The sequence below is a fragment of the Seriola dumerili genome, unplaced genomic scaffold, assembly GCF_002260705.1.
Source record: "Seriola dumerili isolate Sdu_G_001 unplaced genomic scaffold, Sdu_1.0 BDQW01000665.1, whole genome shotgun sequence".
Lineage (NCBI taxonomy): Eukaryota > Metazoa > Chordata > Actinopteri > Carangiformes > Carangidae > Seriola > Seriola dumerili.
The window spans coordinates 1,300,582-1,444,760 of NW_019174920.1; the positions used below are offsets into that span (position 1 = coordinate 1,300,582).

A 144,179-nucleotide genomic window follows, 5' to 3' on the forward strand; every position below is an offset into this window, starting at 1 on the left:
AATAGACATGGATGTTCAGCAGGACAAAGGAGGAGGACTAGAGCCTCTCCAGAGGGCGCTGGAGAAATCAGCAGCTGGTTCAACATACTCTGAATGGCTCCAATTTGCCAAAACATGAAAGAATATGGGTTACATTACAGAAGCACATTTGATGAGTTTTTGTGGTCTTGATTGTTTTCTGTCTTTATATTGGATCCCTGGATGGGATTAACATCACTGACCAACACAGGTGACGGTGAAATAAATGCTGTTTGAATGGAGTTTAAGTTTGGTACAACCTGTTTCATTCTTCCGTGGTGTTTGAACAGACTTCTCTTCTACCACAACAACTCCACATTAAATATGTGATGTAATCACTGCTACAGATTGCTTTAACTGAGCTTTCAAACAACAGCCAGTTCTCCATTGTGACTTAAAGTATATTTGTATGTTGCAGGTCAAAGAAAGATAAGAGTAAAGGCGTGGTGAAGACTGAAAGCTCAGATCCAGAGCCTGAGGGTTTGACTCTGCTGGTCCCTGACATCCAGAGGACGGCTGAAATAGTATACACTGCCACAACAAGCCTGCGGCAGGCCAACCAGGGTATGTATACAACATACATGTGTGTTTTTATTTCAGTTTCAGCAGCTCATACAATCATAGTCGCAGTTTTACCTGTAGCTGTTTCTACATTATTTATCAGTAAGAGTAAATTAATGTATAAATAAGATGAAGACATTTTGTGTGAAATAAATACCGCAGTAAAATCACCATAATGTCAAGCATTAATAGAGAAATGAATGGATTTCTCTTTAGCTCTTCCTCTGACAGTGAAATTCCCAGGGAATAAAGCTAAACATAAAGTTAGAAATACCTTGGACCTTTTAAAACCCTCTCTAGGTTTAGTTAATCAGAAGGTCTGAATTCCTTCAGCTGTGACTGACTGAACACAACAATCTAATCTTCATCAAGGAGGTTATTGGCCAACAATCTAAAGCTACAGGTTAAACTTAGCCTACTACAACCTACTGGGCTGATTTAACCACAATTCACCGCTCCCAACAATCACAACCCTGGTCCAGGACCTTGATGGGTTCTGATGCTTGGCCCAGGGCTTCACAGATCCAGTCTGAAACCTCCTGCACTGGGGACACCCCAATTAATATTAAACATGTAATATTTAGGATTTAAAATCTGGATGACTACAATTATGATTACATCGATCCAAGAGCAGCTGATGCTGTTACCATACAACAGTTAATACTCCCGACCTTGAGGTTAACATTAGCTAGCATACTAGCTGTTAAAGACAGATATTAAAACTGACAGGTAAAATCTCACTGAAGACAGCCAGACACTGAAGGATTGTAAAGGGCAAAGCAGCTGTCTTCACTTGTTTTTGTATGGGGACATAAAGAAAGGAAAATCTTCTTGTTAGCCATTAGTCACATTAAAGTATCACCATCAGTGTCCTCCGCATGATGAAACATTACACCTTCCCCATTACTTTGTTGCTACATGGTACACAATATTAATTATCCCCCACCTGCCCTTTTCCTCCAGCTCCCTCCACATAAACACCATCTGACTAATCACTTGAATTCAGATAAAGATCAATGTCATGTCACTCTTTATAAAGAAATCCATATTATCGAGGCCTTGGCAGTCATATGTCATACAGAGTTGTAAAGTGTGCAGCATTAGACCCTGACAGATGTATAGTCATTTCTTTAATACAGAGGCTCATGATCAGACAGGAGCAGGACAGTATTGATCCAGAAGTGTTCCTCTGACATATCGATGTACCTGTCCCAGCACAACAGCCCAAATACATGACATCAGCAGCGTCTTAGTCCGTGTTTCCACACACTGTTTTTCTGTGGCAGGTCGTTGGGGAGCGCTTCATCAAAAAAAACACTGTACATGGGATTTCTTTCTATGACAACAATATCTTGACAACAAATCACGTCCCTCTTGTATGACAAACGAGCATTTCCTCTTGCCTCTTATTACTCTTTGTTTGACATTGTTGATAAAAGCACAACACTTCAGTGTCCGACCAACCTGCTAACATATCAGATAGCTCAGAATAGACAGGAACAGCCAGAACAAGCTTCTCCTCCGTTACCAGGGTGACGAGTACTGCTCCATCTGATTGGTTGTCTGAAAAGAAGCTACAGGGATGACCAGGTCCTTTCTGAAGATTGTCAAGTAGAAACACAAAAACAGCAGAACTCTGAAAAAGGAATCTGGATGCAGCAGATTTTTCTCTCACACTTTCTCCTCATTGGCAACACTTGAAAACATATACTGGTGCTCAGAAAAATACTCCTGGACACTTGCCCTTATGCTTCCAGGGCAGGAAATCATTTGAATTTGATCAATTCCAAGTCTGCTTATCATTTCCCATATTTTATTCCAAAATGGTAAAAAAATAAGAGGTCAATTGTTTAGATTACAGGGCGAGCTGATGGCCAAACGGTTAAGGCTTATAGCACATGGGCTCAAATACCCTGAGCAGCGAGTCCCCAGTTCGATTCCTGGCTAGCCAGACCATTTGCTGCATCTCCCTCCCTCTCCGCATTTCTCTCTGTCTCCACTGCAGCTAATAAAGGCATAAAATGCCCAAAAAATAACTTAAAATAATACATGTATAATATATATATATCTTTATATCCTTTATATCCATTCACTTATTCACACAGACATTTTGTTTGTTTACACAGTCTAATGCCTCACTGGTCCTGTTTCATACCTAGTTTGATGTCACTGTGTTCCCAGATCTCAGAAATTACTTTGTTGATCCAAATTATAATGAATCATAATTATTCTTTATTGACATGTAGAATTAGTGGGGATGTGACACACTTTATCTTGAACATGCTGAGTGTTATTATGAAGGAAGAAACAGCAGGTTAGTTTGAAATTTTAAATCAGTTTTTCCACTGGTCCAGATCAGGGTTGTGTAACATAAAACATGTTTTACATAGAAGTAATTAATCCATCACTTCCGCAGGTTCAGTTAAGATGGTCACAGGCTTTCTGTAGTGCTTATTTGTGTACATGCATGCACTTTATTCACACTGCTCTTCGTGATCTTTGCTCCAGAGAGGAAGCTGGTGGAGTCTTCAAGGAAGGTGTCGAGCCGGCCCAAGCCCCTCTCCATCCTCCGCTCTCTAGAAGAGAAATATGTAGCTGTCATGAAGAAGCTGCAGTTTGGTGAGTTTATATGTCAATGTGTGTTTGTGTGTGCGTGCACATTTATATACATATATCTTGTTGGTGCTGCTCATGCTTTTGGTTTTACTCCACATGCACACATGACCCAAAATCCCTCTGTAGAGTTCCTCTCTTCCCCACATCCACACACTTCTCTGTCTGATATTACCCATAATGCCTTCATGCCAGAGCCCTGAAGGGGAAGCAGACTCAGGCTACATCCTCATCCTGCTCGTCCTTTTTGTCTTGTCCATCACTCTCCGTCCAGCCATGTCGTGATTAATTACGCTGGTTTTGCTGTGTTGCGATCAACTTAGGAGCAGCTTGATGTCTGAAGTAATCACAAGTGACAAGAGTGTAAACAGTGTTGTTTCACTTTGCAGACAGAATTGAGAAACTGTAGAGAGTGAGGGCTGCACTATAACATTAGTGTCTTTGTACTGGCATCCCCACAGAGCACTTAGAATAGGGAGCAAAGTTTCGAAAAGTGATTGACAGAATGTATGACTGTCAATGTTTCAGCCAAGAAATAAGAGAAGTGACTTGCTAGTATTCTAGTACTGGTTAATCATGTAGTAAGGCCAGTACAATCACACACAAGTGGACATGTTGTCCGAAGAGACTTTAACAGTAACAAACACACTGAATTTGAACTGTAATTCAATCAGACAGAGGAGTTTTGTTGAAAACATGCACACTGTCAGTATAGTTAGTATACTGAGAGCTTCACATGGCTTTTCCATCTTGCATTTCTTCCTTGATTGAATTGCAGCTGGATTTGGTAATTATGTAACCAACAGGCACAAAGACAGTATTACAGGCAGTAATGACAAGTTGTCTTCTCTCTGTCCAGACACCTTTGAAATGGTCTCAGAGGATGAGGACGGGAAGCTCATGTTCAAGGTCAACTACCACTACATGTCTCAGGTGAAGAACGCCAGCGATACCAACAGCGCAGCCCGATCCCGCCGCCTTGCCCAGGAGGCCGTCACCCTGTCCACCTCTCTGCCCCTGTCATCCTCGTCCAGCGTTTTCGTTCGCTGTGATGAGGAGAGACTGGACATCATGAAGGTAAAGTTCCACTTCAAGTACTTCTCTACTGTGTGAGGCCTGACACCACAGCATGACCCTCTGAGAAGCTGTTGTGAGTCAGTAGTGTGGGAGTGAAGTCAACTAGTGGATCCTTCATGGTCCAACCTATCCCATGATTCACTGCGCCGGTAAGTACTAGGTTTCAGCTCAGTTCAACAGCTAACAGTACAACTGTTAAAACCAAGGGTCTTAAAACCTCAAGTCTTTGTGAAAAAAAAGTTGCTTGTTGTCAAGGTTGCCAGGTGACAGGAGCCACGCTTTGCGATGAAACAATAAGGGCGGGAACAGCTGGTGACGCAAAGCGAAAATCCTGTGTAGACCAGACCGCCTCATTTCAGTTCGGCCTTTGTGGTCTACGATGGCTACAAAGGAGCACACCTTCAGAGACCACGTCCTCTGAAGGATGCGGCCCTTGAATTGACACAGCTAGAGACAAGCAACCAAGAGAAGCAGGTTGTCAGTGTATCACCATACAACTCAGGCATCCATAACAGGTTCTGATAACTGTCCACTGTCATTGTTATAATGTCATCAGACTGAGTGCGGTAGTTCTGTTTGGTTTGTATCCTGTGATCAATAGAAACCACTAGTTTGAGGAGTGAATGAGCACATCTATGTGTTTGTGTCTTCATTAAGGCTGTTGTACTGTGTCACTGCCACACAGCCTGTTGTTGATGGCTCTTACTCATTCCTCCAGTGACATTTAATAAATGACTTCACCCCACAAGTTGACTAATGACAGAGTCTCCTCTGCTAAATGTCAAAATCCTTATCTGATTTGCTGAGTGTTGGCAAAAGAACACACTGAATAAAACGGTGGAATACTAGCAACAATGTCAGTCACAACAGAAACACACAACTGCACTTTGTGTTGTTTATGATTAGATCAGAAACATTCTGACTGTAAATATGACAAACCAGACCAACCATGCTTGATATAGACCCGCTTTGTTAACAAACTGGGGCATAAGAGGAATGATCTTTGTCCTCAGCCAACAGTCCTGTCACAGCACTGCATTGTTGTGATACACCAACAAGTTCATAATCTACCACTATAAACTTTCCCCAAGAACAGCATCAACAGAGAGGGACAGGGACTGGTGAGGTGGAAATCTCTGATCTGTGAGGGGTCACTACATCTGCTTACCTCACCACTGCATCTTCACATTAGTGCCCATTAGCACCCAGTCTGCTGCGTTTACTGTGCTGCTGCTGTCACAGTGGCACAGTCGCTTTCATTCCTGCTTCCACACCAGATTCACCCGACTTTGGTCTGAAGTGCAGCAGAAGTGTTGGATCTGAATGTTCATGTCAAAATAAACTTAATGCATGAGCGGTGTCCAGCACCCGCAAGAAATCTTGCAAGTGTAGCTGCCGAGTCATCTCAGTGTTACAAACCCTGACAACAGTGCTGCAGACTGAGGTGGTGGTTTAGACCTGGGTCAACACATCCTCCTCCAGGCTACCTGCCAGGTGTCCTTCACATTCACCTGTCCTGGTACTAGACCATCTCTACAGCACAGACAGGGTGTTTGTGGAGGGATAGCTCATGTGCCCAAACCCAGCAGACACATTATATCTAATCAGAGACAGGTTACAGTTTCAGTGTTGTGTCTGGATGTTCAGGTCTTCAGCAGCAATCATGCCACAAAGTGACATTCACTCATCAATGCAAAACATATGGAGCCAGAATCTTGTTGACTGAAATGATGAAGCTGGTGGGTTAACCAGTAACATGTTAGACCATTGATCTTCTGTAGAACAATTTCTACTCTGAATGGTGCAGCACAACTAAAAAGCTCTGATAGCTTCCTCTGTTTGGACTCTGGCTCTCTGTCCCGTCAGAAGCCAGCACTATCAAGACAACTGGTTATTGGTCAACAGCACTGAAATGTAATCATTTGAAGTCCTGCTCTGTCCAGGTCTTTAGGAGATCTAGAAGCTAACTAGGTAGAAGGCAACTGGACTTATTATCTAAAAAGCTTCTTCTGGAAGGGTGAACCTGGTGAGTAACTGATATAGAACTGTCATTAGTCCACGTGGCCTCTGATGAGTTGTTGGAGTCACATGAGTTAAGGTGTTCACAGGTGCTAGGATGTCATAGTAAAGATGTGTTGAGGCCCTCTCATTGTTTTGAATGAAGTGAGTTCAGTGGCTCCAGCAAAAGACAGGTGGTCCCCTAGAACCTGGCTCAACCTTTGTCGAGTGTAACACACTGCAGTGGCTAAACAGATACGTGTGAGCACACACTTCTTTTTCATCATCATCATCATCATCATCATCATCATCATCATCATCATCACCATCACTGTAAAACATAGAGAAGTTACCAGTATGATGTTTCGGAGCTGTAAACTCCTATCTCATGATATTACATTGCTCACCTTAACATGTGCTCACCGACGCAGCTCCTTATGTGGTTTTAACATAGGACAGTTCACATCTGTGCTGTATTCCTGTATTTCTTGTGTTTCCTTCATACTGTACATCTAGTGTCTTGTCTCTGTCTGGATGGTTGGTTGCAGAACTCCAGCTCTGTCTCCACTCAAACAAGTATCAAATTTCACTCAGTACAATTTGTTTGTGGACAAAAGGACACTATCCTTTTTTGCAATTGGACTTTGTCCACACCCCTCCCTCGTTCGGTCTAAATGTTGAGTCAAGTCACTCTTACCGATTAGTTCTGCTGCAGAAACAGCCAGTTAATGCGGCTGTCACTGGTTAAATCCCTGATGCTCCAGAGTAGGAGAGAGCATGAGGAAAGAAGGGAAGCAAGGGACTGTGGAATAGATAGTCTGGGTCTCTATGTAAAAGGTTCTTCATGCACTGATCAAACAGAATGCCCCAAATACAAAGACACAATGTCACCGTCCTGAGTTTGTAAAATCTTGACCTGAGTTTGGTTTAAGATTTGTGATCAGTCACAGTTAGCGTGTGGTCTGCACCAGCCGTGAACATTTCTACCTGTCCAAAGTATGAAACTAATAAACACAGTATCAGCTTCCTGTTTGTTCTACAGGTTTCATTTCCTCACACAGCTTGTGAATAAAATATTTTTCTGCAGCCATTTCTTAAACCTTAAATCCTCAAAGTCTCTTCAGTAATTATGCTCTGGGGTTTTGAGTTGCCTGCTATTAGAAATAATATTACAGCTTTATATTATTGGTTTTCTGTATAGGTTCAGGGCTGTGTTTTAATTGCTTGTGTTCTTTGATTAATGAACAAATCTCATTTAGTGAGGAAATGAATTAGATTTAGCTCAATGAGGATGTAGACAGCTGCTAATTTCACCCTTAAGTCTGTTTGTTAATTACATTGTTGTTGTTATGAAAACCTAAAACAGAGTCAGCACCATTTCTCCATTAATATTGTGCCCTTTGTTTAATTCATATTTACTGATATCAATGCATCCAGCTTTCTTTAATCAACCCTTTCAGCTGTGATTAATCGCTGTCCTTTCTCACAGTGTTTGTATGAAAGCCTCTCCACTCTGTGTTCACAGGTTCTCATCACAGGGCCGGCCGACACCCCGTACGCCAACGGCTGCTTCGAGTTCGATGTGTATTTTCCCCAGGACTATCCCAACTCTCCTCCACTGGTCAATCTGGAGACAACTGGTGGACACAGCGTGCGCTTTAACCCCAACCTCTACAATGACGGGAAAGTGAGTCTTAATGTTAATATTGTCAGTCAAGTAAATGTAATTGGGGATTTTATCCTTTTTTGATTGACATTAAAAAAAATTCACAGCTCTACTTCCCATAATTCAGTGTTGAACCAAGTTATGACTCTGAGAATAATCTGCACACACTGTATATATACTTTATCTATATTCAGACACCAGACTTATCCTCTCTAGTGCAGCAGTATCACTGTATGGAAGTCTACAATTGACAATATAAAAATCATTTATTTTTAGCAACATTTTGAGATAGCTTTAATATTAGTTTTAAATTATTCATAATAAAATGCTTTTTTTTTATTTATTTTTTTTTTATTCATGGATCAAAAATCAAAAATGCCTCTGACAAATAATTTCCTCTTTGCTCCTAAAGTTTAACACTATCATAATTATAATGAGATTGAATGAGAAACTAAACTGGAAAATAAAACTGAAAATTGGAATCGCACTTCAATTTCAATTAGTTCTGATTCTAATTAAGATTCAGTGGAGATGGACTTTATGATGGTCAATTTCATAAGAGCACGGTTTCCCCAGGTCTCTGTCAGAGTCATCCATCCATTCATACATTCATATAATTGATAAGGTAGAAAGACTTTTTCTACCATATCAGTTATTTCTGTCATCAGTATACGGTAGATTTATTATGATGCTGTTAGCATCACTACCTAGCTACATTGTTTAACAGAAAATGACAATTTTATAGCTTTGATTCATACGTATTTTTATTTCAGAAAAATTGCTATCACCAAATAAACTGTTTACACATCGATTACAATTCTGTTCAAGAGTATCTCAGAATCTGCTATACTTATATCAGCCAACTTCATAGCTAACTAACACTACTTTATGGTGGTTGTGCATGTATTGATATGACTAAATACACAACCACAGGGCGGGAGACATGAAACACCAATCGGAGGTTTCCATATCTGCCTTGTATTAGCTAATTTTGACTTAAATTAAATATTTTCATACATCATGAACACACATGGAAAATTAAATTTGACTAAATGATGAATGAAAATAGAATATTTCTGTAGGTGAGAAGACAAACAGGGTTCAGTTGTAGTGACACTCTGCTCTGCACATTCATAACTGCTGTGTTGAAATCCTGTGGACATCAAGGCTAACACTCAATTTTAAATTTCATTATAAGAAAATATTTTTGCAGCTTGTGTAGAAAAAATCCAAATGATAACATTTCTGAAAATAACGAGAAGACATATCTGCATGCAGTGAGTATAAAGAAAGTGAAAATAGAGATGTTGACTTACAGTCAGACTCAGACATCTCCACTGACTTCACAGTGAGTGGGTGCCAGGTTGTCCATCAATCACTCATCATGGTGTTAAGTGTCAAATTAACCCAATGTATCTGAGACCTTCACAACTCTGTCAGAGTTTTATTTAAACTTGACATTTGGACATGAACCCTCCTGAGGGTGCCTCCTTCACACATGTTTGAATATGTATAGCTTCTGTCCATTGAGGAGTTGGGGTTAAGGTTCTAAGGTTTACCCAGTCTGCTGCAGCTCATTAGGCAACCACTGACAGTCCACATGTATTTCCATAATGAGCCCAGACAACTGCTATAAGAAAGACATGGGACTTCCCTCATCAGTAGTAGAGATAGAGAGAAGCCTCCATTCAGCAAAGCTGATGAGGGTGCATGACAGAGGTAGATCCTCTGTGGCAGATCCTCAGCTTGTTGCTGAGGAGTGGAGGTCTTTTTGAGCCAACAGGTTGTAATAAACAGTGATCTGAAGCAGCTGCAAATATTTAAACAGGCAAATAAATGTCTGATTAAGCACAAGTTAAGGAGTACTGTGGACAATGGCTCAGAGGCAACAATGGAGCAGGGTGATGCTAACTTCAACATTGGCCTACAAAGATAAATCATCCCTGCAGCTCTATAAGCATAGTTTTATTTTTATACCATGAACAAGCAAAATACCTTTGACTTTGCTTTGACAAGCCTTCCCAAAATGCATTAAAGGCAGTGGTAAAAGATCCTAAAATCAAAAGATCTAAACACCTTCACCTTAATGACCTGTCAGTGGATTTGTCATTAAATCCTAAAGTGTCAAAAGAAACCAATGAAATGAAGACATGGAGAATATTTCTATTTGGTACAAGGAAACACCCATGAATCTACAGTTTGAATATTTCACTATTTCTATATATGTATCTTTCAATTCAGCAACTGGAAGGATGTATGATGGTTTTTCCAATATTACTACTACTACTATTACTACTTTCATAGAGGGAACAAAGGTTTTGTTGAGGCTATTGCCCTCACTGATTAACTAGAAACATCTGTGAGTAAAATACAACACAGTTCAACAGAACCACAAACTCCAACGTCCAAAATGATCATGAAGTTGAATCAACACTTTCACAGTTTCTAGAAAACTGAACTTTATTTAAGGATTTATTTCATGTGACTGCAATAGTTTGAGCTAGGTATGGCTAATAAGCTAGCAACTGAGTGTATATGTTAAGGTTAAACAAATGTAAACTACATATTGAGAGGAACAGTGATTATACAAACACCTGAAGATGAAGTGTCATTTTCCTGAGCTGATTTCTTTTTTTTTCCTTCTTGAGCTTGTGTCTGTGTGTGTGTGTGTGTGTGTGTGTGTGCATTCAGGTATGTTTAAGTATCCTCAACACATGGCATGGGAGACCAGAGGAGAAATGGAACCCACAGACCTCAAGCTTTTTACAGGTGAGGATCCATCATGACGGAGTCACTTGTCTGAGCGGATCAGCAGGTCTGTTCTCTGAGTCCCTGTCACAGGCTACAGTTTATCACTGCCCTGTCATTACGCTGCCAGCGGCTCTGTATTAATGGGCTTTGTGTTTCGACAGCTGACATGAAGGATCCTTCTTAAAGTCAGGTTATTATTTTGCTGTGTCAGTGTTAATCAAACCAAACACAAACCAATATCATTTGAACCTCCAGGTTATGCCTGTTCACACACATCACTCGTCTTGAAGTTAGAATCAGTTGACTTCAATTGCATCTTTAGCCCAGATGCTATCTGTTTTTTAGTGAACTGTTTTTACTCACTCATCTTAGCAGCTTCAGCAGCTGCAGCAGTAACACACATTTTCTCTTAATGCATATTCTAGTTATTTTTCTTTCATAAGTTTTTTGTCCCGTTACGACTTATACACACTTGCAGCTAGAAACATGGTTCCAAAGCTAAAATGTTAAGCATTTTTAGGAGACAGGTGGTATGATGTTTGGTGTAGATATCTGTAACAGCTGATTTTATATGAATTTTTTTATGATTTTGGTTTTCTATGGGGAATGAGCGAAACATGATAAAACATGATAAATATGTCAAAAACTAAAAAGGCTACAATACTGAAACTTGGTGAACAGTGTCCCCTCATGTCCCTGTGTGTGATTTGTCCTGGTACTCTTCCTACACACTTGCAGCTGGAAACTAAAGCTCTAATGTTAAGAATGTTTAGGAGACAGGTGCTGTGACTTTGGTTGCTCATATCTGAACTGAGGTAAACGTGATGAAACACGATGAGTACATGATTAAAAGTTTTTAGCCTTAAAACTGTTGTGGGAATATAGAGAGGTTTGTGTTTTTTTCCCCTCTCCCTCTCACAGGGGCGCTAAGTCACCATAGTAACCAGTTACTGGCCAGAAGTTGACAAAGCTGACTGTGATTGGCTAATTAAACTGATTAACTCAGGACCATTCTTCCTGTTGACGATGATGTCCTCTCCCAACAGGAGAAATCACAGCAGCTAGTCAGAGCAACACAAGTGTCAGAGCAACCCAGGTGTCAGAGCTACACAGGTGGATGAATGCTACCATCACATCCGGTGTCTGGCTACCGTGCAATGTTCCCTCACTTCCACCTGTACACATACCCAGCATCTGACAACTTATTGACATGCAGTGTCACGCTAGTTATTATTTGTCGGCTTCTGCCTTGAGCTGGAATGAGATGGAAATATGAAACTTGGCCCAATAACTAGAGATGATGAGCCAGTGCCTCCGAAGAAACATGAGCCAATCAGCCATTAAATGGACTGCACTTATATAGAGCTTTTCTAATCTTATCGACCATTCAAAGCGATTTATGATGGCACATTCACCCATTCACACACACACTCATCCAGGGGAAATGTGGGGTTCAGTATCAGTATCTTGTCCAAGGACACTTAGACATGTGGACTGGAGCAGGGATCAACCTTTTGATCAGTGGAAGACCTGCTCTACCTCCTGAACCACAGCAGATTTAAGCCCAATAACTCAATCTTATAAAGGCCATGCCACTCACACCATAGGTCCGATTGACCTGAAATGTGAGACACAAGTCCAGCTCACTGTGCTCTACAAAAAAGCCTCTTGGACCAGAAGTCAAATCGACCCTGATGGATTCTTTGCTAATTAATGTTAAAAACAGTGAAGTCACATCTACTTTTTGACTGTCAACACTAAATTTTCTTAACAGCCTTGTGGGACATTTCTGTTATTAATGGGCATGATCAGTCCTAAAACATGGCCGCCATTAATCAGAACACTGCAACGCCACGGTCGGTCATGATAATAGCACCTTCCACTACATTACCCCTTTTCTCTTTTCATAAGACTGTCATTGACTCCAGGCAAAGTATTTACTTTTACTAATTCTTTTTAGCTGAGTTGTTGAAATGTTCAATAATAGTTTCATTTTTGTGGGTAAGGGGATATTTCTGTTAACCAAGCTTTTTGTACAGTCTAAATCTAAAGCCTTAAGGGCTTGGACAGTGTGTGGATATCCAAAGTGGTGCACAGGCTTTTGGATAAACACACAAATTCATGAACACAACATGTTGACACACCCTCAGCATTATTTGGTTGTTTTGTGCACACATTTGCATTAATTTTCCATATGTATTGATCCAACAACATGTGTGCCAGAGCCCTTGGAAATGGATCTCTCCTCTTTTTTTTTTTTCTAATTCCCTCGTTTGCAGGTTTGGAGAGTGCATAGAGATATCTCCATTGATTATCATTCCAGTTAGCACGCTGCAGATCAATAATGGAAAAAGGGGGTGGGTGAATAAGAGACAAAAGGAGTGGGCTGGAATCAAGTGGTCAAGTGGTGGATATTGGCTCTGAGATGTAGAAACCCAGTTAAAGACGAACATATCACGTCAGTTGAAGTTCACTGGGATCCATTTTCAGCTTGATCCAGCTCCAGCATGGTGGGGCCAGCAGGCAGGCCTCCAAGCCCAACATCGTCATTGTTGGTAATGTAGTGGCTTGGAACAGACAGGCCAATGGAGGAGGATGTCCTCAGTCTCCTTGAGACAGGCCCAGTCATTAATCGGGCTGTTAATAAAGATATATTGAAGGACATATCTTTATGGAGCCAAAATATTCTGTGCCTTTGTCAGACTCTGTCTCAAGTGTCCACCACTGCCAAATCGTTTCAGAGGCTCTGGATACCGAGGACACTGAGGGGATGTCTGGCTGATTCACCAGTGAATCAGGATTGTATGAGGAAACCAAACCAGGCCACTCTCTACACATCATTGAAGTTCTTAGCATTCAGTGCCCTAAACTATCCTTCCCTTTGTCCCTCTGCTGTAGGTGCTAGTGTCGGTGCAGTCCCTCATCCTGGTGGCTGAGCCCTACTTCAACGAACCAGGGTATGAACGCTCCCGTGGTACTCCCAGCGGCACCCAGAGCTCACGGGAATATGATGGCAACATCCGGCAGGCCACCGTCAAATGGGCCATGCTGGAGCAGATGCGCAACCCCTCACCATGCTTCAAAGAGGTTGGAATCACTGTATCACTCATTCACACCTTTCAGATCACACAGCGTTTGTGAGCTGGCATGAAAAACTTGCTCAGTCTGATGAACGGAGACCTAATCACTGACAAAACCTGTGGCCTCTCACCTGGCTGACAAAACCTGCTTAAAAAAGAGTTTGAATAAGGTGGGACTACATGGTAGTAGAACAGCTAAAACACTAATGTAATGGGTTTATTCATCCTAGTCAGTGTGTGGATCAGGAGAGGAGAGAGTGGAGTTTAGAAGAGGACAGGATTATCAGTCTGCATACAGTTATTAGTAATCCTGATACTGAAATTGTTCATGGTAAAATCTGATGTTTAATACTAGTATAAACATTTACAACCAACTCAGACCTGCAACACACATTTTAAACCAGTCTAGATCCAACCTGAATATGTCAGTACCCTGTTCCAGAACCAGTACATGAACCTGTACCTTCACCTCAGTTCATTCTATGAACCCTGAGCCTGTTGAATTTACCACTTTGGTCATCAACAGTTTAAATGATCACAGAATTATCCCTATGATATATGAGCAGCACACGTCTGCCCTTCATGACGTTCTCCACCTATTTCAGTCCAGAAACCAAACCAGGGAAAAAACAGCCACCTCTCCTCCCTCAGGGCTGTTTGGGGACACACTCTAATTATAAATTCCCCTCGTATTAAATCCTTGGTAGATGACATTGTCTGGAGGTTGGCCTATCACTCTTCCTCCCTCTCTTCCTCACAGTTTTCCTCTTTCCTGCCATCCTTTAAATGGTCTGGTGAGACAGATAGTGCCTTGGAAAATAACAGTCTTTCAACCTGCTCATCCAGAGAAGATTCATTCAGAAATGTCAAGAGAGAGGAACAGAGGAAGAGGAGAGAGAGGGAAAGTTATCCAATCACCTTGACAGGATTTCATGAGAAAAACACAGACCGTAGAGAAACATGAAAAGATTTCTGAAGGTACATTTTGAACTCACATTTCATGAGTTATTACATTGCAAATCTTGTTTTTCTTGGAACAAGTTGAGGAAAAAATATATATTCTCAATTCTTTAGACCAATATTGAGATTTAAACTGGGGTTACCTTCTGTAAATTAATTTCCAAATATATTTCAAAAATAATCACAAACATGTCTCTATGTCAAAAATATGATAAATGATGCAGTTTCGTGTTGCAGACTGACACTAGACTGAAACCAGCTGACACTAGACTGAAACCAGCTGACACTAGACTATAACCAGCTGACGCAAGGTTGAAACAATCTGACACAAGACTGAAACCAGCTGACATTAGACTGACACTAGACTGAAACCAGCTGATGCTAGACTAACACTAGATTGAAACCAGCCAACACAGGACTGAAACCAGCTGACGCTAGACTGAAACAAGCTGACGCTAGACTGAAACAAGCTGCTGCAAGACTGAAACCAGCTGATACTAGACTGAAACCAGTTGACACTAGACTGAAACCAGCTGACACTAGACTGAAACCAGCTAACGCAAGACTGAAACAATCTGACACAAGACTGAAACCAGCTGACATTAGACTGACACTAGACTGAAACCAGCTTACACTAGACTGAAACCGGCCAACACAGGACTGAAACCAGCTGACGCTAGACTGAAACAAGCTGACGCAAGACTGAAACCAGCTGATACTACTGAATGATGATATGATGCAATGATGTCAGTTTTTTACAGTGGCTCCACAACGGCTTTCAGCTACCTCCTCAATCATTGACCATACATGGTGCAGACAGATACTAGGTTTTGACCTGGTCTTATTCAGTAGTTTGGCCAACTCACTGCATTAATGTTAATTACATACAGCTGAGGTGGCTTAAGTTGTCATTATGGCATATGAGGTCAACAGTCACCTAAACTTTGAATAAAGTTATTTACAGTTTATTTAGATATTGATAACAGTCATAGGTTTTCAGATGCATTATAGTTTGGACAGGATATGTGTTTATGTTGTGAATTAGATTCTTTATATGATGTAGATTATTCTCTCCATGAACCCACAGCCGCTGCTGTTTCTGTAGGGTTTGAAGTTGAAATCTAAGTGTTGCACAGCAGGCGATGCTGGATCCATGACATCACTGAGCCAGTGGAATGGACCGAGAGATACTGAGGGGATGTAGCAGGACTTGTCGATGCCACCCAGCTGAGCAGTCTCACACATATCCACACAGAAATTCAATTAAGCTTGTGAGATGGTCCTATGTGCTTTTCTCAACACTGGCCTTTTAGCACCTTTAAGTCGTCAGCTAGGACAAACATCGACCAACAGCTGCCCCCCTCTGCTGCTTAACATTTAGAAACAAATTTATCATGTTTGATCTAGTCCAGGGTTGCTGCAAGGAGACCAAACCATCAGTCACCTGATGCTAGGTTTAAGAAATGAATATATTCGTAAAAATGACTGTGATGTGTAAAGAGGGTGAAACAAAAGGCACATGGACAAAACTCTAACATGTGCTTCCTGGATCCTTCTGGGTCAAGTGATCACATTCAATGAAGACCTGAATCCAGAGCTGTGTAGGAACTGTTTTAAGGCCTCCATGATGACATCCTCATGGACACAATATCTCAGTAAGGGATTTTCTTCAAATTTGGCACAAACATCCCCTTGACTCAAGGATGAATTGATTCGAATTTGGTGGTCACAGGTCAAGGTCATTGTGACGTCACAAAACATGTTTTCAGCCATAACTCACAAATTTATACACTAATTATCAGCACAGTCAGACCGTAAAACCGTATGCTTTGTTGAACGTGCCGTATCTGGGTTTGCATCCTCTGTCCCTGCCTGTGGAGATGCAGCAGTAAGTGCTGACGTGGTGGTCCATGCTGTAGCCGGGCTGATGCCTCTGACTGTCGCACCTCTGACTTGCCTGATCTAGTCCTGTCACTTCTCATGAGGCAGCATCTTTAGCACTCTGGATCTTGACACAGAAATGTGTCACTTTTCTGAATGGGAGTGAGAGTCACGCTCACAGTGACCTGTCTGAACGCTCTTCACTCTATGGCTCACAGCATTGTTGCTGTTTGCAAACCACTACATCTTAACACATGTGGCTCCCTGCAACCATCCCTCCATGTCTGTGGATCCTGTCTCTCACAGTGACTGAAAATCAATAGAGCAGCTCAGCTTGTCCTAGAAGATGCCCTCCATATGAGCCAATCCACCTCTGTGTGATTCTGCTGTACATTTTCATCAGAAACCTTCACATCAACCTTTGCTGTTGCGGCTGGTAGAGACAGAACTGGTTTGACAAGTCTCCTGTCAGTCAGTGAGCTGACCATCAGTGGTCGCACTGTCATCCTCACTTACAGGTGTCATGTCTTCATACTGATGATTTTCATGTTCCGTGACAGTACCTCTGTCAGAGCGGCCATGGGCTTCAGAACTGAGTGGTGTGCTCTGTAATTGTTTAGTCTGAGCCGTCCCTCCTGCTGGTACCGTGTCTGACAGCACCGAGGTAACTGACGTTGAAGCTTGTAGCACGTGGAGCTCCAGTGAGGTGGAACATGTTGGGTCAGTTAATTTTCAGTCACTTTGTGTCTGACGCCCTGCAGCTGCTACAGTACAACAGACCGGCTCCTGTGTTAATGCATGAGTACAATAGGGACTTTAAGCAGTGGCGATTGAACCTGGGTGCTACAGCACCCGTATACATTCCAACGTGCTGCTGTAGTCATGGAAATCAAAGATCTCAAAGCAACATATAACTCTAAAAAGAGCTACTTCACTACTTCAGGAAACCGATGTTGCTCTGAACATTGCTACAATGTGTCTCTTAAAATGACCCCAGAGCTCCTGCACAGTTCAGGACGGATCACTCATGTGAACACTCATGTTTGTTGCGCTGTTGTTACATGTCACATCAGCCTCTCACTTTCCTCCTGGATTATCATGTGCATCCATGACTTCTCTCAGTCTTTGAGGAACGTTTTGTGCGCTGTGACTCTCTACCATCTCTTTTGTTTCCGAAACAAACGTGTGAGCAGCAGTGAGGTTGAATCTACCTCATGTATTGTCGGGCTGACGTCTAGAGGCTCTACTCCTGAAGATTGAGAGCTGCACTCAATGAACCTTTCACAGCTGCTCAGAGATACTGCTGCCTAACACGCTCACGTTTATCTCTCAAGTATAGATGTGTGATGCACACACAATCCTTCCCATTCACTGCATACATTATCACATTAACACTCTCACACACGCACAGAGTTAGGAAGCTGTCCTCAAAGGGAATTGTTCCATTGAGTCTGTATCACTGCATTATTGATTAGTTTTAGAGGAATTCTGTCTTTATGTAACCAAGCAGCCGGTTCCAGGTGTTACCTTTTCTTGAAGAGTGCGCATTTTATTAGGACATTTTATTAGGAACACTAACACTGGGCAGTTCTTCAGTTCTTCATGTCATGGATCCACCAGATGTTGAAACTTTCCTCTGAGACTCTGCTCCATGTTGACATGATGCATCACATCATTTGCTGCCAATCAGTTCACGGACCTCACTGTCATGTTGATGAAACCAGTTTGTCACATGGAGCATTATCCTGCTGGAAGGAGCCATTAGAAGAAGGTGAATTGTGGCCATGAAGGGATGAACATGATCAGTAACAATACTCAGATAGACTGATAGATAGACACCATCACACCACCACCACAGGCCTGGACTGTTGACACAAGGCAGGTTGGTCCATGGATTCAGACTCTGACTCTACCATCTGCTGCCTCAGCACAAATCCTGATCCATCAGACCAGGTCTTCATCTGTCCAGTGTTGGTGAGTCTGTGTCCACTGCAGCCTCAGGTTTCTGGTCTTGGGGACACGAAGTGAAACTTGATGTGTTGTAGTCCATCCACCTCAAGGTTGGACGTGTTCACTCTGAAGCTTTTGTGCTCAGCACAGATGTAAAGAATGGTTATCTGAGTGACCGTAGCCTTTCTGTCAGCTCCAACCAGTCTGTCCATTCTCCTCTGACCTCTGACCTCTCTCATCAACACACAGCTGTTGCTCACTGGATGCTTTTGTTGTAGCTCTATTCAGAGTAAACTGTGTAGCTGTATCTGGGGGGATGTAGTATCCAGGGTGTTGACAGCTCAGCATCATGGAAAGTCATGATAGAAACTTCCCGTACTTTTCTGTACTCACAGTCTCATACTGTACATATGCAGATTATGACTTCCAATAACACCACCTCGGTTGGTTCTGTTGATGTTTTTACTGAAAAACACATGAAATCACAGATATATTATTATATAATTAAATATTATTCGGTTGCGTAATGTTTAGGTCAGTTTTGAGATATTATAGAACATTAGAATAATATGTTATTACTGTCATTGTCTTTTTTGATATAAGAAAAGTCTCTGTGTGGATGTAGCTGTATAAACGTATATAGATACACCACAAGCTGGTGTCCACAGCATATTTAGATGTTACGTCTTCATACATGTATCTTGTCTGTGAAATGATAATTTATGTGGGTTACTGTTTCAGTGAGATCCGGTGATGTGGAGTAGCCATGTGTGACTCTGGTGTGAACCTGTTTTAAGCTGCAGGTGTTGAACCACTGGACATCAGAGGTAGAAATATTTATGCTCCAGTCTTGGAGTGGGTCAGGGCTGTGGTCAGGGTCAGCTGGGCCGGTACCTGAGGTACTGACACTCTACTGATGGAATACAGAAAACCAAGTATAAGGAACTTTTTAATGGCTGCATGATTCACTCTCGTCCTTGACCCCGCATGTGTAGAATGGCTCCACACCTCCGCTCCTCCGCTCCTCTTCCTCCCTCACTTGCCCTGTGGACTAATGAGTGTACAGCATTACTTTAAAGGTCAATGAGTCTCTCTGGCAGCCATCAGAGGCCACGTCTCAGACAGACTGAGCTCACAATTGCAGTCAGTGTGTATGCTTCTCCATGTACCTGTGTGTGTGTGTGTGTGTGTGTGTGTGTGTGTGTGTGTGTGTGTGTGTGTGTGTGTGTGTGTGTGTGTGTGTGTGTGTGTGTGTATACACGTGCTTAGAGACACGTATTTCCTGAAGGGTCATTTGTCAAGACGCCCTAATCTGACATTTGCTTCATGATCAGAGACGGTTTGCATATAAAGCTTCCTTCACGCTGTGATCAATGACCACATGGAGCCCCAGGGAAAAGGCCTGTTTAAACCAGCACATGTATGAACATGTCTGCACATAATGTCTTCATCTCTCTTATCTTGGGTTGTATAAGGGTTCTGTACCTCATCTCCACTTCAAGAGAGCTTCAGCATCAGCCAATCTCAACATTGTTTACCACACATCTGCAACCTTGAAACATCCCCTCTGAGCTGGGGCCCGTCACACACCTCCCTGGATGTAACTTAAGCAGCTGAGGGAGTGGGGGGATCGGGTAGGAGGAACAATAGACAGAGGAAGAGATGGGAAGTAATGACATAGATGGAATGAAGATGGAGTGTGCAGAGGGAGATGTAGGAGGAGGAAAGAGATTAAAAGCGGCCCCCAAACCCTCCCTGTGGCCCCTCTGCCTCCCTTCTCCTGGTAAGCAGCAAATCAGCAGCCTCCATAGTAACTAATTCACTCCCTCCACCAGAGGAGCAGCAGCTACACACACATTCACCATGGCGCTTGCTGAATACTGATGACTCTGCCCTGGCGACTGTTGCTAGGAAGTCGACCGGAGGGGCAGGAAAGCGGGGGACTTGGGTGTAGATGATTGACATCATCCATTGAGCGGAGTCTTGTACACATGATGTCAGAGAGCGTCTGAAGCATTAGTGATAATAAACAGCTCCTCAGTGATGGAGATATGAGGAGAGAAGTTGTTCTATTTGATGCTTCTCATTGTGACAGAGGAATCTGTATGCTGTGTGTCTGTGAGATAAATAGTGGAGGGAGTGAATAGAGCGACAGAGATGAAAGACACGAGCCCACCTGCTCTGTCCAAGGATGTTCAGCACCATCCCGCACAGATTTCTAATTATTACATCTATCTTAAACTCATTAAAATCTGAAATATCATCATTTTGGACCTGAAATAACTGACGAGAGTTGTTTTCTTTACACTTTTATACAGTAATGCAACCAAATAACTTGACCTCATAAATAGGCCTGAGCAATATGCAAAAACAATCATTTTCTGATTATTTTGTCAGATAATGCAGTTGTGATATGAGTCATGATTTCAGTTGGAATGACCATTTTTGTATTTTCACTTCCAGTGAAAAATTTTTTAAAATAATGTTGATGTGATTTTTGTTGGGTCTTGTACCAAACTAACATGTTCCTTTATGTCTGAGATCATGATGTGTAGGCCTCAATGCTTCACTTTTGCTCTGTTGTGAAACATTTGACCTTTATCATAAATAGCAGTTATTGATTTGGATATTACACTAGGCCATATTGCCATTTTGATAATGTTTTGATTAATCATGCACCCCTTCTAATAAACCAGGTCATCTTTTCACTGTGAATCTAACTCATAGTGACCAGTTACATTTCATAATAAATAAAAACTTGAACCTGGTGATGGCGCTATGAGGATCACCAACATTTTTACATGTCATCAGGGGAACATGCATGTTTATCACCTGGGAATACCTGAGCCAGTCCATCCAGTAGATCTTGAGATATTTCAATGGATTATTGAAAATATTTTTGACCTGTTGGTGGCGCTAGAGATAAAAGTCAGGGGATCACAGAGTAGTGATAATAGTAGGATTCATCCTCTGAGCAACACGAATATCTTCATCAAATTTCATGCCAATCATCTGATTGTTGAGATTTCAGTTTGGACATCCCCAGAGCACAGAGACAGTCACATGAAGCTCGAAGGATTATTGGAGGACTGACCAGAAGCTTGTGAATGAACTGAGTCACAAAGCCAACACCTGTTCACCTGTATATACACCACCTAATACAAACACACTGTTCTAGTGGGAGGGGCTCCATGAAGGTTCATTCACACTCACACAGCTTCATACACAAGGTGTGTAACTTCTAACCAAGAGGTTTGTCACAGTGACTTATTTTTGTGACTAGGATTTCTTTGTCCTGATTGACCACATGACTGACCTCTGCTGTCCTGTGACTGACCTCTGCTGTCCTGTGACTGACCTCTGCTGTCATGTGACTGACCTCTGCTCTCCTGTGACTGACCTCTGCTGTCATGTGACTGACATCTGCTGTCATGTGTTTGCAGGTAATCCACAAACACTTCTACCTGAAGCGAACAGAGATCATGTCTCAGTGTGAGGAGTGGATTGTCGACATCCAGCAGTACAGCAGCGACAAGAGGGTCGGCCGCACGATGTCCCACCATGCTGCTGCACTGAAGGTAAGGTAGTGACACACACAACAGTCACATGTAAAGTCAGCCTAATGTCAGTAATCAGACTCCCTGCGGAAGCTTCAGGACACACCTGTGCATTCCTCCTTGAGTCACAGCTGATCACCTGTGCTGCCACAGCTCCACCCACTATACTCCACAGAAGCACTGTGTAGCCCACAGAGCTGGAAAAGACACACAACACAACACAACAACACAGTGTCTGTGACAGAGCCTCCCTCTGACTCAGCTACTGTAACAGAAGAGGAGAATCCTCTTTGTTCAGTTTAAACTTGGTTTTCATTCACAAATGCACAAACTGAACTTTTTGAAGAGGTTGTGAATATTTTTTGATGAACAACAAGTCTGCATCAGGCTGGAGAACTGAGTCGTGTTTTGTGTTGCGTCCTGAACAGTAAATATCACGACTTTATGAGGGTTTATTTAGAGAGGTCGTATGTCCTTCATCTGGTTTGATGTTGCCAGATGAGACTGTCTGCTACCAAAAGGGATCCAGCAGTGAGCAGGTTCCCTCAATGCATGTAAACACACAATTTGTGTCTTAATTCATGTCCCCAGCCAACTTCCCCCTGAGACACAGAAGCTCATAACATACAGGAACACACACAGTCAAACACAGGAACACACACACTGAGTGTCTCTGGCTCCTCTCTTCTCCCTCTGGCTGTGAATAAGTACAATTAATCCCCATTGTAAATAATTCAGCTCCACTCAGGCCAGATGTTTAACACAGCTGCACATCACTGAAGACAACACTCTGGGTTCCTGCTGTTTAGCTTCAGTGTTTGAAAATAAAGGAACGTTTCTGTGTGTCAGCAGGGCCGGTTTTCATTTTATAAGCATTATTATGATATAATGGGGCGCCTCGCTGACTCACCTGGTAGAGCACCACAAAGGCTTAGTCCTACCTGTAGTGTCCCGAATTCCAGTCCGACCTGTAGCCCTTTGCTGTATGTCATCCTCTCTCTATCTCGCTGACTTCCCTGTCTCTCTCTCTCACTGTGACAATCAGAATAAAGGCAAAAATTCCCCAAAAAACATGATTATATGATCAAGGTCAGAGACATTTTGCAGGAGATGGCCTCAGTGTTGTTGTCTGAGGTTATGGGCTTCTCCCTGCCCAGATCTGGTGAATGAGTTCTAACCATATAAACTGGTCTATAAGAGAATAAGAGATGTTTAGCTGTATACACTCTTCCACTGTCCACCATTCGCCATCTTCTGTATGTTCTCATGTAGCCAATCATCAGTGACCGTCTCTCAGCAGACTGTGATGTAGAAGGAGGTGGTAGGTGGGGTTTAAAGTTTATGATCTCATCTCTTCAGGATGGGTCTGGTGATTTTAAATATCCCAGTTTTATGTTTCCCTCCAACAAGTGTTGTGTGCAGGTTCACAGCCTGGTGCACTGTCTCCCTCTGAGCCACAGACTCCAGTGATGTCCACTAAAACCCCCTCAGACCACCGTGGGGCAGACCTGTGTTGGGGTCTACCTGACCCTCACAATCTTGTCTATTCCCATACTAGCAGCTCTGTGATCCTGTACTTAGAGCCCCATGCTAATGCTAACATGATCACACAGGCAATGCTAGCATGTCGATGTTACACAGGTGTAATGTATACCATGTTCATCATGTTAGTGTAGCATGTTAACCCAGCCCTAGACACAAACTCAGTCCCACACACACACACACACACCTCCGTGCTGCTCCAACACAGTGAGCAGCTGTTTTAGGAAATGAAACCAGGTATCTGAAATGTTTTTGAAGACTGTAGGAACCAGTGGAGCTGGAGCTGAGAGCCGTGGTCAGAAAGCACTGAGAAAGTTCATGAGAAAATCTAGAATATCATCAGACTTGTCTTGTAGCAGCTGAGTTGGACTGGTTCATAATCTGTGTGTGTGTGTGTGTGTGTGTGTGTGTGTGTGTGTGTGTCTGTGTGTGTGTGTGTGTGTGTCTCTGTCTCTGTCTCTGTCTCTGTCTCTGTCTCTGTCTCTGTGTGTGTGTGTGTGTGTGTGTGTGTGTGTGGGGTCCCTGCAGAGACACACGGCTCAGCTGAGGGAGGAGTTTCTGAAGCTGCCCTGCCCCGACGGTCTGGAGCCTGATGGAGACGAGTTCTCAGAGAAGAGTGCCGCCCTCATCCTCAAAGAGCTGCCCAGTCAGGACGCAGAGAAGCCTGGCAGCAGTCAGGACGGCCACTGCAGCGAGGGCCAGCTATGAGTCCCCACCCCCACCCCCTCCCAGCATCTCCAACCCTCCCCTCTCCTCCTTATGATTATTGCTCTTGAAAAGACTCAATGGCTTCAGAGCACAAGCCACCACTTTGTCAATATTTGTATGTAAAGATCTAATGGCAGAAGCGCAGAGTGAGGGGAGGAGACACGATGAGACGAACTCTGAACTATGCTACACTCTTACTGAATCAGTCAACAGAAACTTTTATTTACCTGTACAAGAGTGTAAACATTTTGTGCTTTTTCCAATTGTGAAATAACCACTGATTGGTATGTTATTAAACTTGTTTATGTATACATAATGGAAGAGGAAGATTACAGAGTATATAAGGGAAACTACCTTTAGAGAAGAATGTTTACTGAATGTTAATTTCCTTTTTTTTGACTGTTAGAGTGAGAACAGTTGTAACCAAGGATAGACTGGTCATACTATTTAAAAAAAAAAAAAAAAAAAAAAAAAAAAGAGTGAGAAAAGAAATCACACGTAATAGAATCTGAGATAAAAGCCCCTCTGGTCATCACCTGCTTCATTTGATTTCTCCAGGATCATATCCACTGAATAAAGGCTGACATGGACGTTCCTCATGTTCTGTTCTCCCTTCTACAGGCTCCACATTAAAACGCACCATGCTCTGGATAAACACTTCTCCATGACCGTGACTGTAGATCGTGAGACTGAGCGTCAGAGCCACATCAGAAATGTACTTTGAAAGCTTGTGCATGTGTGTGTGTGTGTTTTCTGTGCGTGTGCAACAATCCCCAGTGAGATACAAAGCTGTGATGTGCCTTTGATCTACACCATACCACCAAATACTCCAGAGTACCTTTACTGATTTCTTTGCTTTTTCTACAAATTAATAATTCTGCTCCGTTTGACATAAAAACTGCTTTAATCTTTTTTTATTATGTTGAACTCCAGTGAACAAAAAAATGCACTTTCTATTTTGCTCACTCCTTAGAACAGTCACATACTCCTTTTGCTAGGACATTAAATGGAGCTTGAAAGTACAGATTGATTGTGCGAATGCTTCTTTCTGCGTTTAACAGGACGTCAGCTCCTCATTGGGCGGCGTAAGGAACAGGAAGCCATGAAGAGACACTGAGCACCTGAGGTTTCAGTCAGATGTGGAGGGAGTTAAACACACATCCATATCCATCCTACATTTCCAGTGTGTTGTAGTTATTTTATAAAGTTAATGACGACCTCAGAAGACAGGACCAGGCTTCTAAAATCCACGTTCTTTTTAAAAACTTTGCTTCAAATCAGACATGTTTTTCAATAATATCAAATATTCATGGTTATATTAACATTAATATTAAATATATTCAATATTCACGGTTAAATAAACATCACAGTAATAAGATATTATTTATTAAGATCTTAAACACTCAGCAAGACTAAGGAAAATGCTCGTCAGTATCCTAACAATGCTAATACCAGAATGCTGATTTTCAGCAGATGTTAACAACATTAGCATGTTAGCATGGTTACATTTGCTTATTAGCAGAAAACACAAAGTACAGCGAAGGGAACACTAAATCATCACAGTATAACACCAAGTCAGTTAAACTTCAGGGATATCAATCTGTCCATTTAGGAAGCACAAGAGATTGTGAATCAGTTTCACCTGCTTTGGTGCAAATGAAAGTGACAACAGGTGCAATGGAGGCAAAAGCAAGACAAGCCCCAAAAAGGGAATGGTTTTACATGTGGTGACCACAGACAGTTGCTCTCTCCTGATCCTTCCTGACTGATTCTCTAGGTTTGTGTTTTGCTAGTGTCCTTGTCACTACTGGTAGCATGAGGCGGTACCTGCAGCCCAATCAGGTTGCACAGGTATTCCAGCTCCTCCAGGATGGCACATCCATACCTGCGGTGTCAAGAAGGTTTGCTGTGTCTCCCAGCACAGTCTCAAGAGCATGGAGGAGATACCAGGAGACCGGCCGTTACACGAGGAGAGCTGGACAGGGCCGTAGAAGGGCATCGACCCAGCAGCAGGACCGGTACCTGCTCCTTTGTGCCAGGAGGAACATGAGGAGCACTGCCAGAGCCCTACAACATGACCTCCAGCAGGATACTGGTGTGCATGTTTCTGACCAAACTGTCAGAAACAGACTCCTGGAGGGTGGCATGAGGGCCCCACATCCTCCAGTGGGACCTGTGCTCACAGCCCAGCACCCTGCAGCTCGGCTGGCATTCACCAGAGAACACCAGAACTGGCAGGTCCACCACTGGCGCCCTGTTCTCTTCACAGATGACAGCAAGTTCACACTGAGCACATGTGACAGGCGTGAAAGAGTCTGGAGACGCCGTGGTGAACGTTACGCTGACTGCAACATCATCCAGTATGACCGGTTTGGCGGTGGGTCAGTGATGGTCTGGGGAGGGAGATCCTTGGAGGGTCACACAGACCTCCATGTCACAGCCAGCGGTACCCTGAAGAAATCCTCAGATTAATTTTCAGACCTTACGCTGGTGCAGGACAACGCCCGGCCTCATGAGGCCAGAGTGTGTAGGCAGTTCCTGGATGACGAAGGCATTGATGCCATTGACTGGCCCTCATGTTCCCCTGACCTAAATCCAATTGAGCACCTATGGGACCTTATGTATCAGTGCATCCAACGCCTCCAAGTACCGCCACAGACTGTCCAGGAGCTCACTGATGCCCTGATCTTCTCAATGGGTTGATGGTTTTGGTTTCCATTGACTATTGTTACGTCATTTTGTTCTCAACAAATTATATAATGTACATCAGTAAAGATTTTCAACTTGAATAATTCGTTCATCGAGATCCGATGTGTGATTTAAGTGTTCCCTTAATTTTTTTTGAGAAGTGTATTAGTTTAGCAGGTATTTGGTAAATGATTGGACAAATGAATGATGTGGACCTGCAGGTGGCGCTCTAGATGAAAAGTTACTGAACTTACAGAAGCAGGAAAGACAGGTGTAATTAATAACATTAACAATGACTCAATTTTAATCACCCTAAATGAATAAAACTGCCATTTAGTCCATCAATCTACAATAAATAATCCATAATGACAAATTTATCAATAATCAAAACCTGAAATGTCTTTTTTAACAGAAGTATCAGCTGCTTCCTGTTTACTTTAATTATCCTTTAGATGAGTCTGAACTTGACTGAATTAATTCAGAAATATTTGACTAATGAAACGTCCATGTTTAAGGCAAAGAAAAGCCAGTTCACCTTCATCACTGAGATTTTCTTCTTTTATTAGTTCATGTTCTGTGTGTCCACCTTTATATCTGAGGACAGTTTCATATTCTGTGTGTCCACCTTTATGTCTGAAGAAAGACTGGATCATCTTGATGACACCAGTCTGATTGATCTGTGGAGAGACATTCAGCTTCTTCAGAGTCTCTGTAGCTGCTCTCTGATCCATGTTTGTTGCCCTTCACATTTGAAATGCTCCAAAGGTTTTCTACTGGATTCAGGATGGGGACAGACTTGACCAGGTCGTTGTCTTCTTGATGCTGGGACTCGTCTCTTCCTTCAGTATCTGGTGTAAACCTGCGTTCACAGCACCATGTATAAACAGCATCTCTCCTCCACCTGCTGCTCACTCCACCTCCATGTTTTACAGCCAGCACTGTGCAGTCACTATGCTGGTCCTGACCAGGTCCACACCAAACCACACTGGACCACATCTGATCCAGACTAAATATTCTGGTTTCATCTGACCAAAGACTGAGCTGCCAACCTTCATCTGGCTTCTCTTCTTCTTCTTTAAGTTGAACCTGTCATTCTGTGAGCATCAGTCTCTTGTTGGATGTAGTCTATAGACATAACTCAGATCCAACACTGGTGAATTCTGCTTCAGATGGACAAGCCAACATCCAAGGATCAGAAGTCACTCAGAACGCGTGGCTACCCCAGTGGGGAAACTGATACCTCCCTCAGATATATACACCTGTGAGGTGTGTTTTATACACACACACACATTCAACCTGGGAGGAAAATGTTAACTCATGGTCCACTTACTAGTGTTTTCTGGAGCTTTCAGCAGCATCTCAGTCCTCCGGGGATAAGGTTTTCTCATTGTGTAACTCATTCCCATGGTGTCATGTGACAGTCACTAGTTCTTCTCATTACTGTAACTTAAAGTTTTCTACAGTAATTATGAAAATATTGGTGACAGTGGCAAACAGGTTGTTTCTGAAAAGGGCTTAAAAGTGCCTCATAGAGTTTTCTTGTAAACCAACAAAATGTTTTTTTTACATTAAAGCAGAACTCATATACATATATATATATACACATATATATGTGTTGAATGCATTTTCTTCTTTATAAAGAAGAGAAGAAGTATTGTTTACGTCCATGCTTACAGGCTGTTTACAGCCATCTTCTTCTCTGCCTTCGTTGGTGCATCGCTGCCGCCTGTCAACTGAATAAACTGAATAGCGCGTCACCTGCATGAACAAAAACCACGAGCCACTCATGAAAAAACAAATCCACAGTGGAGGTCCAGTCTGAAATGTGAGAGCAACATTATACAATGTAAATCTAAAATGATGAGGAAGATGTGTCGTCATTTCTGAAACATCTGCATTAAACTGCAGACCACATCTGACAAGAAGATGTTGGCATGTCAGAAGACACACTATGGAACAGAAGCATGCTGGGATATTCTTTATTTATCGCCATCTTGTGTAGTCTTCATTGTTCAGGTCATGTGGTCACAGCAACATTTTGAATCAGCCATCTTGCCTTTGTCTGTTTCCCCACAGACACACCCCCATACACACCGACACACACACACACACACACCTGTATATACTAGATTAAACATTGTGTTTTACTCTGTCCCATTGTAAATAAATGTCTTTAAGTATAACTACTGGTGTGTTTAATGTTGCACATGGATGAACAGTGACAACCTCTACTCAGTAGAACTCCAATCCTTCAACTTTAATTTACTACTGGCTATTTTGCCTATGTTTTTTAGGCTGGTGCCCCGAGGACTTGAATTCATTTTAAAGTTATTATTTGATATAAATATTTTTAATATCAATATTTTCTTAATTTAAGATAGCCAATAAATTCATAGATAACCGAAGATAAAACATATGGTGTCCCGCTCGTGAGGCAGAGCTCAGACCCAACAAGACCCTGACCCTAGTTCTGCACTGGTCAGACCAGAACCAAACCCCCATGCTGCAGTAAGAATCTGTTCTCTGCCTACAGAACATCTGTGGTGTCAAATACTTATGGTTTGGTCTCATGAAACATCTCACAGTGTCAGTGAGGGAACCACAGTTCACAGATGAGACTGTCCTCCTGTAATAAACCAACCCTCAGGTCTGTGCGGCAGCTTAATGTGACCCAGAGTGAATCAGGCATTCCTGCAGAACCGGACACTGCAGTTTCATGACCCTAGTTTTTGCAATGCAGTACGATGGCACTTCAGTAAGATGACAATCACAGTGTGAGTATGACAGCTCTAATAAACATATTAAGAGTAGCCAACTATTTACTATAATTTTAGCCATCTGCTGTGTTTATAATAAAAAAAATATATATATTATTATTAATGATACACAACCATGGTCCTGAAACTGCAGCCTTCTGTAGGCTACTGCAGGAATGTAATATTGTCTCATCTTATATTGGCAACATTAAACTACTAAATTATAGCAGCAGAGTCGTCCTTGTGTCTTAGCACATGATTCCATCTTTATTTTATCTGATAATCATCTAATTATGCTAATTACAGAAAGTACCCAACATGCAACTCTGACTCAAATTAAATTGAAGGCTACTGGACTTGTATTTGTCTGTGGAAGACGTTTCGCCTCTTATCCAAGCGGCTTCATCAGTTCTTATGTATTGGTCTCTCTAGTCCGCACTTCGTCAGACTAGTGACTAATTTGAGAGAGAGATAACAATGACCTGTACGAATGAGAACATTCACAGACATGCAACTCTGAGTAACCACATGACAGAAAGTAACATTACGATGGAATAAACCTTTAAAACTACATAGAAATATCAATTCTATCGATATAGAAATACAGTCCTGAAATCAGCCTCCAGTTCTCCTCTTCACTAGGTGACGCTGGTGCGAAAAAGTATTGACTACAGTTAAGTTTTATTGTTAGGCGGCAGTAATTATGGTGGGAGCAAAGGAAGAGGTCAGGTGACATATAAAGGACAACAAAGTCCACGTTAGGGAACCAGAGGGTCGACACAACACAGGAAACTTATGTTCATTTCCTGTTTGAAACCAACAGTCAGTCTGTCCACAACCTAAACCACGTTTCCTAGTGTAACCATGATGACGAAGGCCCTCCAACCTTAACAAACCACAATCTTTTCCTAAACCTAACCAAACTGTGACTATTGCATAATGTTTATGATTGTTACAATGACAGCGAAAGTCATGAGTCAGGAGATGCTCCTGTATCAGAGGGTCAGGACATGTGACCCATCAGGTTCAGGTTCAGGTTCAAGTGCACAAACCAATGGACAAAAAACTGCATCAGTTTCCAGCAGCAAAGGAAGCATGACAAGACTTTTACTGTGAAAGAGCTGCAGGTGTTTCACATATACAAGACAGCTGGTTTACCTCTCATCCATGAATCTCCAGAGAGGAATTATAATTAATAATTAATTTATCATAGTTATTAGTAAATTATTAGGTTGAGGAATCTTTTGAGCTGGTTATCATCTCTGTCAACAGCCTCACCTGTTCTCTCTCCCACTGCTTCAGCTGCAGCTTCTCCTACGGCATCTCCTCCACAACCTGACACTGCAGCTGCAGCTCCCTCCACACTGGGGTCAAGTCTCCTGTCCTTTACAGCGGAGGAGGTGAGGGCGGAGCTCAAGAGGCTACATCCTGGAAAGGCAACAGGCCCGGACGGTGTGTGTCCGAGGCTGTTAAAGGACTGTGCAGCCCAGCTGGCTGAGCCTCTCCAGAGGATCTTTAACGTAAGTCTACAAACAGGGAGGGTCCCGGTCCTGTGGAAAACATCATGTCTTGTTCCAGTCCCTAAAGTAGGACGACCGGGTGAGATAAATGACTACAGACCGATGGCCCTCACATCACACATCATGAAGATCCTGGAGCGGCTGTTTCTCCACCTCCTGAGGCCACAGGCTGAACATGCACTAGACCTCCTACAGTTCAGCTACAAAGAACATATTGGAGTGGATGATGCCGTCCTTTACATGCTCCACCGGCCCATTCTTAGTTGGATGAGCCAGGTAGTTACATGAGGATTATGTTCTTTGATTTTTCAAGTGCATTTAACACCATCCAACCCCCCATCCTTAAAGACAAGCTGGAAGGGATGGGGGTGGATCCCTGCTTCACGTCCTGGATTGTGGATTACCTGACAAGACGACCACAGTACGTCAGGCTGGGTAACTGTGTCTCAGGGACAGTGATGAGCAGCACTGGGGCTCCACAGGGGACTGTTCTGGCTCAGTTCCTGTTCACCCTGTATACGGCCGACTTTAAATACAACTCTGAGTCCTGCCACATCCACAAATACTTGGATGACACAGCTATTATGGCGCATATCAGGAGCGGGCAGGAAGAGGAGTACAGGGATCTGACGATGGCCTTCAGTGAATGGAGCAACAAGAACTGCCTCCTTCTGAACACCTCCAAGACCAAGGAGATGGTCATGGACTTTCGGAGGTCTAGGCCCACCCTTCAGGCAGTCAACATTCGAGGGAAGGACATTGAGGTGGTGCACACTTATAAATACCTAGGTGTGCACCTGGACAGTAAACTGGACTGGTCCCTGAACACTGATGCCATCTACCTGAAGGGGCAGAGCTGGCTCTTTTTCCTCAGGAAGCTCAGGTCCTTTGACCTCTGCAGTGAAATGCTGCACATGTTTTATCAGTCAGTGGTGGCCAGTGTACTCTTTAATGCTGCAGTCTGCTGGGGCGGCAGCATGTCAGAAACAAACACAAAGTCTGGACTCACTCAGGACTGTTGTGGAGAGATTCATGCAATATAAGATGGAGGCCATCTTGGACAATACCAAACGTCCTCTCCACAATTTATTATTATTATTATTATTATTATTATTAATTATTTATTTAGTTAGTTAGATCCCCATTAGCCATTGTGTTGTAACAATGGCTACTCTTCCTGGGGTCCCCTTAAATTCATAAACAATACTTAAAACAATGACAACAGATACATTAATACACATCCAACATCCATCACAATACACATCCATCCACAAACAACCCCTACAACACACAACTAACTCAAAACCTCAAAAATACATACAATAGCTCCATTTAATTCATAACTGAGAGAAAGAAACTTTTCACAATTCAATCCACTAAGTCACAAAGAAAGATGAATGAACAGATGGGATGAAATAGCTCCTGTATCCATTTCCATTTCCAAAACTGAACAAACATAAAATTTGTATAAACAAGAAAGTCATAGTGTTCTATACTATTCCTTGTGTAAACAAGTAAAATCTTAACTTTTTTTAAAAATATATTGTAGTATTTTCTGATGTCAAGAAATGTGGTAATGAATTATTGCTACCAAACTGAGATTTGATTGCTTCTGCCTTAGCTGTTTCTTGGCACCATATAATCTTTGAGTTCTCGGTCCAGCCATGGAGCTGTAACATTTCTCACAATTTGCTGTGAGGGGGAGTTTGATCATCGTTTCTTTGTTTTAAAAGGAGCTATTTGGGTAAGGATGGATAGGCATTGGTCGTTAAATGAATGTAACGGTGCATCTGGATAGGGGTGAGATGTCTATGGGTTGAAAGATAATAGGTTGAAGTTGGCGAGGCCCAGGTTGGGGATAGATAGGGGATTTCTGGACACCTGGCACCACTACTATAACCTGGCAGGCCTGCTTTGGGGAAATTCCACGCGTGGCTTGACACCATTGTTCCCATGGTGTTGATAGGTTTGCTTTGGAAAATAAGTGGTTAGCCCACGAAAGAAGGAGAGATTACTTAACTATATATGCTGTTGCACAGGCACTTTGTCTTCAGTTCAGATCTGGATCTGATCTCGCTTTTATTCTTGTGAAAGAATAAGTTCTATTGCATAGGATTCTGATCATCTCCAGTGATTTCTTTTTTTAATCTTGTTTGACTCCGGTAAATGTGCAGCTTTGTTGAAAGTTAAGTGTTGGTGAAGAGGTCTAGACTTAGACACTTAGTCACCAGTTTTGTAATCAGACTGTCTGTTCTGCATAAGGCTTCACATCTCCAAATTTACAACTGCACACAGATACATCCTCCTTTAAAGCACTGTGGTTGTAGTTTGTCTGTCAACATACTAATTGCTTATCTAACTATCATGCGAATCAGAGAAGGCATTTCTTGTTGATTGTCTTTACCTGCCATTTCAGTCACCTGTTTATCAGGACTTATACTCTCCTGTCCTTGCTCTTGTCTCTTTTGGAGGCATAACATGATTATCAAATTACCAGTTGAAGACAGCTTTATTCTTAGCAACTCTTGCTATAACCTTATTTTGCCATATTATCAAAACCCATTCAGTTGGACCTCGGCATTTCAACCGCATGCTCATCCCTGTTGAGAAACATCTCATCTTACTGCGCTGCAGAACAGAGAGGTTCAGGAGATCCTTTGTCCCCACTGCCATTGGGCTATACAACACCTGGAACACAGTGGATCATGACCTGGGCTATAAATCTAAATATCCCAAGGGGATGAATAAAGTATCTATCTATCTATCTATCTATCTATCTATCTATCTATCTATCTATCTATCTATCTATCTATCTATCTATCTATCTATCTATCTATCTATTTATCTATCCATCCATCCATCCATCCATAGGCAATGCAATTTTTGGGTCCCTCATAGACGGAGGATTAAGAGCTGTATACATTTTTACTCTATCCAAACTGTTCTTAATAACATTATCACTGTAACCTCTCTCTCTGAAGTGATTACACATCACTATAGGCTGTAAGGAAGACCCTTCTTTAACCCTGGAGGGTGGTGACTCTTCAAATGTAAAAGTGTTTCTGTTTCTATAGATACATCAAGGAATGGAACAGATTTTCCACTGTTTCATGAATTTAAATGTGGTTTTACTGTTTCAGACGAAGGAGGTCAGGATGAAGAAAAAAAAATGGGAGAACTCCAAATTAAACAAAGAAGTTCAAAAATTCAAAAAAGTCCCTACAGAGGTTCAAAGAACTCTCTTTTTTCATAATGTGCTGACAAAAAATATCAGACAGAGGTGCCAAGACACTAAAGAAGAGAGATCCTAAAAAATGACAAACTACAGAAAGCAACACAGACCTTGCTTGGTCTTTTGAGAAAGTGGTTTTGCAAGTGGAACCAAAATGAACTGTCTTTTCAAAATTAGATATTATCGATCAACACAAGGCACGTTACCAAAGAAGGTAAAGGAACAAACCATCACAAGGAGAAAAGCAAAAATGCAGAAAAAGTTTCTGAATGACAGTAAAAAATCTTTATTGCAAATTCCTTCTTGAGAATCCATCAAGTAAGCTGTCATGTGCACTTTTCTGTTGAATCCTTTCTGGGTTGTCCACCCATCCACATCTGACAGAGAAACCTATCTCTGTAAAATTTGTCTTCATCTTCGTCGTCTCCCGCTTATCCGGATCCAGGTCGCGGGGGCAGCAGCCTCAGCAAAGAGGTCCAGATGGCCCTCTCCCCAGCCACTTCCACCAGCTCCTCAGGGAGAATCCCAAGGCCAGCCGAGAGATATAATCCCTCCAGCGTGTCCTTGGTTGGCCCCGAGGCCTCCTCCCGGTTGGACATGCCCGAAACACCTCCCTGGGGAGGCGTCCAAGAGGAACCAGACTCACACTCCTTTGGTACAGGGACTTAATGGCCGCTAACAAGGGGCCATCCACCCCATACTCCCGGAGCGCCCCCCATAGGGAGCCTCTGGGAACACGGTCGTAAGCTTTCTCCAAATCCACAAAACACATGTGGACTGGATTGGCAAACTCCCATGCTCCCTCCAGCACCCCAGCGAGGGTAAAGAGCTGGTCCACAGTTCCACGCCCAGGACGAAAACCACATTGCTCCTCCTCGATCTGAGGTTCAACTATCGACCGGACCCTCTTTTCCGGTACCCTGGCATAGACCTTACCAGGGAGGCTGAGGAGTGTAATTCCCCGGTAGTTGGAACACACCCTCTGGTCACCCTTCTTAAAGATGGGGACCACCACCCGGTTTGCCACTCCAAAGGCACTGCCCCCGATGTCCACGCAATGTTGCAGAGGCGTGTCAAAACCAAGATAGCCCTACAAAATCCAGAGCCTTGAATACCCAGGCGATTCTCATTCAAACCCCGGGGCTCCACCAAACCGCGCATTTTTCACTACCACTCCACTTACTCATCTCCTCGCTACACTCCCTAACAAACTTCGATAAGCTTACTTCATCCAGCCCCTATATCTCTGGCTCTCAACTAATATTATTACGCCTATCTATATGCAGTCCAAGAACATGTTCCGGATGCATGGCAGACAGCCTCAAAAGTATCTCGACATCACCCTCATACATCCACCGTTTCCGTATCTCTTCAGTTCCCTTTACCCACTCATAATACTATCGTAACATACCTCAGTTGACTCACAGCAGCCTCCACTGTAAACAGTGTGAGCGAGTTGCCGCCTTCCCCCCCCAAAGTCAATCATAGACTGGCGACCTAGGGTGTCCGTGGTGCCATGTGCACCTATGGACGTCCTTATGCTTGAACATGGTGTTATTTATGGCCAAGCTTGACTACACAAATTCCAATAACTGAACACCCGCTCGGGTTCAAGCAGGCAGGCCGTTCTCCCCACCACACCCCTCCAGGTCACGCTGTCATTGCCCACATGAGCGTTGAAGTCTTACAATAGGACAATGGAGTCCCTTTTCGGGGCACTTTCCAGCACCCGTCCCAAGGACCCAAAAGGGCCGTAGTCTGAACTGCTGTTCGGTGCATAAGCACTGACAACAGTCAGAACCCGATCCCCGACCCGAAAGCGCAGGGACGCAACCCTTTCGTCCACCGGGTAAACTCCAACATACAGGCAGAGAGCCTGGGGACACCAAAAGGCCCACCCCGCCGCCTCCGCCTCTCACCCAGAGCAACTCCAGCAAAGAGGAGAAACCAGCCCTCTCAAGCACTTGGGTTCCGGAGCCGACGCTATGAGTCGAGGTGAGGCCGACTATATCTAGCCGTTATCGCTCAACCTCCTCCCAAGCTCCGCTCCTTCCCCGCCAGAGAGGTGACGTTCCATATTCCAAAAACCAGTTTCCGTAACCGAGGATCGGACCGCCAAGCCCCCCTTGGTCTGCTTGCCCAATCCACATTGCACCGGATCCCGCTGACTCTTCCTGCAGGTGGTGAGCCCACTGGACACGAGAACCATGTAGCCAGTTCGGGCTGGCCCGGCCGCCCCATGGCAAAGCCCGCCACCAGGTGCTCGCCCACGGGCCCAACCCCAGGCCTGGCTCCAGGGCGGCCCCGTGTCCCTCCGGGCCGGGTACTTGGGTTCTTTATGTTTTTCATCATTAGGATCTTCTGAACTTCTTCGTCTGGCCCTTCACCTGGACCAATCTGCCTTGGGAGACCCTACCAGGGGCAAAAATGCCCCCGACAACATAGTCCTAGGGTCATTAGGCTCTCAAAATCCTCCACCACGGTAAGGTGACGGTTCAAGGAGGAAAAAAAAAAAAAAAAAAATATATATATATATATTATATATAATATATATTTATAAATATTATATATATTAAATATATAAATAGATTTATATATAATTTTTTGTTTTATTTTGAAATGTTGACAATTACAAAATACATGTGAGCATGTACTTAAACAAATATTCCTACAATAAAACAACAAATATCCTCTTACCCACCTATCCACCCACCCAACCAGAATCAACATGGGGTACACTCACCTAGAACAAAGAGAAACAAAAATAATTAATTAAATTGATAACTAATGGAAAAAAAAATAAATAAAATAAAATAAAATTAACAAGGTCACTTTTTTGCCATACCCAATGTCCTTGTGTATATGCATTAAATATCTGTATATGCACACAGGCTGTGCACATGGTATTAAAATACATAATAAATACAGTATGCATGCATAATAAGCATCTATAAGGCAAATCAGCACTGTATATGGTGTGTGTCTTCAAGTCTTTCTATGATTGTGAGGAACAATTTGTTTAAGAACCCATTTTTGGACACAATGTTACACATATACTGTATATTGACAGACACACAAACACTCTCGGACCTTTGGATATTCATCACATAAAAAAGTGTCTCAACCTGGCAAGACAAGGTTTTGGAGGCTCCATGGTAGACAGCTCTACTGCCACACACACAATATACACACGCACAATGACAGACAACACACAAACACCTTACTTTTTTGATATTCACCAGTCTCAACCAGGTAAAAAGAACTTACTGGAGATTCTGTGTGCAGCTCTACAGCTACACACAAACACACAAGCACACACACACACACACACACACACACACACACACACACACACACACACACACACATATAACATATATTGTCAGAAACACACAAACACCATCTACATGATTTGGATTAACTTCAAAAATCTTCAACATTTTAAGAGGGAATTATTGGCCTGTTGTAAAAACCCTTATACAATTCATACTGCCAACACAGAAGCACAGACATTTACAGACACACGCCATCTCCATGAAATGGATACACTTTCCAAATAAGAGTCTCAAAAAGGTAAGAGGTAGGTAATTAAAGTTCAATCTTAGAAGCTATCGTCTACAGCAGATATGGGATATAACTTCATTGCAGATCAACTTCTGTAGGGCATGTGCGTGTGTATACGTCTTGTTTTGGTTGTGGGGACAAATTTGGGTTTGAAATGGTGTGAGGTTATTTTGGCCAGTTGTGACAGCTTCAAAAAGCTTTTAGGGACATGTGCAGTGACTGAGGTCAGTGTTAGGATACTCTCTTATGACATGAATGAAACTGAAAGTAATGTCCTTTGTACAGATAACACGAAACATGAGCAGTCGAGTACATGCACCAAGCAGCAGGCACATTTCAAAATTTCTCCATGAATTTTCTCGTTTTATCTATGATCACCTCGGAAGTGAGGCTAAAGAGGAGCCTCGGGCAGATTGTGAGGATTCAGAATGCATACTGATTATTTCTCCAAGAATTTGGTTCAAAGTCTTTTGTGCCATTACAAGGAATATTTTCTAGAAAGCAGCTCGATGTTGAATCCCTTCAGGAGCCTTCTTTTACCTCATGGGAGAAGGGGCTAAAAGCACTTGGTGATATGGTAAAATTCAGCTGTTCCTCTAAGAGACCAATTTGTTGAACATGTGCTTGACTCTGTGTATACATAGAAAGTTATATTACTGTCATGAATCCCTCAACTCTAGTTTGTTTTCACCTAGTTTTGTTTCTTTTCATCACTAACTCTCCTTTCATTTCAGATCCCGCCTCCCAATTAGACTATGCACTCTGCTCATCACCATTCACCTGTTTTCCCAGCCCTTTTCTCCACACCTGTGGCTCATTCTCTCATCAGCTCTTCAATATATTATACCAGTCCATTTTCCCTTGCTCTCTCGCCAGATTATCTTTGTCTACTGCCAAGCCTTCCAGCCTTCCCTCTTACTCTCTCCCTCCTAGTCCTCTCCTTCCCTCCTTCATCCGATCTGCCTATCTGCCTGATCTGCCTGATTCTACCTGTTGACCCAGCCTGCCGTTTTTTTTCTCCTCCTGATTCCCCATGGATTGGTTTCCTGATCACTATCCTGATTGTGACTGCTTCTGAATTCAGTAAACTGAGCTTTCTTTGAATCTCTGCCTCAGTTTCTGTCCACATCAGTCTGTTATTCGTGATCCTCACAATACCTCACAATAATTATACCCTACTTGAGTCTGCCAAGGAAGATGTTCTGTTATGACAATGATTTCTCACATTAACCCAAACTTTAGCTACAAGAGATGAACATGCTACCTCAAGTGTCCTTGTGACTGAGTGGTTCTACAAGTTTGGAGTACGTGCCTTCCTTCTTTGACCAAGAAGAAACTTTAAATGTCCTGATACAACAGCTATGAACCTTTTTATAGCATTCAGAAGACACACACTACCTTCACCATCCTGAGGGCAAAGGCCATTGTGAGCAACTTCAAAATTTCTCTGCACCTTACCCATTGAAAAGAAGCAGCATTGGATTTAATCTATTTCTACACAAAATATAGTGTAACTTTGTCCGTAAGATGTGTATGTGGCCTCTGGAGACTATCCATCAGTTTTACTCGTGGTTCAGTGGTGATGCTTGTTACTTTTATGTATTTCACTTCTACAAGATAAATATATGCAGAGCATTTTTATGTACTAGACAGGGTTTGAGTCATCATGGTGTTAGGTGTTGACGTGAGTATGGATGTTAACTGTTATTTGTAGTTTTTGTCTATTGAAAATATATTTATATGGCTCCCAGGAGGAGTAGCTGCTGTTACAATGCAGTAGCTAACAGGAGTCTAAATAAACACAAACATCTGATACATTAGTATGATATTATAGAGACTATCAGTGTTCTGTCTGGACAAAAAAAGAGTCTGCCAGTTCTGTTAGAGGTAGAGGTACACTGTGATAATCATCACTTTGGATACACCTTCCTTCACTGATGTGACATAATGAGGCTGTCAGGGCTAAATATCAGTCAGAACAGAGTTTATTTATATCCTTATGACCCACTTATTTCCAAATCTATTATAATGCTTCACAATTCTAAAAACAGTAACATAAGTTCCAGACAGTACATACAGTCAGTACCTGGAATTTGGGATAGGTTTTTTCAGTTTGGCTTTGTTCACAAAAGCTGAACTGAAGCTGTAGACAGAATATTCATCATACACTCATTTGATCATCGCACCTTATTGCATTTATGGCCAGTCACAACAGTTAACTGCCCTGATACAAGGTGGATGAAAACCACCTAATTACAGTAACTCTTCAAGTATAGATGTACATACATGACTTGACTGATTAATAATGACAAGATATTGACTACATAGCCTAAAATATATTGTCTCTGACTAGAAATGTGTTGTGAGGCCAATCATAACCACTGATTAAGAGCCTCTCCAAAATCTCAGACCAGGATTCAAAGCAGGTGTAACTCAGATGGAAGTGACATTCTTTTTCTTCTGTCCCTGATTTTAGGAGCTGTTGTTCTTTTGAATACAGTATGATTTACTGCATGACATGGACAGACCATTTAAACACCACGGTATGGATAAAATACTTGTAAATGTGTGAACAGTAGTTATTGAGATACCTGGATTTGGGCCAAAGACACAGACTCATAGACTGAAAGCATTCAGTATTCATTAGATGCTGAAAATTGTCGACCATAAATAATTTCTCCTCCTGCAGGGTTGGTGTTACACTGCCATGCTTGGGAGTAGATTCAGGGGGAAGTGAAGTCTGTTTCCCCTCACCTTAACCAGGGGCTGGTTTCACAAAGATATTTCAGACTGGTCTGTAGTATTAGGTCAGTCTTTTTTGCTCATAAGTTAGACTAATGCAAGTAAGACAATTTCACTAAAATAAAGACTGACATATTGTTTGTTAAAATGAGCATGTACTTAAACAAATATTTCCTACAATAAACAACAAATATCCTCTTTACCCACCTATCCACCCACCCAACCAGAATCAACATGGGGTACACTCACCTAGAACAAAGAGAAACAAAAATAATTAAGTAAATTGATAACTAATGAGATAAAAAATAAAATAAAATAAAATAAAATTAACAAGGTCACTTTTTTTGCCATACCCAATGTCCTTGTGTATATGCATGTAAATATCTGTATATGCACACAGGCTGGATGCACATGGTGTATTAAATACATAATAAATACAGTATGCATGCATAATAAGCATCTATAAGGCAAATCAGCACTGTATATGTGTGTGTCTTCATGTCTTTCTATGATTGTGAGGACAATTTTGTTAAGAACCCATTTTTGGACACATATGTACACATATACTGTATATTGACAGACACACAAACACTCTCGGACCTTTGGATATTCATCACATAAAAAAGTGTCTCAACCTGGCAAGACAAGGTTTTGGAGGCTCCATGGTAGACAGCTCTACTGCCACACACAACAATATACACACGCACATTGACAGACACACACAAACACCTTACTTTTTTGATATTCACCAGTCTCAACCAGGTAAAAAGAACTTACTGGAGATTCTGTTGGGCAGCTCTACAGCTACACACAAACACACAAGCACACACACACACACACACACACACACACACACACACACACACACACACACACACATATATACATATATTGTCAGAAACACACAAACACCATCTACATGATTTGGATTAACCTTCAAAATAAAAGTCTCAACATTGTAAGAGGGAATTATTGGCTCTGTTGTAAAAACCCTTATACAATTCATACTGCCAAACACAGAAGCACAGACATTTACAGACACACGCCATCTCCATGAAATGGATACACTTTCAAAATAAGAGTCTCAAAAAGGTAAGAGGTAGGTAATGAAAGTTCAATCTTAGAAGCTATCGTCTACATGGGGATATAGTGGTATAACTTCATTGCAGATCAACTTCTGTTAGGGCATGTGCGTGTGTATACGTCTTGTTTTGGTTGTGGGGACAAATTTGGGTTTGAAATGGTGTGAGGTTATTTTGGCCAGTTGTGACAGCTTCAAAAGGCTTTTTGAGGGACATGTGCAGTGACTGAGGTCAGTGTTAGGATACCTCTCTATGACATGAATGAAACTGAAAGTAATGTCCTTTGTACAGATAACACGAAACATGAGCAGTCGAGTACATGCACCAAGCAGCAGGCACATTCAAAATTTCTCCATGAATTTTCTCGTTTTATCTATGATCACCTCGGAAGTGAGGCTAAAGAGGAGCCTCGGGCAGATTGTGAGGATTCAGAATGCATACTGATTATTCTCCAAGAATTTGGTTCAAAGTCTTTTGTGCCATTACAAGGGAATTACTTTTCTAGAAAGCAGCTCGATGTTGAATCCCTTCAGGAGCCTTCTTTTACCTCATGGAGAAGGTGGCTAAAAGCACCTCTGGTGATATGGTAAATTCAGCTGTTCCTCTAAGAGACCAATTTGTTGAACATGTGCTTGACTCTGTGTTACATAGAAAGTTATATTACTGTCATGAATCCCTCCAACTCTTAGTTTGTTTTCACCTAGTTTTGTTTCTTGTTTCATCACTAACTCTCCTTTCATTTCAGATCCTGCCTCCCAATTAGACTATGCACTCTGCTCATCACATTCACCTGGTTTTCCCAGCCCCTTTTCTCCACACCTGTGGCTCATTCTCTCATCAGTCTCTCAATATATATACCAGTCCATTTTCCCTTGCTCTCTGCCAGATTATCTTGTGTCTTACTGCCAAGCCTTCCAGCCTTCCCTCCTTCCCTCCTTCCCTCCTTCCCTCCTTCCCTCCTTCCCGATCTGCCTGATCTGCCTGATCTGCCTGATCTACCTGTTTTGACCCAGCCTGCCTGTTTTTTTTATCTCCTGCCTGCTCCCCATTGGATTGGTTTTCCTGATCATCTGATTACCTGGTTTGTGACTGTCTGAATTCAGTAAACTGAGCTTTCTTTGAGACTCTGCTGCCTCATTGTCGTGCTTCTGGTTCGTGATCCTCACAATTACGCTCACAATAGATTTTACCCTACTTGAGTCTGCCAAGGAAGATGTTCTGGTTATGACAGATGATTTCTCACAGTTAACCCAAACTTTAGCTACAAGAGATGAACATGCTACCTCAAGTGTCCTTGTGACTGAGTGGTTCTACAAGTTTGGAGTACGTGCCTTCCTTCATTCTGACCAAGGAAGAAACTTTGAAAGTGTCCTGATACAGCAGCTATGCAACCTTTTTATAGCATTCAGAAGACACACACTACTCTCTACCATCCTGAGGGCAAAGGCCATTGTGAGCACTTCAAAATTTGCTCTGCACCTTACCCATTGAAAAGAAGCAGCATTGGATTTAATCTATTTCTACACAAAATAGTGTAACTTTGTCCTGTAAGATGTGATGTGGCTCTGGAGAGCTATCCATCAGTTTACTCGTGGTTCAGTGGATGATGGCTTGTTACTTTATGTATTTTCACTTCTCCAAGATAAATATATGCAGAGCATTTTTATGTACTAGACAGGGTTTGAGTCATCATGGTGTTAGGTGTTGACGTGAGTATGGATGTTAACTGTTATTTGTAGTTTTTGTCTATTGAAAATATATTTATATGGCTCCCAGGAGGAGTAGCTGCTGTTACAATGCAGTAGCTAACAGGAGTCTAAATAAACACAAACATCTGATACATTAGTATGATATTATAGAGACTATCAGTGTTCTGTCTGGACAAAAAAAGAGTCTGCCAGTTCTGTTAGAGGTAGAGGTACACTGTGATAATCATCACTTTGGATACACCTTCCTTCACTGATGTGACATAATGAGGCTGTCAGGGCTAAATATCAGTCAGAACAGAGTTTATTTATATCCTTATGACCCACTTATTTCCAAATCTATTATAATGCTTCACAATTCTAAAAACAGTAACATAAGTTCCAGACAGTACATACAGTCAGTACCTGGAATTTGGGATAGGTTTTTTCAGTTTGGCTTTGTTCACAAAAGCTGAACTGAAGCTGTAGACAGAATATTCATCATACACTCATTTGATCATCGCACCTTATTGCATTTATGGCCAGTCACAACAGTTAACTGCCCTGATACAAGGTGGATGAAAACCACCTAATTACAGTAACTCTTCAAGTATAGATGTACATACATGACTTGACTGATTAATAATGACAAGATATTGACTACATAGCCTAAAATATATTGTCTCTGACTAGAAATGTGTTGTGAGGCCAATCATAACCACTGATTAAGAGCCTCTCCAAAATCTCAGACCAGGATTCAAAGCAGGTGTAACTCAGATGGAAGTGACATTCTTTTTCTTCTGTCCCTGATTTTAGGAGCTGTTGTTCTTTTGAATACAGGATGATTTACTGCATGACATGGACAGACCATTTAAACACCACGGTATGGATAAAATACTTGTAAATGTGTGAACAGTAGTTATTGAGATACCTGGATTTGGGCCAAAGACACAGACTCATAGACTGAAAGCATTCAGTATTCATTAGATGCTGAAAATTGTCGACCATAAATAATTTCTCCTCCTGCAGGGTTGGTGTTACACTCCCATGCTTGGGAGTAGATTCAGGGGGAAGTGAAGTCTGTTTCCCCTCACCTTAACCAGGGGCTGGTTTCACAAAGATATTTCAGACTGGTCTGTAGTATTAGGTCAGTCTTTTTTGCTCATAGGTTAGACTAATGCAAGTAAGACAATTTCACTAAAATAAAGACTGACATATTGTTTGTTAAAATGAGCATGTACTTAAACAAATATTTCCTACAATAAACAACAAATATCCTCTTTACCCACCCACCCACCCCACCTAAAATCAACATGGGGTAGCTCACCTAGAACAAAGAGAAACAAAATAATTAAGTAAATTGATTAACTAATAAGAATAAAAAATGAAATTAACAAGGTCAATTTTTTTGCCATGCCCAATGTCCTTGTGTATATGCATGTAAATATCTGTATATGCACACAAGCTGGATGTACATGGTGTATTAAATACATAATAAATAAAGTATACATGTGTAATAAGCATGTCTCCAAGTACCTTTTTATAATCACTTGGAGGGGCATATAAAAAAAAAAACAGGCCACCTAAATTATTCCTTATCTGGTCACTTTCATATACCCAAAACCATAAAAATATAAATATAAAAAATATATAAAACAATAAATACGGTAACTGTCCTGAAATGGAAAAAGCTACTAAGGAGTAATGGGCATAGTTTTAAGTTTACCTAAATATTTCAAAACTGACGCCCCAGACGGAAGGGAATTTGTCCCTAGAGCACCTAAGTGAGCACCCACCCAGTCTGCCTTAATCTTTGCAAGAGTTACATTTTTAAGAGAAGCTATAAGGTAATTTATTCTTGAAACTAGCCCCTTTGATTTAAAGGGAATGTCTACAATCTCATCTAAGCCTGAAACTGAGGGTATGTTTGGAAAGTTGGGATCATGGCACTGAAGGAAGTTGCACACTTGAAAATAGCGAAATAAGCTAGATCCAGGAAGGTCAAATTTGTGTGGCAGATCATCAAAACTTGCAAAAACACCATCCATGTCCCCTGTCTGTCTTTAAATGTAGAAATCCCATGTGTTTGTCAGAGAGAGAATGCTGAGTATAATCTAGCTGGGGGAAAAGGTGATTATTACATTTAGGAGTTAAGTTAATAAAAGTCTTAGAGCCAAAGTTCTGTCTAAATTGGAACCATATCCTAAGGGTGTTGATGACAACTGGATTGTTAGTAAAGTGTGAGGTAGAAAGGAGAAGGCTGGAAGTGACCAAAGGTGTCAGGGATGTTGAAATACAAGATACAGCTTATAAGTTTGTATCTGGAGAATGAAGACTATGAATGTTTTGTATATTTGCAGCCCAATAATAATAGCAAAGACTTGGTAGAGCTAAGCCACCCTGTAGTTTAGGCCTCTGCAGTAGTTCCATAAGTACTCTGGGGCACTTATCATTCCATATGAACGAAGTGAAAGCTTTGTTGATAGATTGGAATAAAGATTTTGGAAGATAAAGTGGGATACATTGGAACAATTACAGGAATTTGGGGAGCACATTTCCATTTCTTTAAATCCATTTTAACTTTCTCAAATAGAGGAGAGAAATTTTCCTGAAAAAGGCCCTGCATATCTCTTGTAATATCGATGCCCAAGTATTTGAAGCCATTCCTAGACATTTGGAACGGTAAAACGTTATCCTGTATTTGAAGAGCTAGGTCGTTAACAGTGTAACATTCACTTCTACTAAAGTTAAGTTTGTACCCAGAGAATGTACCAACGTTCTTCAATGCATGGGTAATATGAGGTATACTTAGAAGAGGGTGTGATATAAATAAATCATCCACATATAGAGATAACCTATGTTCTTCTCCACCTCTATGAATTCCACTTACTGATGGCAATGATTTGAGTGTGATAGATGGGGCTCTACGGATAAGACAAATAACGATGGACTGATTGGGCATTCCTGTTGAGTCCCTCTTGACAGCTGGAAGTACCATGATTGCTTACCATCTGTAACTATGGAGGATTTGGGTGAATTGTATAAAAGTTTAATCCATGAAATAAAATTTGGGCCATATCCAAATTTTTTAAACATTTAAATAGTATTCCCATTCAACCCTGTCAAAGGCTTTCTCTGCGTCCAGTGAGACAATGACCCGGTGGGGTACCAGAAAGGGTTTCAAGAGAGCGAGAGCTTTGGCTAAGATCTTCACATCACTGTTTAAGAGAGAGATGGGTCAATATGAATCACATTCTACGTTGTCTTTACCTGGTTTAAGCTACCAAAAGGTTGATGCCTCAGTCAGTGTTTGTGGCAGTGACCCATGGGAGAGAGAATCATTAAACATATCAAGTAGAATAATAGATAATTTGTTTGAAACTGTTTAAAGAATTCACTTAGGAAGCAATCATGGCCAGGCGTCTTACCGTTTTGCATTGATGTTATTGCATTAATGATTTCTGTATGTTGCAATGGGAGTTCAGTCTTAGTCCTATGCATTATGTTTATAGAAGGAGCCTGGAGATCACTGAGGAAATTTTCCATGTCAGTACTGTTGTTTGTTATTTCTGACGTATATAGGTTTGAGTAATACGCAGTAAATGTGTCACTGATTTCCCCTGGATTAATAGTAAATTCACCATTTTGTTTCCTTATTTGTGGGATTTGTTGAGCAACTGATCGGTTCTTAAGTTGGTGTGCCAGAAGACGACCAGCTTTTTCGCCGTCTTCATAGACATAACCACAAAAATTCATTCTGTCTTATCAGTTGATAACAAGTTGTACTGAGTTTGGAGATCTAGCTTTCTTTTAAAGAGTTCAGGACGGGGAGGTAGAGTATTGAGTGTCTGTGGTTATTGATTTAATGAGCTGATCTTTTTTAAGTCTCCATATTTTATTAATCCTAGCTGAGTATGACATAATCTCTCCCCTGATTACAACTTTTAATGTTTCCTAGAGGAGTGAAGGAAAAATATAATCTTTTTTGTTAAATTCTATGAAGTCATCAATTTTCTTGGATATTAATTCGCAAAAGGCCTTGTCAGCCTGTAAAGTTTTGTCTAGTTTCCAAGGAGGGCATTCCAACTTAAGAGGAAATGTAATGTCTAGCAACACATGGACATGATCTCTTTCGATTATAGTTAGATATTCAGTTCTTGTGACACATGGAAGAAGAGTTCTGTCAATAAAAAAATGGTCTATTCTACTATATGAATGGTGTACTAGAGAAAAGAAGAAGAATTGGCTTTGTGGAAATAAAGAACGCCAGGGGTCTACACCTCTTACTTGATCCATAAAAGCTGAAAGCGACTTGGCCATTTTTGAAGGAGTTGTAGATTTAGGATTAGAACAGTCCAGTATTGGATTAATAACACAGTTTAGGTCATCACCAAAAATAAGTTGCTGTGAGTTTAAGTCTAGTATTAGTGAAATATTGAATTTATGAATTTATCACCATCCCAATCACAGGTATAAACATTAATAATGTCTGCGATAATGTAAAAGCTGCAGACAGAATAAGGTCAGAGATGGTTGAACAAACACATTTTCAAGTCAATTCATATAGTTCAACATTACCGTCTCCAAGCATGGTCCAAAGCAGAAACACATGTTCCTATTCTTTACTGATCCTCTGGTCATAAAACTTCTTAGCATCATCCGGTGAATCAAAGGTGAGGACTTCACTCCAGTATAACGCATAGCTGGGCCGGGTGTAATTGCTGGAATCAGACGTTCTTCTGGTACAGGGCTAGCTTTATATCATTAAATGCAGCACGTTTTATGGCAAGCGCTAGGCTGAAGTCTTAATAGACCCCGGAACTTCAGCTCATGGTTTGTGGCCCAATGCAGAGGAGCCACTGAAATCTGGAGAAACAGACCAGGAACAGGTGAGGCAATTTTCTCTGACTGGATACAAAAGTCGGGGGACAATGAGCTCTCTCCAGTTCAGGTGGTGCAGTGAAAACTTTGGGGCCCATCACCTGCATCAACATCTCCGACATGAACTTAATTGTCTTTACTGTTTTCGCTGCCTTCAGGAATGTTCAATAAACGGAGATTGGCTCTCCGCGATCGGTTCTGAGGTCATCAAGCCTGTCCAACATGGATTGGTTTTGGGTTTTGAGCGTTTTGGTGGTGGACTCTGCTACCGATAGACATTAAAAGTTTTCACCTGCTACAGATTCCACAGAGTTGAGTCGGTTCTGAAAAGAGTTCACTGTTGTCTGTGGGGAGTCCAGCGAGGCCTGGAGTGGTTTAATGGACTCTTGGATCAGGAAAGAAACATCCTCCCTTAGTGTGATCCTCTGTTTTGCAAATTTTGCAGACAGTTGGTCCATGGAAGATGAGGTAAATGGAGCTGAGCAGTTGCTTGGTCAGCCATTTTTTTTTATATTGAAAAAAAAAAGACTTAATTTACCCAGAATTCATTATACCAAAAACCTGTCTTAAGATAGTCAAGAACTAAACTGCCCTGAACATCTTCCCTAACCCTAACCAGTTCTCTCTGCTTCCTTCTGGGCCTGAATCTAATGTTCACTCTTCCTGCAGCAGCCTTGGGGCGGAGTCAGGTTGTCAGAGATATTCAGCTCAACTGAGGCCTGGACTACGGAGCATGATTTGAGGTTATCAAGGTAACTACAGGATTAGATTTTCAGTCCTACCACGGTGGTTCACTTAAATCACCATGGGAATTTACGCTGAACTCCTAATCTGCTCCAATGCAGGTTAACTTCAAGGATCAAATCAAAACCTCTCAACAGCCAAACTACTGACCAATCAGATACCTGGAAAAACTGAGTCATCATTTATACAGGATGCTCTTACTCTTCTTCCATGACCACAGCTCAGAATAACATGAGGAGACTCTGTGACGATAACTGGAAATAAAAACTAAACCTCTGATGCCTTTGATTAGAACAATGATCCACACACTGTTGTGGGCTGTTCATCCACTTATTTACAAGATATCCTTAATCTGACATTAATACTAATCATATTCAGAAATATTTCTTTTTATTTTAGTCATGTGATCATATTGTTTACATTTCACCTTGTTGAATATCACTTTTGGACATGATTGAACTCAAACTTACCGGCAAGTATCATCGTATTTTCACATATCATATTAAGAACTTCATTCATGGTTCTGACAGTCTTGCTCATAATTAACAACTCCACCTCTTATACATGAACACGCTCTTAGCCAGACAGGTAAACCCAGGGTTAACTGAGCCAGGTGATAACCTGCTTCGTCGTACAGGTTATCAGGACGGTCAATGTTAGGTTCAATTAAGCTTAGGTTAAAAAAAGTTATCCTGGGTATATTGAACTTGCTTCGTAGTACAGGCCTCTGGACTGACTGGCCTTTCTAAGCTGGTGGCAGTCACTCTCTGTCTTCTCCTTTTGGTTTTGTTGTGTTTAGTTTGTCTTTAGTTTAATTTCTCTTCTAGTGCCCAGTAAATTGTTTTTAGTCTCCTCTCCATTGTCCAGTCTCCAGGTTATGACACTATACTTTGAAACAGTGAGAATAGATGTGGATTTTTTAAGTGTTTACTTTTTTTTTTTTTTACCTCTACCAAGGAGATTATGTTTTCATCTGTGTTTGTTTGTTTATTTGTCAGCAGGATTATACAAAATGTATTGAACAGATTTGCACCAAACCTGGTGGAGGGATAGGCCATGGACCAAGGAAGACCCATTAAATTTTGGTGCAGATCCGGTTCTGATCTGAGGGGCAGGGTTCCAGAATCCAAGAATTTTTTCATTTTTTAAATTTATGACTGCGAGATTGGGCACTTTTCAACACATTTATCAATTTCCTAGGAATTAATGTCTGGATGTTTTTGTAAAATTATGGTGTTGAGATTCATGAGTTTGTATAATTTGCAGATCAAGATAATAAACCGAATCTGGGGGGCAGAAGATGTTTGGCCAGAGGTATGTGCTGTACTCAGTGTCATTCTAGTCTAGGATATGGATGTCTTTTTAAAGCAATATACTGCATCTATGCAAACATGTGCTATACAAATGGAGTTGTTATTATTAGCAATAAAAAAGTGTTTCCATATATGTTAATAAGAATTAGTAATATATAGGATAGTATTAAAAATATATTTTGGATGTTACGCCGTTTTTGTTGGTAGGTGCAGTTTTTATAACTGCATTGATCTGTGCTTTGTCATAAATAATGGTCACTATTATATGCTGTTAAATAGGCCCAACATGAACTGAAGTTAACATGCATGTACTGGTACATTTAACATCGCAACTCTGTCTACAAACGTTGAAAATGCCCGGCGTCCCTCTGCAAGGCTTCATTAATTTTCCCACAATGCAATGCGCATCTGTCATGGCTGCTCACTGATGCCACTTAAACCACATGGGTGAAAATAAACATTTAATCTGTGACTGAGAAGCAGTGACTTGGCGCATTACTACAGCGGTGAATCTTCGGCTCTGGTCCGGGACCGTCCTGACAGAAGGAGGCAGCTCCTATTACACTTTAGCAGGAACCAGATCTGTTAAGTGATGCCGCTGGACGTGGAGATCCCCGTTCTCCGAGGCTTTTTAACACCCAGCGAGGCAACGCAATGGAAGCAGAGTGTCTTCAGTACTGCAGGTGAGACACCGGGGTGTGTTTTTATTTTATATACCGTCATGAGCAAAGCAGGTTTTGTCATCTGATGGGCGCTGCACAGATCGATACACAGGCAGGTGGTGGTCGCTTACAGGGGACAGTGACATTTTCTACACAGCGGTGTAGAGGCTTTTCCCGCTGATGAAACTCACGGTAACGACACCGGTGTAGCCGTTACTGACAGTGAAAGCTGTGGCCGCAGTTAGACTACAGCTACAGTTGAAATGAATTGAATAACTGCTGTTTGCAGCGATACGTGCTGTTCTCTCCCGTGTGTGAACGTCCTGCCAAACCCCATTAAAATTTTGGCAGTTTTAAGTCGCCTCGTTTATGGGCAACAGTAGATATGTTATAAGATTATACTTGATATAGACTTTTAATTGTTGTGAGAAGCTTTGCAATTCGGCATACACACCATACACAATATAATGTTAATTAAATGTCAACTTTCGTAACATTAGAGCTAACGTAACGTTAGCTTTAGCTCGCCCGATTTTTCGTCTCTATAAATAATACCGAGGTAGAGAGCAGGGTGATAATTCACACTGAGGTTTGCTAACAGAGGAGCTAGCTACATGGAAAGTCGTTACGTAGCTGTGTCGTTTGCTGATGAGCTGACAAGTAACATCAGTGGAGTCCGCCCTCATCATGTTGAGCCGTTCACATCTGTCACAAACCGCTGGTTATACAATGGAATCGAACACTGAGCACAGTTAAAGTTAAATAGCACAGTGGTAGTCACCTAAATTGTACAACATTAACCATGCACTGTTTACTAAGTGTCACCTACTGGCAGTCTTTCTTCTTGTCTGTCAGTTAAAAGTCTAGTAAGCCATGTTGATATTTTAACTTAACAAAAAAACAAAACCCCTCCATGCAGTGCTCCTTTCGAAGCTCCGCCCCCCACATGCACGAAGGCTCATTGCCAAGGAAACAACAGTGTTTCATACAACGTGGAAGTGAATGCTCATTCTCATAGCTGATGCAAAACCTTATAATACATATTATACCGTACTACTACTTAGTTCAATACTGTGATACATACAACATTTTGGACAAACTTTAGCTACTTTCCATGGAAGAGACTAGCCACACATATGCAAATCTAATATTTGTACATATATATATATATATGTACTCTGCCTTCCACCCACAGTCCAAAGTCATGCAGGTTAATTGGTGACTCCAGATGCCTATGTAAATGTGAGCATGAATGGTGGATTGTTTCTATATGTCAACCCTGTAATAGACTGTCCAGGGTGTTGAACCCTAATAAAAGAATGGATCCTGCATTAAAGTGCCAAATCTCAGCTTTAATTTGAGTTGGGGGTTATTTGGGGGGTATTTCTGTTAAAACAAGAAACTGAGAGCAGCACAGTGGTGAAGTGAGACGACTGTGTGGTTGTACTGATTGAGTTCATTCCTGCTTTCATTTGAGAATTTACTTTAATAATTAAAATTGAGATCACAGGTTATGTTAAGTTAAATACACTTTATATTTATTTGTCAATTTCCTCACAGGAAGCTCATCATGAATTATTGTCATCATATCAAACCAGAGGAAAAGCCTCTAGAATAAAATGATCACAGGTCAATAAAACTAAGAATTAAAGGTGGCCTAATGAATTGATTCAGGTGTAATGCAACTCAAGGCTGTGTGAACCGCCCCACCCATTCAGTGGAGGCAGAACCCACCAGACTGTAATCATGTGCAGTTCAGTTCTAGCTAGTTCTAGCTTGTGCACAGTGAATATATTGTCTGTCTGAGATACACCTGGTCGGTCATCTTCGCTTCTCAGCCCTGTTCGCGTCTGCAAATTCTGTTCACCATTTCCTTATTAACTGCAGCTCATTGCCTGAACCTCTACAACTTATGGACTAATTTGAGGCCCTCTGCCTTGTTTTCCATAATTGCTGCCATTTCATGGGCAGACCTGAAGGGTAGCTGAAATGCCATTAGACATGTGGCCATAGCTCAGACTTTGATTTTCCCCCTCATAAAGCCAGAGCCCTCCTCTTCTCCTCGGCCACTCCCTCCCTTCTTTCTGTGCTGTTATGGCCGCCCCTGGGTTTCATTAGATCAGAGTGAGATGAAATCTCCACACCTCCTTTACAACACTATTTGCACTGCAATTACTTATTGAAGCCATGGGTACAGTTAAGAGATCATGTGACTGACCTGAAGGTGAGAATTAGGGTTGTCGTAGTAGCAGCTGTTACTGGAGTTACACAGTGTTCAGGCTCTCACCGATTGCATAACTTACCCACTGGTCCTATCGTCTTTTTTAAATTTTTTATAGACATGAAAACCAATTTGTCTCATGCAGCACCCATATTCATCAAATAAAAAACGTACTTGTAAAATGCTAGTTATCAATACTTAGTTGGATGCTGTAATTATAAACTGAATGTGTCTGCTCTGAGCAGCAGCAGAGCAGAGTCAGATCACAGAGTGACAGAGTGACAGAGTCAGATCACATGACGATCCGACAGTTGACTGGTGAAGGATTTGATATCAAAGCGAAAAGCAAAAGTCCCTCCCTGGCAATATTTCAGAATTATACGATACCAGAAGGGAGCTTGATAACATTTATCTGAAAACTGAGCTAGGACCGCCTGCCTAATTTTATATACAGACACAGAAATAGATAAATAAATGAATAGATATATAATAATTAAATTAATGCTGAAATTCATAAATAAATAAATTTAGAAATGCAGAAATGGCATTTTTCATAACCAAATTGCATTTAATTTGCATACACTTATGTGTGTAATTATGTGTATGTAATTATTTATTTATAAGTTTAATTATAAGTATAAAGATATATACGTATATATACGTATCTAATTATATATACGTATCTAATCTAATTATTATTGTTTATTTATTATTAACTGTTAACTTATTATTATTATTATTGTTATCAACAATGAGCTAATGGACACATGAATTTCCCCTTGGGGATAAATAAGGTATCTATCTATCTATCATAAATTTTCATTGTGTTGCATTAGAAACAACCCAGGACAGAAGTGAGGAGGCTGTGGTGTTCACAGGTTATTTTACAACCTTGTTTATGCAAGGTAGCATTACCTGGAAATCATCATGTGCTCACTTTTGTTGCATTGAGATGAGTTGGGGCCTGTGTTTTCAATGTAGTGTATCTCAATTGATGGTTTTGAATTCTACCTGAGATCAAATGCCCTATATTTCAACTTCAAGATAATACAATTAGTGCAAGATTTTACAATTTTGAATGATTTAACATTTTAGTGATGTTGCACATAGTGATGTTGAATGTACTCAGTTTTGTTATATACTCTATAGCAGTGGTTCCCAACCTTTTCCAACTCATGGCTCACTTGAAAATCTCAAAAATTTTGGCCAACATCCAACCCCGAGCAATACAAATGCCAAGCACTTTTTATTTTAATGATTGAACATTCAGGATTGAACTGAAAGCAGAAGAACATCAATTTCTCTTTTTTGTTTGATGGGGGAGAGATCACTTGTCAATTCCTGTCTGTCTCTGACTCTCTTTCCTTTTAATTCTTCCTGTTGCTAACGAGCTATCCATTTTGATCCTCCAGTTTTTGCCATGAATATCATCTTTTAGCACACAATCAGGCTGAGATAGTAAACAAGTATATGTTGTGCAACATAAAAGTTCCTATCATTGTGAGAGGACTTAATTTGAGATATAATCTTTTTGAAGATCATTTAATTTTAAAACATTTAAAAACCTTATTTACACACACATATATAGATCTATATATATATAGATCTATATATGTGTATGTATGTATTTTTTTTTTAATTAGGTCTTTTCACCAAAATTGTACTGTTTTGTTAATGACTTGTGGCCACTTGCAATACTTTTGCGGCCCACAGATTGGGATCACTGGTCTATAATTCAACATCTACTGTACAGCACAAAACTGGCACAACATTTTGTATTGACGTTCATGGTCCCCAGACGATGAACTCTAAGCACTTTGTTGATCCACTGACTTTTTCTCTAACGCCACCATTAGTGCTAATTAGCAAATGTTAGCATGCTAACTCACTAACTAATATTGTGAGCATGCTGCACATTGACATGCTATCATTATTATTGTGGTCATGTTAGCATGCTGATTCAGCATTTAGTTCAGACTAACTGGTCGTGACTAGCTTTAAAGGTGTCTCAGTCAAAGTGATGAACCCACAGATAATTACTTTATTTTGTAATTTGAATATGAAACCCAGGGAGATGAGTTTAAACAAGACAAAAATATGATTACAGCTCATTAACTGTATGTAGTGTTGCAAATGAAGTTCTCAACACAGCAAGAATTAACCTGTCAGTTTGTAGAGTTGAGTTTGAAGGTTAGAAGATTAGACATTGTAGTTTAACAGGAAGGAGGAAGTCCACTTACTGAAAGATCTAAAGAGTTTTGGTCACTTGTCATGGAGATGGTTCAGTTATCATCACGTTACCTAAGTATTGAGCCTCGGTCACACGATAACAAGCAGTCGTATATGGGGGAGAGATCCACTATTGTTCAAAGATGGTCTGTGGTGTCGGAGTTGATCTTCTCCACTGATTCCTCCTCCATGACCTTTGACCCTTCCTAGATTATCATGGCATGGTAACTAATTACACAAAATCACTTAAATAGTGTTTTTATGAAGGAGAACTTTATTGGGGCTGGGGCTACGCACCGCTATGATCGATTATGTAAATAAGTCGATTTACGTAACCTGCGTCGACGCGTTGCAAGGAGGAAGTAAGATGGCTGCGCCTAGTCAGAGCATGGACTCCACCGAAGAGCAAGCTGAAGCGAAAAAATCTTGCCCACAATCACAATTTTAAGCAGACACCGAGCAACATGGTACTCTGCAAGCTCTGCAAATTAGAAATGACTTATCACAGCAGTACTACTGTCATGCTGAAGCACTTGAAGCGGAAGCATCCCGGGGCAGGATTCATTTTGCTGTTGGATTGCTAAATGTAGATTTCACTACATTGCTTTTACTTGAATGGAACAAGCTCTTGCATTAATTTTATTTTGGAGACTTTATATCGCACTGTAAAACACAGATTACCAGTTAAGACTGGGCTATTTTTTGTTGGAGAATAATGCCCTGCAGTGCAGGGCTTTCTTTGTCATATTTGTTTTAAAGAGAAGATGATTGAATAAAATATTGAAATATAAATGACAAATTCTTCAAATTTATTTTGGGTAAATTTGTTGTTATATTAATCGAGTAATAGAAAAATAGATTAATTGAAAAAATTATCGATAGATTAATTGATCAAAGAATGTATAGGTTAATCGATAAACAAATAATTGCTGGGTGCAGCCCTAAACTTTATAAAATTGGCCAAACTTAGCAAATTATGTTTTTGAAGTTTGATGATGGTTCCATTTAATTGGTATTTGATCCTTTTAAGGTTTTATTTGTATAATAACATAAGATTGATTATTGATTGGGAGCCCTGGCCCCAGATGATAGGGATGTATGTGGTAAAATCATGACATGCACATACGTTTGTGCTGCTTTCAATAGATGTATGGTCTTGTTAAATTTGTTTTGATTGTCTTGGAACAATTTCTAATATAGTTATAATATTAATTATATAATATATACATATATAATATTATAATAAAATTAAATTAAGTGTGGGCATCAAGCTTAATGTCCATATGAATGAATGAGATCTAGACATTTAAATTATTCAATTTTCTTTTGACCATTATCTGTTGTAAATGTATCCAACATTTTTTCTTTAATGAAAATCACACAAACTGTGTTGGTAGAATTAGTCACTGGGAGACTCTGACCAGCTGGCTTGTTAAAAGCTCTGCAGCTTCTGAGCTTTTGTTGTTGCATAAATGACAGTGTCATCTGCAAAAATCTGACACCCAACCTCTGAACAGCTTTCAGGTCAGATCATTTCTATACAAGCAGAGGAGTAAAGGGCCCAATATTCATCACACTGACAGTCAGATACAATCGCAGTCAGGTCTTCAGTGTCGTAAATATTTTATATCTCACTCTGAGTTAAAAACATGTATTAAAAACACAGCACCAACATTACAGTGGCTTTGCACTGGGATCTATTTATTGAAATCCACATTTTTCTGAGTCGGCCTAAACTATTTTCAATCAATTTTTATTTGATGCAATGCACAAAATTCTCTAACATTTAGATTTTCAGGCATCTCTGTGCACTTATATGTTGACACTGTGTTTAATGGCATTGTTGTCCTGTGGTTACATAACCTAAATGAGTATGTTAATACTGCTGCTTCATGTTCCAGAGGCAGGCTCTCTGCTGGAGTCCTTGATGGAGGGGGACTTTGAGGCAGTTCTGCTGAACCCCAAGGTATTAGACCTGCTCACTGGAGATGGCAGCTGCAGCGAGGGGGAGGAGATTGAGGCATATCTGGAGAGACGGGTCCTACTGTATCTAACTGGAGGCACCAGCGATGACCAGACCAACAGGTAGGACTGCTGGACGTCAGACGTCAGATGAAAAAGATGATTCTTTTAAATTTCTTTACATGAATCCTTCAAACTGGAAGTCGGTTGCAGTCCTTTAGTCATTGTGATGATCTGTTCATGAAACAGAGCTGAAACCTGATTTTTTTTCTTTAACATGCATCAACCTAAATGATCAAATGTTCATAAGTCGAGCATGAAGGGGCTTTTTTCCTGTGCAAGTGTACATGGTAATCATTACAGTGGCAAGTTTCTGTAGCCTATATACTACAAGACACTCTGCACTGTGGTTTAAAGAAGGATTAAACACCTGGAAAGTTTTCACTGCAGCAATTATTTCCTCTTTCATCATGATGACAGTAAGGTTAACAGTAAAAACATGCTGTTAATTTTACAAGGTAATCTACCAGGTATGTGCACTTGCACGTTTTTCATTGGCCCATGCTGTGTGAGTTTAGGCAGGTTCAACTTCTTTTTAGTTTAACTGGAGCCTCTGCTGGATTAGCCTCATTTAAATGAATGAGAGGCCTGTGTGTGTGTTTTTTTTATTTTTTTTTTTTATTGTTTACTGAACATGGTCTACCAGCAGCCTGAGACCAAACACAACCAGGGCTGCAGACTTTAAACATCAACACACTTCAGCTTCCAAGTAAATGTCTCCTTATGTAGCTTCTGTACATGTGGTAGAACAGGTGATTGGCAGAATGAATGTGCAGCTGAGAAATCTGAAATGATATGATGCAGTCATGTCAACATGGAGCAGAGTCTCAGAGGAAATTTTCAACATCTGATTAATCCATGAGATGAAGAACTGAGGAACAACCCAGAGTTAGTGTGGTGTTCCTAATAAAATGCAATCTTGTCATTACCTTGCTGAACAAGCTTGCACTCCTACATTCACTGGGGAAAACTGAGCTGCCAGTGTCGGTGTGCAAGAAAGGTTGCTAGGTAGTTGTAGTACTGAACCTCATTTCAGTAAATGTTGTGGTTCTTGTTGATACCAATGCTAACAAATCCCTGTTGTCTGGCACTGTTAAGCTCCACTTATTCACACAGGTTAACATTACATTGTTTCCAATATCTTTCTCTTAATAAGAATAATAATAAACAGGTACATACGCACTTAATTGGGAGTGAATTGAACTGAACCCACTAATTAAAGTCTCCAAACTGACATGATGGTGTGTTTGATGGTGGACGTATTTGAGCGATCCACAGAGTTGTTCTCAGGAATGTCTTCGTTCTCCTCTCACTGCCTCTATTGCTTTGGTCATGAATTATTCATTTTTAATAAGGTAAGCTGAGCATCTCTCCTCTTGCTCCGAGGGGAGGTCTCTCTGTGAGTATGTGTTGAATGCAGTGCTTATTGCTCCTCCTCTCCCTTCATCACACGTCCATCTCCTCTTTTCTATCACCCTTTGTTATTTTCTTAGTCTGATAAAAACAACTTTACTTACCCCAAAGAGTGAGGTGGCAGTTAAAAAAGAAACTTATGTGACCTAAGTCAAAATCAGAGACAATTTTTTTTTTTTTCAATTCTGTAAACCTCAAACTATCTGAAGCTTTCATCCCTTCTCTCCACTGTTTTCTCTGTGTCCTTCCTGCTACAGGGAGCTGGCTGTAATGGCCCTGGCTGTCGCTTGCCTCCACATGTTTGTCCAGAGTAACTGGACTGGTCCTCCAGTGTCCAGCCATGTCTCTGACCTGTTGCCCCCGGCCCTGCTCGCCTCTCAGGTAGGAAACCGTCTCAGTGATTTTATATTGGCTGGTTTACTTAAAAGTTAAGCTAACGTAGGATAAGTTTTGTCACTGTAAATTAGATCCGTTTTCACTTTGTATTGTGTTGTTTATAGATTGATGGGGCTTAAATGAATTTAAATTATTTTACCATAAGACCGCAACATAACAAATTGTGAAAAGTGAATGGGTCTGAATACTTTGTGATTGCACTGTACAGTTGTAACTTTAAGCAACAGCAAACCTATTTTAAAGAAGAAGCTATTGTTTTTTAGCTGTGTTGTGTCGCCCATTTCTATGTAACCTTGTTCTGTTGCTGCATAAACTAGCCAACTAGCTAGCTAGATGGGCTAGCTAGGCAGTGGGCAATAAGGGCTATGCTAAATTGTGCTTGTTTGAAATGGTGGCACTGCTAAAAAATGTTTAGCATGCCAGCTGCTTTTCACAATAAGAACTATGGTAAAGTTACTTTTCTGGCTTACTAACTTTTCCTAAATAGCCAGCTAGCTAGGTAGCTTTTCCTAACTAGCCAGCCACCTAGCTAGGTAGCTTTACCTAACTTGCCAGCCACCTAACTAGCCAGCTAGCTAGGTACATATCTTTACCATAGTTCTTATTGTGAAAAGCAGCTCACGTGCAAAACATTTTTTAGCTACTAAAATAGCTGGCGTTTAAAACGGTGGCAATGTAGCATCCTCTTAGCCACTAAATAAATAAATACTAGGAACTAATATAAGTTGATTATAATTTGAAATTATATAAATGTGTTTCCTACGTTACGTTTACTGATTGCATAGTTGATCATACTGGAAACATCGTCTAATATTGAAAAATGGGCTTTGCTGAGTGTGACAAAGCTTAATTTTACGTTGGTGTGTAAAGTGAATGGAGTCAGAGAAGGAGCAGAAGGAGCTCCAGGCTCGGTGCAGGAGAAGTGCCCCTTAATGAAGCATCTCTGGGGTCCTAATTACACCGGGCTGAGAAGATTGCTTCCTCTTGGCAGCGTGCTGCTGAGAGCAGAATACTGTGTTTCACACTGCCATTACACCAGAGGAGAGAACCATTTCTTTTATCGAAGCAATTCCTTTGGCCTCAATGATTGATCTGTGCTGTCACACCAAGGAGCCTGCGTTAGAGAGCAGCTCGTCTGCACATGCACGACAGAAGGCAGAGAGGAATCATGGAGCAGCTGTTATGTTAATTTAATTCAACAAGGAACGAGAGAAAAAGTTAAATGTACTTGAATCTAATTCATGTGGAATTTCTCCAAATGAAGTGACAGCTGATCAGACCAAAGTTAAATCATCACCATGGGGAGAGTAGCTCAGCATATATAAACTATATTGTAGGAAGTGAGGTCATAAACATTAAATCAGCAAATTCATCACCAGAATCTAAGACAGGAATCTGCCATTGTAATAAATGAACGATGAGTGCAGTGGTGAAACATTGGAGGTTGAGTTTTACTTTGAATTAACAGTGTTTTAAAGCTAATCAATATTTCACGAATCAGACTATTATATAAACTACTGTTTTTCTCCCATGTTTGACAATTGTTCAGATTAACAGCCCCATTTTGCAGTTACAGCACTGGTCCACAGGGAGACTTGAATGTACATTTTGAATGGAATAACTTGAGATGGTGAGAACTGGAAAATAGGGTTGAAAATGATTATCCTTTAGATCCTTCAGGTCTTCATTCTAATTTAAAGCTGGTCTAATCTCAGATATATTCATCTGTCAATTAAATGTAATTTGCATTTGACTGGCAGCCCCAAAGCTTGGTTGAGGCGATCCACTCCAGCCTCCTCCTGGATGGGGAGTCAGTGTACAGCCTGGTGGCCAACCCCTTCCTCCTCCTGCTGGCTGGCATCATTCTCACCAAGTGCTCCTCCAAGATGGACAGCCTCCAGGTAAGAACACCTTTCTATCTCAACCATCTTTTCTTGATGAATAATATTTACTGATGATTTTTATGTCTCCTCACCGGTGACACATCACAGTAACACCTTGACGGAACCTCCTCAAATTTGGCACAAATGTTCACTTGAACTAAAGGATGAACTGATTAGATTTTGGTGGTCAAGGTCAGTGTGACCTCACAAAACCTTTTTATCCATTACTCAAGACTTCACAGTAATTATGACAAAATCTCACACAAATGGTTCATATTTTCTATGATTCTGGATAAACAGGGAGGTACCCTGAAACTAGGCTAAGTGGAGGTGGCAGACAACCACCAGGAGGTGATTCTAGCTTTAAATGGTAATTCAGCTCTATAAGAGCAATTCACCATGTAGAATGCTTACAATATCTGTTTAGTCCTCTGTACTGTACAGACAGTAGTAGCTTCACAGTCGCTTCACTGGCATTTCACCAGGCCAGCCCAGGTCAAGGACTCTGTGGCTGTTAGCAAGGCTGTATATTGTATAATATTTGCCCTACTATGGCTGCATAGTATAGACTGTACATAAGACTTTTTTTCAATACAAAGTACTTCAAGTTTATGTTTATCCAAGTAAAGAGCCACAAGAGCAGTAAATAATCAAATGAACTGTTGATCCCAGGATGACCATGGATATCAGTGTTCACATCTCCAGAAATGTTGCAGCCAGTTTTCAAGTAGACGAACTAACTACGAATTAAAAATCCTGGACTTGAATTTGGACGGTAGCAGGGTGTGATGGGAGGTGAAACAGGCTTGAATCTCAACCACAGGGGGCAGCAAAGCAGTTATGCTTTAACAAGTCCACAAGAGCACAGATGCAGGCTAACTGCTAACGGCTAACCTTGCCATAGAGGCTCATTGTGTCTTAATAAGTTTCCAGCAGACTTGATGCTGGGAGGTATCTTGCTTATTCAAACAGAGACTCTTAACGAGCTCAGTTTCTTGGCTTTTCCTGCTCATTTACTGTCTGTTTTCAACCAGTTACATTCATGTAAACAACCAAAACCAAAATAAGTAACAGAAACTGTAAAAAAAAGAACTGTAAAAGCTGTTGTTCTGCTCTGACATCACCAGTTTGTGCAACAATTAGGCTACTTTTCTGCTGTAAAGACTCAATTTGCTCTTTAAATACTAATGAGGGAGAGGGAAGTAATTAGCAGCGCTGTTTTCCACCAGGCAGTGGGGACATGGACTGTAGACTGTGCGACATATGAGTGTGCTGACATGATGAATGTACGTGAAAGTGTTCAGCTAGAGCACATGTGTTGGAGGGTGTTGATTCGCTGAGACAGACAATTAAACCTCCATGTAACCTCAATGTTTATTTATGAAACTTACACATATTAGCTGTCAAGCCTCTAATCTGACATTAGCCATGCACTTTCCCTTCTTTAGCGATTGTTTGGTGGCTTGTTCACCAAGGACAAGACGTATGTTCACATTCCCAGTGGATAAGGAGCAGACTTCAGCAGGAAAACTAATCTGGGTTGTTGTTCAGAGTCTGTGGCACTTGTTTAGCACCCTCTGGCTCAGTGTTGACCATCTACTCTGCTGTGATAAAACTCTGATCTTACTGTTTTATGCAAGGTTTGATTGGGTGCATCACCTAATATTATTTTGGTTACTTAAGGCAAAACTAGTGGGCACAATCACCTTTTTAACTTGTTAACCATATGATTGGAGGATGCAACTGTGTTAACTCAGTTCTCCAGTTTGAATCATGATGGAACAGTAACCTGGTTATTCATCTGTAATTCTTGCACAGCCGTTGGAGCAAATGAATTGCAGCGCTCAGTTTTTAAACAATGTAAGGGGTGTATGCTCGTAGATCGGGCATCAAGTCCGTCTCCTTCTTTGTGCTTCTTCAGCCGACGGCGCCCTCTGCGACCCCACCTGCCTAAAAACTGCCCCACAAACAAATTCTAACTTTAACCTTCGACACATACAGTGGGGAGAACAAGTATTTGATACACTGCTGATTTTGCAGGTTTTCCCACTTTCAAAGCATGTAGAAGTCTGTAATTTTTATCATAGGTTCTCTTCAACTGTGGGTGATGGAATCTAAAACAAAAATCCAGAAAATCACATTGGATGATTTTTAAGTAATTAATTTGCATTTTATTTCATGACATAAGTATTTGATACATCACAAAAACAGAACTTAATATTTGGTACAGAAACCTTTGTTTGCAATTACAGAGATCAGACATTTCCTGTAGTTCTTGACCAGGTTTGCACACACTGCAGCAGGGATTTTGGCCCACTCCTCCATACAGATCTTCTCCAGATCCTTCAGGTTTCGGGGCTGTCGCTGGGCAATACGGACTTTCAGCTCCCTCTAAAGATTTTCTATTGGTTCAGGTCTGGAGACTGGCTAGGCCACTCCAGGACCTTGAGATGCTTCTTACAGAGCCACTCTTTAGTTGCCCTGGCTGTGTGTTTCGGTCCGTTGTCATGCTGGAAGACCCAGCCACGACCCATCTTCAATGCTCTTACTGAGGGAAGGAGGTTGATACATCTTAAAGAAGAACTAACAGGTCTGTGAGAGCCAGAATTCTTAGTGGTTGGTAGGTGATCAAATACTTATGTCATGCAATAAAATGCAAATTAATTATTTAAAAATCATACAATGTGATTTTCTGGATTTTTGTTTTAGATTCCATCACTCACAGTTGAAGAGTACCTATGATAAAAATGACAGACCTCTACATGCTTTGAAAGTGGGAAAACCTGCAAAATCGGCAGTGTATCAAATACTTGTTCTCCCCACTGTATATATGTTACACAGTACAAAGTGTACACTTTGGTAATGTAATGCTACACTGATGCACCCATTGTACACTATAAGAATATGCATTCTGTCAATTTGTTGAAAATCTAATAAAAAGATCGTTTTACCCTTAAATAAAGTGCTTAGATGATCTGACATAACTCTTTACAACCTGTTTGATTTTTCTGACTCTTTCTTTACCTGTTGGGTCCCTTGTCTTATTCTCACATATTCTCATTTGTCTCTTCTGTTGCTGTTGTTTTTCATACGTCTGTGTAGCTGCTGCCCTGGTGGACCCTGCGCTACATCAACCTGCATCAGCAGATCCTGGAGGCTCGTTCTCCTCAGCTCCTCAGCCTGGCCCACAGCAGCATGGAAAAAGGTCTGTCACTGGACTGTGTTTGGTGTGGGTTTGTTTTTCATCGTGTGTACCAGGCCCAGCAGCCTCAGGATTATTAGGCTCATTTTACTCACTCACTCACAAACAGTAGCCTGTTTCAGTTCTGGTGCTGTTGTTTCTGCAGTAAAGAATGTGATAGCCTGGTGTTTTATACCCAGCTCTGATTGGACAATCAGCTGTTCCACATCTGTTTAGAGCTTTTACAGAGTTGAGTTGAGTTGAGGTGAGTTGAGTTGAATTTCCTGAGTCCACACCCCAAAGATTTTCAGTTTGCACTCAGACATGTCAAAGAAAAGCAGCAAATCATCACACCGGAGGACCAGTGAATATTTACATTTTTTATTTGAAAAATGACTAAAACAATTGACTGAATATTAAAGTAGTGGTCAGTCGACTAATCAGATCAATTAACTAATCACTGCAGCTCTAGTAACTCATCTGGTTTGTTTATTAGACTTCATTTCAGTGAGAGGTACTGACCGTAGCTGTGACATGCCGTCAGGGCAAACAGTGCTTAACAGTTAAAACAAAAAATAGAACAATACCGAAGTGGAAGAGACGTCTCATGAGAGCAGAGTTCTGTTCCATGAAGGATTTAATGCCTGTTTGCAATTATAATGTGCCATCTTCCCTCTTGTGGTGGCAGCTGGGTATTGTCTCTGAAAGCTAGCTGGACTTCCAGCCGTTGTATCTAGATTTTCTGTCATTTTTGTGGGTGTGACTCCTAGACTGTAAATAAAGATAGACTTGGCCTCTGTGACGTCATCCACAGGTTTCAGAGGATTGATTTTGAAGCTCAGAATGAGCTGCTCCACTGTCACTTTACAGCTTTGCAGGCTGTAAACATCTTTATTTCTGCTGTAAAGTTGGACATTTTAACATGGGAGTCTATGGAGACCGACTCACTGTTGGAGCCAGACTCTAGTGGCCATTAGAGGAACTGCAGGTTTTGGTTCTTCAGTGTTGCCACCATGTTTCAGCCTTGGAGATTGATGATTGCTCAAACCTTGCTTACTGTCTCACCTCTGTACAACTAGCCAGAGATGTGTGTGAAATCTGGATTATCAGTTTCAGACAGTTACGAAAAAGGTTGTTGGGAAGATGTGGGGGGAAGGGCAGTGTTGCACGATCTTATCCACAGTCCGATTGTCCAATAGTCACCCTGTGAAATTGCCAATAAGTTGGTTACATTATGTTACGTTACGTTACCAACCAAACAAGTGTGTCTGATTTTGCTTGCCTCGCTCTCTCATGGATAACCTGAGTAATGACTCCCATAAAATGTATGTGTCATCTTAGTATGTTAAAACAAAATTGTCATCACAAATAATGTATCTCTCTCATTCACTGAGAGACTGAACTAAATGACATGTTCTGTCCGTCAGTCTCCTAGCTCCTACACACAATAAGCAGCTTCATTACAGTCAGCTTATCGAAGTGTGTGTGTGTGTGTTGCAATTATGGTTGTATATGTGAAACTGTGGCAGACAAATTAAATTCAATATTAATTTATTAATATAAATAATAAATTACTAGATTAATGGGAAAACAAGTCAAATATTGTCTGCAAAGGCATGAGTAATTTTCAATCATTCTGATGATTGTCAATTACCGATATCATCGTCCATTGGCACAACCCTACAGAGGGGCTTTCTTAAGAGAAACAGTCGTACTGAGGATCAACAGGACGCACAAGAAGTGCATTTTGTATTTTTCAGCTGCCATTTCACAACCATTTCATTTCAAGTGGCTCTGACTGTTCTGACATTGTGTTGTTACACAGCTGGAGCTGTGGGAGACTAGATTATTAAAAATAACAACTGTTGAGCGAGGAGCTGTACAGATGATGATTACAGTCAGATTAAAAGCTGCTTGGATACAATCGTGACTCAAACAGCTTGTAATATAAACCTGCTGTAAGTTCTGAGAGGAACATGACCATTCAACATTAAAAACACGGGCTTAGAAAAGGACCAGGCATCAACTTCCTCATTCAGCACCCTCCCTGGGAACTGAGAATACTCACGCACTCACCACTGCTAACCTAAAGAACAAAGGCCTTGAGGTGACACATTAAAGAGACAAAAAGCACAGAGGTGATGATGGAGGAGGATGAAAGTTTTGTATCTGAGCTGCTCGGCTCCTTCTCTTTCATTCCATCTGATCTGATTATTAACTTGGCCTTGATCAAGCATCTGTTATGGAGACAGAGATTATCCTCAGCTGAGATCAGTAGGAGAAAAGCAGCAGAGAGCTGGTGTATAATTCATGATCAGAAGTCACACACTTTCATACCCATTCAACATTAATGAAGCGACACTGATGCTGACGGCGTCCAGAGTGAACGAGGAGAGAGAGATTTACAGTAACGAGAAAACGACTCTCTGGCTGTGATGATCGGTTTTAAGGTGATCGTGACTAGAAGCATTAATGCCGATCTACTGATCACATATTTTTAATGAAACTCGACCAATCATAACCGGCGGCCGATCAATCAGGACATCCCTACGAGCAGCATGAATCAGTCAGTTCACCACTTCGGTCCAGAATAATGCATCAGATGGATTATCATGACATTTTGCACAAACATCCTCAGAAGAAAAATCCTTGTGACTGGTGCTCACCAGTTTTGAGTGACATGTCTCAACAACTAGTGGATGGATTGCCATGAAATCCTGTACAGAGTCACATCCCTCTCAGGATGAACTGTTATCACTTTGATGATCCCTAAAGGGGACTCCAGTTATTTTACACATCAAAGTATGTTTACAGGTCTTAGGGAGGACATATGTCGGGAGACTCCGTACTCCCGACATATGTTGAGTACTCTTGACTTTTCACCTTGCACTTTTATCTCACGCTGTGCTTCCCCCTGATGCTCGCCTCACACTTTGAAAACCGCTGCTGTAGACTATGGACTTAGAGTCTTAGACTTGTGCAAATAACGTGTATGGACGTGACAGACCATTCTCGTGTGGGAGCAGTTGCGTGAGCACAAGGCTGTAACGAGTGCTCCTTTCTGTATCCGCATGACATATACTGTATTTTGTCATCAGAGGTTGTACACGTGGCTCAATCTTTCAGTCACTATGCAGAGCTCATGACCTTAGGTGAGGTTCAGAAGGTAGATTGACTAGGAAATCAAGACCTTTGCATTCAGACTCCCTCTACAACAGTCCGGTACAACACCCGCTTCACTGCTGACGCTGCATCCATCCTTCTGTCAATCTCCCGCTCCATCCCACCCTCACTTGTAGCTCCACTCGACTTGGGCAGTCTTTTCATTTAATAGTTAAATTATAAACCTGAAGTATGTAAATTACAAAGTGAAGCTTTGTGTCAACCATTCATCTCTTTATAGATGAGCTAGGTGAGTCTCAGAGGTCAAAATGCACCTTTCACCACAACCGTCAAAACAGGATGCAGATACAAACAAAAGGCATTATCATGATTACATCATCCCTGAAAACTGCAAATACTGTGACAGCATAACGTGATGAGTGTTGGCCTAACAACAAGTAGTTCATTAAAGCAAGTAAAAAGATCAGGGCAAGTCAGCGTCATTCTCCTCAGAGTACTAAACTAAACAAGCCAAACTAAACCAAACTAATCCAATCTAAACTAAACTAAACTAAACATCATGGCAGTGTCTACTCAGAGTTGTGTAACATGGAGGGAAAACAGCTGTATGCATTTCACAGCGTCCTCCTCTCATCACTTGTAAAAGGATTGTGTGGCCAACTGCTCCTCTGTAATATGGATTGGGCTGTTTTGAAGCCTGCACATACAGCTCACCCTTCACACTCTGTTAACCACCACACAACACACTGCAATCCAATGAACACACCCTCCGCCTTTGAACAACAAACACATCTGGGAAGATGAATAAAAAGTGATGTTAAAATCATGTAATCGTTGGCTTTAATACACTCGTTAATACACTCCTACAGACTTGGTACTCTCGCCTTGACTCCTCTCTCCACTCTGATCCTCTCCTCCACCTTCCACTTGTGGCTGAGAACCAGGCCTTCTCTCAGTCCTGACACATTAACCTTATCTCGTCAGTAAAATGAATTCACTTTTTTTCCCGTTTTAGAAGAACTAATGATGTCTGCAGTGTTTCACCTCCGTCCTTGCGTTTCTCCTCATCGCGAGCTCTCTTTTTAAAAATATTCTGTGATTTGAGACATTTCTGCAAAAAAAATATACACGATGGGATGTAACTAGAACTTTTCAAGATACTGGGTGTGCTTGAATGTAAAAGAAATAATATTCACTTGTTTGAATAGCAGCAAAATCAGGTCGCCGCCTCCTTCCACAGGTAGCAAATCAGAGCGCATTTGTATTCTTCTTAGGCAATTTTGGATAGCTCTGCCTGATGCACTGATTACGATACAGCCGCAATTGCAGTTACAAACATCAGATCCACAGAGTACCGAGAAAACAAGTAGGCCTACAAAAATTTTCAGGAGGCAGAGGCGGCATGAAATTTGACAGAGGTGGTCGCCTCGCAATTCTCTATGCAGGTCCTCACATCACAGCTGCTGGGTGGCTTCAAAAATAAAGAAGAAACCAGCTTAGTTTTATGAAGAGGGGATTAAATCCACACACTGAGGCATAACATTAATTGCAGACTATTATTCTAGTTAAAGTAACCAATAGTTTTTGGATTAATAGCATTTCTGCAGTGCTTTGTGGCCCAATGCAACAGTTTAATAAAAGCCACAGGGAGAGTGGCACACCTTTCTCAGTAAAGTTATACTGTATGAAACTGTCTACTTCCTGCTTCATACATGAGCTCTGTGTAAACATCAAACAGCAGTACATAAATCCTGACTGTACCAGCATTCATCCACAGACATTGTTGGGTAGTTGTCATCATAGAGCCACACCACTAAAAATAATAGAAAGTGCACAGAAGAAGCACACAGCGCTATCCATCTCTCTCACCCCTCCCCTCTCTCATCCATGTGGCCCGGCTCACCAGGAATCTTCCCGTGTTCCCTGTTGATAGTTTGCATAGTTGTGAGTCAGCAATTCACAGTAATTTTAACTTTCCATAAAGTCTGTTGTAACCCGCTGTTGCCAGTAAAGCAGGACCTAGGATGTGCTTAATATTAGACTGGGCTACTATTTCAATTTTAAATGATTAGGATCCTGAATTCTTAGCTGTTAATGTGGAGCTGGCTACGTATTTTAGTCTGCAAGTATTGGTCACCTCGACATTAAACTTTGTCTCCTGCTGAGCATCAACACACAGCTCTCTTCGCGCACGTGCGTCTGCACACCTGTCCGTCTTCTGTCTCTTTCTTTCTCCCACCCTCAAAGTCATCTCTGATTGGTCAGGATTACCTCACTCAAAGTAAACTGAAAATGCATTGGCTGAAAAGCTTGGAAACTGAAAATGACAATGAAGCAAAGGATCATGGTAAATGTAGTCTTTTAGTTAAATTTACCTGTATTTTAAGGAAAACACATTCCCTTTCATTCTTATCATTTATCCCCAATTTTAAAAGGTACCTACACTGTTATAGTTACAAAGATTATTTGTTTATCGATTAATCAATTATTTTTTCGATTAATCTAACTATTATTTTTCTATTACTCGATTAGCATAACAAAAAATTTACCCAAAATAAATTTTAAAAACTTGTCATTTATATTTCAATATTTTATTCAATCATCTTCTCTTTAAAACAAATATGACAAAGAAAGCCCTGCACTGCAGGGCATTATTCTCCGACAAAAAAATAGCCCAGTCTTAACTGGTAATCTGTGTTTTACAGTGCGATATAAAGTCTCCAAAATAAAATTAATGCAAGAGCTTGTTCCATTCAAGTAAAAGGAATGTCGTGAAATCTACATTTAGCAATCCAACAGCAAATTGAATCCTGCCCCGGGATGCTTCCGCTTCAAATGCTCGAGCATGACAGTAGTACTGCTGTGATAAGTCATTTCTAATTTGCAGAGCTTGCAGAGCACCATGTTGTTCAGTCTCTGCTTAAAATACTCCCACACTTTAGATGATTGTGGGCAAGGTGTTTTCGCTTCAACTTGCTCTTCGGTGGAGTCCATGCTCTGACTGGCGCAGCCATCTTACTTCCTCCTTGCAACGCGTCGACGCAGGTTATGTAAATTGACCTATTTACGTAATTGATTATGTCGATTGCCCCAGCCCTAGTTTACATAGTTTAATCTTGTTGACTTTGCCATCATTTAAACAATAAATCACTCAGATTACTATATTAAACACGGAATCTGTAACTTCTGCCTCTAGGGCTCTCTCAATCAAAAAAATAACAATAGACGCAGTTGTGTGACATCATGAAATAGAGTGGGATCATGGGAGTTGTTGTCTTCTCCACCATTACCGTAAGCTCCTCCCGGTTTGGATTCCTTCAGTGTCAGTGGTTCAGGAAATACAGAACAGACTCAGTGATTCTAACCGTTAAAAACACTGAATGAAGCAGTTTGACATTTAGTCAGTGTTTGAGCGACGCTGTACGGAGGACAGAGACTCAGGGAAGAGCTGGTGCTAAGATTGATGCTAACCTTTGTTCTGATTGTTTCTCTGATAACTTATGAAGCAGACATTCAGCAGGTTTTTACCAGCAGCTGAATTCTCCACAGAGGTGTCCTCCTCTCCATAACAAACACACCAGGAGATTCAAACCAGGAGAAACACCCAGAAAGCAGTTTACCTTTAAAAACCAGAGATTCACTGACGCTCTTCAGTGACACAGGACAGGACGTCTCCAGCAGCTGGGAGCTGAGCTGTCTAACATTTCCTCAGCTTGTTTCTCTGATAACTTCAGATCCAGACGTCCGACGACTAAAATCCTTCATCTGGTTCAAATATAGAGCTGAAAACCACCAAGGTGTCAAAAGTGTATGTGGCTTAAAACTAGATAAAAGTCTGATGTTGAGCTTCTGTCAGACAAACGCAACACTGACACATGATCATAGATGATATGATGTCATTGACAGGCGACCAATGAAACATTTCCTCAGCTTGTTTGTCTGATAACTTATGAACCAGGCATTCAGCAGGTTTTTACCAGCAGATGAATTATCCACAGAGGTGTCCTCTCCATAACAAACACACCAGGGGATTAGACCAGAGGAAAAACCCATAAAGCAGTTTCACTTTAAAAATTAGTTATGGGGGGGGGGCCCAGGGGCTCAGCTGCTCAACTGGTGGAGGTGATGAACGATGAAACATTCTCATGATTAAAATCACAGATTTCTCTGGTTGGAGAATTGATGGAAACATTTGGGATAGTGTAAGAACACAACTCAACAACGTATAGAACAGAGGTCTACTTGTTTTTAGACGTGGAAAAGTTAGATTATAACTTAATTCGTATTTTTCATGATTTGGAGAAAGTGGCACTCTGTTCATGGCTGGACCGGCAGATGTGAGAAAACACTTGCATGTGTCACTGCAGAACAAACGTTCTTACATACGTATCATACACATGTAGCCCTTGTTAACGTGACAATCTGCTCATGTTGCTCTGTTTTTGTATCATATGATTGACCTTTTGGAGACTGTGTTTTTGGTGGTGATGAAGAACCTCCCTGTCCTCTCTCACAGTGCTGACCTGCCAGTCTGTGCTGTCGGAGCAGAGACACCTGGCCATCCAGTTCCACCTGGAGTGTGTGTACACCAGTTTGACGTACTATGAGTACCAGCCAGCCAAGGAACACATCAGGAAGGCTCAGGAGCTGTCAGGGCTCAACATCAACATGACTGGTATGTAGAGTACAGCAGTAGAATATAAGAGGAGGCTATCATATCATGAGAGGCGATGATCCTCTGAGACTCATCACTCCTCGGTGACACCTGAAGCTAACGACTGATTGTATTTGGTGAATCCAGGTGCTCTTGGCAAACGGACCCGGTTCCAGCAGAAGTACTTGGCTCAGCTGATCCTGGAGGTCAGTAGAAACCAGGACCAGGCTGGTCAGAGGGACGACGAGGCCACTCCCACTCCCACACCTCGGGCCTACCTACCTAAGGTATTCAGACAAAACAGGAAGTGTTGCATGTATTGGCAACAATCACTCCTACTAATAAAAAACTTGGTCCAGTAATTTCTCGTGTCCCCCCGAGGCTCTGTGCAGAATGTGATGTTTGATGGACACTAGGTGGTGAAATATGTTGAAATGATTTTCCAAACTACTGTTAGGTTGTAAGTGCGATCTGCATGAAACTTTGCATGTATCATCTATGTGTCCTTATGGTCACAAGTTATTAAAGAGTTTTGATAATGCAAAAAAAACAACAAAACAAATTGGTAATGTATCTTTACATAACGCAGAACCAGTCTCATAATCACAAGTAGAAACTCTCTGTCTCTGCTCTGAAGGAATACACAGGACCATGACTTGGTGATAAATGAGGATATTTATTCATAATATTTATTTGTAACTAAATGTTCATAAGAAACTGAACAAATGAAGCATTAATAATGAACACATGACACAGAAGTCTGAATCAAACAGACAAAGTTGATCCTTGGCTAAATGAAGTGATCACTGAGGTGATGGGGAGATGACTAAGAGGTTCAGAGTTCACAGCCAACAGCAGAACCAGGAGGACAGTCCACTTCTCTAGGACTCAGACCACATGACATCAGCTCTTACCACAGACTGTAGCATCGTCTCAGAGTTTAATCTGAGTTTGACTTGAAGTTTCAGTGCTGATTCCACTCATGGATCCCCCAACTAGGTGATGCTCCCAGAAACGCAGCAGTTGCTTAGCAACGAGGGTCAGATAGTGGGGCTTCTTAGCGGATCTGGGGACTTCATGTTGATGGAGCGGAAATAAAGCTGAGGATGATACTTACAAAGCAGACAGAAGTTGGTCTGAGGAAGACTCTAGGCCTAATCATGTCTACTGGGTGTTTGGCCAGTATGACTCGGAAACATATTTAACTGCATTCTATATGGTTATTAAACAGCCACTGAACAGGGCTAAGAAAACTTTATCAGCATGAAATATGGAGGAAAAAAGCCCACAAGAGAACAACTGGAACTCACCTCCACCAAGGCTGTAAAATTTAAATAATGGCCCAGAATATTAAGCTTTGTCCTAAATCAGTTATGAAAAGTTTTAGTGCATCATACTAGTGTTGCGTTTTACAGCCATTGAAATGCATCATGTGGCTGTGGTACATCTGTGGATGAAATGCAATAAAATGTTGCAGGATCACTCGGAGATGATCTCCAGGTTTGATGTGAATGTGGTGTGGAATGTGATGTGAATACAGTTGCACAGTGAATACAAGAATGACCATGTTTTCTGTTAAATGGAGCACACAAGTTATGGAACTGAGAGTCAAAAACAGAGAACATAACTTTTTTTGATGGGGAATTTAAATGTTTTCTGGATCAGATCTTTTGAAGAATTAAGTCATTTTAAGGATGAATGTGGGAAAATCTGTTTTTGTAAACTGTTTGAAATGACAGTTTGTACAGCTCAAAATGGCTTTGGTAACAAAAAACTAAATCATCTGTAGTTAGTCCAACTACAGAATATGATATGTCTATGTTGTTGTTGTTTGGGTACTGATCAGACAAATGAGTTTGTGGATACAAACATTATCCTTAGTGTCCTAGTGTGGAGCTCAGACATCCAGAAGAAGCTTGGAGTAGAGCTGCTGCTCCTTCACGTCGACAGGAACCATTCGAGGTGGTCCAGGCATTTGATAAGAACACCTGCTTGGCACCTCCATGTTGAGAATTTCTGGGCATGTCCGGCTGGTAGGAGACCCTGGGGTAGACCAAGAACACACTGGAGGAATTCTATATCTAATTTGGCTTGGGAACAGCCAGTAAGAGACTGGACAACCATGCTTAGCCTGTTGCCACTATGACCCAGCTCTCGATAAGTACAGTGGATGGGCCGATGTAGGAACAAAGGCAAAAGCAGCCTGACTTTATAAAGCCTTAAAACAGTCGGCCATGGATGGGTGGACTTTGAAGTGTGTGGTTTTGTCATGGAAGACGGCTGCTCAGTCTTGTCTACCAACACTCAGTATTGTTGGACCACAGTCTTTCCCTAACCTTAACCAAGTAGTTTTTCATTTTTAATTTGTTTGCAATGTAACTAAGGAATGCAAGAAGAAGGTATTTTCTGCGTATACCCCACAGTTGAGGAGTTATGAGCACATAAAGTGGTTTCTGAATGTCGTACCAACAGTACAAACAGTCAGAAAACATCACCTTGATAATAACAACAGAGGAACCTGTGACTTTTAGCCTCTAAGACGGTGCTAGAGAAATCAGAATAAAGTCTGTGTGAAAAGTAAAAAAGAAGCTCTGGCCCCTCCCTCATCAACACCACGGTGGGGCCCTTGATCGATGCCCTTAACCTCAGTTGCTCAGTGCCCAGCAGGTCAAACTGAGGTTGTGTGGGGCAGCTCCCAGGTTGAGAGCGTTTCCATGGAGCTCAGTCTATTGGCTGTGGTCCAGCTCCAGTTCCTTGTGCTGTGCTCAGACCACTAATGCCTTCATTAACTGGAGGAGGGAGGAGCAAATGGTCTCAATCAAGGCTGTCATTAGCCAGAGCTTACGGGCTTCCTATCTAGAGTGGATAGAAGGAAAGCAGAGAGGGATGAAAAGGGAACGCTTAGTCACTTCCAATCTAAAACACACCAGCAGTGAAACTGGGCCATTTCTATCACTGTGGGTCTGACTGGACTTAATCAGAGAAAGCCTGGTCCAGAGTTCTTATTCTCGCTGCCAGATCAGACCAGCGGAGGGATCACTTTGTTGTTGTAATGTGCAGTAGTGCTGCATGTGTGTTCACAGCTGACTGTACCTGCGTTTCTGTGCTTTCAGGACTACAGTCTGGGTGACGACACCGTGCTGGATCAGATCAATTTAGCAGAGCCAGATCAGTACGAGCTGCCTGACCTCAGTGCAGAGGAGCAGGCGGTCATCCTGGGTGTCTGGTAAGTCCAGTACCTGAGAGCTCAGCACTGTTTCTGCAGCTCTCTGTTCAACGGGTTTATTTTACAGAAACAAGATTCAGGATGGACTCACAGAAACTTAAGGATCATAACTTTTATCTGTCGCATGTCAAGATAAATTACCTCCAACGTCTGAAGACTGGAATAATTTCCCACCATTCTGCACATCAGTTTAGAGCTAATGAACCACTTAGTTCAATCTGCCTGTGCATAAATATACATCATGTTTATAAGTCCTTTTACCTGACGTGTCGCTCTGACTTTGCTGACATCTCAGGAAAGAGTGGGTCTTTTTTATCAACCCTGTGACCTTTTACATGGTCATAATTATTAAGCTTGTTACACAGTTAGCCAGATTTATTTATTTTTGTTTTTTGTTGTTATTCCTGGTCAGAACAGGTAACATGCTGCCAGGTCACCACACCTGCAGACAGAAGCTTTGTTAAACTTGAGTGCAGCAAAACATATTGGCACCAGGAGTAAAGGTCAAAGGTCAAAACAGAACCAAATGAAAGGGGAAGTGGTTAACAGGTGTTAGGGGGTACTGCTGCTTCAGATCCAGATCCAGAGGGAGCTTTGTTTTATGAGTATACAGGCCATCTATGTGAATAGTTAACAGCAGGATGTCCTTAAAACATCTGGAATATGGTGACGCTGTCTGATCCGTCTGTGTGTTTTGTTTTCTCATCTTCATGAAATGTTCATGATGCTGTACTTGGTTGAACAAGTGTGCAACGTAGTTGTGTGAAAAAGAAAAAGTTCAAACCCAGCCAATCTTTATGTTACAAAACTGTGATGCAGCTCCAGTTCCATTCTCAGAGACGGTGTCAGATGCTGTTAAGCTCCATTTATAGTTGTGCGTTAAAGTGCTCACTGCAACCCCCATTTTAACAGTTAATAAAACAATGTAAATACAGTAAATTGTCTGATATCCAGTGATGAAACGAGGGAAACCTTCCCATTGTCACAACAAACAAGAACAAAAGAACAAAAAGAAGTCAAATACAAACACTGCAGAACCAACCGTCTCAGTAACCAAAAATAACACCACCGATCCATGTGTGCTTTGATTTCAACTGTTGGAAATATTCAATAAAAAGCCACAAACATATGCACTCATTGATTAGAAAGAAAAATATCCAAGCTAACAGCCAAGCCATGCTAATATCCAAGCTCTAACAGTTCAACATATTTAAAGATGGCGTTGGGTGTCATCATGAAATAGCGTGGGATCATGGGAGTTGTTGTCTTCACTGCTATTTCAGTAAGCTCCTCCCGGTTTGGATTCCTTCAGTGTCAGTGGTTCAGGAAATCAAACAGACCTGGTGATTCTAACCGTTAAAAACACTGAATAAAGCAGTTTGACATTTAAAGTCAGTGTTTGAGCGACGCTGTACGGAGGACAGAGACTCAGGGAAGAGTTGGAGCTGAGACTGATGCTAAGCTTTGTTCTGATTGTTTCTCTGATAACTTATGAACCAGACGTTCAGCAGGTTTTTACCAGCAGCTGAATTATCCACAGAGGTGTCCTCCTCTCCATAACAAACACACCAGGAGATTCAAACCAGTACAAATCCCCAGAAAGCAGTTTCCCTTTAAAACTCAGAGAATCACTGACGTTCTTCAGTGACACAGGACAGGACGTCTCCAGCAGCTGGGAGCTGAGCTGTCTAACATTTCCTCAGCTTGTTTCTCTGATAACTTCAGATCCAGACGTCCGACGACTAAAATCCTTCATCTGGTTCAAATATAGAGCTGAAAACCACCAAGGTGGAAAAAGTGTATGTGGCTTAAAACTAGATAAAAGTCAATGTTGAACTTACCAAGACATTTTGGAGAATTCTATGCTTCCAACTTTGTGTAAGGCCCTTTTATGTTCCAGCATGACTGTGCCCCAGTGCACAAAGCAAGGTCCATAAAGGCATGGAGCCCTGACCTCAACCCCATCGAACACCTGTGGGCTGAACTAGAACGGAGATTGCGAGCCAGGACCTCTAGTCCTACATCAGTATCTGACCTGACAAATGCTCTTCTGGATGAATGGGCAAAAATTCCCACAGACACTCCAAAATCTTTTAGAAAGCCTTCCCAGAAGAGTGGAAGCTGTTATAGCTGCAAAGGGGGGACCAACTCCATATTAATGCCTATGGATTTAGAATAGGATTTCACAAAAGCTCCAGTAGGTGTAATGTGTAGGTGGCCCAATACTTTTGTCCATACAATGTATATTCTCCGATAAGTGCTGATATGAATACTTTTATTAAGAAGCAATAATGCAGTGGAAATGCTCAGGTCGAGTCAAGTTATATAGCGACATATATATATATAACATATTTTAACAGCACCACAAACTACAGCCTCCACAATAAAACAACAAACAATAAAATATAACATTATATTATTTATAAGAAGTTAATAACCTTCATAGATGTAGGACTCACTTGAGGTTCATGATAAACTGGCTGCATTTGGTGGAGGAAGAAAATAAAAGCAAAACAATAGAAATTTTTTGCCAAATTTGAAGAAGTTCCATCAAGGTGTTACTGAGATATCGTGTCCACGTGAATGGGACGGACGTCCGGCTCTGGTTGTCACCGGTGCAGATGCATAAAAATGTATCTAATTACTCTTCCTGAAACACAAACCCTGTAGAAGTCAGCCTCCCTCTGTGCCTCAGCACCTGCACTTAAATTTCACAGGTACTTCCGCTCTGGTTCCATCACAGATTTTGTATTTATTATATTTCAGCTTCATGCACTTTTTACAAATGTCTGTATCGGCCATTGGGTCAACACTCAAACATCTGAACAGATACTGAATGGATTTGGTACAGATTATGATGTGCTTGTAAGAATCAATAACATTTTGTTCATTCAGTTTTCTTTAGTCTGTCTTGACCCTGAGTGTTATCTTGCAGCACTGACTTCCAGAAGAACAACCCTGTCCACAGACTGACTGAAGAAGAGCTCCTCACCTTCACATCTGTAAGTCATCGTTTACTGATTCTGTGATCAGCTGGTATCAGGTCTGATCATTGTGATCAATGTGATACTGTAAGTCTGTTTCCACTCATTTTAAGTCAGTGACAGATTTCAATGCATTTGCAGTTCAAGGTTTTTCCTTGCTTGTTTAACTCAGCAGTCTCATGTACTCAGTTGCCAGTTTATTAGGAACAACTAGTTTAGACTAATGCAGCCTAATGCAACAGCCATGAAATGAACCCTCCCTACATGTAGACTCTAATGTTCAGTTTTTGTTGAGGTGTTGATTGAGCTTCATTTTAGTAGCTGTAGTTTGTGATGCTGCTTTATACTGACAGGTGCTTCTATTATTTAAAATCTTTTCACACATGGAATGAATAATATTCTGACTCTGTCTTTCTGATGACAGTTCTGTCAGACAGAGATGACATTAATCTTCTACATGGCTTCACTCTGACATGACAGGACAATTACAGACACTGCTACAGGTCATTCAAAGAGTATTAAGACTCCCTCACTTTGTTCACATGTTGTTATGTTGTGCCCTGATGCTAAAATCCTTGTTTTCACTCATCAGTCTAGTCTAATTCCCCCTGATGACAAAGTGAAAACAGATATATTGTATGATACAGTAGAAATGTATTAAAAAGGAAAAACAGAAATAATCACATTGACATAAGTATTCAGACACTTTACTCTGACTCTCTAAGTTTAGCTCAGGTTCCTCCATTTCTCTGGATCCTCTCTGAGATGTTTCTACACCTTGTCTGGAGTCCACCTGTGGTAAAGTCAGCTGATTGGACATGATGTGGAACGATACGCACCAGTCTATATCAGGTCTCAGTTAACGATGCAGATCAAAGCAGAAACCAGGAGGATGAGACTTCAGTTATACAATGAAATAGCTCATCATCTACGCTGTGAATTGCTACATAGGTTGTTGCAGGTGTTCATGGTGCCTGGATGCTAGTATCTGTTTATATGGGATGATAACAGGAGGAATCTTATATCTGAAGCCACAGAGCAGTCAGGATATCACAGCTGGTTTTTTTAACATATGGTCCTGGCTTTGACTGAACCAGGTTTTAGTTGTAGCTCAGGGAGCTCTAACGTTGTTGTCAATATTTAGCATTTGCAACTGCCTCATGTGCATCACCTTATCTTTACCTTGCTCTTATCAGTGTTTGATCTCACACAGCAACCATTTAAAGAAACCAAATTTATCAAGGAAAACCCAATTTACCTAAGCAAACTAACCATATGTGAAGTCAGTAGTGTAGTGGAGATGTTGGGTGCTAGGACAATGAAGCCAACTTAAACTACATGTACAGAAACTGAGGCCTTAACCAAACAAAAATCAATTTGGGCGCCTGAAAGGCACCAGCCTTCCAGGAGGGCTGAGAGAGAGGGGGACCATCTTGAATTTCCCAGCTCCCTCGCCCACCTCCACTCAGGTGAAATCTGTCAGGTAATCAGAAAGTACCTGAAAGAAACACAGGAAACAGGAACAAGCCAAAACAAAACAAGATCATATGGCCCAGGGCCATCACTAGAAGTCTCTACATTATATTCTCCGTAACTTGGAGTAATAATGCTGAACTATGACTGAATCTACTTAAACTACCCACAATTCTTGATCTCACAGGGCACACACACGAATCCTGTCTAGTTTATAGACCTGTGTCCGAGGCTTGGATCAATTTCAGTATTAAACACTGAAGTGAGTTTCAGCTGTTGTGTGGAACAGATTCTGAGATGTTGATCTTTGTGTGATGTATCATTTAAAATCTTTTCTGTATTTGGAGGCAGTGTTGGCAGCTCTATAGACTCAGACTAAAACCTTAGACAAAATGAAAGAAAAGAGTGAGAGCAGCTCAGCTCCCTCTGCTGCTCAGGGGCCCAGACTGAGGCCCTTTGAACATATACAGACACACATTGTAGTCTTGACAATCAATATCTCCATAATTCTCTTTTCTCTTATTCCTGTGTCCTGGGTTCTGATCAGGAAGTCAAACATCATTTGTGATCATCCAGACTATAGCTTATTCTCAAAGGTTGGACTGTGGTTATTATGGGATACATCCAGCTGTGAGCTCAGTGTGAACAGTGAGCTGACAGTGTTGTATTGTTATCAGCTGCTGGCTCTGTGAGCAGGCATCTTCCCAGCCTACATGTAGATCCAGGAATCTGCAGGCTGGTTAGATGGTTGTCACATGTCTGGCTGTCCTCATCGATACCCGACTCCTGTCGATCCTCCTGGAGGATTATTACCCAGGCTGTTGAAAGGCAACAGATATTATCCTTGAAGATATGTAAAAAAAAATCAATGAGGTTGTGGATTCTCCACATCTTGTTATAGAGAAGAGGTGAAGAGGGATCAGTCAGCTGACCATCACACCTCCAGCTGCTGAAGTCAAACAAAAAGGATCTAGGGATCTGACTGAGGTCCAGGTCCCATCTCAAAACCATTAGGCATCACTGCACAGCCTGTCCATTCATCTCTGCCAATATCATTCTCAAAGCTCTATCTGTGTGATGGTCTGGTCCCTCTCTACACAGTTCTGGGCTCATACATCAGGACTGAGCTGAGGGAACACATCCACAGAGACCACAGTATCTATGAAGATTCAGTCATTGCCCTGGAGATGTGTTAAGATTTTGTTGCCATAAATCTATGGACAGTCCAGCTCTTTTCTTCATTTAGCAGACATTATACTTCTTTAATCATACTTAAGTTTTGTAAAGGTACGTCAATGGAACTCAGTGTTTCCTGCATATCTTTCAAATTAAAAGCCAACAAGGAAAGGGATTGTGTTGTTTGAGCTGCTTTAAAAGTTTTTAATGTCTTGTAGTGGCTCACATGGTAAATTATGTTTTATCTTCTAACAGAAATACCTTTTTCATTCACTAACCCAACACTCTCACTTAGCAATCTGTGCAGGAAGTGTTGAGTTTCATTGAAAGCAATAAAAGAACTATGTGTAAACCTATGATATTCTGCAGTTAATGACAAATAAACAGATTAGTGCTGTGTCTCCTCTGTCATGTCTTGGTGTGTTTACTCTGTCCAGTTGGTCCTCAGGCTTCAGTCTCATGCCTCTCATGTTTGATCAGTTTGGATCAGCACCTCAAATGAATTATTCCTCCTCCTGTCAGCTCTGCTCCCAAACAGACCTGTGTCTTCTCTAACCTGAGTCACAGTGAGGCTGAGAGAAGTGTTAGGTCATTAGATTAAATTGCAGACACTAGAGTAAAAGTTTGCAGATACTGAAGACGAAGGTCTGAGTTCTGTTGACTGAGGCTAAACTCTACCTTATCATTCGACCTAAAGTGCTTCGACACCAGATCTGACTCCAGTAAGACCTGCTCAGCATCCACAAACATTGTTTGGTCATCTCACCTGGAAGCAGGTAGCACTAAGTGATATTTCTATCATTATCAGGAGACTGCGTGCTGCAGCACTGAGATGTCCCAGCCATCATACAGCAGATTATCACCACAGCACACGCATAAAGACTTTCCGGCTGTAATGGGTTGTAATAATGAGGTGTTCTCACTGAAGCTTGCTGCTTGAGTCATTAAAGTGGTGACTGCTAAGTCCTGAAGGGGGAGGGGGGACCCAGGGTGTTATGTGTCATCACTGCTTTCCACCAGGTTGTAAGATCTCCACAGTCTCCCACTGTATCATCTCTTCATATTTGACATTTCCGATCTAATGAGAGATAAGAAATGATTGTAATGAACTCCGTTTGTTGCTGTGGACATTCAGGTTTTAGATTTCCTTCTGAACCATCAAGATTCTTTTGAGACCCTCGCTCAGTTTTACAAGTCTGTTACTTGACAGTTGATCCCAGTCCAGAGTTCCCTGGACTGAACTTTTTATGTGTAACTGATGATGCCCGAGGCTATGAAAAGAAAATGACCAGTCTGAAATTAATGGTCTTCATTCAGAGTGCCAGAGCTTTTATGATGGAGCTAAATATGGAGTTATGGAGAGAAAGCTAACAGCTCTCCTGTGACACTCCTGAGTTTGAGAGTTTGGAATAAAGAATAAAGAATTTTTGTAAATTGTCAAACTTTTGTTTATTTACCCTGAGTGTAGTAGGAATATGTTTATTTTAGAGACAGTCAATGCAAACTCAATACTTCCTCCATGTTTATATAATTACTTTAATTTGCATTGCTACAGTCAACAGGACAGTTTATCTAACTGACACACTGTGTTCAATCATTTATTTCCAGTCACTTCTTGCATAGATGCTTCACATGAAAAGGCAGACTTTTACTGTGAAAAATTGACAGGATATTGAGGGTAGTGTAACATTATTTGTGGAAACATACAAATGATTTGTATGTAATTGTATGTGGTGTGTTGTGTTGAGGAAATGAGCCTAATACTGAACATATAAAGTGATGTATTATATTACAAGTAATCTCAGCATATTCTTTTTATACCTGTGCTTTGTTTCTGCTGGCTGTTATCTGACACATGGACATTATTTGAATATTGTCTTTTATTTGTACGTTTATGGAAATCATAATTATAGGTTTGAAGGACAGTTTTGACCAAAGCAGATCACTGATAATGTGTTACAGGACTCCTTTGATTAAGCCAACCTTGACTTCTAAGTTACTGGAATGGGACAAACTGTAGTTACAGATTATGATTTCCTCTCCATCCTGAATGACTTGATGCTGACTAATAATCTTACTTCCCCCCTGTTCTTCTGCAGTGTATACTGTCTCAGCCCAAGTTCTGGGCTATAGAGGTCTCGACACTTTGTCTCAGGACCAAACTGGAAAAACAAAGGTCCAGGTGTGTAGAGAGATCCATGATGCAAACCCAGGTAAGGACAGATGTATGGGCTGAGTTTGGTTTTGTTCTTGTAGTTTTTGTTTTGTTTGTTTCCTGCCTGTGTCTCAATCACTGTCACATAAAGGTAAAATACCAACAAACAAAAAAACAAAGGGAAATGTCTGAAAATATGCACTCAGAAACTGGAAGTACAAAGCCTTTTACTAATGAGTGAAGTGTAAGTATTTAGTTTTCTTCCCTCAGACACAGTGGTGACAAGACTTTTAATTTTTTAATGAGAGTATATAAAGTAAAGAGTCTGAGTGTGTCTTCCAACGCTGCTCAGTCAAGACTCACAGGCTCATGCTGTGTAATGCAAGGCTGTGTGAACATCAAGTAGTGCTAGCTAGTTAACATATACAGATTAGCAGTGTACCACTCCCTCCCAAACTGCACCTGTTCATTATAATCTTGACATTGCTGGGCAGTGGTTGTTGCAGTAAGGTAAGTCCATGAGTACATCTTTATTTTCTGTTAGTTTTGTCATGCTCTGCTTCTTTAAATTAAATATTAACTTTCTAAATAAAGGAAGTTAATAAACGTGGAGTTAGGTATATGCTTGAAAAGAACTCATGGATCAGTCACAGGTGTCCGTCAGTAAGATACATGATCTATCAGCCGCCATATTTTAATTTTTTTATATGTTAATTGAAGAAGACAATAACAGCACAACAGCTGTGGGTGATTTGACAAGTCAGCCTCACAGGATACTGTTTGCGCATGGTCTCTGTGAATCTTTCTTGTCATTGGCTATTTAGTACCTTATGAGCCTCTGTCCATTCTGGACCCCCATCAGTCACTTTGGGGCTGATCACAGCATCAGACATGTGCCGTGCCAGTCAATACAGCAAAATGGTATTATATCTGCCATGATCACATCTCAGTCGAAAAACGTGAACTTCATTTTGTGACATGAGAAGACTGAATCTGTGGTGTGGTGAAATACAGTATTACTCTGCAGGAAATCTCATCTCATCTCCTGTCTTCCTTTTCCAGGCTGTAGTAGATCACTTTGAAGACAAGAACTGTCCCGTGACTGAGCGGCTCAAAGTCTTCTACTGCTGCCAAGCCCCACCCAGATGGGCTGTCCAGGTACCAAACAAAACATGTACAAAAACACATTCTAGTTTCCATTTGAATGATTTGTGAAAAATGTACACAGTGACGACATCAGTCACATCACATTTACAAACTGTTCACCACTGATTCTACTGTGTCTGTTACAAAGGAAAGAGAACAGGTAATAGATAGCTAGATAGATACTTTATTTAGCCCCTGGGAGAAATTCATGTGTCCATTAGCTCATTGTTGATAATAAAAATGATAATAATAATAAAAACAGTTAATAATAAATAAACAATAACTTCCTTTGGCTGAGGTGTTGTATAGCCTGATGGCAGTGGGAACAAAGGATCTTCTGAACCTCTCTGTTCTGCAGCGCAGTGAGATGAGACGTTTGCTGCAGCTGTAGCTGCTTCTCTGTCCTGCCAGAATGTTGTGGAGAGGATGGTTGGTATTGTCCAAGATGGCCTCCATCTTACACTGCATGAGTCTCTCCACAACAGTCCTGAGTGAGTCCAGACTCCTGCCAAGCACAGACCCAGCCTTTTTTACCAGCTTGTCCAGTCTCTTTGTATTCATGTCGGACATGCTGTTGCCCCAGCAGACTGCAGCATAAAAGAGTACACTGGCCACCACTAACTGATAAAAAATGTGCAGCATTTCACTGCAGACGTGACAGGACCTGAGCCTCCTGAGGAAAAAGAGCCGGCTCTGTCCCTTCCAGTAGATGGCATCTGTGTTCAGGGACCAGTCCAGTTTACTGTCCAGGTGCACACCTAGGTATTTATAAGTGTGCACCACCTCAATGTCCTTCCCTCTAATGTTGACTGGCTGAAGGGTGGGCCTAGACCGCCGAAAGTCCATGACCATCTCCTTGGTCTTGGAGGTGTTCAGAAGGAGGCATTTCTTGTCACTCCATTCACTGAAGGCCATTGTCAGATCCCTGTACTCCTCTTCCTGCCCGCTCCTGATATGCGCCATAATAGCTGTGTCATCCGAGTATTTCTGGATGTGGCAGGACTCAGAGTTGTATTTAAAGTCGGCCGTATACAGGGTGAACAGGAATGGAGCCAGAACAGTCCCCTGTGGAGCTCCAGGACTGCTCATCACTGTCCCTGAGACACAGTTAAACCAGCCTGATGTACTGTGTTCGTCTTGTCGGGTAATCCACAATCCAGGACGTGAAGCAGGGATCCACCCCCATCCCTTCCAGCTTGTCTTTAAGAATGGGGGGTTGGATGGTGTTAAATGCACTTGAAAAATCAAAGAACATAATCCTCATGTAACCACCTGGCTCATCCAAGTCTTTTAGAAACTCACTGGCCTCCGGGGTCCAGTTCCTGAATGACCGGGTGGTTTCAGCCTGCCTCAGTACACAGGGCTTGTAGGAAGGCTGAAGAAAAACCAGATTATGATCTGATCTGCCGAGTGGTGGTAGAGCTGAAGCAGTGTAGGCCTCCTTAACATTTGCATACAACAGATCAAGTGTCTTATTTTCACTTGTGGAACAGTCAACATACTAAGTGAAACCAGTCAGGTGAGAGGTGAGAGTGACATGGTTAAAATCCCCCGATATCATAATGAATGCAACAGGGTGCTGGGTCTGTACTCTCACAACAGTCTTGTGAATGACGTCACACGCAACTGCAGGCTCTGCTCTTGGCTGAATGTAAACAACAATGGCAACGATGTGTGAGAACTGCCTCGGTACATAGTACGGTCTAAGACCAACTGCCAACAGTTCAATATCCCGACAGCAGATTTTCTCCTTCACTGTGATGTGACCGGAGTTGCACCATCTATTGTTCACAAGCAGAACCAGTCCTCCACCTTTATTCTTCCCACTTGCTCTGGCATCACTGTCCGCTTGTTCTGCAGTAAAGCCGGGTAAATCCACACAATGGTCGAGAGTGTTGTCGTTGAACCAGGTCTCTGTGAAACACATGAGACTACACTCATGATATGCTCGCTGGTTCTTCACAAGTGCCTCCAGTTCATCATACTTGTTAGGCAGGGAGTTGACATTTCCCACGAGGATCGATGGGAGAAAAGGCTTATAACTCCATCTCTTAGCCTTTAGCTTAGCCCCGGCTCTGCATCCATGATAAGGCTTCTTCAGCTCAGTTGGTATTGGATGTTTAACTCTATATCTGGTAAACTTTAAAGTCAGGAGTTCTTCCTTTGTGTACATTGTTTTCTCCATCGTCAGACAAAACGACGTAGAATAAAAAACATCAATCAACAAAAAATATACAAATATATACAAATATATTGCAAAAAACTACGAGCTTTGCGGACTTGCTACCATTGCTTGTCAGAGCATCATTTGAATGTGGCAAAAGCTCTGTGACAATGCTGACATGCTAACAATTAGCGGGTTAATGTTTGTATAGTAATATTTATATAGTATATTTTTTAGCATGTTAATTATAATTCACCTCATATGTATCTCAGTTCATGGTTATCCATCCAGTAATTTTCCAGACATTTCACAATGTTGTGAAAATATCAACCTCGAGGTGGAGCAACAAGAAAAGTTAGAGGATTAACAAAGTTGGATTCACCCTCTGGGGACCAGGAATGTCTTAACAAAAATTGTGTCAGTCCATATACTGGAGTGTTGTAGATGGCAGTAGATACAATAGCAGTAGATACAGTAGCTTCAGTAGCAGGAGCTACAGTAGCAGTAGCCTCAGTTGCAGTAGCTATAGTGGCAGTAGCTTGTGTTACTCTAAACTCAGCAGCATATTTTCTCCCACACAGTGCATATTCATTCCTGGATGGGGTCGTCTCTAATGTCACTTGTAACATGACAAAAATAAAGTAGTTATAGTAGTAGCTAATGCTATGCTCTCTCTTGACCTGAAGGAACGGCAGGTTACTACTACAGGTAGTAAGCTAGTTAGCCAGCATGCTAATGTTAGAATAAAAAAAGACAGATACAGATTACAGAGTCTCTCTCCTACTATTGTACTTTATTGTATTATCTTATTATTTGTGCTCTATGCACAACATTTAAAACGTTTCAACATGTGGATAAACCCAAAGACCTGTTGTGACCAGATGATGGGGTCTAATCACTGTTGGGTCATTTATAGTATCAGTCTGACTTTCTGTAAGTTAGAAAATGTTCATTTTCTGTTTTTAGTATAATCATAAATTTGCCTTTAGAGCAGAAAGTGACAACTCTGAATCAATAATGTGTAAAACAGGATATATAAAGGTCTCCCAGGGGCTGTAGAAAACTACATTTCCGACATTTTGTGACACATTTGCTGAACTACCAAGCAGCATAAGACAAACATTTGACATTATGATAAAGCCCAGGATACAGTAGAGAATAAAATGGAAGGGGCAGTAGTAGAATAAGCAGTAATAGAAAGATTTAAGGGGAGATTGAAGGAGGAGGAGGAGTGTTGGAAGGAGGGAGAGATCATTTGGGGAGGAGACATCACCCAGGTGGTGTGTAATAAGTCATAACAGCAATAAAGCTGGAATTGAATAGCACCTATTGCAGCCTGGGGACTGGAAAGTGGGCTGAGGTGGAGGATTGCAGCAGCACTGTGATGCATTTCCTCCTCACAGGAGAACCATGGCCTGCATTAACAGAGCACTGAAGGCCACTTTATGGCTGTGTGTGTTCTCATGAGAAGCTGTTTAAGTATTACACCTTTGTAGTGCAGGCATTTTTATACTTGTTTTATACTGTACACAGACCAATAACTACACATCACACACGGTATATTTTATATCACTGCTGACCAAACAATGTAAACAATGTTGTAAATTTTACAATAGATTTCCTACCTCTCAGGCAGCCTATGGTTTTCATTCATTTCTTAGTCATATATAAACCAGCTCTCAAACATACAGTACTGCAGATAACTGTCACCATTCAGCTTTTCTAGTGACGTGGCTCCAGGGACAGCAACATTGGTTGGCTGGTTCATCGGTTGCTATGACATTTTTACAGACATTCATGGTCCTCAGAGGATAGAACCCACTGATTTTTGGTGATCCCTTGACTTTTAACTTTTGGTTCAGACAACCATGGTTCCTAAACAATGTATCCCAAAGACTCTGGTCCTCTGACTTTCCACTGTGAGCCTGTTTGCATGCCGACAACCTCAAAACCTCTCAGCGTTGTTGTCTCCCCCTCTGCAGAAACAGCTGGCCACCCTGCTGACAGACCTCGGCTGCATCAGCTCAGCTCTGCTCATGTATGAGAAGCTGGAGCTCTGGGAGGAAGCAGTTATTTGCTATGAGAGGCTGGGCCAGCATGGCAAGGTAAAAAACACACACACACACACACACACACACACACACACACACACACACACAGACATCTGCTGGTAAGTTCTTCTTGTCTTTTCACCTGGTCTTCAGTCAAGCCTGCACACATACTCTATACTTCAGATTAGTTTCTTCATGTTGAGATGCACTGAACATAAGTCAGAATTTTCACCATGCAGTTTTACTTCAGTGTTCAATGAAAATACTTGTCTCTGATTGGCTGGTGGATGTGTGTTAAAAGCCTATAAAGGGACACCTCAACATAGTTCTGTTACAGTTATATCACTGTGGTAAATCAGTGAGCTCTGTGGAACATAGCAGCTGTACTTATGCTGTTAACTTTAACTACTGAAGCAAAGTGACTCACAGTTTAAAGTGATGACAGACGTCAAAACATTTTTGCATCTACATTTCCCACAATGCAACTCAACCACAGGCAGTTTGATCGGAGATTCCGTGTGTTATGCTAATATCAGCTATTATCACTGATCATGTGTTTCCCTTTAGGGACACAGTCTATTTTTTTACCAGGGGTCGAGCCAAAAACTGGAAAGGTGTACCTAAAAAAGTGACCACTAAGTGTGGGTGGGAACATTTAATTTCACAATTTCACTTCACTCTTGGTTACTATGAGTAAAAGAGAAAAACACCAATCAAACAAAGTATTATTATTATCTCATGTCTGTTATTAACCAGTGTCTGGACTGGGACTGGTTACATTACCACCCAGACCACAGTGTATATCAAGGTCTTTGGATGATGTTTTATTACCCACATCCCCACTGTGCAGACTGACACTGTACCAATGTATTTTATTATGCCTCTGGCTCTGGCTGGCTGCCGCCGGTCTGTTTTTGGATTGTCCGTCTGTCCTATTCTCTTGGACACAATCTCTCAGTAACACCTTGAGGGAATCCCTTCAAATTTAGCACAATGTTCACTTGGACTAACTGATTAGATTTTGGTGGTCAAAGTTCAAAGGTCAAGGTCAGTGTGACCTCACAAAACTCTTTTTAGCCATTACTCAAGACTTCACAGCAATTATGACAAAATTTCACACAAATTGTTCATATTTTATATGACTCTGGATAAATAGGAATGTAGCCTAAAACTAGCCTGAGTAGAGGCAGACAACCATAAGCAGGTAATTGTAGTTGTATTTTTATGAACATTCATATGTACAGTAAGTATGCAAGAATTCAGCATGAAGTGCATACATTATATGGAAATTAGAACCCACTCACAACTCTCAGGGACTGCCAGTAAACATGCGGGTCACAACTACCTGCATACAAACACATTCAGTAACTGCAGATGTGCAGACATGACGTGTGAGTGCAAGCTCATCAATGACCAGAATGTCTCCTGACCAGAGCTGTCCAGTCCAATTACTCTGCTGTGTCTGGATAAGAAAAAGTCTCCTGTCTTAAACAATGTGGCGTGCCAGTCCCAGCCAACAGTCCATGTCATGTAGTCATTGCAGTCGTCCATGTATCTGCCTCTCTTTCCTATACTGGACCTCCTGCTCATCTGCTGCTCTCCTCTGTCACAGTGACACTGTGTCAGTGATGCACATAAATAAGAAATCATGGAAGAACTTGAATATTGCTACTATAATAGTATCAACAGTTGAGCCCCAGAGTCTCTCTCCAGACGTATAAAAAGCAAGCCAGTAACAGTAACTAGGAGTGTGGTTAATGGCAACTGTGAAATAAAGTATCACATTGTAGATCTAAATTTGGACATTCAACTTTCTGCATAAAGAGCTGTCAATTCTGGAACACATCACCTGAAATCACATGAATTCCACATATAAATTCCTTCAAACAAAGGTTATAAGTAAGTAAGTATGTTAAAATGCCTTGTCCCAATTATATAAATAAATAAACTAATTGTAATTGTGACGTCACAACACACAATCAAAAAAAGAAAATAATTCTCACATTTGAATAAATTACTTTCATTATCATTACGTTATTATATAGAACTGATCAGCCATAACATTATGACTACCTGCCTAATATTGTGTCGGTCCCCCTTTTGCCGCCAAAACAGCTCTGACCCGTCAAGGCATGGACTCCACTAGACCTCTGAAGCTATCTGGCACCAAGACTTTAGCAGCAGATCCTTTAACTCCTGTAAGTTGCGAGGTGGGGCCTCCATGGATCGGACTTGTTTGTCCAGCACATCCCACAGATGCTCAATTGGGTTGAGATCTGGGGAATGTGGAGGCCAAATTGTCACATTCCTCAAATGGTTCCAGAACTATTGTTGCAGTGTGACAGGAACAGATGTCACTGCCATCAGGGAACAGTGTTTAGGGAGCTGGTATGGGTCAAAGTTACATCCACATGAAGACAAGGACCCAGGGTTTCCTAACACAACATTCCCCACAGCATCACACTACCCCGCCAGCTTACCCTCTTCCCATCATGCATCCTGGTGCCTTCATCAGGTAAATGACAAACCAGTCCGTCCACATGACAATAGTAATAGAAAACATGATTCATCAGACCTGGACACCTTCATCCATCACTCCATGGTCCAGTTCTGGCAGTGGACAGGGTCAGCATGGGTTCTCTGGTCGATTTCATACGCAGAAGCTGTGAAGCACTGTGAGATCTGACAGCTTTCTATCATCACTAGTATTAATGTTTTCAGCAGGTTGTGCTACAGTAGCTCAGGACAGAACCTATTTTATCTCTTGTCACAATGATTGTAACCTAAACTGTAGACGCATGGTGGTCATATTACAAAGTAATCTACCAGGAATATACACAAGCATGTGTGTGTTTGGCCACCACAACAGCTTGCTGGATGACGTGTTGAGCTTAGTTCAGTTGTTTCCTGGACGACCCCTGTGTCGCACTGCTGGACTGTTAGACCGGCTCAGTTCAGATGAGTGGGTGGGTATTTTTCATGCAGGGCTCAGGTTGGTCTGAAGCTGCCTGACAGACATAATGTACATCCTGTACATAATGTCTGACATTATTAGTGATTATTGGTTACAGAAGTAAAAAGTTGGGTTCTGCAAACCTCTAGCATCCACCATCATAACTTGTAGTGGACTGACGCTGCAGAACTAACATCACCAAGTCCCTCAGATCTCAGTCCTGAAACACTCTCCACATCTTCACAGTGATTCACTATGCATATATACAGTAATTGAAGCAGACATGGTGTCAGATCCAAAGTGCTTCCTCCCTGAAATGTCATGTTTTCATTATATATCTAGCACAGCTCGACAATTTCCTCTGTTTTTTATTAATCTTTGTGTTGCGTTTACTGAATGAGTGAGAGGGAGGAACAGAACTAAACCCTGAGGCAGTCCTGTACTCATGCAGGAGGGTGTCACACCTGAGGTGCACTAGGTGCTGCTGTTGTGTTGCAGCTGTGCCGCTGCGTCATGTCTCCATTGCATTTAAAATAACAACGGGAAGTATTTCAGAAGACTTGTTCTGACCTCACTGTGTTGGAAACGGGTTTGCAGCTCATTTATCATCAATGTTGTTACTAATACACTTTCCTCTTTTTAATCTCAGTCTGCAGCATGCTGTCTTATTTTTATCATGAGAAGGAAAACCACAGATATCCTTCATCTGAAACCTGGCGTTAAAACTGTTGTTTTCCTCTGTGTCTGTACAGACAAAGACAGTGACTAATGATCATCAAGTGATGTCGTCCATTTTCTCAGGCTGAGGAGATTGTCCGCAGGGAGCTGGAGAAGAAAGAGACGCCCAGTCTGTATTGCCTCCTGGGAGACATCCTGAGGGACCATCAGTACTATGACCTGGCCTGGGAGCTGTCCGGCAGACGCAGTGCCAGAGCCATGCGCTCCAAAGCCCTGCTCCACCTCCACAACAAGGAGTTCCAGCAGTGTGTTGACTGCTTTGAGCGGTCACTCAAGATCAACAGTATGCAGGTGACACTGCTGGGGTCAGTCTGATGGGTGTGGGACATGTCTTCATGTTGTATTGCTATTTTGATGCACGCCCATTTTTTATCTATTTTATCTATATAGTTCATCATAGATCAGTAGAGATTAGGTTTTACAGACAGGAGATGTCAGATTCAGTAGTCAGCATCCAGGTCTAGAAGACTCCTGGTTGTTCCAGACTTCTTCATGTCAGAATGATGGAGACCACTGTTCTTATCAGGAACCTTCAGTGCAGCAGAAATGTTTTTGAGCCTCGACACAATCCTGTCTCTGAGCTCTGCAGCTGTTCCTTCCTCTCCCCTCCTCATGGTTTCTGCTCTGATCTGCATTTTCAGCTGTGAGACCTGATATAGACAGGTGTGTGTCTTTACACATCATGCCCAATCAACCGAGTTTACCACAGGTGGACTCAAGTCAAGGTGTAGAAACATCTGTCCATCCATCCATTTGTGATGGTTACTTGATTCCAGGTTGCTTTGATCCCAGGTCAGATTCCATACGTGATCCCTTCTATGTGTTCTAGGTCTGCCCTGAGGGTCCCTTTAGTTTATGACACCCCCATCTTCCTCGGCTGTGCTTATGACTTATTAGCAAATCTTAGCATGCTAACACCATAAACTAACACAGTGTTAGCATCACAGTGTGAGCATAACAGAAATGTTAACGTTGGTTAGCATGAATGTGGATTCAAACAGTGTTTCATTTCTCTCTCTCTCTCTCTCTCTCTCTCTCTCTCTCTCTCTCTCTCTCTCTCTGTCTCTCTGTGTGTGTGACAGCTTGGTGTGTGGTTTTCCCTCGGATGTGCCTACTTTGCTCTGGAGGGTTATGAGGGAGCTGCCAGGGCTTTCCAAAGGTGTGTGGGGCTTGAGCCAGATGTGAGTACCTACACAGACAGAGCAAAACTTCACTAACTACATCATAACATCATCATCCCATCAATGTCTCACTTTAACGCACTTTCATTACAACACACTCAGATATACACACTGTCCAAAATGATTTTAGATGACAGGACACAAACACACACAGAACCTACTCGTTTGGTGGAGTCTTTATTGGTTCCCATTCACACCATCCTTTGACAGCCTATGTGTATGATTGTGTGGACACTGTCATTTTTATATTCTGATGTGATTAATCTCTACAGCTATTACTCACTCTCTCCTCTCTTTTGCCTCTCCCTCTTTTCTTCCGTCCTCCTCTCAGAACGCAGAAGCGTGGAACAACCTCTCCACAGCCTACATCCGCCTCCACAAAAAGTGAGTCTGAGTGTTGGTATGGTGTATATTGGAAACGTCCTTGAAGAAGTGTGTGTTAACCTGTTTGCATTGGGAGTTAGAGTGTGTACGTGTCATATCATAGAATGGATTGAGTTTTGTGTAAGTGGATTATTCTATTCCTTAGTTCCACAAACATGTTGACATTTACGACTGAGTTACTGGATCTACACTCAGTGGTCACCTGCTGTAGTTACACTGCTGTAGACCTGTGTAGGTAACCCTGACCCTAACCTTCACAGAACAGCCTGAGTCTTTCATGGCATGGTTTCAAAAAGCACTTGGTGCAGAGTGGTCTGGATTGAGATCTGGTGACTGGAAGCCATTGGGGTAAACTTGAAGCCCCTGGTTTAAAATGTTAGTATTTCTCTATAACATTGCATATTCATGACTAAATGAAAAACATTTAAGTTATTATTTATCAGAAATTAACGGTCAAAAACTCTATCTATCTAATCTAAGTCACCAGGACTATGAGAGTGTGGTTGGATCTGGTTTGACATCAGCTGTCATCACTGATTCAAACATTACTAACCTCTGATTGGTGCATGAAAATTTCAAACCAGTGAGTCAACCATAACATTGAGTTAAAGGTCCGACATCTGTGTGGATCTAAATGCTGGGCCCCACAAGTTTGAATGGCTGTTTGATGGTTAAGATTTTATTGTTATGGTTACAATCAGGTTTAGATTATTCATCAACATTCCACATATCAACATTAGGTCTCTTGTTTTCCTAAACTCATTCATGCTTCATGTTTGTTCTCCCTGTCTGTCTCTTTCTCTCTGTCTCCTCCTCTCTCTCCCTTTCTGTTGTTTCTCTTCCTCTCTGTCTCTTCCACCCTGTCTCTTTCTATCTCTCTTTCTCTCTGTCTCTTCCTCTGTCTCTTCCTATCTGTCTCTTCCTGTATTTTGTCTTCTCTCTCTTCCTCTCTCTCTCTTCCCCTCTGTCTCTTCCTGTATTTTCTCTTCCTCTCTATCTCTTCCCCTCTCTCTCTTCCCCTCTGTCTCTTCCTGTATTTTCTCTTCCTCTCTATCTCTTCCCCTCTCTCTCTTCCCCTCTGTCTCTTCCTGTATTTTCTCTTCCTCTCTATCTCTTCCCCTCTCTCTCTTCCCCTCTGTCTCTTCCTGTCTTTAATTTTCCTCTCTATCTCTTCCTCTCTGTCTCCTCTTCTCTGTCTCTTCCTGTATTTGCTCTTCCTCCCTGTCTCTTTCTATCGGCCTCTTTCTTTATGTCTCTTCCTATCCGTCTCTTCCTGTATCTTGTCTTCTCTCTCTTCCTCCCTGTCTCTTCCTTCCTGTCTTTTTCTATCTGTCTCTTCCTCTATGTCTCTTCCTATCTGTGTCTTCCTGTATTTTGTCTTCTCTCTCTTCCTCCCTGTCTCTTCCTGTCTGTCTCTTACTGTATTTTGTCTTCTCTCTCTTCCTCTCTGTCTCTTCCTGTCTGTCTCTTACTGTATTTTCTCCCCCTGTCTGTCTCTTCCTCTCTGTTTCCTCTCTGTTTCCTCCTGTCCTCACTTGTAGAAACAAAGCCTTCCACACCCTGCAGGAGGCCCTGAAGTGTAACTATGAACACTGGCAGATCTGGGAGAACTTCATCGTTGTCAGCACCGATATTGGGGACTTCTCTGAAACCATCAAGGCTTACCACCGTCTGATGGACCTCAGGGAGAACTACAAAGATGTCCAGGTACAGGACTGAACTTAGGTGACAGTAGATTTGACTCTCTGAGAGTATGTATATTTTATTTCCTTGTGTTTCTTGGCCTTTTTATGCTACAGTTACTTTCCTAGTGACCTATAAAGTCCATTGTTAGCATTGGTTTGTTGTAGAAATCGCCTTAAACATCAATCTTTGTTGTCTAGAGAATTTTTCGTTTACTGGGGCATTTAAAAATACAAGTGTGATATGATGAGATATTGAAGGAGGCAGTGCTCAGCTCCGAAGCGCTCCAGCCCAGTTTAACCCCTGCCTTCCACCAAATTTGTTCCCCGGCCACTTTGTGAGTTGATCTGTGCTTAGCCAATCAGAGTGATTGCTGATGAATAGTGGGCAGGTACCTCCTCATAGAAGCAAAATCTCTGGTTGTGGTTGCAACAGAAAGAACAACTCTATTTTTTATTCCTCCACGCTGGCGACAGTCATAGTTGGAGGCATATTGTTTTCAGGTTGTCCATCTTTCTCATTCTCATGGACATGATGTTTCAGTAACACCGTCACAGAATCTCTTCAAATTAAGCACAAACATTCACTTGGACTCAAGGACAAACTGATGTCTATCTTATATGACTGTGGATAAACAGGGAGGTAACCTGAAACTAGTCTCAGTGGAGGAGGCAGACAACCACGAGGAGGTGATTCTAGTTTTTTTGTTAATACCATTACAGAAGTGTTTAACAGACACTTAAACGGTACAGATATAAGTGTTAAATATGGGATGTTTTAAACAATGGAAAACATGAAAGTGTTTTTAGGGATGCAGCAGGTTCTGCTGTCAACACTGAACACTTCTCGTGTCTGTGGAAAGAGAACATTGAAGATGCTATAGAGTATTTGCCACAGGTGAAACAGGTGATTTACTCTGCTCATATTATAATACCAGTAAAAAGACAAAGAGTTTATTCTGTCCGGTAGTTTTAATTAATCTTTTTATTGTGGTTACATAAGCAGAGTAATTTACAACAACTGGAAGAAAAACCTTCTTCCAGATCTTCATCACATCTGAGTAATTACATGTCCACCACTGCATTCAAAGTAGAAAATTAACCATCAGCTTTGAATAAACAAGGCAGAAAAGCCAGTGGCAGCATTTTCAAGAATATTAATTCTCTCCTTCAGCCCTGTAATAATTTTAGTCTTGTGGTCTTGAGCAATTAACTTAGTACTTACTGAAGTATCTTCCAAATCATGTGATTGAAATCACAGCTGTGATACAGAGGGACAGACAGAATCTGGCTGAAAACTGGATAACTGGAAAAGATTTCACATACGTTTTCTTCATTCTGCTGCATCCGGGTTTTATCTGCCTTCTTTAGGCAGCATGTTCATGTGTTGTTTTAATTTCCTCTCATGAAGTAGATTCAGATACACACAGCCTTCCATTAGGTCCAGTACTTGTCAGGTTTGATGCTGTTACGTCCTCCTACAACACAGACAGCCACTGTCACACTGGGCTTTAAAATGGTGGATTTCAGCTCATTCCAGTGCGTTTACCTTCATTAGTGGTTCACTTGATGTAAATTTGCATAAATCTTTTGCATCAAGTTCAACTCTTGTGACCATTGAAATGAAAATCTCGACCAGTGCCCAACAGAGGAGGCTGTAATAGCTCGTATCAGCTGTTTTGACCTTGTTCTGTTGCTCCACAAAAGGTTTGTAGAGTTATGAGGTATGAGTCTGTGGTGATAGTAACCTATAGTCCAGTTAGCGACCTAGCTACTTTATCTGACCTGTTATGACTGGCATGTTCCCAGGTGACTGTCATGTTAGTGGTTAGTTCCCTTCAGTTGTCACTACATAAGAAAGGTTTTGGCACCACTTATTTCACGAGGGCCCCCTGTGAACTTTTGCGTCACTATGTTTTGGTGTGACCAGGCCTTAAAAGTGCAGCAACCATTACACCCCAATGTAAGAAAGAGAAAACACACACTCATGTTACAGAATAATCTAAATACTTAGGTCCACTAATCGTCTTCACCCACTTCTATGTGGAGGTCCAGGGAAGAGTAATAAAGCATTTCCATAATTTCATATTTTTATAGGCATTAAAAATAGGAATTGTAAAGAATTTGTAAATTAAATAATGATCCATCAATAAATACTGATGTTCTAAAAATGGATTTACAAAAACAACATAAAACACTTATTAAATATGTGACACTCTGGGCCTTAAGTGCTGTAGAACCAGGCTAAACAATTCCAGTTGGCCATGGGATGTAACAGGTTGGAGAGCTGACCAGAGGGTTTTACAGCACTGAAGGTTCAAAGTGTCACAGAAAGGCTAACAGGAGAAGCTAAATGACTAATCTAATGGATTAGCTAACAAGAAAAGGAAAAGCAGCTGGAAATGGAAATTCTACTAATTATTCATGAATTAATAAATATATTTATAAATGGTTTATTAAATGAGTGTTGTGATGTTTTTGTAAATCCATTTTTAAATCTAGTCATTTAATCAAGTATTTATTGACAGATTAATAGTTCATTTATAAATTTTACAATTCTTATTTTTAATTTCTATTGAAATATTAACTTAAGGAAGCTTAGCTCCTCGTTGACGAGTCCTCTCGCTCCCTTCCAACACTTCTAATCTGTTCCTCAGGCATCAAACACATCCTCTTATAGGCACTGAGTGCTATTTTTATTTTCTCACACACACACACACACACACACACACACACACACACACTAATTTTTAAGCTAATCTAGCCGACATAACAACACTCAAATAACACACAGAGACAGACAAAACTAACTGTTGGCTAATTGGTTCAGTTCACCACAGCAGAGAGGAAGGTTGTAGAGGAGGGTCAGCTGAATGGAGTCTGTGTGTAGTGGAGTTTTGATTAAGTGCAGCACTCCCCCTCCCCCTTCCTTCACATGAAGTTACAGCCTCTCCTTTCAAACTGCTCCATTTCTACTCTTCTATTTTTACAAACACCTTTAAATGGGTTTTATAAAAGATCACGTCACTTTTTTGGAAGCAGCATTTCTGCCTCACCTTGTCAGGAAATGTCATGAGGAGATGTCAGCTGATGATAATTTCTCTGACTCTTCAAACCTTGTGGTAACAACCAGAGGTTGCACTAATCAGCTGGCTGAGGATCAGAAAATGAAGCTAGTATGGTCTACATGTAAGGCCCTGTCTCCTACAAATTAAATTTATGTACAACTTAACTTTGAATAGGAAACACATTGTGTGTGAAACTAGTTCAAACATCTTGGATTCAGGTGTCAACAGAACAGTGAATAGTCTCAATTGATGGACGGTGGTGGAACTTGATGCTCTGTTACTTGCTGTTGACTTTTTCTGTGGACACTGTAAATGTATTAGTAAGTTATAAGTAATTATATTATAAGTAAGTGTCAGTTAATGGCATAAACACCATAAACCTGTGAGACCACGGCAACACGAGCATGAGTGCAGGTGTTTATAAAAAAAAACACATTTCCTTTCCATCCTGCTGCTCCCTCACTGGAGATCTTGACAGCACTGTTACTAAAGTATCATTTATTTTTCCTCTTGGCAGATTCTGCAGATACTGGTAAGAGCAGTTGTTGAGAACCTGACGGACAGCCAGGGTGTCCAGGCCATAACCCTCCAGTCCAGACTGAAGGAGCTCCTGGGTCGGGTCAGTTCCCGCCACAGCAGTGACTCTGAGATATGGCGGCAGTACGCTCTGCTGTACGGTGATGGCCACAGCTCTAACCCAGAGGACAACGAGAAGGTCAGAGCCACAACCAGCATCATAGTGAACCACACTGAGACCATAGAGAAATACATCTGTGCACTTGTGTCAAGGCTTTATGGCCACAACCAGCTTGTTTTACCTTCCTCCTCAAATCATGCAGTCCGCTAAACCAGCCAATCAGCCAATAGTTAAAACCCCAGAGCAAAAACACTGAGTAAAACAGGGGAAGCCTTGACTACACCTAACTGTGGTAGTTAACTGTCGTGGCTAACTGACTTGGCTAGCTGTCCTGGTTAACTGCTAAAACCATGGTGGTATTTCTCTGGGGGTTTTCAGGCCCTGCAGTTCCTGTCGAAGGCTCACCGCTGTGAGGTTCAGGCTGGTGGCTGGGAGAAAGAACCTGCTCTCTTCAAGGAGGTGGTGAAAAGAGCCATTGATATGGGAGAAGGTGAGAACACACTACCACCATCCACAAAGCTAAAACAGTCTATACATGACACACATTAGACTGAACCTGACTGACTTCCAATCTTGTTGATAGAGGAGGTAACTAAAGGTATATTTGAGAGACTATTTGGTTCCAGCACTGACACCGCACTGAAACAGTGTTGAGATGGATAATATAGTTTGACTAACATTACTGTACTAAATGGGTCTGACAGTGGGTTGAGACAATAATGATTCTAAACTAATATCAGGTATAAACATATGATGAGTGGGATGAGTAACGTTTGAGATAATGGACATAAAGTACACAAAGTAACAGCTTCTAAGGAACAGATATTTAGTTTTCTGCTGGGAGCTGATTGTTAGCAGACTCCATTTCTAAGGTAACGTTAGCTAGTGTTGCGCATGGTTGGCAGTGTAATGCAGCTGAAGAGGGAGGACACTCAGGAGCATACACTTTAAACCAGTGAGGAGAACACTAAGAACAGTGGAAATATGTGCAGTCAATCTCTCAAGTGTATGGTGGCCGTGAAGTGCAGACACAACAACAAATCACAAAACACAACAGCAAATCACGAAACACAACAACAAATCACAAAACAACAACAAATCGCATACGACAAAACATTAACTTCTTGCGGAAAAGGTAGGTACCTGCTATCCACAAGGATCGTTGCTGATTGCAGTGTTGGGAATAGTTCTTTCTTCTATACAACACTGCTTCTTCAGAGTGCGCATATTCATTGTGAAGTTGTGAAAAGCAAATTAAGTATCACCTCATATGTATGCCCTGCATCAAAATTATCTCTAATAGTCACAAACTTTGAATCAGAGGTAGTGCCTAGGACCTCTAGAACTGCCAAGATGGTCTGACAGACAGTTTGAGTTTTTATTATGTAAATAACTTAAATAAAAACTACAGGTCTCTCAGTCCATGACTTTTCCTAAATATATGTTTTTGATGTTTTCTGAAATATGTTTTCTACAATAAAAAACACAACATTTCTGAGCATTTATGCCTCTGACCGCCGAAGCGGTCATATAGACCGCTGTCATATAGACTGCTGTGGCCATAGGAATTAGAACGAAATTTCCATTTCGCTGTTTTCAAATGAAAATCTCTCTCTTAGTTTTTTGCAATATATTTGTATATATTAGAATATTTTTATTCGATTGATGTTTTTTATTCTACGTCGTCGTTTTGTCTGACGATGGAGAAATTTATGTACACAACGGAAGAACTCCTGGCTTTAAAGTTTACCAGATATGGAGTTAAACATCCCATACCGGCTGAGCTGAAGAAGCTGTACAGTTGCTGCAGAGCTGGGGCTAAGCTAAAGGCTAGGAGATGGAGATATAAGCCTTTTCTACCATCGATCCTCATGGGAAATGTCAACTCCCTGGCTAACAAGTGTGATGAACTGGAAGCACTTGTGACAAACCAGTGAGCATATCGTGAGTGTAGTCTCATGTGTTTCACAGAGACCTGGTTAAACGTCAACACTCCCTACTGTTGTGTGGATTTACCCGGCTTCACTGCAGTACGAGCGGACAGAGACGCTAAAGCAAGTGGGAAGAATAAAGGTGGAGGACTGGTTCTGCTTGTGAACAATAGATGGTGCAACCCTGGTCACATCACAGTGAAGGGGAAGATCTGCTGTCGGGATATTGAACTGTTGGCAGTTGGTCTTAGACCGTACTATGTACCGAGGGAGTTCGCACACATCGTCGCCATTGTTGTTTACATTCAACCATGAGCAGAGCCTACAGTCGCATGTGATGTCATTCACAAGACTGTTGCGAGAGTACAGACCCAGCACCCTGATGCATTCATTACGATATCGGGGGATTTTAACCATGTCACTCTCACTTCTCACCTGACTGGCTTCACTCAGTATGTTGACTGTCCCACAAGTGAAAATAAGACACTTGATCTGTGGTATGTAAATGTTAAGGAGGCCTACACTGCTTCAGCTCTACCACCACTCGGCAGATCAGATCATAATCTGGTTTTTCTTCAGCCTTCCTACAAGCCCTGTGTACTGAGGCAGGCTGAAACCACCCGGTCATTCAGGAACTGGACCCCGGAGGCCAGTGAGTCTCTAAAAGACTGTTTTGAGCGCACAGATTGGAATGTGTTGTTGGATTCACCGGAAAACGATAACAGCAAGGACCCTGACCTTGATAGAATGGTTGAATGTACCACGGACTACATTCACTTCTGTATGGACACTGTAATACCAGCTAGGACTGTACACTGCTTTCCAAACAACAAACCCTGGATCATCAGTAACATCAAGACCCTCCCTCAACCAGAAAAAGGAGGCCTTCAGGGATGGAGACAGGGAGAAACTCAGGTGTGAGCAACATGAGCTGAAGAGGAGATTAAAGCAGGTGAAGGACTACAAAAAGAAAGTAGAGAGGAAGCTGCAGCACAAAAACACCAGAGAGGTGTGGAGAGGGATGAGGACCATCACTGGCTATAAAGAGAAGAACAGCCAGGCAACATCAGGTGATGTGGACAAGGCCAATGAGTTCAACCTCTTGTACAACAAGTTTGACACAGCCTCACCTGTTCTCTCTCCCACTGCTTCAGCTGCAGCTTCTCCTACGGCATCTCCTCCACAACCTGACCCTGCAGCTGCACCTCCCTCCACACTGGGGTCAAGTCTCCTGTCCTTTACAGCGGAGGAGGTGAGGGCGGAGCTCAAGCGGTTATGCCCTGGAAAGGCAACAGGCCCGGATGGTGTGTGTCCGAGGCTGTTAAAGGACTGTGCAGCCCAGCTGGCTGAGCCTCTCTAGAGGATCTTTAACTTAAGCCTTCAAACAGGGAGGGTCCCTGTCCTGTGGAAAACATCATGTCTTGTTCCGGTACCAAAAGTAGGACGACCGGCTGAGAAGACCCTGGAGCGGCTTCTTCTCCTCCTTCTGAGGCCATAGGTTGAACATGCACTAGACCCCCTACAGTTCACTTACAAAGAACATATTGGAGTGGATGATGCCATCCTTTACATGCTCCACTGGCCCATTCTTACTTGGATCAGCCAGGTGGTTACATGAGGATTATGTTCTTTGATTTTTCAAGTGCATTTAACATCATCCAAACCCCCATCCTTAAAGACAAGCTGGAAGGGATGGGGGTGGATCCCTGCGTCACGTCCTGGATTGTGGATCACCTGACAAGACGACCACAGTACGTCAGGCTGGGTAACTGTGTCTCAGGGACAGTGATGAGCAGCACTGGGGCTCCACAGGGGACTGTTCTGGCTCTGTTCCTGTTCACCCTGTATACGGCCGACTTTAAATACAACTCTGAGTCCTGCCACATCCAGAAATACTCGGATGACACAGCTGTTGTGGCGCATGGCAGGAATGGGCAGGAAGAGGAGTACAGGGATCTGACAATGGCCTTCAGTGAATAGAGTGACAAGAACTGCCTCCTTCTGAACACCTCCAAGACCAAGGAGATGGTCATCGACTGTTGGAGGTCTAGGCCCACCCTTCAGCCCGTCAACATTTGAGGGAAGGACATCGAGGTGGTGCACACTTATAAATACCTGGACAGTAAACTGGACTGGTCCCTGAACACAGATTCCATCTATCGGAAGGGGCAGAGCTGGCTCTTTTTCCTCAGGAAGCTCAGGTCCTTTGACGTCTGCAGTGAAATGCTGCACATGTTTTATCAGTCAGTGGTGGCTTTTATGCTGCAGTCTGCTGGGACCGCAGCATGTCAGACATGAACACAAAGAGACTGGACAAGCAGATAAAAAGGCTGGGTCTGTGCTTGGCAGGAGTCTGGACTCACCCAGGACTGTTACAGGTGCAGCAAACGTCTCATCTCATTGCGCTGCAGAATAGAGAGGTTCAGGAGATCCTTTGTTCCCACTGCCATCAGGCTATAAGCCTGATGGCAGTGGGAACAAATGTAATTATAATTGTTTATTTATTATCAAGTGTTTTTATTATTATCAACAATGAGCTAATGGACTCATGAATTCCCCCTAGGGAATAAATAAAGTATCTATCTATCTATCTATCTATCTATCTATCTATCTATCTATCTATCTCCACTGTTTATTGTTTTCACTTAACATTAGGCTTACATATGTATATGCAGATCTGGATAGAGAGCAAGAGAGAGAGAAAAAGCGAGAGAGAGAGAGAAGTCGTCACGCAGCAGATTTAGCCTACCAGCAAAAACTGAAAAGAAATGGAAAGAAGTGGAGAGAGGAAAAATAAGAAGAATATACAATGTTCAAGAGGCTTTGTCACTTTCTCAGGACCTTAGCGAGGGGGGAGTCTGATGGTTTAGTGATGAGGAAAGCCAATGTCAGCTTGCACATCTGTCAGCATGTCCACTCATGACGCAGCCACCTCGTAAACCTTATTTTGTGACTACAAACTACACCTTGATTTTGTAAATTGTTGGCCTATAGACTATAAACAGTAATCAACATCTAAAATCACCCTCATTTATAATGGATAAAGAATTATAATGCAGCCTAATAAATCTCAGCCAGCTACTGTCCAGTCCCGTACACATGCCACACCGGTCTCTGTGAGAGCTTGTAGGCTAGGTCAGATCCAGGTGGGACGATTGTTTAAAAAAAAAAAAAAAAAAAAAACCTCTGGCTGTTGATAATAAACAATAACAAAAATCATCTCTAATGTAATCTACCCCCCAACCCCTAACACAACATTATATGAAGGAGAAATACTAACATTTATTTTTTTCCACTTAAAGAACTGCTTGTGAACCCTAACAATGTAAATACATATGGTGTTCTGGGAGACCGATGTGGTGGCTTTAGGGGGTGCTAGAATGCTGGCATCCTAGTGTTAAAAAGACAAGACATTGTGTCCGTCCAATCAGCAGCGATCCTTGTCAATAGTAGAGACTTACCTTTTCCATTAGAAGTAAATGTTGTTGTGTTTTGTAATTTGTCGTTGTGTCTTGTGATTTGTTGTTGTTTTGTGATTTGCCATTGTGTTTTGTGATTTGCTGTTGTGTTTTCCCATTTTTCGTTGCACTTCATGGCCACCGTGCAAGTGCAATACCCAAACTTGTCCTTCTGCAGGAGCCAGCTGCTCTGAGTTTAAGAAAGAAGGTTTTCAGGGTCTTAAAGAAACAAGTCTGAGAATGAAAATGCAGTGACTTCAACACTGTTCTGACCTGCTAGACTGCACACAATCAGCTGCTGCTGAGGTGCCTTTGAGCAAAGCTATGAAGTCCCAAATCTTCCAGCTGCTCAAGAGTCAGACTGTGTTTACACCTGGCAGCTCAGCAAATGTCTGACTGTATGAATGCAATGCAGGACATGATCCTATAGATAAATAAATATATTGTATAGAGTAGTGCAGATGTATTTATGCTGATGGGCGCTCTGCAGTGTCAGCTGACCCTTCAGCACCCATGTTAGATGGATGACAAACCTCCCCTGAAACGAAAGCGAACAGGAAACATACCTTTCTACCGTTGCCTGTGTGACCTTTGCTATCAGCTTCTGAATTTGTATTGCAGTCTATGGGAGAGCTACTATGATGGTTGAAGAGTTCCTGTAGCTCAAAGTAAATTCAACATGTCTGCTGCTGTATTTACTGTTGCACTGTCCAGTCTGAACTGTAACCTCTCTATAAGCACTAACTTGTAAACAGCTTTCTGTGTGTGTGTGTGTGTGCGTGCGAGCGTGCGTGCGTGCGTGCGTGTGCGCTTGTGCGTGCGTGTGCGTGCGTGCGTGCGTGTGCGTGTGTCTCTTAACGTGCTGGTTCAAACACCTGTGTTTAGCTGGAAGACAGAGCTGACACAGATCTTAGTGTGATCTCAAACGACTGCTTTTTGTGAAAAAACAGTAATTCCTATCAAAACCATGAGTGGACCATGACTGGCACAAGACCTTTGTGCACTGCATATCTGGCTTTGGTGTTTCTAAAGCAAAAAATGTGGACAAAGAAGAAAATTACAAAAAAATAACACTGGCACATTTCTCGGGAAATCAGCTCCTAAATTTGTATTGCAGTTGATGGGAGAGGTGGCGGGTACTCCCATCTTGTTGAGGCTCATGTTCAAATTCTGCAAGTCTCTGTGCTAAGGTAGACACATTGTATTCAACAGGACAAATTATGTGGCCGTGAAGACGAGTTAAACATAATCGCTAGAGTGGGAGAAGCTCTAGAACTCCTCTGAAAAAATTCTGTCATCCACTCTAGCTCTGAACATTCCCTGCAATACACACCCATTATAAAGTCTGAAGTGGTCTAAAAATGACACAAAACGTAAACTGCGATTTTGTGTAAACCAAGGTAGTTGTCAAAATACCAATTTAACCCAAACGAGTCTCAAGTCTTGTGACCCATTTAACGTTTCAACCTTTTTTCTACGTTGAAGTATGACGCAGCAGTAGAGCTCCAAATGTTGTCGTTTTGAAGACGTCTCCCTATTCATTCGCCATGGTTACTCGAATCGCTTAGAACAGTCATAGCACACCATTCCCCATTGAGCATCAAGCTATATGTTGTCTGCTATTGCATTGCAGGCATATAAGTATGCAGAATAATAATATCAATGCTATTGCATTGAAGGCATATATATATAATAAAACATAAAAGGCCAATAAGAACTTTATCCAGTCACATGTTCAAGAAACAGCAATGAGATATTTTCATCTGTTTCCTCCGCCGACTCCCAGTGTCTTTTACACAACAACATCGTGGTGGTTAAGCTAATTACAAACCGTGAATAAACGCTACAACGAAAGCTGTCTGTAAGTGATTATCTTGCTTCACCATGAATCTTAAAACTTGGTGGATTGTTGTAAACTGAGCGACTGGCTGAAATAAATCCAAGCAATAAATTCAAATCCTGTTCTGAATTTCTTTTTCTTTTTCTTTTTTTTTTTTGAAAAAAAAGAACCAGTAATAGTCTGAGCTGAATCAATAAGGATATGGATAAGATAAAGATAAAATCCTAATGATACCCATCCCAACAGCTGGTTAATGTCTGACTTTGGGAGGATGAGCACATCACAGTTCAAATCCCTTTACTCTCTCTCTCTAGTCTTGTTTAACCAGTGTTATTACGTGATTATCATTTTTATGGCACACAGTGAGATCAGTCACAAACGTGAAGGATTACTTTCCTGTAAGTGTTGTCTGTTCATTAGTAGACAGAGCTTTTTTAATATCTTTTGTCCTTGTAGCTCATAAAANCGTGGTGGTTAAGCTAATTACAAACCGTGAAGAAACGCTACAACGAAAGCTGTCTGTAAGTGATTATCTTGCTTCACCATGAATCTTAAAACTTGGTGGATTGTTGTAAACTGAGCGACTGGCTGAAATAAATCCAAGCAATAAATTCAAATCCTGTTCTGAATTTCTTTTTCTTTTTCTTTTTTTTTTTTGAAAAAAAAGAACCAGTAATAACTCTCATCAAGTCATAAAGTCGTCTTCTGCTGCCTATGTATTTACACTGAATACGTTTTTGAGAAAATGTTTAGGCCTGAATCTGGGATTATTGATCATGCCAGCATGTCATTTAGATGTTCTGGAGGAAAATTCATTCAACTATTCAATAAAATAGTCGATAGATTAATCATTAGAAAAATAGTTGTTAGTGGCAGCCCTAGTTCTTTGCTTGTGGGTACATGTCTTTCTATAATTGTGAGGACAAATTTAGTTAAAACTCATTATTGTAAGGTCATTTTGGCCGCTCCTGACAACTTCAGAGGGCTTTTTGAAGGTTAAGCTTAGGCAGTTTCTACCACACACACACACACATACATTGACAGACATAGAAACCATCTCCACCTTCGGATATTAAATGTATAAGTGTCTCAACGTTGTGACACAAGCTTTTTGGAGGCTCTATGGTTGACAGTTCTACTGCCACACACAACAATACTCACACAAACATTGACAGACACACACAAGTGCACAAGTTGCTGACCAAACTTTCACACAACTGACTGTGATTGGCTAATTAGACTGATTAACTCAGGGTATCTTTTACTGTTGTCCTTGTTGTTCTGTTCTAGCAGGAGAAATGACAGCAGCTTTATTGCAGAGCAACTTCTGTTCCGGCATGTAAACGTGTGTATACATGTCTTGCTATGGTTGTGGGGACAAATTTAGGTTTGTGAGGTCACTTTGGCCAGTCCTTGCAGTTTCAAAGAGCTTTTTGAGGTCAGTTACAACATGATGCTGAGAATGAAAATTTGCAAATTAGTTTTCTTTTGATCAAGTAATCAATTAATCAATAGTTTAAGTTCTAATCCATTATACAGAAGCCATGCAGTCCCTCTCATATTGGTGCTGTGTATTAGATATATTACTAGGTCAGTGTGGCTCCTCCACTGAAGTGTAAGAATCATGTAGAGCTATAGCTGCTGAAGATGGAGCTGATTTAACTACTCTTTACACGTTTTATGAACTGATCAGAGGTCAAAGCTGAAATTATTAAATCTGTGTGTGTGTGTGTGTGTGTGTGTGTGTGTGTGTGTGTGTGTGTGTGAGAGAGCTTATTGACGTGACTGGATTCTCTTTCTGTCTCTCAGTGACCCTCAGCTGCAGTAAGAAGAAGACTAATCCAATAGAAGCTCTTCAGATGCTCTCCTCCACCCGGCTCAGCCTCCGCAGTTTGGCCACCAAAGCTAAGGTACAGTCACCAATACCTATCATGTTAGACAGGCATGCCACATACAGAAAATGAAGTGCAGATGGTGAACGTTGTCAGAACCTTTTAACCTGGGCTTCAGTGGTTATTCCAGTTTTTATGTCAATAATTATCTTTAATGTAAAGCAGAGGTATTCACAGAGCCAGATCAGTGTCTGTGTGAAAGGGACAGATGGTGACATGCCGTTGTGTTACGTCACGCCTCTGAACCAAGCATCAACATCCGAGGCTGAAACATGAAGTCAACACTAAAAACTGCAGTTCCTCTAATGACCACTAGAGTCAGGCTCCAACAGTGAGTCAATCCCCATAGACTCCCATGTTAAAATGTCCAACTTTACAGCAGAAATAAACATGTTTACAGCCTGGTACAAAAACAGCTTTGGTCTCTAGAGCTAATTTCCTCCTTCATGACAACTGTTAATATAACTCACCTGTTTACATTTTATTAAGGCTTAAAGTTATGGAGAATTGAGGGCGTGGCCTCTTTCAGTGACAGGTGGGTGAGTGTATGCTTGGCATATACCAGCATGCACCAAAGTCTCAGCTCCACACATGCCCCTCCTCTTTGTCCATTTTTGGATTAGCTGGGAGGTATGGGCGGAGTCAGACACCGCCAAGATGGTGACGGTGGAGCAGCTCACTCTGAGTTTCAAAACAGCTCTTCAGAAACCTATGGGTGACTTCACGGAGGCTACGAACATCTTTATTTACAGTGTGTGGTCTGAACACCACCATGCTATCTAAAAATCAAACATGGGGGTGGCAGTGTGCCGGCTTTGTGTGGTTCAGTGTAGTCTGAGTCAGCGGGTTACGTGCCATCGGGTGCTACAGGAAACAACAACAATGTCTGAGTTGCAACATACATGCTGAAAATGGTGAGTTTTGATCAAGATCTGGATCAGCAGCCGTTGACAGCGCTCACCTCCACACATACAAATGCACTGCATCCTGGGCTCAGCACCCCTGTGGAGTCAGGTCTGGCTTTGTGAGACGACCTTCAGTGTAAACAAGGCCATAATGGAGGTTGGTTTTCACCGCAGTGTATATGGATTCTGCTGCTGCGGCGTCGTGCAGATTCTTCTGCAGTGTTGTGTTTGACAAATGACGCTCCAAGCAGTCAGCCAGTGAAGCTGAGCTCCTCAGTCTCTTAATGATACACAATTAAACTAGTCAGTATCTTTCATTTGTATTTATTTACTTAGATTTCCACACTTATAGCCTTCAATGTATGAACTGAAAACAAATTGCCCAATTAATGAATTGATTGACTTAAATTCTGTTGCTTCTTTATGGCAGCCGAAACAGCATCAGTCCTGTTGGAGTAGGTCTCAAAGGGTCGATCCTTAAACAAGGATGAGGAGCTGATGCCACACACACTATCTCCCTCTCATTGATCTGTGTCCTTCACTGTCTTTGTCATCCAGGATGACATCCAGAATCAGCCATCAATATTAATGATACCAGTCAGCTAGGTTTGCTGATGCTAACATTAGCAGTGCACTGTGACTTCCTTTTTTTCTTATTCGTATTCTTCCAAATATTCAAATACAAAACAGTTTTCTTGCATATTACAGTGTTAAAACATGTATTGGTTATGATACAGTACTGAAATATAATAAACCAAAAAGGAAAGAAAAAGGCACATAGTTGAAGAAGACATATTGTATGAGAGTTGTATTCAATTACATAAATAAACCCAGTAAAGAAAACAGATTCTGGGTGTTTCTGTCCATCATTCATTTAAGTGATTTTGTGAATAGCTGAAGTTCATTTTTCCATCCATTGATATGGGGCTTAACCTTTAAATATTTGCATCTATGAATAAAATGCTTACCAACGTAATCAAATCATTTATCAGAAACTTCTTCTGAAATTCTTCTCCATAATAAGTACTCCAGCTTTAACCCACATCATATTTAGTGGGTGTAGCAAAATGTCTTCATGGACGTTTTACATAATGTTATATTAATATGCAAATGAAAGAACAAACAACTCCAGCTCTGAAATGAATTTACAAACATTGCGAAGGCTACGTTTACTGCAGTCCTCCTGAGTGTGTGTTCTCCCAGAAATGCGTGTAACCAGGACTGACAGTGAGCTGCTACTGCTCATCTCTGAATGTTACATGATTTTATTTAAAGAATTTAAAACTCAGAAAGTAGAATCACCCCCTTGTGGTTGTCTGCCTCCTCCACTCAGACTAGTTTCAGGTTACATCCCTGTTTATCCAGAGTCATAGAAAATATGAACCATTTGTGTGACATTTTGTCATAATTGCTGTGCGAAGTCTTGAATTACGGATAAAAAGTGGTTAGTGAGGTCACACTGACCTTGACCTTTGACTTTTGAACACCAAATCTTATGAGTTCGTCATTGTTTGCCAAATTTGAAGAAGTTCCCTGAAGGTGTTACTGAGGTATGGCGTCTACGAGAATGACACGGATGCACGGCATATTGTTTTGGGGTTGTCCATCTGTACGTACATAGTTTGTGCACCGTTCTACTTTTCATTAACTCATTAGACCTTAATGGACTCGTTAACATTTGTAAGGCAGATCAAGGTTGACATTAGGAGTTGTCAGCTGATGATAAATTCTCTGACTCTTCAAACCTTGTGGTGAGTGATCTGACCATGCAGCTACTGATGCTACACAGCAGAGGAGGCTATAAAAAGATATCAAAGAGCTTCCAGCTTGAAATCTTGTGGGAAATAGAAGTTAAGCAGAACTTGAAGAGATCTGGACCAAGACCAAGAAACTGTTCAAATAAGACAAAGACAAACCCCCCTCATACAGTGGCAAGAAAAAGTATGTGAACCTTTTGGAATTAAATGAAAATGTGATCTGATATTCATCTAAGTCAAGGGTATTGACAAATATAATGTGTCTTAAATAATACCACAAAAAAAAATTGATCTTTCATGTCTTTATTGAGAATAACCAAAAAATCCTCATAGTGCTTGTGGAAAAAATATGTGAACCCTTGAATTAATGACCTCAAAAAAGCTAATTGGTGTCAGGTTTTAACATACCTGGAGTCTCGTTAAGACAATGAGTTTGGGTGGGGGTGTGGACTAAAGCTACTTTGACTGATAAAAACCCCTCAAACTTTTGGAGTTTTGCAAAAGAAGAACACGTTTATGTGAGCCATGCCTTACCAAAAAGAGCTTTCAGAGGATCTACGATCAAGAATTGTTGATTTACATAAAGCTGGCAAGGGTTACAAAGTGATTTCAAAGACTTTAGAAATTCACCAGTCTACAGTTATGCAAACAATCTACAAATGGAGACACTTTGGGACTGTTGCTACTCTACCAAGAAGTGGACGCCCAGTCAAAATGACACCAAGAGCACAACGAAGACTCATCAATGAGGTAAAGAAACAACCCCGAATGACAGCCAAAGATTTGAAGGCATCATTGGAACTGGCTAACATCTCTGTTCATGAGTCTACAATACGTAAAACATTGAACAAGCAGGGTATCTACGGCAGGACACCACGAAGGAAGCCACTGCTTACTAAAAAGAACATTGCTGCACGCCTGAAGTTTGCAAAAGAGCACATTGACACTCCACAGCGGTATTGGCAAAATGTTTTGTGGACTGATGAAACTAAGATTGAACTATTTGGAAAAAACACCCAGCACTACATCTGGCGTAGAAAGGGCACGGCATATCGTCATGAAAACATCATCCCAACCGTAAAGTATGGTGGAGGAAACCTCATGATTTGGGCCTGCTTTGCTGCATCAGGGCCTGGCCAGCTTGCAATCATTGAGGGGAAGATGAATTCCCAAGTTTATCAGAGAATTCTTCAGGATAATCTGAGAATGTCTGTACATCAGCTGAAACTCTGTAGAAAGTGGGTGATGCAACAGGACAACGACCCAAAACACCAGAGCAAGTCCACAACAGAATGGTTCCAGAAAAACAAAATCTGCCTTTTGGAGTGGCCAAGTCAGAGCCCAGACCTCAACCCAATAGAAATGCTATGGATTGACTTGAAGAGAGCCATACACATGAGATGTCCAAAGAATATGGCAGAGCTTAAGCAGTTCTGCCAGGAAGAATGGGCAAAAATTCCTCCTCAACGATGTGCAGTTCTGATCCAGAGCTACAGGAAGCGCCTGGTTGAGGTTATTGCTGCTAAGGGGGGGTCAACCAGTTATTAATTCTAAGGGTTCACTTACTTTTTCCACTGCCATTTTGAATGTTGAATGAGTGTGTTCAATAAAGACATGAAAGATCAGATTTTTTCTTGGTATTATTTTAGACACATTATATTTGTCAATACCCTTGACTTAGATGAAGATCAGATTTTATGACAAATTTATTCAGAAAACCATGACATTCCAAAAGGTTCACATACTTTTTCTTGCCACTATATAACTACAGAGGAACTGCAGGAAGGTTCAGTTGACACAGGAGTGGTGGTGCAGCATTGATGCACAAACAGGGTCTATGTGGAAGAGTCATCAGAGGGAAACCTCACCTGTAACCTCGTCACAAAAGTGAGCATCTGAAGTCTGCAGAGCAACATCAGGAGAGTCAGTTAAACAAATGCTTGAGGACAGATGAGGTTAAAACTGAGCTCTTGAGCCACAACCACCAAGGCTGTGTTTTGGAGAAAAAGTTCCAGCATTTTGCCAACTGTAAAGGAGGGTGAGGGTGGAAATATTGTGCTTTTGGGTTGTGTGGCAGCAGAATGACACAGGAGAAACAGACAGAAGAAAGAATGGATTCCACCAAATATCAGCAGGTTCTGGATCCAGACATCCTGCAGGCAGTCAAGACATAACTCTACAACAGGACCATGATCCAAAGCAGACCTCAAAATCCACCATGAACCACTGCAAGAAGCATCAGCTGAAGATTCTGGAATGGCCCCGACAGCCCCCCCTGACCTGAACATCACTGAACATATGAGAGTAGATGTTAAACCTGCTGTGTGGCATATCTCAGAACCAGAAATGATCTCAGGAAGAGGCTGAAAACTTGAAAAGTAACCGAGCATTAACATGTGAAGGCTCATGTTTGTTTCCTGCAGTGGTGGATTCACTTCTTCAGTGTACATGTTTGGGCAAAGATTTAGAAAGTGTTGCTCCTACAGTTTGTCCACCAGGGTGCGCTGACAGGTTTATTTTTCAGCTAGAAAATGTGCTGCTGGTGAAGCTCTTGGTCAGTGTTCCTTAGCTGACCTCACCATGTAAAGAGCCTTGTGATAATGTTTGTTTTGATTTGGCGCTGTACAAATCAAATTGAATGTAAATGAATTTAATAATAAGGGTCATATTTTTAAATAATGAATTCTGAATGGAGATTTTATGGGTTTTTTTTAACTTTCAAATATTGATATCTCAAAAATCCACTCAACATACTGGAAATAGACACTTTTACACAAAGGTGGACTTGTGTTACACAACACCTAGATGTTTAACTGAGTGAGCTGGATTGTTGTGACAAAATTGTGTTATAATGGACAGTCACTGAAAATGTCATTGATATATTCCTCTATAACGGACACTCTGCAAATGCCTCCTTAATTTGTGTATGTGTATTTTTTAAAGGTATGTAGTCCTATGTTATCGTATTGAATATTGTTCTGTAAAATAAAACATAAATGAATGGCAGCAGCACATTGCTGTTATTAATGATTTATTTGAGTTCACAGTCACTTAGTAAATAATTGTTTCTTGTGCCATAAAGTAGTACAGCAGATTTAACCCATGTATGACACACTGAGCAGCAGAGGCTCTGTCATACGATTGTTCCCATGACTCAGAGTGAACATGATATCTGAGTGTTGATGTGCCGCACTACAGACAATATTAAAGGCAGTAGCTTTAAATTTCTCACAGTGCAGTTTCATAACATCAGCCACTGTTGGTGAGTGAGATAATAATGATGGTGACAATCTGATCCTCCAGTGACTGATTTAACAGTTTCCTCTTGTTTCTCTCCAGCAAATGCACACAGACGTGGCCACAGGTCAGATCCACGGCGAGCTGCAGGACGGTGTCGCTGCTCTGGAGCAACTCATCACAGAGCTGCAGGAGCTGAGCAGGAAGCTACATGACCAATCACAGTGACCATCCTCAAGACACGCCCCCTCTCTCCAGCTGTGACTGATGGTAACGACTGATCAAAGACAGACAGACCGCAGCACCGCCCATCTGCCTTTAAATAATCATGATGTTTTTGTACGTATTTGAACGTAAACCATGACTGTAAGGCACTAATCAATAAAATACTTCAGAGTTTTAATGCCTGCTTTAGATTCTGTTTATTACACAAGAAAAACATTTGAGCTCGAAGAAAGAGCTGGTGTCAGGTTTAAGGTGTTGTACAGAAAAATCACTGCTTTCCTTTGCTCTGAGTCTAAATCCTGTTCATGGTCTGAGGACTTAGACCTACAGCTGTGGTCCCTCTATTCACTCACCTGCTGCCTCTGAGTTAATATATTATTTTTGGTCAGTTTGATATTCACTCTAAGATGAAAGCCTGAAAGTGGCATTTTCTTTTTATTGCTGACCAGGTCTGGAGCAGATCCCTGCTCAGCTGTTAGTTCTAGTTCAGACCTGAGTGAATCACACTGAACAATCTGTATATGTATTTACTTTGTTCTATTGTACCCTGGCCCTGAGAGCTCAAAACACTGCAACTTGATGAGTGATGAACCAGCCTGGTTCTTTGTGACTTTTGAAGTTAAAAGCTCTGTACTATGTTTGGTAGGAAACTGAAATCGAACAGCAGCCTGTCCAGTTCATACACCACCTCCTCATCAGGTTCTGCAACACTAATAACATTACACTACTGTTGCTTTTGTTCCTGACAGACAGGACCCATTATTCACCACCACAGGTTTCATGTGGAGGTAAACAGTAGCTTTAGTCATTTTAACTAATTTTATTTTCTGGTGAGGACGTACTTTAGGACACAGCTTGAATCTTCAAATTTACAACACAAATGCACAACTACAAACTTTGAAAAGAAACTTCTTGCAGACTAAAGAGCACAGCAGTTGTCACTTGTGTTTTCCTGTCCAGGCTCTTCACTACACCTGTCACATTAATGCTGTAGTCATGTCACACTGCTAGCTTTGTACCAGCTAAGTTACTCACACTCACTCACTCTCAACACAGACACTCACACACACAGAAACACTCACTCACTCTCATACACCCACTCACTCACACAGAAACTCTCACACACACACACACACTCACACAGAAAAACTCACTCACTCACTCTCTCACACGCACACTCACTCAGTCGCACACCCACTCACTCACTCACACACTCACACAGAAATACTCTCACACACACACACACACTCACACAGAAAAACTCACTCTCTCACACGCACACTCACTCACTCACACAGAAATACTCTCACACACACACTCTCACACAGAAACATTCACTCAGTCTCACACTCACTCACAGAAATACTCTCACACACACTCACTCCCTCACACACACACGCACACACTCACACAGAAAAACTCTCTCACACTCACTCTCTTACACGCACTCACACTCAGAAACACTCACTCACTCACTCTGACACACCCACTCACACAGAAACACTCACTCTCACTCACTCATGCACGCACTCACTCACTCACTCTCTCACTCAGTCACTCACTCACACAGAAACACTCACTCACTCTCACACTCACTCGCAGACACTCACTCTATCATTCTCAACACAGACACTCACACAGAAACACTCTCACACACTCACCCACTCACTCACTCACACACACACACACACACTCACTCAGACTCACTCTCACACTCACTCACAAAGAGTCACTCACTCACTCACACACACGCACTCAGTCACTCACACACACACACACACACACGCACTCACTCAGTCACACACCCACTGACAAACACAGAAACACTCTCACTCACACTCACTCACTCACTCAGAGACACTCACTCACACAGAAACTCACTCACTCACTCAGAGACACTCACTCACACAGAAACTCACTCACTCACTCAGAGACACTCACTCACACAGAAACATTCACTCACTCACACAAAAACACTCACACATACAGAAACTCTCACTCACTCACTCACTCACTCACTCACTCACTCACTCAAACAGAAACACTCACTCACAAAGAGATACTCACTCACACACACACACACGCTCACTCTCTCACTGGAACATGATCTTGACTCTGCTCAGGTTTTATCTCCTTGTGTCTTCACTGTAGTGGAGCTGGTGTTTTCTTCAGTCTGCTCCTCTTTATCGCTGATCCTCCACCTTTAAATCAGAGCCTGTTGTAGTGACCTGATAAGAAGAGAGCCATGTGAGATAGAGCCACATGAATGTGTTTATGAAGACCAGTGTTCATGGATGATATCACATGTTATCAGGTGAGAGGCTGGAACACAGCTACCGGATGTTAACAGTTAAAAAGCTGGCTGATGTTTGTGCAGCTCCAGTCCTGGAATGAAAAGTATAATGACCCATTTCATTTCCTCTCTATCATCCATTTATCACTCACAGACTCAGGATCAGTCAGCAGCAGTGACTCATCTTCTTAATGGGACTGTAAATGCTGAGATAAACCACATCAGAGTCATTTGCTGTTGTTCTGTCATCACCCAGAGGACAAACACCAGTCTGCTTGTTCAGCCTCAGACTAACTCTCCCAGAATTCCTGGTATTCCTCAGTGGAGAAGCTCTGACGCTGACTCACTAAACTCCCATTACATCACATCTCAGTTCGTGTGGGAAAGACTATTTTAGTTTGGAATGATTCTCATGAACAAGCTGATTCATGACCACAGTTATTCTCCAGGTCGAGTCACTTCATTGCCCTCAGACTCTGGAAGGTGCTGTTCAGTACATGTTGATGAAGCTGCATCATATGAGGTCATCTGTTTTTAAACACTAATCCTTTAGCATGACGTGTGTGATTCCACTAAAACAACAGCATGTAAAGAAGCTCATTGTGGCTCTATGTGTGAGGGTTTTTCCACAGGACTGAGTCAGTCTGCTGAGCCGTGTTTCCACTACAGCCCCACAGCAGGGGACAGCTGTGCTCTGCTGGGCTGCTGTGGTCCTGCTCAGGACCAACTAGGACCAACCCCTGGCGGTCTCCTCCCCTGTGCTGTGTCCTTGGCAGCTAAACTAAAGGAAGTCTGTCTGTCTTCAGCTGTCAGTACTTTTGAAATGGTTTTTAGTTTGTGTTGCTGGTTGCCCATAACTTTCTATTGGAGCTGTGTTAAGTTACACAGAATCTCTCCTGCTGTTGCTCCTTCCCATTAAAAGTTTTCCACTAGTGAACCAACATGCTTTTATTATGAAGGAGTTATAAGAAACTCCAAGTATTGGCCAGAAGTTAGCTGAGCTTCATTATCAATGATGTTCTTCAATAAAAACAGGTCTGATCAACCAGATGTGGATTGAAATACTGGAGGGAGGAACACTACAAACAGACAAACACTGGAAAGAGAAGCCGACGACAGGCTATGACACTGTTATGTTCCCCAATGTGGAAACTAGGGGATGAGGAGAAGTGACAAGTGTAAAATGTGTCCCGGGAGGAAAGAAAGATTAGGAGCAAAACTATTTGTGAGGAATGACTCTTATTATTAAACTCAACAAACTAAATCACTGTAAAAGGTAACTAGAAGCACTGGTTTCAAATAACTAAAACAATAAACAACCAGGATTTCTACAACTTAACATGAATGTTCGAAGAACAAAGGAAAACTCAGGTAATTTGGGAAGCAAAGCACCCTCCTTCTCAGCAAGGAGCAAGACACACAGCTCTCACACTGCCACACTCAGTGGCACCTGTTGGGCTCTCTCTCTCCATTCTTATACTTCCTGCTAAATAGTGAGTGGGAACAGCTGCGTGCAGCTCACCTATTCCACTGAAGGTGGAGCAAACCTGGTGTATGAGAGAGAGAGAGAGAGAGCAACACCAAACCACAGTACTAGGGTCGTAACAAACACACTGTACAGACTGCACCAACCCTTTTTGTATGATTTACAATCACTCATACTGACAACTGAGTGTATGAAAAACATTGATTAGTGCAGCTTTAATGTGACCTGAGGCCTGTACTATGAAGCAGGATTAGAAGTTATCGATGACGGTGTCCTATGACGTTGGTTCACTTATTACCAGGGTAAATCACGATGGTAACCGTTTGCTGTTTGCAGTAGTCACTTGCTTTTCCGACTCATTTATTATGACCTCACAACCTGAAACCAATCAGAAACGAGTAGAATAGCGAAAGGTTAAGTTAACACACTGATGTCATTACTGTATGACTGATGCAGATTGGTCATGAAACTATATAACATTAGTTATTGTTTAACGTTTGCACAAGTGGATTAATTTGTCATCCTACAACTTTAGTAGTGCTGACATTAGTTATGTTAATTGCAAACTTCACTTTTACTAGCAGTGGCAAGATTAGATAAGGTTTATTTAAAGTAGATTGTTTTCTATTTCACCATAATTTAGACATTCAAATATAAAATTAGTAGTTGAAATATGCAAAGAGGACAAGAGAAAGAGAGAAGACTCCTGATGGTGAGGAGCTTCACTCAGTGACTGTAACACCCTCAGTGTTTCTCAGTTCAGTAAATGTCCGACAGAAACAGGTTTTAAGCCCTCTCACAGCCACAGGAAGTATGACTGTTGTCTGTTGAAGGCATTCATCATTTCATTTAATGTGGAGGACTGGAGGAGACACACCAACCCTCACCCTGTCACCTCAGGTCTCAGCCAGCTGGACCTGGACCCTGGTCTCTGGAGTAGCAGCTTAATGCTGAGGTCAACATCCAGTCACTCTGACTGATGTGGGCTCATTCACACAAACAGGATTCACCACACAGGAGGTTAGAAGTGATTTCTTCTGATCATATAAAAACATGTTTGGTCACTTTCTATCACGACCCAGGATAACCCAGGATGACCCAGGATGATGCAGGATGATGCAGGATGATCCAGGATGATGCAGAATGACTAAATGAACCAACTCTCTTGAAAACTCTCTGCCCTGATTTTCAACATTGCATCATCTGTGATTACACATTGTGGTTGCAGCCATGTATTTCCCCACAAGTTTGGCAAATGGCTCTTCACCTCCACCCTCTTACCGAAGCTGCATCTGGCCTGTGTTTACCATCACCCTCGATGGGTCCAAATCCAGCAAAGTCCACCACCTACATCTTTCTCACACAAACAACACACACACTTTCCATCCTGCCTCTGTGGGGGAAAGTCTGCTGCCTAAATGTGTGAAACCTTCTCCCGAGCACAATGAGCACACTGAGCACACTGAGTACACATCAGTCACTGATCAGATGTAGACGTCAGCATGGTGGTGGAATGAGACTCGTGTGGAACCAATGAATTCTTCAGCCACTCAGTGCCATGTGGTGGAAAACAGATCTGAGATGCAGAGATGTGCCAAAGAGAAGTTGATGTTTTGGTTGCAGAGGAAGAATGTGGTGTGACTGAAGGTGGTGAACAGATGTACTAAAGATGTGTTCATCCTTAACGGTGGCTGTGGCTCAGGAGGTCGAGCTCGTCATCCCTGGTTCCTCCACTCCACATGGCCAAGATACTGAACCCTAAATGTATGGGTGTGCTGTGATGTATGAATGGGTGAATATAAGTGCAGTCCATTTACCATTTGTATGCACAAATCCATACATTCACCATTTCCCATAGCTTATGTTTTTTTATATAAGCACAAAAGGAATGACAGCTCCTCACCAGACTTTAGACTACTGAATGACAGAGGTGAACTCTGTCTGTGATGAGACAAGTGTATGTAGTGCAGCCAGTAACTGCATATTCCAGAGAAATCTTTCAAATGTAGATACAAATGCTAAACTTAGCACAAATCCTCCTTTTGATAAAACACGTTAGCCACTTGGAAATCCAAGATGGCCGCCATTTCTGGCAAGGAAATGTTTATTTCTTTGCAATAACTTCATCCACTATTTTCTCATATGAATAACCCAGGTGTCAAATCAAACATTTTAATAATGAAGAAAGTGGGATTTAGTACACTGTAAAAAATGAAATGAATATAAGTATTTCAGCAAAAATATTACTCACAAAAAAGCTTGCTAACTAGCCTAGCACTAGCGAGTTAGCCTAGCAAGCTAATGTTAAGACAAGTAAAATAAGACTGTCGACTCTTACAGAAATTTTGGTACATTATTCATAATAAATGGTTTGCAAATACATTGTGTTTTATGCAGATTTTTTCACATTACATATTAGAAATTGCACAAATAAAACTCTGAGGAAATGTAAGAGTTGTGAATTTGACATCCTCATAGTTTAGAACGTGGGATTCAATAACAAAATAATTGAAATATGCCTTGCGGGTAAAATTCTGCACTAAAATATATATTTCCTATGACAGAAATGGAAGCCATCTTGAAATTTTGAGATTTCAAGTGGCTAATGGTATTTTTCAAACAAACGGTCCCAGAGAGATAAACATACCAATTTTGGTGCTTGTATCCACATTTGAAACATTATTGCAGTTATCTGCTGCACTAAAGGGTATAAGCTCATCTTGTCATTGTTTGACCAAAATCAGTGATCTCATCTTTCATAATGAAAAACAAGTTCACTCACATGCCATCTGTACACTAGAAAAGTCATGGGTTGCTGTGATCATCTCTCCTGTCTTAAGTTCAGCTGAGTTCAAAAAGTTTCTCTAGTTTCATATGTCTGTGAGGATTCTCTTCTAACCCTCTTCTTGCTGAGCCAAGGCGGAGGGATACGTCAAGGTCGTCACATGTTGGTTTGTTGCTGGGTACAATAAACCCACGGTACATGCAGCTACTAGAATGAAAACTTACTTGTACCAGATACTGTAGTTTCTGGTGCTACAGGATACTTTCCCATGCTCCTCAGATACGTAGTAGCACATACAACAAAAAAAACTTGCTTGTGTCCCCTCAGGGGCTCTGTAAATCCAGAGCTCAGAGTTCCCCCACTTTAGAAACAGCAGCTTCTCAAAACAAGGTCACTTAGACGGCAAATGCATCCTCCTTCAGTCGATGGAGCTTAGTAGTTTTTAATTGATATCATGTGAAGTATGGAACTGAAATTTTCATGTGTAGAGGGAATTTCTACAATCTAAAGAAACAGAAACAGATTTTCGGAGAATTTAAAATGCCAATACACATTCTCTTATGTGCTTATAACCCAAAATTACAGAAATATCAAGGGTAACAAAAATGTAGCCTAATGCTGATTTACAATTAGTATTACAGAAGAAAGGCAGGGAGAGAGGATTACATGCAGCAAAAGGCCACGGGTCGGACTCAACCCACAGCACTGCAATTTGGATTAAGCCTTGACGACATGGGCTCTACCAGGTAAACCACCAGAGCGCCCTAATGCTGTCTTCTACATTTTTTCACAGCACACAGAGCTTATCAATCTATTGCTAATTGATAAACTTTTCCAATCCACTTGTAAGCTACAACTGGTTTGGTTTTATTTGACATTACATTATTCACAGTACTTTGAGGACATAACATGAACGTAAATATGGGACAAATTGCGTATTGTATTGAATCAATACAGGACACAACATTTTATTTTCAAATATGGGATGATCCCATATTATATGGGATGAGTGGCAACCCTAGCCATGAGGTTCCACTTGTAGCTGACTTGTTTCATCAACAATCAGCCCACACAGTTCACTAGTGAGCAAGAAGACGAGAGTGGACCCCTGTGTTCATGTGAGTCTAGAGATCACATTGTAAATGAAACCAACTAACACAGTCTGACCTCAATTTAAACTCCATCCTCCATTTACAAATCAGTGAGGAGGATGGATTTTCTTCTATCATTTTGGCCAAAAGAATATTATTATCATATTTACTGGTCAGTCACAAATGGTTATATTTTGTAATCTAGATAATTTTCCTCCCAGATGAGCATAGTGGCCAGATATTATAACTCGTCTGGTACCCGTTACATCAATAACTAGGGTTAGACTGGAAAATGAGTGATGTAATGGTTTGTGTGAGAGCTGGTTGGGATGGAGTCAGATTTGTGACCTGAATTATTGTTTCAGTCTACCACTGGGTTGGGGGGATCTGACTTTCTTTCCTTTCTTCTGAATTAGATTGTGTCAAGTATCTACAGATTAACGCTAATATATGTTAGCTAGTTTCTAACTTTAGCCTTAAATTACAGTTTAGTTAACTAATGTTAGCTAGTTTCTAACTTTAGTCTTAAGTTACAGTTTAGCTAACTAATGTTAGCTGGCTGATAGCTTGTCATTTCATTATCAATATAAAATGTCATATATGATCTAATGCTAGCAAACACAGGGTGTTCAGTCATGCAGTGAGACAACGAATAATAAGTTGTTGTAGAGATAAGATTTCACATCAGTATAGAGTTAATTGTTTCATGTGGTGTGGTGGTTTAGTCTTTTACCTTTAACATTAATTTCTATAATTTGTTTTCAGTTCAGGAGTTTTACCTGTTGGCTCATTAGACAATATTAAAATACATGTGTGCCCAACACCTCAGTTCACGTGCCTGCACTGTACTGGGTTCCCTGTCATAGCCCCTCTGTGACTGCAGGAGTTTTCCCAGTGTTTCCTGTGTCTTTCCCTGTCTGTCTTCCCCTGTGCTTTTTCTGTGTGTGTGTATGTGTGTGCTTCTAAGCAGGGGAGTGGCGCAGCACTGGCTACCTGGCTCACCTGTTTCTCATCAATCATCAAGCTCTGTATAAGAACCCCGGCTCTTCACTCACTCGTTGCCAGATTGTTCCGCTATCCATGTGTTAATGCCTGCTACAGTGCTGCTGCTTGCTCCTGCTGAACCTGCTGCTCCTGCTGCTCCTACTCAGACCACTCACCTGCTCCACACCAGCCATCCACCTCCATGCTCCTCCTGCTACATCCCAGATTCTTCAATCCCCAGCATTCCCCTGGAACGCTCTCCCTCACTGATCTCCATTAAATAACTAAACGTCTAAACACTACTGGTTGTTCTGTGCCTGAATCTGCTCTGGGGTATGAACTGCATTTTAGTCAAAACGTAACAGAACAATCTGGCCAACATGGACCCTGCAGATTCAGATGCATTACGCCAGGCAGTAGCTGCTCAAGGGGCATTGGTTGGACAACATGAAAGAGTGCTTTTGGACATTAATGAAAACCTTAAGACCCTTAGTTCCAGTGTTACAAAGCTCAGAGTACAAATGGACCACGTGTCTGCTCATTTGTCTCCTCCTGGAGCAGCTGCTTCTCCTCCTGCTCCAGAACTCCCCCTTCCTTCCACTGCTTGGGTGGCTCCTACACCTCTCCCCTTCAAACCCTGACATGCCCACACCGGAGCGTTACAGTGGTGAGTTGGGCACTTGCGGACGATTCCTCCTCCACTGTTCTCTAGTGTTTGCGCAACAACCATCCACATTTCTCTGATGAATCTAAGATAGCTTTTCTAGTGAGTCTCCTCACCGGCAGAGTTGCTCAGTGAGCCACTGCTGTGTGGGAGTGAGACTCACGGTTCTCATTTACCTACCAGCAATTTGTTGTTGAGATGAAAACAATCTTTGACCAACCAGTAAGAGGCAAAGAAGCCACGAGCCGTCTTTTATCTGCACCAGGGTTCTAAGTCAGTAGCTGATTATTCCATCGAGTTTAGAATTCTGGGAGCTTAGAGTGGCTGGGACGTGCTCTCACTCCAGGGCGTTTTCGTTCATGGTTTGTCAGAATTTATGGAAGATGAGCTGGCAGCGTGAGACAAAACTGAGTCCATCGAAGCTCTCATTTCCTTAGCCACCAGATTGGATAATTGCATCAGAAAAAAGACAGGGAGAAAATGAACTATTCGCAAACTCCAAATCCTGTTCCCCAGCCCCAATCTACCCACAAAGGGGCTTCAGGTGCATCTTTCAGATCACACTGCACTCCAAATTCCTCTCCAACTAACATAGTGGAGAAGCCCATGCAACTAGGACACACCAGACTCAAACCAGCAGAAAGACAGCAGAGGATTAAAGAGGGGCTCTGCATCTACTGTGGGCAACCCGGATACATCCTCTCCTCCTGTCCAATCCTGCCAAAAGCCTAGGCTCACCAGATACAGGAGCAATCCTGGTGAGCCAAACCATGTCCTCTGATTCCACCTCTCCCAAACATGCACAGCTGGAAACGGTGTCAGTGTGGGAGCGGTCATCTATCCTTCTTAGGGCACTGATAGAGTCTGGAGCAGATGATTATTTCATCGATGCCACATTCCCTTCACAAAGTGGTTTTCCCATTCAGAAACTCACCTCTCCCAAGGCCATCAACATCTTAGATGGAAAACTTCTCTCCCATGTCACACACCAGATTGCCCCCATATCCCTCCTCATCTCTGGAAACCATCATGAGGTAATCCAGGTGTTCTTGATTCCCTCTCCTCACACTCCACTTGTTCTAGGTCTGCCTTGGCTCCACCTTCATAATCCCCAAATAGACTTGGTCTCTAGATCAATCACTAGTTGGAGCATTCACTGCCACGCCAATTGTCTCAAGTCAGCTCTCGCCCCTAACAAGCTCACCATTCCCTCTCCTCTTGGTCCCCATGGACTACCATGACTTAGCAGAGGTGTTCAGCAAACACGGGGCGCTATACGTGCCTTCTCACCAACCATACGTCTGTTCTATAGATCTGCTCCCGGGAGCCTCCCCGCCCACCAGACGCCTCTATAACCTCTCATGCCCTGAATGAGAGGCCATAGAGAAGTACATACAGGAGTCCCTAGCAGCTGGTCTAATTCGCCCTTCATCTTCGCCAGTTGGTGCAGGCTTCTTCTTCGTCAGCAAGAAAGATGGCTCCCTTCACCCCTGCATTGATTACACCAGATTGAACAACATCAGCATAAAAAACAAATACCCTCTCCCCCTCATCAACTCAGCGTTCGGTCCCCTTCACCAGGCCACTGTCTTTTCCAAACTGGACCTGAGGAATGCCTACCACCTCGTTCGGATCCGAGAGGGGGACAAGTGGAAAACTGCCTTCAACACCCCTCTCGGCCACCTCGAATACCTGGTCCAGACACTAGTGAACAACATCCTCAGAGATATGTTCAACCGTTTCATGTTCGTCTATTTAGATGACATCCTGATTTTGTCCTGGTCCCTACAAGAACATCAAAAACATGTCAGGTTAGTGCTCCAAAGGACTGCTTGAAAACAAACTATTTGTTAAAGCTGAAAAATGTGAATTGTATTTCCAATCTGTCAGTTTTCTGGGGTTTATCATAGCAAAGGGGAAGCTGAGATCAGATCCAGCTAAAGTGCAAGCAGTGGTGGAGTGGCCGAGACCTGATAACCGAAAGCAGCTCCAGCAGTTCCTGGGATTCGCTAACTTCAACCAGAGATTCTTAAAGGACTACAGTAAGCTGCACTCACAAAAGTCACCTCCATGTCTCACCCCTTTTCTTGGTCTACTGAAGCAGATTCTGCCTTCACTAAACTAAAGGCATTATTTACTAGTGCTCCCATACTGACTCACCCTGATCCGTCCCTGCAGTTTGTGGTTGAGGTGGATGCTTCGGACTCTGGTATAGGGGCCGTGTTGTTCCAGCAACCCACTTAAGACTAGAAACTGCATCCCGGTGCATTCTTTTCATGTTGTTTGTCTCCTGCAGAGCAGAACTACGACGTTGGAAACGGAGAACTCCTGGCGGTGATGCTGGCTTTGGAGGAATGGCGACACTGGCTGGAGAGGGTGGAACACCCGTTTCTGGTTTGGACTAACCATAAGAACCTCACCTGCCTCCAATCAGCTAAAAGGTTGAATTCCAGCCAGGCCAGATGGGCTCTGTTTCTGGGCAGATTCAATTTCACTCTGACCTACCGCCCCTGATCCCACAATCAAAAACCTGATGCACTGTCACATCAGTCTGACTGAGAAAAGCCCAGTACCATCCTGGAGCCAATCTTTCCTGCGTCCTGCATTGTTGCTGCTGCTCTGTGGGAAATTGAAACACTGGTGAAAGAGACCCAGTGCACTCAGCCTCACCCAGGTAACGGCCCTGCTAACCGTCAATTTGTTTCTGATTCTATGAGGTCCCAGGTTCTCCAGTGGGGGGCACTCCTCCAAGCTCGCTTGCCATCCAGCAGCTCAGTGTACTCTGTCCTTCGTCAAACAGCGTTTCTGGTGGCCGGCCGTACCCAAGGACACACACAACTTCGTGGCTGCCTGCTCTGTCTGTGCCCACAGCAAGGCTTCTCATCACCCTCGGTCCATTAGCTCCTCACTCATTCTTCGTCAGATTGTTCCCCTATCCATGTGTTAATGCCTGCTCCAGTGCTGCTGCTTGCTCCCGCTGAACCTGCTGCTCCTACTCAGACCACTCACCTGCTCCACACCAACCATCCACCTCCATGCTCCTCCTGCTACAACCCGAAATTCTTCACCTCCCAGAATTCCCCCGGAACTCTCTCCCGCATTGATCTTCATTAAATAAGTTTTTGTCTAAACACTACTGGTTGTTCTGTGTCAGAATCTGCTCTGGGGTCTGAACTGCATTTTAGTCAGAATGTGACATTCCCTTTCACTCTGGAGAACCGGCTGACCCCCTGATTGTCATTGTATGAGTTGCACTCTGTATAAAACCCCTGATGAGTGCAGGTTTAGTCTTTTGATCCATTATTAATATTAAAGTAATGATTATTACGGCCTGAAATTTTAACAGTAATAGATATTTATAATCAATTCAATCCAGACTTTCTTTTAAAAATCATTTATAGTATTTCGTGCTGTTTCATTTGTTGCTGTCTTCTTTCATTCTTAGGTAGTTTTCACTGAGCCGCTGTTCTGTTTCAGTTACAGTGTTTCTGACTCACAGGTCTGAGGTTCAGGACCAGAGTCAGGATACTGCTTGTGCACGTAAGGAGTTCAAACCAAAAATGTGCAAGTTGGAATTCAGACATACATCTGGACTTACATCACTGCACCTGAATGATTGCTACGTGCATGGAACGTCTCCAGAACAGATGTGTGTCTGCTGATGTTCACTTTTCCTCCTTGGAACATGTCGTTTACTGCAGGAGACAGGAGCTGGATTAAGTCTGGTGCAACTGTCTGGACTATAACCATACTGTCTGTGACACGCGCGCGCGCGCGCACACACACACACACACACACACGTGTTGGTCTTTCTATAGTTGTGTGGACACTTACCTCTTAAGTGTCAGGAATAACTACTGGTTAGTTATCTAACCCTAATCAGACCCTGATGCCTGATCTCTTCCCTATTAGTTGTTCTGTCTTTGGCTATTTTTGTGACTGTCTGCCCCGCCCAGTGTTTCACCTGTGTCCTCTCATCCCTTCCTCCCTTGTGTATTTAGCCTGGGTGCTCCCAGTGTCCCTGTGCTACCTTGTGCTTGAGTGTTTCCTGTGTTCCCCCATGTGTCCTTGTGTTTGCTGGTGTTCCCTCATTTCCTTTGTTCCCTTGTGTTTCAAGGTGTTCCCTTGTGTTTCACGTTGTTCCCTTGTTTTTCCAAGTGTCCCCTTGTGTTTCCTAGTTTTCCCTTGTATTTCCTGTGTTTCCTTGTGTTCCCTAGTGTTTCCTGTATGACATTGTGTTTCCTGGTGCTACCTAAGTTTGGAGTTTCTAGTTTTGTTCTTGCATTGATTCCTGGTTCATGTTCCTCAGTTTTCCCTGTGCTTCTATTAGATTTAGATTTAGATTTAGATTTATTAAAGTATTGTGATTACACCTACCAGCCTTCGTTTGTGTCTGTATTTGGGTCCAGAAACCTTTGATTTTAATCAAATTTTGAACTTCATTAACCTTAAATGGTGTTTCTCTTTTGGCGTGTCTTTTACACCCTGGTGAAAATAATCACACAGCAGCTATTTGGCTATTTACATCTGTATGGAATATCCAGTAGGCTCAGTGAGTGCCTTTTTTTTTCACCATTGAAAAACAGCGTACAAGACAGCACAAACTGTTGAAATGCGTTATTATGCACCATACGTCAGGTCCCCTTCAAAATGTCTGCTGCTATCAGGCACTTATTAAACACCACTATAACAGGAAGTCAGATGAGATGGTATAGAGCAACAAAGTCCACATGTGGAGGAGGTAGTGGTTGATGAATGTGTGTATGACTCCTGTGTATAGCAAATTTACTTATTTTTAGGCGTATTAACTTATCTTGTTTTTTAAAACCCAGGTGCAAATGCCTGTCCACCCTGGGGTGTAAATAATGTTGTTGGGTACAGACAACTGGGTGCAAATAGCGTCTGCCTTATTTTTGGGGTTTAATTGGTTAAATTGTTTCCCCTTCCTCCACTTTTTCTTTTTATATACAGTATGAAAGGGGTTGAATATATTTGAAATTCTCTCCTAAACAAAAAAAGTAACTTCCATCAAGATTAAGACCTGTGCCAGTATAACTTCATGGCTCTTGGAATTATGATTTTAGTACCCTACCCTAAACCTGGTTCTAACCTGAATCCTAAAACCATGTCTTAACAGTCAAATAGAACTTTGAAGTTGTCACTTTCTTCACATTCTCTGTTTTAATGAAGGTGTTCTGCAGCCTGAAGAGCTCATATATCAGTGTTGAATAAAATGACCTTCCCAGTGTTTACAAGGTCACCATCAGGATTTTAATTAAACCAGTGGGCTTTGGTCATACTGTGAAGCCTTGAGGCTGTTTAATAAAGCCAGCCATTCATGTTGTAACACTTCAGCAGACAAATGGATTTCACATTTGATTATTATCTTATATTCACAGGAAAATTAAATTTGTTAAATAAACCACTTTAGACACAAATGAGATGTAAATGAACCACTTTCATTTTCAGAGAAGCTGTTTCCACTTTTTTTTTTTTTTTAACAAGATCAAATCTTTCCTGTCACATTATAGGAACATCTGACATTTTGGAAAATGCTATAGTTTGCTGTGTTGACCAGAAAGAGAGCAGCGTTGTGTGTTTTTGTATGCTACAGTGTCTTTTTTTTCATACTACCACTGGGAGCTAAAGAGGACATTTTAAAAAGACACACAAAGTGACTTTAAGTTGATTTTTGCAGTCTTTTTCACACCTTAATCATTGTATAATCTTTGTGTCATAGTCTGTATTACAGGGTTGAAGTCTGTGCTCGTGTTTTAGTGTATTGTGTGCTGCTGTGTGTGTGTGTGTGTGTTAGTGAGTTATTGTTGCAATGTAGCTACTTGTTTCATCTAAACTGCACAAAGAAATCCAACCAATTTCATCAACATGGTAATAAAGTATTGAATGTGAGTTTAGCACTAGACTGGATTATCTTAGTTTAACAGTATTGGGACAGAAGCAGTGACTTTAGTAAATTAGGTTTATTTTATGGATTTTCTGTTTTATAAACATGATCTAATAAGTGGTGGAGGGGTTTGTGTATTCTTATGTCCCCAATGCTAACTCCTGGTGTCATGGCTGGTCCTAGGGATATGGAATGTCACCTTTCTGGCGGGGAATGAGCCTGAGCATTTGCAGGAGGTCGAGCGGTTCTAACTAGATTGGGCTCACCTCCATGTATAGCAGGGGCTCTGGAACCAAACTCCTGGAAAGGGGCTGGACTCTCTCCTTTTCCGGAGTTGCCCAGGGTGACAGCTGCCCGGGTGAGTGCAGGGATACTTACAAGCCCCCGGTGGAGAACCAAGTTGTGTTGGAGTTCTCCCCAGGGAACGTGAGGGTCGCCTCTATGCAGCTGAGGATCGAAGAGGGTAAGGCTCTGACTGTTGTGTGTGCTTAGAGTACCAGACCTTCTTTGAGTCACTGGGTGGTTTTCCTGGAAAGGGTTCCGCCTGGGGACTCTATTGTTCTGCTGGGGGACTTCAACACCCATGTGGACAACAACAGAGAAACCTGGAGGGGCGTGATTGGGAGGAATGGCCTCCCTGATCTGAACCCGAGTGGTGCTTTGTTATTGGACCTCTATGCTAGTCATAGTTTGGCCATAATGAACACCATGTTCGAACATAGGGTAGTTCATAGGTGTACATGGCACCAGAGCACTTTAAGCCAAAGGTTGATGATCGACTTTGTGGTCATATCATTAGATCTGCGGCTGTATGTTCTGGACACTCAGGTGAAGAGAGGGCCAGAGCTGTCAACTGATCACCACCTGGTGGTGAGTTGGATGAGATGGTGGGGAAGGCTGCCAGACAGACCTTGTAAACCCAAGTGTATTGTGAGGGTGCGCTGGGAATGTCTGGTGGAGGCCCCTGTCCGTGAGATCTTCAGCGCACACCTCTGGGAGAATTTCTCGTCCATCCTGGGGGAGGTTGGGGACATGGAGTTCAAGTGGGCCATGTTCAAAGCCTCCATTGCAGAAGTGGTGGTTAGAGGCTGTGGCCTCAAGGTCCTCAGTGCCTGTCAAGGCAGCAACCTAAGGACCCACTGGTAATGGAAGCTGTCAAGCTGAAGAAGGATGCCTTCCGGGCCAGGCTGGCCTGGGAGTCTCCAGAAGCAGCAGACGGGTACTGGGTGGCCAAAAGGGCGACCGCTTCGGCAGTCATGGAAGCAAAAACTCAGGTGTGGGAGGAGTTTGGTGAGGCTATGGAGGAGGACTTTAGGTTGGCCTCAAGGAAGTTCTGACAAACCATTTGGCGACTCAGGAAGGGAAAGCAGGGCTTGACCCAGGCTGTGCTCAGTCAGGGAGGAGAACTACTGACCTGGACTGGAGATGTCGTTGGGCGGTGGAAAGAATACTTTGAGGAACTCTTGAACCCAGCTAACACGTCCTCTGTGGAGGAGGCAGAGTCTGAAGACTCTGAGGTAGTCAAGAAGCTCCTCATCGGCAAGGTGCCAGGTGTGGATGAGATACGCAACGAGATGCTGCCGGCTCTGGATGTTGGAGGGCCATCTTGGATGGGTCGGGTACAGTACCTGTGGAGTGGGAAACTAGGGTGGTGGTTCCTTTTTTTAAAAATGGGACTGGAGAGTGTGCTGTAATTATTGGGGTATCACACTGCTCAGCCTCCCTGGGAAAGTTTACTCCAGGGTGCTGGAAAGGAGGCTCCGACCGATTGTCGAACCTCAGATTCAGGAAGAGCAATATGGATTCCATCCCGGCCATGGAACAGTGGACCTGTTTACCCTCACAAGAGTACTGAGGGGGGCATGGGAGTTTGACCACCCAGTCTACATGTGTTTTGTGGAGAAGGCTTATGACTGTGTCCCCCAGGGGACTCTGTGGGGGGTACTGCGGAAGTATGGGGTACCGGGCCCATTGCTACAGGCCATTCGGTCCTTGTATAACCAATGTGAGAGCTGTGTCTGCATTCTTGGCACAAAGAAAACACATTTTTAGGTAATGTTGGACTCCACCAAGGTTTTCCCTTGTCCCAGATCCTGTTTGTGATTTTCATGGACAGGATCTCAAGGCCCTGCTGAGGTGAGGAGTGTGTCTACTTTGGGAACCTCAGAATTGCATCTTTGGTTTTTGGAGATGATATGGTTCTGTTGCCTTCATCAGAGCATGACCTCCAGCATTCGCTGGGATGGTTTGCAGCCGAGTACAAGGGGGCAGGGATGAGAGTCAGCCCCTCAAAGTCTGAGGCCATGGTTCTCAGCTGGAAAATGGTGGACTGTCCCTCCGGGTTAGGGGTGAGTTACTGCCCCAAGTGAAGGAATTCAAGTATCTCAGGGTCTTACTCACAAGTGAGGGTAAGATGGAGCGGGAGATTGACAAGCGGGTCAGGGCGGCATCAGCAGTAATGCGGGCGTTGTACCGGACCGTTGTGGTGAAGAGGGAGCTGAGCTGGAAGGCCAAGCTCTTGATTTACCAGTCGATCTTTGTTCCAGCCCTTACCTATGGTCATGAGCTCTGGGTAGTGACTGGAAGAATAAGATCGCGGATGCAAGTGGCTGAAATGGGTTTCCTCCATAGGGTGGCTGGGCTCAACCTTAGAGATAGGGTGAGGAACTTGGACATCCAGAGGGAGCTTGGAGTAGAGTTGTTGCTCCTTCCCATCAAAAGGAGCCAGTTGACGTGGTTCGGGTATCTGATAAGGATGCCTCCTGGGCGCCTCCTTTTGGAGGTTTTCTGGGCATGTCACACTGGGAGAAGACCCAGGGTAGACCCAGAATTCACTGGAGGCATTATATATCCCATCTGGCCTGGGAACGCCTCAGGATCCCCCAGGAGGAACTGAAAAGCATTAACAGACAAAAGGGATGTCTGGGACTTCCTGCTAGACTGTTGCCACTGCGACCCAACCCCAGATAAGTGGAAGATAATGGATGAATGGATGGATGGATTTGATTAGTCTGACCTAGTAAGCATCTTTGTCACGGTGCAGACAGAACCCAAACGCAGACCAGGAACTTCAGGTAGTGATAGCAGTTTATTACAAAGAATGTTACTGTAGAGGTTGGTGGAGAGTGGATGGTGGGCCGGGGCAGAGGGGAGAAGACCGGAGTGATGGCTGGCTGAAGGCAAATGACTGGTAGGCAGACAGGCAGGTGAGTTGAAGCAGATATCCTGAACAAAGGCAAAAACAGAGTGAAAATCCATGCTGGCAAGTGAGACAAAAAACGAACAAGGTAACTGGCAGACTAGGTTGATATCAAAAGCTAGATGCAAGCACTGAACACTAACATTACTGTGCAACGATCTGGCAGTGGCTGTCTCTCTGGAGAGTCCTCTTATGCTGGTGTAGTGGTGACTGAGCCTTGAATGAAGCCAGGTGTGTTGATTGGTGATGAGGTGATGAGCTGCAGGTGTGCCAGGGGAGAGAGACAGAGGGGAAGGAAGCAGAGAGAAAAAAAACAAAACAGGCTTCACAGAGGGGATGCCGTGACAATCTTATCTTAATACAGCTTGTACTTGTGCATAGTAGTATTCTGGGCTAAGTGCTAATGTCAGCATGCTAACATGCTCAGAATGAAAGTAACATGTTGATGTTTACCATATTCAACATCTTAGTTCAGCAAGTTAGAAAAGCAAACCTTTGGTTATTAGCACTAAACACAAAGTACAGCTTACTGTCTTCGTCAGTAGAGATTTCATGTTCAGTATAACCGTGTCATTCTTTATTTATTAAGCCCAAGAAAAAAATGTGGTCATTACCTAATGTTTAATTGTATTTGGAAAAATAGTGAGTCCTACATAAATAAGAGTTATGACAACAGTGGTTTAAAAGCCTTTGATTTTGAGTTGGCAGCACAGTAATACAGTGGTTAGCACTGTCACTTCACAGCAAAAAGGTTCTGGGTCTGTTCAAACCTGGTTCTGGCGACCTGTCCATGGTGTGCCCCGCCCTCGCGGATAAGTGGTATAGATAATGGAATGGATAGATGGATGATTTTGAGTTGCTTCGGACAGCTTCTGGGTTCGTGTTGTTCAGTGCACAAGGTGTTTACAGGGATTAAAAAAATCATAAAATAAAGAGTAATAATTTACATTGTTTGGAGTTGTGGTGTTACTGATGTTGTGGGAACTTAACTGTAACTTCTATTAAAAAATGAAGCAGGACTCCTCGATGTCGTTCCAGGGTTTTACTTACGAAAACATGCATTTACGATACATCACATCGGTTACTAACTGCTCGGGAAGATCTGTTGTTTAACGTTGTTTCAACTGAACCACTTTCTTCTCCTGGGTTTTTACTCTGACCTGTTGTAAACTGCCATGTAAACGAATGAAGCGCCACCTTGTGGTCTCATACTGTAACATACCACATATCATATAACTGAATCCTGTATATATTTAATCTTACTTTTAACTGTATTTTTAATACCATTTGAACATTAATCATGAAATATAATTAATGAGTAAATAAAGAACACTTTCTCAATAATAATAATAAACTTGGATTTCTGAATAATAATAATGAACTGAATTAAGGATACAACAGATGTCTCTTTTATAATGGCAATCTATGGGTAAAATGCACTCTTTCCTTACAGCACTGCAAGTGGCCAGTGAGACAAACTGGAAACAGGGTGGAGTGGTGGGGCTGTATCCCACTCTCATATCCATGGGTTTCACACATCAAGCAAACTATCTGATAAGTTCTGGGGTCTCAAATAGTCTGTAAACTAGATTTTAAACAACAGCACTGCAAGCAGAGCCCCTCTGGAGGGCGAGCAAGAGGCCGGCAAGCAGGAGGCCGGCGTCACAGACGGAGCCCCTTTTGAGGCCGACCAGGAGGCGGCCAAACCAACTGGGGAATAGGAGCAGAAGGTGGCTGACCACCGACAGGACACAAGGGGCAGTAGGCGGCCGGACCGCCGTCAGGACACGAAGGGCAGGAGGTGGATGGACCACCGAAAGGACACGAGGAGCAGGAGTCGGCCGGACCTCTGACTGGGAACCAGAATCAGCAGTCAGCTGGGCTGCCGATGGTACACAAGGAGCAGATAAGACGTTGCCCAGAACCACCAACTCAGGAACAAAGGAGGAGTCGACCAGGACCCCCGATACTGAAACTGTAATGATTGATTTTGTAAATTATTTCTAAATTCCTGAAATGTAAAACAAATAATATCAAAAATTATGAAGGTAATGTTTTATTTCAAATCAGAGTAAATGGCTGCTCTATATGACACTATGGTACCTGGCAGTGTTGTGAATAAGTATTATCCCCTTTATACTTGTCTTGTCTAGATGTTGCTGTTCTCACATTAATATTGTTATGTAGTATATGTTATATACACACACTGAGCACTTTATTAGGAACACCTGCAACTATCCAATCAGCCGATCACGTGGCACCAATGCAGAGTATAAAATCCTACAGATCCAGGTGAGGAGCTTCAGTTAATTTTCACATCAAACATTAGAATGAGGAAAAAATTAACCGTTTCAGACAATTGGAGACCTGTTTATTATTGTTGTGTCATAGAGGTCATTTATTGGCTGAAAACATGCCCCCTCTGACAAAATTTTTCAAACACAGTGATGTGTCCTGCTGGGGTAGCAACAACAATGACAACTGAGAACACCAGAATCTGATTTGAAAGCCTGCGCATAAGACTGATTATAATTTTGTGACTCTGAACAGTTTTTTCTGTTTAAATCTGGATTGTGTTGAATAAAGAGTTCTCCAATTGTCTGAAAGGGTTATCTATATGGTCGATCAAAGTGCTCTCCAATTTCCTGAATTGACCGTTTATATTGTCACACTGTGGCTAAGCGGCTACGCTCTGGTGACCCTGAAGTTGTGTGCCCACTATATTACTTAGCCCTAAACATAGGCCATAAAGAGCACTTAAATCAGGCAACTCTTCTGAGTTTTTGAACTCTAGCTGATCATGTAGGGTGTCTGATAAGCTGTAAGTGGTCCACCGGTGTACTGGCTCTATTATTCAACCAGACATCATTCTGAATAAATGATTGGACATTACCCAGTTGTTGTTGTTCAAACTCATTGAAATGGTCTGCAGACAATGTCTCCAACTCCACATGCGTCCATGTTGCCCTGTCCAGCTCCCTTTGAAGGCTTCAACAGCTTGAGCTGTCTCGTCTACCGCCTTGCCAGGGGATACAGTAGCCAAATCCTTTACTGGTGCTAATAACACGTAACATGCCTCTCTCAGACCTATGAAAACTTTTTTTTTTTTTTTTTTAAATCACCCATTAATACAAAAAAAAAAAAAAGCCAAAAAAGCACATCATGGCGTTGAAAAATGGTTAAATCTAAAAAACAGCTGATTTTATACAGTCTTACACACACTAGGTGGGGGTGAGGTAGTGACGTAAACCAATTAACCATTAAACCGATAAAAAACAGAAAAAAAATCTCCATAAATCTGAAAAAATACACCTTCACACAAACAAACATCAGCTAACACACTATCCCTTTATTTTTCCTCCTACACCACATCCTATGCAGAACACAAAAAAGAGAAAAAACAGCAGAAAATAGCTACAGTATTTCATTAAACTATAATCAAACAATTAACAGGGGAAAAAAACCTGATGTACACAGGACGATAGGTTTACGGCTTATCGGCCTGTGGCCAGGTTTACGGGAGGAGTCAATGTCGGGGGTGTGGACGAGGATACCACATGCACGTGCAGTTCACATGCACGTGCAGTTCACATGCATGCGCACATGTGCCATACTATGACAACTGTCAGCACTGCAACACCTAGTGCAATCCTGCCAACCTGTACACATTTTGACATAAAATGATGCTGGTACGATTGATGCAGTAAAATGAACAAAAAATGGTGAGTCTAGTGAATTAAATTGTGCACTTGTACTCAAGTCTAACAGCAGGATGCAGCAGTGTCTAGTAAGAGAAGAAGATGAGCTCGACCAATCATTGTGCTAGGTTCAGTCCTCCAAATATCAAGCGGGGATGACTGATAAATGTCAGTCATTTCAGCACAGCAACAGAGACAGATATGTCCTCACTCTGACTGGCCTCCTGCTCAGGTGAGGGTGGGGCTTTAATTCCTCTGCACAGGTAAACGGGCTGCAGTGGATGTTGAGAGTTGACTGTGAACTGAGTTAAGTCAATGCAGACCTGACAAACCTGTCAAACTATTTAACTTTGATATTGTTAGCCTAATGTTACCTTATTTATAAGCTAGCTAGCTACCAAGAGCCAAGGATATAGTTAAAATGCCTTTATTGTGTTGGGGCAAAGGTAAAATATAAAACAAAAAATCCTTAAAAAGGGAGTAAAACGCCAACCGGTTACGACCGCCACAGTGTCTTCCTCAAGGTGTTGTTGGAAAGGGAAGTAAAGTATTTTTCTTTGTATAACTTTTAGTTATAATGTCCGTGTGTTGCAGACTTAAATGTGAGTTTTCATGGAACTGTGCCACACAAAATAACATTACCTGGGAAGATACCAGGAAGTGTACATGCATGCAGGAGAGATTGACTGTGTTTTACATCACAAGTTTCTCTACCTGGAAATGAAAACATACAGTATGTTACAATAGCCTATACAAAATAAATGATGTCAAATTTTATTAAATAATTGAAATTATCTTATCTTTATCAGTTTGTGTAAGCACACCTATCCTCCACCTATATATATGAATCATGAAAACTATAGTTTTAAGCTGCTGTACTGAAACTTTTCCTTTGCTTTTACTATATATATATTATATAATATCCCAGTGTAAGTCATATTTTAGAGAACATGGTCAAAGCTCCAAAACTTGAGGTTAATGTCTGTAAACCTGTTCCCTGCAAGTCAGAAACCAGGGTTCAGCTTCCTGAGCTCATGTCACATTGTTCACACATGCCCAAACTGCTTACTGTAAATGTAAATATGTCCCTAAATTAGAATTCTTCTCCAGAGTATATGATTTTATTGTTTTCTTTATATGTTGATTCATATGTTGAATAACTTGATACATTGGTGAGTGGGGATAACTGTGTACAAAGCGAAGTCGTGTGGAAGAATGTCCACTAAGCTTTACATTATTATGGTACTCAAAATATTTTCAAAAAGTTGGCTGGTCTGCAAGTGCATGATGGGATCAAGAGGAGTGGGTGTTTGAATACAGTCTGAGAACAGAATATTGAGCACACATTGCTGACATATATAAATAAAACAAAAATGCATGTGGAGGAATGAAAGGAATGTTTGATATCTAAAGATAACAGATTCTATTGGACTTTAACTATGGACACCATTAATTATGTTGGGATAATGAGGTAGTGAAGTTGAGAACACCAGAACGGTTTATTTTCTGGAATTAAGAGGATAATTAAGTTGTGCTAACAGGCAGACACTTGATGCTCAGGCTCCAGTCAGCAGTGATCGCCACCACCTGCTGAGGTCTGATTTAACCGACACACTACACCCAGTCCGCTTTTGTGTTGTACAGTTTGCTCATTTAAGCTGGAAGTCAGTATCAAGTAACAGAGACCTGACAGGAGAATGTGTGTGGGATGTGTGGGTGTAGGGGTGGGTCAGTCAGTGAGTCTGTGCGTGGGTGGGGGCTTCGGTATGGGTCCCCTCTCACCCTTGGGCCCCGAGAAGCTCTATGTGAACGTTCTCGGGGTTGTTGTGCAGGCTCCCCCTCCTGACGTCACGTCTGGAGGCTGGCTGCTCGTGCTGCTGACACCGTTCACCTCCAACAGAGAAACTTTCCTGGAGTTCTCAGGCTCCTCTGACTGCGGACCAAGGCAATTACGACCCGGAGAAGCCGCAGCGGCTCGGAGACTCTGCAGGCTACAGGAAGACAGAGAACGGGGCTGGGGAGCATTTTTACGTGACGTGACCTATTTCATTTGAAACTTTTCAAAGTGAAGCCTGTTTTTTCTCTGGGTAACGCTCGCTGATTTGGTGTGTTCCCACACCGGGCTGGAGGTCGGTACCAACAGGAATATGCTCAGGAATACACCAGTTTTTGTTACTCTGAAGAAGTGAAAGGGTTTTTTTTACGGATCCGAATTTAAGCTGGACCCCCCTCCCAAACTTTTCTTGGTATTCGGTGTCGATATGGCTTGGATTAAATTGGGCCTTTTATTTTCGTTCGGTGTGTTTCTCTCCCCGGTGTGTGTGTCAGCGGAGCAGCAGCAGGGCCACAGCGGCTTCAGGAGGCTGTACGTGCTCCAGCCGGGGCCGTCGTCGGGTTCGGCCGGTGCGGACGGCGGGGTGCGGGTCAGCTCCATCTCGACGCACCGCGGCGCGGCTGGGCAGCCGCACACGTACAACGTGGAGCTCACCGCCAACTTCGGCGGCCAGGTCCGGACCCGCAGGATGGGGAACCAAGCGGCTTCGGTGCCAGTGTTCAGTCAACAGCAACAGCAGGTCGTCCGGCAGAGCGGAGCGGAGCAGAGCCAGCAGAAGCAGCTCCTGAAGCTGTCCGGGTAAGAGAGTCTGGATGAGTGTCAGGACTGAGGAATGTGAGCTGGTGGGGAAATGAGAATGAACTTAATGACTTCCTGTCAGCTTTTATCACAAACCTACAGGCACCAGGCAGGTCCACTGTGTGAAAAGTGTCCGAAAAGTACACTGGACCCAGGTGTATTGTAGACTAGACTGCACCCTCACCTTAAAGTGGGTTAAACCGTGCTGGGCTGGTCTCTCTCAGAGGAGACTACTCAAGCACACAAAATGTTCCAGTGTAACAGGGGCTTTCTTCACTGACAAGGATGATTTAAGGTTTTTTGCTCACTCATTGGGCTGCTCGACCTGTTGGTGCTAGTTTAAATGAATGCTGATGATATTGTCTAATAGTATTCACCAGATGCAGTTCATTCTGAATTCAAAGACGCAGTCAGACTAAAAGAGCGATTAACTGTTTTCTGGGGCCAGTTTCACAAAGACATATCAGACTGGTCTGTAGTGTTGGTCCAGTCTTAGTTTTGCACATAATGTTAGTCAGTCTGTTTCACAAAAATAAAGACCGACTCATCTTAAGAAAAAAACATTAGGCTAAATCAGGTCAACACTAATGTTACCATGGTAACAATAAATGACACCTGCTGACCAGTAGCACCCAACAACAGAAAACAGGAAAACATGGCTTTTTGCTTTATTAACATTGTTCTGGAGAGAGCAAAGAGAAGATAAAGAGTTTTTAGAGACTGTGGCCATTTTTTTCAAATCAGATTTTCTTTTTATTGTTTCACTCATCATACACTGTTGAATTCTTCCAGTAGACAAACATTTTCTGCTGGGGTAATTTACCCAGAATTCAGTCCATCTTAAGATTGTCAAGAGTTGCTTTGTCCAACAGATGAATTGAGACTCGGTCCATCGGAAGTCTGACTATTTGTTAAATCTTAGCCACAGGCAGTCTGTCTTTGTGAAACTGGCCCCAGGTCCTGCACACCCTTTGTAGACCCACACAGGTGCTTTCACTTACTCGGCCTAATTGGACCTCTCCTGTTGACTGTGTGTGTGGGTACAGACAGTTGTTCGTTGACCTGTCCCTGACTCTACTATTATTTTTGTGCCTCCAAGTGATCAGATCTGATATATTTCATGGAACTGTGAACAATCCAAAACAGATTGTTTTCATTTCAGGTCTGGGGCACTTGCACATGTGGTCCTGGATCTGATTCATGTTGCTGTCTGAATGGTCAGATAAGAAATTTATTTATTTATTTATTTATTTTTTTAACGTGCATATCATCTGTTGTCACCAGTAGGTGTTGGCACCTCACAGCCAAGTAAAAATACGCATTGAGGAGAGCAGCTTTTCCTCTGCAAAAAATAATCCTGGACATGTGTGCTAGCACAGCCATGTCATCCATGTTTATGATTTTACTATGGCACACATGAGGTATTGTTATTCTTGTATGGAAGTGGCTCACATTCCAGTTAAATCTGTGCATGCATGGTAGTTTGGGACCTAAATGAACAGCTGTTTATTTACCAGTCTAGAAGAAATATTGAGAGTTCAGCATCAAACTAGAGCTGTCTCCAGAGGTGGAAAGCAATGCCAATGTTGATCCTTGTTTGCTTCTATTTGTATCTCTGCACCTTGCCACTGAATGTGGTTCTTGCTGGAAGTGGTTGTTGTCAGTGATGTTGTGTTTACTGTTCAGCACCTTCAGCATGATTGATAAGAGGTTAGAATACGCCCTCTGGGCAGCGCTATGTCTTCATCCTCCCACATGTGCAAACCACAGACTTTAAATAAAGATGGACGTAGCCTCCGTGACGTCACCCACAGGTTTCTGAAGAGCGGTTTTGAAGCTGAGAGTGAGCAGCTCCACTGTCGCCATCTTGGCAGTGTCTATCTCCCAGCTAATCCAAAAATAGACAAAGAGTATGTGGAGATGAGACTTCAGTTCATGCTGGTTTTTGGCGAATATGCTCATCCACCTGTCACTCAAAGAGGCCACACCCTCTTTTGTGTATAACTTTAAGCCTTTATAAAATGTAAACTTGTGAGTTATATAAACAGTTGTCATGAAGGAGGAAATTAGCTACAGAGGCCAAAGCTGTACACATGTTTATTTCTGCTGTAAAGTTGGACATTTTAACATGGGAGTCTATGGGGACTGACTCACTGTTGGAGCCAGACTCTAGTGGTCATTAGAGGAACTGCAGGTTTTGGTTTTTCAGTGTTGGCTCCCTGAGGTTGATACTTGATGCTCGCCTTTTGGGGTATAAAGTGGTATGGACCAGGGCTAGCTGGTTAGCATGCTAACTTCAGTAGCTACAGTATCTGTGCAACACAATACAGACATCTTTGACATAACCTCAGAACTTTCTTCACATTCTGTTGATAATTTTAGTTCATTTTTGAACGTTTTAAGTTAAAATACTTAAGTATAGCACCTTTAAAAGGCCTTGTTCTATTTGACCTGTCATAATAGGATAAGTACAGGGGCTCCTAATATCATTAACAATGGCTCTATTCTAAACTATGACAGCATGATTTTGCTAGGTCCCATATAGTATAAAGGTAGATGTCCATGTGTTGTTTAATTATAAGGCAGGTCTGGGTACTATATTAATACTGTGAAAGTATCAAAGCCTCAGTCAACAGAGAAATGCACACAGCCTGTATTCAGAAACTGAGCCTTAAAACCAGCCGTCAGGACTTCTGGAACTTTGTGATGTCACAGCAAAGTGGTCACTGCTCTCCAGCATTGCCCATCGCAGGATTTGGTTTCTCCAAGCGTTTAACTGAAATCTGCTTGTCATCCACTCACCATATCACAGGTACCCACTTTCCTAATGTCCCTGATGGTCTTGGATTCTGCAATCATGCAGAATACCCAAATGTCTTGAATGTTTCAACCTAATTCAAATAGTCAGCTACACACTACATATCTTTTTAATTTGCTGACCAGTGGCTGAAGCAGCTGATTTTACAGCATTTTGTCAAAGATGTTTTAGACAGCTCAGCCCAGTTATTTGACTGGTTTGTTAGCAGGTGCGACCAACTGGGAAACTGGGAAGGGAAAGCAACTTGTAGTGTTACTCTACAGGTCAGCAGGCTGTGTGTGGTCCAGCAGCTTGGCTTCAGCTGCTCAGTCTGTGGCCGGTCTTAACGTTTTGATGTGTGATTAGTGAGTACAGTCTGGCTGTGAACTGTTCTTATCATAATCATTACTAGGTTACACAGGCTGGAAGGATCAGGTGGTGTGTGTATACGTGTTTTTGTGTATACACAACTTGTTTTGAAGTCAGATTGTTGAAAAATGGGGCCTATTACAAAAGTATTCTTTTTTTTTTTTTTTTTTTTTTTACTCCAGTTTCACTTTGTAAAGAGTTGCCATATACAACAGAGGCTGCAGTTTTTCTCATGTAACACTGGCAGAGTTACTTTGTGTTTTATGGCTCCCTTGACTTTTCCTTGATGCATGTTGTGTGTCACAGCTGAATGTGTGGTACTTAGATATGAGAAGTGGTCAACTCATAAATGCAGCGCTGTTTCACAGCTGACTGTGAAGTGAAGTGTTTCTCACCAGGATATGAACAACCCTCCCCCATCCAGTTGGTCCAACCCCCACAAGTAAGTCTCCAAACTGTGGGAAACACTGTAGTGTTCACTCACATAACTTCATTCAGACTTAGACTGTGACGCAGATCAAATGGGTCAGTGAATATCAGCTGATCCTTCACACCCCTGTTCTCAGCTTCAGTGATGAGGGCCTGTGTTTATCACTTAGGAGTGCTCAAAAGTACCAACTTCAGAATAAAATACAGCGGCAATAATCGCAAAGTTTGACATTTTTAGAGCAATAGATCAGATGAATTTTGACTCTAGGTCAAGCTGTTAAGAAATAATCGTGAAAATGTAAAATTGATTGTTTCATCACCACCTTGAGGTCAATGAGTGTCAATTTTTGTGCCTGAGTAGTGGGTGGAATTTGGCAACATGCTGATTTAGAATTTTTTCAATTTTGCTCTTACGGTTTTTGCTGCAAAAAAAATGCTTTTGTGGATGTAGCGTATAGACTGGCGACCTTTCCAGGGAGTACCCAGGATTGGCTCCAGCCACCCCGTGACCCTATAAGGAAAAGCAGTATAGCTAATGGATGGATTTTTTGAATGCATAAGTGCATTCACATTGACAAGTATGGCAACATGCAGTGCACTGCAAGTACCTGGATGGTTCACTCAACACTGGAACATTGGACACTTCTCACCCTCAGTGGTCGCCATCTGGGCTACGTAGTGGAAGGGGAGAGACAACTAACGTATTTCCATAGAACTTTGAGTATTAACCATCTGACTATGGACCAAGGAAGTGGTGTATGATGACATGTTGCCCTTTAGGGCTTTATGAACAAAAAAAAACAATGTTCATCACGTCTTAGTGTTGGAGATGCCCATCCAACCTTTTCATACTAGGTGCAATGATGGATAGAATAACTGTGAACTTAGTCTAGGGGTTTGAGAGTGGAGGCAGATGCGTGTCTATAGTTGGGTTGTCACAATACTAGAATTTCAAACTCGATACAATACCCAGGAAAAATACTCGATACTGGATACCATTTTCAATACCACAGGGAGAACAAATGACCCTAACCCTTTTTTTAATTAAGATTAGAACAATACATACTATAACAAAAATTGACCATTTTTAAGTTGTCTGAGGTAGTGCAAATATATATATGACATGCAAATATATTCAGCTACAGCCCTGTTTATTTTCCGTGCTTCTGGTGACTTGGCACCATATTTTCTTTGCTGATCAAATAGAGTTGGTAGGGTAGGCTGCCGTTGT

General features: G+C 41.9%; 3 protein-coding genes across 15 annotated transcripts in view; all 3 read left to right on the forward strand.

The window, feature by feature from the left end:
• Nucleotides 1-25,386, forward strand: part of birc6 (baculoviral IAP repeat containing 6) — a 136,251-nt gene extending 110,865 nt beyond the window's left edge. For all 10 annotated transcript variants that reach the window (XM_022765140.1, XM_022765149.1, XM_022765143.1 and 7 more), the window contains 8 exons: nucleotides 437-582; nucleotides 3,088-3,198; nucleotides 4,052-4,269; nucleotides 7,793-7,954; nucleotides 10,625-10,702; nucleotides 13,583-13,771; nucleotides 21,999-22,133; nucleotides 24,183-25,386. In XM_022765140.1, the coding sequence (XP_022620861.1) occupies nucleotides 437-582; nucleotides 3,088-3,198; nucleotides 4,052-4,269; nucleotides 7,793-7,954; nucleotides 10,625-10,702; nucleotides 13,583-13,771; nucleotides 21,999-22,133; nucleotides 24,183-24,362 (1,219 nt within the window). In that variant the 3' untranslated portion in view covers nucleotides 24,363-25,386. The remainder of the gene's footprint in view (nucleotides 1-436; nucleotides 583-3,087; nucleotides 3,199-4,051; nucleotides 4,270-7,792; nucleotides 7,955-10,624; nucleotides 10,703-13,582; nucleotides 13,772-21,998; nucleotides 22,134-24,182) is intronic.
• A 25,598-nt stretch (nucleotides 25,387-50,984) lies between these two features.
• On the forward strand, nucleotides 50,985-114,782 carry ttc27 (tetratricopeptide repeat domain 27). Its single transcript, XM_022765134.1, has 20 exons — nucleotides 50,985-51,252; nucleotides 57,583-57,766; nucleotides 59,374-59,497; nucleotides 61,273-61,413; nucleotides 64,498-64,600; nucleotides 72,216-72,374; nucleotides 72,501-72,640; nucleotides 75,467-75,579; nucleotides 78,515-78,581; nucleotides 83,312-83,425; nucleotides 84,430-84,525; nucleotides 88,660-88,782; nucleotides 92,483-92,710; nucleotides 93,502-93,600; nucleotides 93,932-93,984; nucleotides 95,526-95,691; nucleotides 99,252-99,449; nucleotides 99,750-99,861; nucleotides 108,410-108,510; nucleotides 114,494-114,782. The coding sequence occupies exons 1-20, from the start codon at nucleotides 51,162-51,164 to the stop codon at nucleotides 114,617-114,619; spliced, it is 2,538 nt and encodes an 845-aa protein (XP_022620855.1). The 5' UTR covers nucleotides 50,985-51,161; the 3' UTR covers nucleotides 114,620-114,782.
• A 23,870-nt stretch (nucleotides 114,783-138,652) lies between these two features.
• The window catches only part of ltbp1 (latent transforming growth factor beta binding protein 1), a 129,408-nt gene continuing 123,881 nt past the window's right edge, over nucleotides 138,653-144,179 (forward strand). For all 4 annotated transcript variants that reach the window (XM_022765122.1, XM_022765123.1, XM_022765124.1 and 1 more), the window contains exon 1: nucleotides 138,653-139,353. In XM_022765122.1, the coding sequence (XP_022620843.1) occupies nucleotides 138,983-139,353 (371 nt within the window). In that variant the 5' untranslated portion in view covers nucleotides 138,653-138,982. The remainder of the gene's footprint in view (nucleotides 139,354-144,179) is intronic.

What these genes read in the sequence shown, in the direction of transcription:
- ttc27 (XM_022765134.1), top strand. Translation starts at nt 51,162, where the DNA reads ATGCCGCTGGACGTGGAGATCCCCGTTCTCCGAGGCTTTTTAACACCC. An exon ending in GATCCATGATGCAAACCCAG is followed by an intron (nt 83,426 to 84,429) that starts GTAAGGACAGAT and finishes TTCCTTTTCCAG; the next exon opens with GCTGTAGTAGATCACTTTGA. An exon ending in AGCCATTGATATGGGAGAAG is followed by an intron (nt 99,862 to 108,409) that starts GTGAGAACACAC and finishes TCTGTCTCTCAG; the next exon opens with TGACCCTCAGCTGCAGTAAG.